The following is a 141,864-nucleotide window of genomic DNA, read 5'->3' as shown; positions in this document are numbered from 1 at the left end:
GTGGATCGCTGGAGGCACCTGGACTCCCTCTGCCCTGAAGTACACATACGACCATCTGATAGTTCCAGGTCGCAGGGGGAGGACCAAGGTGGTGGCCATAGTTATCACAGACGGTCGCTACGATCCTAAAGACCTGGATAATCTTGGAGCCCTGTGTAACGGAGTGGACGTGTATGCCATCGCCATCGGTGATATGTTTGACTCTGGGGCAGAGAGGCAGAATCTGGAGATGATTGCCTGTAATATGGGCGACCGGGTGAAGACCCTTAGTGTCTACGCTGATCTTACTGCTGAGGAATTCTTAGAGGAAATAGAACAAATCCTCTGCCCAGGCAAGTCTATGTCAGCATCCCAAATGGCACCCTATTCCCTATATAGTGCACTACTTTTGCCCAGAGCTCTATATAGGGAATAGGGTGCCATTGGGATGCACACTACATTTTATCAACAGTTCCAAGGATTTTATTTTGTGAAAATTACCAACCCTGACTAATGAACTACATTCACTTCTCTTCTTCTCTAGAACCAGAGATGATCTGTCCAGACCTGAAGTGTGCCTCGGGTGAAAAGACTATTTATTTTTTTATTGATGTTTTTACATCTAATAATGGGACTGAGTTTTTTGGTATTATTTTATACTGCACTAATGAAAATCACTGACCTTGATTATTTGTTCAGTTGGAAATGATATATTAATGTCTTTCCAATATATTCTGCATATGTAAATTACAGACAACTACAGATGTATTAAGAGTTTATGAATCAACAGTCTGTATAACATTGACTTTTCTATTATTGTCAAAGATTTGAGTTTGGCTCCACTGATCCAGCGCCCCGTAGACATCCTCTTCTTCATTGACGGTTCTGAGAGAACAGGGGGCAGAAACTTCATCAGCATCCTGCGCTTCATCGGGAGACTCTCCCAATCGATCCCTCTCTCCAAGGAGGTCTCTTTAGGAGCTCGCTTCGCCGTGCTGCAGTTTGGAGGGGAGCAGGACCCAGAGGTTCTTCTGGACTTCTCCAACAACCACAGAAAGATTAGCTCCCTGGTCTCTAATGCAGTCTACCGAGACTTATCCTCCACTCTGGGCAGCGCTATTCTCTACGCAACTGAGAACCTTGTCAGTAACCCTGGAGGTCGGTTCAGAGGGGTACGTCCAGACGCAGAGCTCACCTTTGTGTTCATTACAGACGGAGTGACCTCAGACAAGAACTTTGCTGAGGGTATTAGAGCCATGAGAAGGGCCAACGCAGTGGGTGTTGCTATCACAGTGGGATCAGATATTGACAGGGAGCGGTTGCTGCAACTCACTCTTAGGGACAAAGCTCTTATCTTTAACCTGATGAGTTTCAATGACTTGGCCCTCCCTGGGGTTGTTAAACACATGGCTCATTGCCTTGGTTAAACCAGGTTTGAAATATATTCAGGGCCCCATTTGATTTAACACGGGGAGTGTAGGCTAACTGAAAGACCTAGAACTGATTTCATATGTCCTTTTATGTATCTTTTCTATAATTAGTTTTTATTAGACTACATTTAAAAAAAAAAGATGTGTTACTAATCTAATTGATTTGTGACCCCAATAAAGCCTATTTTTTTTTCAAATAAAGATTTATTCTCATTAATAACAAAGGTATAGGATGTTTCTACCAAAATGTAGAGGATGTACAATATGTGACATTGTAGCCATGTTCCAATAACAAGACAAAGAAAATGAACCACATTTGAAGGTTCAACAACAAAAATGCTGCTGTTGATTTTTTTAAATCAATGCATTTACTTCAATACAGAAACTGGGATATTAGCAACCTAATTACTGGTGTGACTAAATGCTACCTCAATAGATACTGAACCAGGAGGGTCGTTTTCTGTTTCTCTCCACTATCCTCTTGTCTTTGTCGGACTCCCATGGACTCTCGCTGTCATACAGGACCAGGGTCTCCTGCGCTGGTGTGTTGAGAGGCCTGCCCTCCATGGCTTTAATCTGACCTCGGATCAGCGCTGTCTCCTTCCTGATCTTCTCATAACAGAACCCACACAGAATATGCTTCTGCTTCAGGTGGCCACACTCCACGCACGGCTCAATGTTGGTCTGACAAAGAGGGGGAGAGAGAGAAAGGGGGGATAGGGAGGGGGAGAACGAGAGAGATGAGGGGGAGAGAGAGAAAGGGGGGATAGGGAGGGGGAGAACAAGGGAAAGAGAGAGATGAGGAGGAGAGATTAAGAGAGATGAGGGGGAGAGAGAGAAAGGGGGGATAGGGAGGGGGAGAATGAGGGAGAGAGAGAGAAAGGGGGGATAGGGAGGAGGAGAACGAGGGAGAGAGAGAGCACAAAACAGAAAAATCTATTGCCTTTTCAATTGTGTTTATTGCAATATTTATTACATAGAATATGCTACATACAACTGGACATCAGAGGACAATAATTACAGGTGAAATGTTACTCAGTGAAATGATACAAGTAATCAAAGTTAATACCTTAACTTTGAGCATAAAGCTTGGGTCTCGTCTTCTGGTCCTGTTGATTTCTATTGTGCGTCTCTTTTTGGGTGCTGCCATCCAGAATACATTGTCCAGGAAGCTGGGCTCCGAGGTCACCTCTTGCTCATCGTGGGGATGTGGGAGGATGCTGGGCCCATGGACAGCTAGAGCTGGGGCTGATTAGAAACAAAACACACAGAGACACAATCACATATCAACAATCTATGCAATAGACAGAAACGATGTATGTATGTCACCACTCAGTATACATCTAGTTGTCTACTCATAGATTGAAGCACGTATAGAATCGTACATCATCATAGTTCTTACTGTCCAACACAAAGTCATAGATTATGCAGGGTAACATAGCTACCATGGAAGTTTTAAAGCTAGCTTACTAGTTAGTTCGAGTGTTAGCCAGCCAGCTAGCTACAAATAAACACAAGGCAGAATGTTGTGTAAAGCTCAAACTCACCAAACTGTCTGTCAAGTCCTGTAGCCTGTATAATTCTGCATTCCAGCTGTAACAACGAACGTCTCAAAAAACACACGAAACCAGACGAATTCATAATTTTAGAGGTTTGAGTAGTGCCTTTACACTCATGTCACACAGCTCACGGTCATTGAATCACATACGTCATTGAACTGCGACAACCGAAGAACCAATTGCATCTTGTCATATAACGCGTTATCACCAGTACTGAGCAAATATGGGAGAAAGGGGGTACAGTTTCTCACTCACCACATTCAGGTAACTTTTACAAATTACTGTAGTAGCAACAGTTTTGTTAGTTTGGTTATTGCAGGAAGACATTGAAAGGAAGAAGAATCGAGATCGAGCGAGTTGTTTAGAAACCAGACTGTTGCTTGGCGGTGGTTTAAAGCTTTGTCATTCTGTTACTCTGGCTAGCTAATGTTAGGCTAGTAGTAGGAAGTGTGATGTTTCTTTTTCAAGATCTTCAAACAGGCAATTTTGATTTCCAATACATTTAGTCTCTTCATACCATTTGCTCTCTTTCAGTAATTAAGTGGTTAGCTGAGTTGCGATCTTTTCAAAAAGGCATCTGGCTTTGCTGTTGCAAGTTTACATTCACTTTCAGTTTGTTGATTGCTGAGTGAGACTGAGTCACTAGCTAACGTTACACCAATAAATCTAAACTCTAAAAGCACTGATCAGACCAAGACTAAATTATTTGTCATGACGTCATTAATGAAAAGTTTAAACAATTTCCCTCCCACACAGCCCATCTGGTAAACTGGTCCAGATTGAGTATGCCCTGTCAGCAGTAGCAGCAGGAGCCCCCTCAGTGGGAATCAAAGGTAAAGAAGACTTAAAATGATCACCCAATATGACTGCGTTCACACAGGCAGACAAATTTTGATCATTTTTCACTTGAGCTAATCTGATGAGAGCGAAAAATCAGAAGTCGCTGCCTGTTTAAACGCAGCCCATGTATGTATACAGTGGAGCAACCACCAGGTAATGGCTTTTTGTATGCAGGCATCTTGTATATATGTGTCCATGGTACCAAACTCTTTTAAAGAGCAACTGCCCCTAAAAACCAACTTCTATTTTAGAAGACAGCCTATGTGCCATCGATATGAGTCAGTAACATTTATTCTAATGTCAAAATTGACTGCAAAGTGTAAATAGGATACTTTTGGTCATAAAGTCAGTTTTGTCCAAAACAGATTTTTCTACCGGAGTATGCCACAACGTAAATGAAGGTTGGGTTTATTTCAACCCGGTCCACAGCTGGCAGCAAACAAGTTCTCATCCATTTGGAGTGTAGCTGCATGCGACCCGATCGTAATGCCTGTGGTAAATGTGGTTTGACTTTGGATATCCCTAAATATTGAAAACATTGAATGAGAAATAAAAAGTGTGCAACGTGAAAATATTGCCTAATTTACATTGTTATTTATTGACGGTTCCATTCTAGGCCCAGAGATGGGCTATCCAAAGTCAAACCAATTTTGCCACGGAAGCACACCAGCTGGCTAAAGCAAATCGGCAATATAATTTGGCTAACTCTTCCCACCTGCGAACACACGAGACCCCCATATCAAACCACACCTGAAACCAACTCACATTTTAATTCAGTCATGGCTGCTGGGATTTTTAAGGCTACGTTTAGATTTTTTTTTTTTTTACTGATTGGTCTTTCGAACACTCAGATCAGCTCTGAAAAAGATCTGATGTGATTGGTCAAAAAAACAACTAGTGGAAAAAAAATATCAGTATTGAGCTACCTGTCGAAACAGCCTTAATGAACCAAATCTAAAACAAGGCCAAATCAAGAAGTTTAGCCGCATTACAGAAGACAGTCAAGATTTTGATGGTTTCTTTCTCCCCGTTTAAAGCCTCAAATGGAGTCGTTTTGGCAACCGAGAAGAAACAGAAGTCTATACTGTACGATGAGACGAGTGTTCACAAAGTCGAGATGATAACCAAACATATTGGCATGGTCTACAGTGGAATGGGTCCAGACTACAGGTACATCCTGGTGTGTGTGTGTGTGAGGGAGACTGCCTTTCCTTGAGTTTCTAAATCTTGGGTTTACAACAGGGACAAGAATATCTTAGAAATGTATATCTTTGTTACTCTGCAGGGTGCTGTTGAGGAGAGCGAGGAAACTGGCCCAGCAGTACTTCCTGGTCTACCAGGAGCCAATCCCCACAGCCCAGCTTGTCCAGCGGGTAGCCTCTGTCATGCAGGAGTACACACAGTCTGGGTCAGTTCTGTTCTGTTTTGTGGGTTTCCTCAAGTTTGATCAGGCTGGCCGACTGAGTGTGCAGGCTTTTGATCCAACCTTGCTGAAACACCACTGATTCAGCTTATCAAGGTCCTGCTGACCAGCTGATTGGTAAAACCAGGTGTGTTAGGATTTTCCTTCAGCCCTAAAGCCCTTACACCCAGTATAGAACCAGGTGTGTTAGGCTTTTCCTTCAGCCCTAAAGCCCTTACACCCAGTATAGAACCAGGTGTGTTAGGCTTTTCCTTCAGCCCTAAAGCCCGTACACCCAGTATAGAACCAGGTGTGTTAGAGCAGGGCTGGCTGAAGGAAAAGCCTAAAGCCCTTACACCTAGTATAGAACCAGGTGTGTTAGGCAGGGCTGAAGGAAAAGCCTAAAGCCCTTACACCCAGTATAGAACCAGGTGTGTTAGAGCAGGGCTGAAGGAAAAGCCTAAAGCTCTTACACCCAGTATAGAACCAGGTGTGTTAGAGCAGGGCTGAAGGAAAAGCCTAAAGCCCTTACACCCAGTATAGAACCAGGTGTGTTAGAGCAGGACTGAAGGAAAAGCCTAAAGCCCTTACACCCAGTATAGAACCAGGTGTGTTAGAGCAGGGCTGAAGGAAAAGCCTAAAGCCCTTACACCCAGTATAGAACCAGGTGTGTTAGGCTTTTCCTTCAGCCCTAAAGCCCTTACACCCAGTATAGAACCAGGTGTGTTAGAGCAGGACTGAAGGAAAGGCCTAAAGCCCGGACACCCAGTATAGAACCAGGTGTGTTAGAGCAGGGCTGAAGGAAAAGCCTAAAGCCCTTACACCCAGTATAGAACCAGGTGTGTTAGAGCAGGGCTGAAGGAAAATCCTAAAGCCCGGACACCCAGTATAGAACCAGGTGTGTTAGAGCAGGGCTGGCTGAAGGAAAAGCCTAAAGCCCGGACACCCAGTATAGAACCAGGTGTGTTAGAGCAGGGCTGGCTGAAGGAAAAGCCTAAATCCCTTACACCCAGTATAGAACCAGGTGTGTTAGAGCAGGGCTGGCTGAAGGAAAAGCCTAAAGCCCGTACACCCAGTATAGAACCAGGTGTGTTAGAGCAGGACTGAAGGAAAAGCCTAAAGCCCTTACACCCAGTATAGAACCAGGTGTGTTAGAGCAGGGCTGAAGGAAAAGCCTAAAGCCCTTACACCCAGTATAGAACCAGGTGTGTTAGAGCAGGGCTGGCTGGAGGAAAAGCCTAAAGCCCGGACACCCAGTATCTTTCCACGAGGGTTGGCCACTGTTGAATTACAATATCCATGTGTGTTGATAAAGTAGTTGTTTTCACCTGAATTTCTAGAGAGTAACATCCTGTGTTTTTTTCAGTGGAGTGCGACCCTTTGGTGTGTCACTGTTGATAGCTGGATGGGATGATGATCACCCTTACCTCTTCCAGTCAGATCCCTCTGTAAGTATCCATGGTAGTATAAACACACTATCGTTGAATTGCTTCACTCCTAGGCCGAGTCTAGACAGTTCATGGAGCTTTTGTGTTCTGATCATGGAGTTCTAATCATGGAACTCCGAACTCGTCATGCGTCTAAACCTACATTTTAAATGTGTCCTGATTCCCTTTTCCTGCGCTATATTAAAATGCCAGAATGCATAAGGCAAACGGTGGAACAGGCTACATCTGGTAACAACACAGCAAGTTGACGGCAGTAGCAAACTACTGTAGCTAACTAGCCAGCTAACCTCTGTAACTAGCCAGCAAGCTAGCTAGCAAAGCTAAATGGATTGCAAATAGGCATAACAAAAAATTGTTTTACCAATAAAAAAAAAATAAAAATCCACCTTTATTTAACCAGGTAGGCCAGTTGAGAACAAGTTCTCATTTACAACTGCGACCTGGCCAAGATAAAGCAAAGCAGAGCGACAAAAACAACAACACAGAGTTACACATAAACAAAACGTACAGTCAATAACACAGGCAGCCTGATTAAATAAGCTAGCAGGCTAGCATTTATGAAGCCAGCAAACACATTCCACACTAGGAACATATTTCCTTCAACTTTTTAATGAAAAAAGGCGCCTCTCGCTCCCAAAACACGTGCTGATGACAGTGGGCGACGGTAGCCTGATTGTGTCCAGACTGAGGAGAAATCCGTACAAAATGTGTCCCTGACCACCACCTGAAGTGGTCTGCCAGATCTGAACACAATCCGACCACAACCAGTCCTTTCAATGCAATCTTCGTATTCTGATGGCAGAAGTTGCATGTAAGTGTCAAGTGTATACGGCCCAAGTGTCTTCTCTACTGTTACATGTGCATATGTTACGGACGTTGCTTGCTTAGCGAGTACCCCCCCCCCCCCCCCCAAATTCGGCTCTTACCTGGCTCGAACACACGTGGCTGCCCTCCTTGACAACGTTTCAATGGTTTGAGCCACCCAAAAGTGTACTAATCGGATGGCTCCATCCGTGACATTTCAAGCTAGCTGTGGAGTGAGCTTACTTCTTAACTCTGTGTTGCCCAGCAACAGCCCCAAAACATCACTGCTCTAGAGGAGATCTGCATGGAGGAATGGGCCAAAATACCAGCAACAGTGTGTGAAAACCTTGTGAAGACTTACAGAAAACGTTTGACCTCTGTCATTGCCAACAAAGGGTATATAACAAAGTATTGAGATCAACTTTTGTTATTGACCAAATACTTATTTTCCACCATAATTTGCAAATAAATTCATAAAAAATCCTACAATGTGATTTTTCGGGATATTTTTTTCTCATTTTGTCTGTCATAGTTGAAGTGTACCTATGATGAAAATTACAGGCCTCTCATATTTTTAAGTGGGAGAACTTGCACAATTGGTGGCCGACTAAATACTTTTTTGCCCCCACTCTACATAGTTTTTTCCGGTACTAACTATATGATTATTTTGATGTACACAGGGTGCATACTTTGCATGGAAAGCCACAGCGATGGGAAAGAACTACGTCAATGGGAAAACATTCCTAGAAAAGAGATATAACGTGGATCTGGAGCTGGAAGACGCAATCCACACAGCAATCTTAACCTTGAAGGTAACTCCTCTCACCTGCAGCTTTAGTACTCTTCCCTCTCAGAAGTGTTTAAGAAACACAGTAGAGGCCTCCCGGGTGGCGCAGTGGTTAAGGGCGCTGTGCCAGCTATGCCATCAGAGACTCTGGGTTTGCGCCCAGGTTCTGGCCGCGACCGGGAGGTCCATGAGGCGACGCACAATTGGCCTAGCGTCGTCCGGGTTAGGGAGGGCTTGGTCGGTAGGGATGTCCTTGTCTCATCGCGCACCAGCGACTCCTGTGGCGGGCCGGGCGCAGTGCGTGCTAACCAAGGTTGCCAGGTGCACGGTGTTTCCTCCGACACATTGGTGTGGCTGGCTTCCGAGTTGGATGCGCGCTGTGTTAAGAAGCAGTGCGGCTAGGTTGGGTTGTGTATCGGAGGACGTGTGACTTTCAACCTTCGTCTCTCCCGAGCCCGTACGGGAATTGTAGCGATGAGACAAGACAGTAGCTACTACAACAATTGGACACCACGAAATTGGGGAGAAAAAGGGCAACAAAAAAAAAACACATATGTGATACTGTGTTTTAGGTTAAACCTGGAATAGTTTGAAAACTTTATGATTTAATTTATCATAGTGTTCTATTGAAATCCATGCATTTTACTGTTCTGTGTGTGTTTTTAAAGGAAAGTTTTGAGGGTCAGATGACAGAAGATAACATTGAGGTGGGAATCTGCAACGAGGCAGGTTTCAGAAGACTCACCACAGCAGAGGTCAAGGACTACCTGGCAGCCATTGCATAAAATGTCCCCTCCATGGGGGTCTGTTGGCATGGACTCATTCAGATCAGCTGTTTACTTTTTTACAAACCACATACCAATACAGTTTTTTTGCAGTTTAGCAGATTTCAACAATTTGTCTTTTTTTTTCTCCGGTTATACCTAGTCACATACTACTAATAAAATACGATTTATGTAATAATATTTTGGCCTTTGATCAATTTTTGTTTTCTACATATAATTTCCTGTTTGGTTTCAGTTTGCGATTTGATAATTAGTTGTTTAATTCTCAATTTCTCACTATATTGCGAAAGTGTAAATATACATTCTGCATGAAATTAGTCCCCCCCCCCCCCCCCCCCAAATACAGGCCTTCAGAAAGTATTCATACCACTTGACTTATTCCACATTTACAGCCTGATTTCAAAATGGATTAAAAAATAAATAAATCACCCATCTACACACAATACCAAATAATGAGTGTTTTTGTAAATGTTTCCCAATTAATAAAAATGATTTACAGAAATGTCTAACTGACATTAGTAGCCTTTTCACACCCATTTCCTATAACACTCCAAATTAAAGCTCAGGTGCATCCAATTTCCTATGATCTTCATTGACGTTACCACAACTTGATTGGAGTCCACCTGTGGCCAATTCAATCGTTTGGACATGATTTAGAAACACCTGTCTATTTAAGGTCCCACAGTTGACAGTGCATGTCAGAGGGACTGGGGTTTCCAGGAGGAGTAATGGCGACTGGTAACAGTTGACAGTGCATGTCAGAGGGACTGGGGTTTCCAGGAGGAGTAATGGCGACTGGTAACAGTTGACAGTGCATGTCAGAGGGACTGGAGTTTCCAGGAGGAGTAATGTGGACTGGTAACAGTTGACAGTGCATGTCAGAGGGACTGGAGTTTCCAGGAGGAGTAATGGCGACTGATAGAGCTTTTTGAGTCGACGCGAGAAATTCAAGAATTTAAAAAAACCCGTTTGCTACTACAGAAGGAGTGGAAAGAGCTTGGATATGTGGAAATGGACACCATGAAATGAGATGTGTAGAGGGAAGCGATGTGGTCGGGAAAATTATCGTTAAGTACAAAAAGGAAACGTACTCCTGTAGCTCAGAAATGTAACCTGGTGAGGATGAACTACCAGCGGCAGGTGCGGTGAAGGCCGTCAAGTACGTGCCTCGTCCAGATGATGACAAAAATGATGGCGGCTCAGTGGGTGGGAGATTTTTTTTTTTTTGAGAGAATGGATCCTTGCCTTCTGGCTGATCCATACGGGATGTCAGGTTGGTTGGGGACTGTTGAGTCGGTGAAAGTAACTCAAAGTGGACTCGCAATTCTTCAGTCCAGAGGGAGCGGGCGCTGCTCACCACACGCCAAGGGACAAGAACTTTGACTTGCTTTGCTCTCTGCAGCAGGGCGCCGTTGAAAGGAGGGATAACCAGTGCCGCGTATTCATGGACTCTAGCCCCGAATATTTATTTAAATGTTTTCATACTTTTCAGTCAATTCGCAAGTGGCTGAATATCATCTGCGTGAGGTAAACGGCGCCCCTCTGTCTCAGTATGTGTAGCCCAATATCTATGATGTCGACTTGTATGACACGTTGCCAGCTGTAGCATTTGGCCTCCCTTGATTAAATAAAATAATACAATTATAGAAAATAATTAGCCTATCAGTGTTCAACTGAGTCTACTGTGGGTTGTCTTGGTGCAGCAAAACGTACTCCAAGGGAGGCCAGTTTGGATGTGGCTTCCTAAAATAAATGTCCTCATTGTCTGAAAAAAACGTGTTTGTTTCTGGTTTACTTGTGTTGATTTCCCTTTCCTAATCCAGGGATGGGGATTTGGACTTATTCTCTGTACTGGCCAATGATAATGACGGTGATTCTGATCTAGCCCTAAATTCATATACTGTGGCTCTGGCTTGAGAAGGTAGAAGATCAATATGTAGGGTAGATGTAGGCTCACATTTAGCTAGCTAAATTAGCTGGTGCATTGTTGCCCATGTGAGGAAGTTAGGCTAACAAGCATTTTTAGCTAGGTTGCCTATGAAAACAAACACTAAAAGCGTACTGTATGATGAAGCCATTGACCATTTCGCCAACATGAGACAGGAGGAGCAATGGATCACGCCGGCACGCCAGCCACCTCAGAAAAGTCCCTGCCCCTCAATGAACACAAATGCCTACAAAACTGACTTACAACCCAGAAACGCCACCTGATGGACCTCCCCCACTACTACCACCTCCCCCCAGCCTCTGTGGGCTCCCCAAGGGCCAGAGCCACGGCGTCTGAAGAACGGCCTATGAGGGCACAAACTCGCCCAGCTCATCTGGGGGACTACTTAACCTCCTTTAATTCTTAGTCAACCTCTAGGTTAATGGACTGAACTGGCTAGTTTGGATTGTCGTTATTTACCTCTTCCGTTTAAGGGTTAGTGTTTCTTTCTTACAGCTATCACTCGAGGTTCTTGCCCTATGGGCATTGTTATGTATGGTACCAGTCCCTGGTTTTGGAAAGGTTGGGAATGTTATGTATGGTACGACATGCTGTTCGTGGTGCTGTACGTTATTATGGTTTACGACAGTGTGCTGCTTTACGGATGAATGGGTTGTCAGAATGTGTGGCACATGTCATTAAACGAGAGAGTGATGTGCAATGGGGGAGGGGGGGGGGGAAGAGAGAGGAGGATGGCATTAGCATTCATCTAGTCTACAAGGGTGTCAACCTATTATGTTTTATATTTTTACCTGTGCAAGAGCACACACACAGAAATCAGTACCATGGACAGCCACATGATATTTATCAACAATGATTGGACTAAATGTTTTTTGTCTTTTAAGTTTGTTTCACTGTATTAAACTAAGCATATGTAGCCTTTTTTTATTACCTTTATTTAACCAGGCAAGTCAGTTAAGAACAAATTCTTATTTACAATGACGGCCTAGGAACAGTGGGTTAACTGCCTGTTCAGGGGCAGAACCACAGATTTGTACCTTGTCAGCTCGGGGGTTTGAACTTGCAACCTTCCGGTTACTAGTCCAACGCTCTAACCACTAGGGTTTGATGATGTTTAGATCAGTAGTTTAGTAAACTGTCAAACATTAACTTGCTTGACCTTGCTTTAGGTCATATAACCGTTTATTACATGAAATGTTTGCTTTGTGGACTTCACCGGACAGAAGTTGCTCTCTGGTTTTGTGATGAAACAAACGTATATGTGTAGTTGAATTCATTCTGCCACTGTGTGACTGTTGTCACAGTCTTATTGTATATCATGGCGACGTATGAATGAATGGTTATAGAGCAAATATCACAACCGGTTGAAATATGTCTTTTTTTACTGGCTTGGCTTCCCCAGTGATTTTACCCACGCTTCACTACTGGGGTGGTGTTAAGTGTTGAGGATCAACTGAAATGGAAGATTCCTGGTGTCTGTGGTGTTCACCGGTTGGTACGAGAGCGTTGTGAAACAGAAGACACGGTCTGTCCTGATGAGTTTTGATGCAGAGTTTTTACCCGACAAAGTCAAGTTAGGATGTGTCAGTTATCCTGTGAGCTTTTGTCCCAAAACCATTACATTATTTTAGGTGCCAAGCTTACGGTCATGTTGCAGCAGTGTGTAGGAGCGAGATTCCTATATGTGAGAAGTGTGCAGGAAGACATAAAACAAAGGAATGTGTAGTATCAGTGGAAAAAGGTGTGTGTGTGTGTGGTGTGTGTGTGTGTGTGTGTGAATTGTAGGGGTACCCATGGTGCTGTAGATCAGAAGTGTCCAGGGAAAGGCAGGTTGAGGTTGCCGGGATCAGAGTAGTACTACCAGTGTCATGCTGAGGCTGTGAATAGAGTAGGAGGTGATGTGTACAGGTTGAGGGATCCTCCTGTGAGTAGGCCGAGGCCAATAAGAGTGATAAGAATAACGTGCCTCAGTAATGTTCGTCGCTTTGCGTTCATAGCCATCGTTATCAACTATACTGCAGAAAATCACATTTTAAATAGATGTTGTGGTGGCAGCTGCAGAGAAGTGCTTGGGTGTACGAGATTTTACTGCAGAAGAGTTACGAGGTGTGTTGAACGATAGTTTCCCATTCTCCCAGGCTGCCGGTCTGGTGTTGGATCAGATAGGGCCAAGTAGTGGAATATTGGTGTGGCTTTAATGGGAGTAGGGTTAGCTGGTATAGTGGTGAGGTTTTAATGGGTGCAGGGTTAGGTGGTATAGTGGTGAGGTTTTAATGGGTGTAGGGTTAGGTGGTATAGTGGTGAGGTTTTAATGGGTGTAGGGTTAGTTGGTAGTGGTGTGGTTTTAATGGATGTAGGGTTAGTTGGTAGTAGTGTGGTTTTAATGGGTGCAGGGTTAGTTGGTAGAGTGGTGTGGTTTTAATGGGTGCAGGGTTAGTTGGTAGAGTGGTGTGGTTTTAATGGGTGTAGGGTTAGTTGGTATAGTGGTGAGGTTTTAATGGGTGTAGGGTTAGTTGGTATAGTGGTGTGGTTTTAATGGGTGTAGGGTTAGTTGGTATAGTGGTGAGGTTTTAATGGGTGTAGGGTTAGTTGGTAGGGCACATTTTTCCCCCTTCCCTTTGTCACAAAGTGTAATGAATTAACGCTCAAGAACAGCAGGCTGACAGCCCAGACAGTAGGTGGCGGCATGCACCTCTAACGTATGTTTGCGGATCGACATAATACCATAAAATAAATGCATGTCAGAGCAGAAACTATACCATGAAGTTCATGGGACTGTCCATAGATCTGAGATAGAAATGTGACGAGGCATATTATCTGGGGAAGGGTATAAAACACTTTATAGAATGTTGAAAGTTTCCAAGAGCACAGTTGTCTCCATCATTTGAAAATTGAAAAAATATGGAACCACCTGGATGCTGGCCGTCTGACTAAACTGAGCAACCTAGCGAGAAGGTCATTGGCCAGAGAGGTGACCAAGAACCCAATGAACACAGTGACAGAACTCCAGAGTTCCCTGGCTGAGATGGGAGAACCTGTCTCTACAGCACTTCACCAATCTGGGCTTTATGTGAGAGTGGCCACATGACAGCACACCTGGAGTTTACAAAAAAAGCATGTGAAAGACACATGTAAAGCACTATGTCTGTACAAAACCAGGCACAGCTCATCACCCATCTAACACCATCCCTACCGTGAAGTGGTGGTGGCAGAATCATACAATGGGGAGGCTTTTCAGCGGCAGGGAAAAGGAGACTGGTAAGGATAGAGGGAACAATGAATTGGGCCAAATACAGGCAAATCCTTGAGAACCTGCTTCAGAATGCAGAATGTCCTGTTGGAAGATTTACGTTTCAACAGGACAATGACCCCAAGCATATAGCAAAAGCAACTCTGGAAATGCCTCAAAACAAGAATGTGAAAGTCGTTCAGTGGCCTAGACTTGAATCCCATTGAAAATCTGTGGAAAGACTTAAAGATTGCTGTTTGCTGCAGCTCCCCATCTAACTTAACAGAGCTCGAGGAAATATGCAAGGAAGATTGGAGACAACCCCCAAATCCAGATGTGCAAAGGTGATACAGACATTCCCATGACAACGCAAAGCTGTCATCACTGCCCAAGGTGCTTCTAGAAAATATTGACTCGGGTGTGAATACTTATGTAAATAGAGATTTTTGTTTTTCATTTTCAATAAATGTTATAACATTTCTAAAAACATGTTTTTACGTTGTCATAATGGGGTATTGTGTGTAGATGGGTAAGAAAAACAATTATATTTAAACATATTTCAATTCAGGGTGTATGTAACAACAAAATGTGGAATAAGTCAAGGGCTATAAATCCTTTCTGAAGGCACTGTATTACCCCCATCATTTTAGAATGAATGAAACAGAGCTCCTCTAGACATTTAGTATAGTTGATTTTAAAATGTAAGAAAACTCTCTCAAATATAATTGACATTTTATAGTAAACCAGTTATATTTTCATAACGGTAAAGAAAATGCTTTTATCATGAACCTGTAGCTAGGCTTTCCATAATGCGCAATTTACAGCGCGCCAAAAATAACCGGGACATCTTTCCCATAATATCCTTCCGCACAACTGAATGATATAAGAACATATCACTGTTGGCCCTGGGATAGATTTCTATAATTATAATATTTATAGCTATTCATGTGGTCATTGATATGAATACAGCATGACATAATTGGGGATTAGAAATGTATAATCACTACTTTTTATGATGAACTATGTTGTCTTGCGCCAGGATACTGCGTGCTGTCACTTGTCTTCCAGTGACGTTTGTGGCGCCAGAAATCAAGGGTTTTGGTTGGGGAGGGTTGTGTGTTAGTACGCGCCATATATTACCTAGGAATGTTATTAATTCGTTTCAGTTTTGATACAATTAAGTAGTCCCATATTTATGCTTTAGTATTTACAAAAATCGGTCTAAAGTTAGGATGGTGATGCTACGCAGCAGCGGCGTGGGCGCGGAACCAGCAACTCGGAAGAGGAACCGGGTTGACTTGGATACAAGCTCCGAGTTTCTATCGCTGGAGAGCGCATCGCAGACAAAGTCGAGTCGGCTGAAGAGGGGCCTGGATGACAGCTCCAGTAACACTGAAAACACGCGAAATGTGAGGCCCTTTTAGATAGTTGACATTATAAAATGTCACTGTAAACTCGGCTGTTGTTAGCTATATGACAGCTGTTAGCTAACCAGCTAACTAGCTAGCCCGACATTGATGTTGTTTATGTGCCTAGTTAACCGCATTCTATGCTAATGTTATAAATGAGTTGGCCTGTTAGCTCCTGTCTCTAGTTTACATACCCTATGGGGTATCGCCCATAGATGTATATATTGTGGAGTTGAGGTAACTCAGCTAGTTAGCTAGCCCCTTTTAGATGGCTAGTAAGTACCACTGACTAACAATAACTTTAATGATTCTTTCTGAATGTGGACAGCTATGTTGCCTGCTAGCTAACTTCTATAGCTAGCCAGCTGTAAGTTAGCTTACTACACTTAAAGTGACTGGATTCCTATGTGAATGCAGCTGATGTTTTAGTGTTTTCCTAACATAGGGCCACTCGATGGTGAAGGAGGAGGATAGCCCTCCGAAACGAGGATCCCTGAGGACCAGGGGACAGACCGTCAAACACGAGGTGTCCTTGGCTAAAATAAATGGCCAAACCAAGTCCCCTGAGAAAGAGGAGGAAACTGGCGAACACAGCACAAGGTAACTACTTATGTTTTATGCAGATAACTGGTATTCATTGTATGTAAAATCAGCTTCTACTCCTCTCAGTATAGTCGGTGAGATGCATGACCACAGAAACATGTTTACAAACCTAAGGTGTCATCACAACCCTCAATGTTTATGTTCTCATTTTGTTGATCTCTGCAGGAAATCCCCAAGACTGCAGGGCGATGGAAAAGTCTCCGCGTCATCCAGGGATAAGCAATCTGAAGCTGGTAACTAGATCATTTCTACATCACATTTTGAATGAATCAATGCCACCTCCAACAGTACAGCGAGAAGGAGACACCATTGGTGTCATTTATGTCAGCTACAATGTTTATCATCAAGTTAATGATAAATAAATAAATCTTCTTCCAGATGCTACTGATGAAGTTGAGGAAGAAGAGGCCTCTACTCTGAAGACCCAGTTTGTTCTGCGTCCCAGGGAGGAGGACAGCTCTGTGAGACGCAGCTCCAGGATCACCAGATACAAGCGCAACTCCAGGAACCAGTCTGTCCTCTATAACCGCCTCATCACCAAGTAAGAACATCTCCATCAGCAGGCATCGTACATCAGGGGTGGCCAACCCTCCTAGCTACCCATCTACCACAGGGGTTTTCCCTCCAGCCCTAATCTAGCACCGGGGCAGGAGGAATCATGCCCCAGTAACTCTCGTGGAGGAGGGTTGGGTCACCACTGTTGTACATGTTCTTGTCAGTCTGGTTTGCATGTTTATAACAGCGAAGTTGATAACAGCTAGCGGTAACGGTGAAATGAAACAGTCCCTGTTTTTGTTTTTTTCCCATTCTATTCGTAAAGCACAGCTGAGGCAGTGCTGCAGAAGATGGATGATATGCAGAAGATGCGTCGCCGGTTAAGAAGCAGGGATACTACAGAGGAGGTCAACATTATTCATGCTACAGGTTCACAGCTTTATAATAGATTTAGTTCAATATCACCATGATGTCCCCCCCAATAATGTTATTTTTCCCCCTTTTTTAACAATTTTTTAGGACCTTGTAATCTACGCTGGGGCCAAGAGGAAAAGGACCTCTGAAAGAACCGAGGAAGGAAGTGAAGACCCTCAAGAGAATAAAAATGGAGTGACCTCCAGTGAAGAGGAGAATGATGAGGAAGAGGGAGGCAAAAATAATCAGGCAGATGACGAAGATGACGACGACGACGATGACGACGACCGTAATGAAGATGATGATGAGGAGGAGGACGATGATGATGACCATGATGAAGATGACAACCAGAAACGTTATGACTTCAGGCAGAGGAAAGCTGCCGTTCGCTACCAGGCACCACGGGAGGGTTAGATATTTTCTGTTGAAACTATTTGCATCTTTTATTTCACTGAAGTCTGTATACTTCTAGCCATCAGCACCGGTGCATGGACTCTACATTTATTGTCACGCTTTAGTAGTAGTTGTTATTCCCATAACCTGTCCTTCTACTCGTTTCTCATGGTTGACCTTTTATTTCCCACAGAGCCCAAGACAAAGGCCATCTTCTTCAAGACTTCAAGACACTTGTCCCCATCCAGGCGGAGGTATAGGTTCAGCTCTACTGGTCCGAGAAGCCCTTACAACATAAGGAGAGGCAACAGGTCTGTAGACTAAAGAACCTAGTACCTACTACCTTCCATGTCTGACCTATCAAGTTTAGTTTAACATTCTTTCCTAACTATTACAACAAATCACAATTCATTCCTAAGTTCTACTTCCTTGTGCTTCTGATTTCTGGCATCCACAGGAGTGTGTCTGATAGGTAAGTCATTGTCAGTGTGTCAGATGTGTGGTGACATCAGGGTTTCCGTAATGGCTGGTTTCTTGGTCATTGATTTGTGTGCATTATGTTGTCTGTATTAGTCAGTGACGTTACTGACCTCTTAACCTCTGGCTCTGCCATACTCCTTTCTTTACTGTGTAGAAGAAGACATGCCATCCACAGTAGTGACTCAACCTCCTCGTCGTCCTCCTCTTCCTCCTCCTCCTCTGACGATGATAAGTTCCAGAGGAGGAGGAGGAAGAGCAGGAACAGATCGGTGAATAGATGTCTTCCCATGAATCTACTGAAGGAGGATGTCCTGGGAATCCACAAGGACAGGATGAAGATTGGAGCCAGTCTAGCTGACGTTGACCCCATGCAGATAGACCAGACAGTAAGTCTAGCTGACGTTGACCCCATGCAGATAGACCAGACAGTAAGTCTAGCTGACCTTGACCCCATGCAGATAGACCAGACGGTAAGTCTAGCTGACGTTGACCCCCATGCAGGTAGACCAGACGGTAAGTCTAGCTGACGTTGACCCCCATGCAGGTAGACCAGACGGTAAGTCTAGCTGACGTTGACCCCATGCAGGTAGACCAGACAGTAAGTCTAGCTGACGCACCAGTCATATGTTAAGTCCGTGAGGGGGAATGAAAGAGGGAAAGGATAGATAACTGGGACAGCCCCGGACAACCATTGTCCAACATTGAAATGGTGTAACGTTGTTTTCTAGGTGCGTTTTGACAGCATTGGGGGACTGACCAGACACATCTCTGCCCTGAAAGAGATGGTGGTCTTCCCTCTGCTTTACCCAGAGGTGTTTGAGAGGTTCAAGATCCAACCACCAAGGTAGCGAGAAATACATGTTTAGAAAGTCATCCATACTGTTACGGTGAAATGATCTAGGATCTGTTGTTGCTCTTGATGCTGTAGATTCTTACTGTGTGTGTGTGTAGGGGCTGTTTGTTCTACGGACCTCCTGGAACAGGGAAGACTCTAGTGGCCAGGGCGTTGGCTAACGAGTGCAGTCAGGGAGAGAGGAAGGTCTCTTTCTTCATGAGAAAGGGAGCAGACTGCCTCAGCAAGTGGGTGGGAGAGTCCGAACGGCAGCTACGTCTTCTCTTCGACCAGGTCATTACCGATCGTTATTCTCCATGGAAGTTGGCTTCTTGTTCTGAAATATATTGTGTTCCAGGATGTTGAAACCAAGATGAGTTGGGAGGAGGAAATACTAAAAAATATTTTTTATTTTATTTTTTACAAATCTTTTAGGCGTATCAGATGCGGCCATCGATTATATTCTTTGATGAGGTTGATGGGTTGGCTCCCGTCCGCTCAAGCAGACAGGACCAGATACACAGGTTAGACACTTGTGTTGATCACTGGAACAAATTGATTTGAATACAAACATTTATTGCTTCTCGTTTTTAGCTATTTGGTATCTTTTTGTTTAGTACGACTTGGTAAAGTGGGAATAATGTTCTGTATGTGTTTCCATCTTACAGTTCCATCGTGTCCACTCTCCTTGCCCTGATGGATGGGTTAGACAGCAGAGGAGAGGTCGTGGTGATCGGAGCGACTAACCGTCTGGATTCTATAGACCCAGCTCTCAGGCGACCTGGGCGCTTCGACCGAGAGTTCCTCTTTGGCCTGCCTGACAGAGAGGTGAGACGAGGGTCTTAGTGACCACGGCTGTAGTCATTAGTGCACGCTGTAGAAAACAGTTTTGCAACAAAAAAACAGATTTCTAGTAGACACATTCAGGTAGGTCCCTCTCTGTTTGGTTGAGTTTGCTTCCGTTTGGTTCCTAGTGAATAAACCACTGATGGAGGTCATGTTTGTTCAAATCATATTATGTGTGTGCACGCACATACACACACAGTACCTGTCAAAATAGTGGGCACCTACTCATTCAAGAGTTTTTCTTTATTTTTACTATTTTCTACTTTGTAGAATAATAGTGAAGTCATCAAACTATGAAATAACACATTGAATCATGTAGTAACCAAAAAAAGTGTTAAAACAAATCAGAATATATTTTATATTTGAGATTCTTCAAAGTAGCTACCCTTTGCCTTGATGACAGCTTTGCACACTCTTGGTATTCTCTCAACCAGCTTCATTAGGTAGTCACCTGGAACGCATTTCAATTAACAGATGTGCCTTGTTAACTTAATTTGTGGAACTTCTTTCCTTATTAATGCGTTTGAGCCAATCAGTTGTGACAAGAAAGGGGTGGTATACAGAAGACAGCCCTATTTGGTAAAAGAACAAGTCCATATTATGGCAAGAACAGCTCAAATTAGCAAAGAGAAGCGACAGTCCATCATTACTTTAAGACATGAAGGTCAATCAATCCGGATAATATCAAGAACTTTTAACATTTATTCAAATGCAGTCGCAAAAACCATCAAGTGCTATGATGAAACTGACTCTCACGAGGACCACCACAGGAATGGAAGACCCAGAGTTACCTCTGCTGCTGAGGATTATAAATTCATTAGAGTTACCAGCCTCAAAAATCAGCAATTAACTGCACCTCAAATTGCAGCCCAAATAAATGCTTCACAGAGTTCAAGTAACTGACACATCTCAACATCAACTGTTCAGAGGAGACTGTGTGAATCAGGCCTTCATGGTCGAATTGCTGCAAAGAAACCACTACTAAAGGACACCAACAATAAGAAGAGACTTGCTTAGGCAAAGAAACGCAAGCAATGGACATTAGACTGGTGGAAATCTGTCCTTTGGTCTGATGAGTCCAAATTTGTGAGACGCAGAGAAAGTGAGCGGATGATCTCCGCATGTTTGGTTCCCACCGTGAAGCATGGAGGAGGAGGTGTGGGGGTGCTTTGCTGGTGACACTGTCAGTGAATTATTTTGAATTAAAGGCACACTTAACCAGCATGTTTACCACAGCATTCTGCAGCGATTCGCCATCCCATCTGGTTTGGGCTTAGTGGGACTAACATTTGTTTTTCAACAGGACAATGACTATTTGACCAAGAAGGAGAGTGATGTAGTGTTGCATCAGATGACCTGGCCTCCACAATCCCCCGACCTCAACCCAATTGAGATGGTTTGGTATGAGTTGGACCACAGAGTGAAGGAAAAGCAACCAACAAGTGCTCAGTATGTGTGAGAATGACTTCAAGACTGTTGGAAAAGCATTCCAGGTGAAGCTGGTTGAGAGAATACCAAGCGTGTGCAAAAGCTGTCAAGGCAAAATGTGGCTACTTTGAAGAATCTCAAGTATAAAATGTTTTGATTTAATAAAAATAATAAAAAAATGTTGTTACTACATGATTCCATATGTGTTATTTCATAGTTTGGATGTCTTCACTATTATTTTACAATGTAGAAAAATAAAAGCCCTTGAATGAGTAGCTGTCCAAACTTTTGACTGGTCCTGTATGTATGATAAAAGATCACTTGTGTGAGACGTAAACCGGTAACATTGCTTTGTTCTACTAAGATTAGGGTATTTTGTTTTTGGAAACATTCATATTTGACATAAATGGTCATGTTTTTGTCCACTGCAGGCTCGGAAGGATATTCTGCAGATCCACACCAGACAGTGGACTCCCCAGCCATCAGCCTCGTTCCTGGAAGAACTGGCAGACAAGTGTGTTGGTATGTTTTCTTTTAATCCCTCCCAAACCAACCAATCGTTTTTAAAAGATGACCCATTCTTTCAAATGTCATTTTAAAATTCCAAGCTGTTAAATATTTCAATAGGCTCACTGAAAATGTTGTGTGTGGTGTGTGTGTGTGTGTATAATCAGAACATGTAGAGGATGCTCTCTTGCATTGTCAGACTGTTTCCCGACGTCCTCCTGCTCTGGTCTCCTAGGTTACTGCGGTGCTGACATGAAGGCGGTGTGTGCTGAGGCGGCTCTGTGTGCCCTGAGGAGACGCTACCCTCAGATCTACTCCTCGTCCCAGAAGCTGGTTTTAGATGTGGCATCTATCTCCATCGGCAGCAGGGACTTCCTGTCAGCCATGAGGAAGACGGTCCCAGCCTCCCAGAGAGCTGTGTCGTCCCCGGCCAAGGCTCTGACTCCTGTGGTCCAGCCACTGCTTGGTGCAGCCTTACAGACTGTACTGGGTGCAGTTAGCAGGCTGTTCCCACATGCAGAACAGGGGCTCAAGAGAGATAAGCGAGACAACGGTGAGTCAACTGGGACAAGATATTTTTTATTTTTTTGCCAAAGCTTTTGCTACAGTGTGCCCTAATAAACATGACCCAGGTTTGGTATGCCTGTTGTATAAGAATGGGTATGTTGTATTGTGTTCTTGAACGTCATACTTGGTTTATCGTGCTCTAAGATGTTTCGCCACTTGTCTTCAGGTGTCCTCCCAGCTGGTGTTTTAGATGCTGATCTCCTGCACAGTGAAGATGAGGACTCCTCTGTCTGCATCACCGGTCTCTCTCACAAGGCCAAGGCAGCTGGGGGCTTCCTGCATTTCAGCAGGCGAGTAACAGGTTGTCCAACGCACAGAAATACCTTATTCCAAATGTGTCTTTCTCCCACTCCTCCCTGAAGTGTGCACGGGACATCTTTTGAAATCTGTGTTGGGGACTGAAGTGTACACTTCATGAGAATGGGTACTGAGCTCCGGTCTTGTAAAGTATTTTATAGTCTTTTTCTCTCCCCTCTCCTCTGTTCTCCCAGGAGCGTGCTGAACCAGCCCACATCGTACCGTCCCAGGCTGCTGCTGGCAGGGCGTCCTGGGTCAGGTCAGAGCAGTCACCTGGCCCCTGCTGTGCTCCATGCCCTGGAGAAGTTCACAGTTTACACCCTGGACATGGCCGTGCTGTTCGGAGTCAGCACCACCTCTCCTGAGGAGGCCTGCGCTCAGGTACTGGATCACACCCTGTTTTCTGTATAGTGCACTATTGAGCCCTGTGCCATCGGCCATGACTGTCCATCTCTGGGTTCATCTTTAGTCTTTTCTTGAGTCCTTGATTCTTCACATATTTGGAGAAGGTCCTAGGAGAGAGGAGTCAAATAAAGACTTTTGAGATGAACCCAGAGATGGACAGTATTGATGAACCTAGAGATGGGCAGTATTGATGAACCTAGAGATGGACAGTATTGATGAACCTAGAGATGGACAGTATTGATGAACCTAGAGATGGACAGTATTGATGAACCTAGAGATGGGCAGTATGTGATGTCTTGTATGTTTGGACTCTTAGCTCTTCTGTGAGGAGGCATGCAGGTCCATATAAACACTGATCTGTAATGATGTGTTTCGTTGTGTTGTAGATGTTCTGTGAGGCCAAGAGGACGTCCCCCAGTATCCTTTATATCCCTCACATCCAGAGGTGGTGGGACACGGTGGGGTCTGCTCTCAGAGCTACCTTCCTCAGCTTGTTACAGGACATCCCCTCATTCTCACCCATCCTGCTGCTGGCCACCTGTAATGTCCCCCACAGCAGCCTCTTCCCTGAGGTAGGTACTGTAGACACACACCGCCCCACAGCAGTGTAACGGGATGTAGTGAACACACCGCCCCACAGCAGTCTAACAGGATGTAGTGAGCACACCGCCCCACAGCAGTCTAACAGGATGTAGTGAACACACCGCCCCACAGCAGTCTAACGGGATGTAGTGAACACACCGCCCCACAGCAGTCTAACAGGATGTAGTGAACACACCGCCCCACAGCAGTCTAACGGGATGTAGTGAACACACCGCCCCACAGCAGTCTAACAGGATGTAGTGAACACACCGCCCCACAGCAGTCTAACAGGATGTAGTGAACACACCGCCCCACAGCAGTCTAACAGGATGTAGTGAACACACTGCCCCACAGCAGTCTAACAGGATGTAGTGAATACACCGCCCCACAGCAGTCTAACAGGATGTAGTGAACACACCGCCCCACAGCAGTCTAACGGGATGTAGTGAACACACCGCCCCACAGCAGTCTAACAGGATGTAGTGAACACACCGCCCCACAGCAGTCTAACAGGATGTAGTGAACACACCGCCCCACAGCAGTTGGATGTAGTGAACACACCGCCCCACAGCAGTCTAACAGGATGTAGTGAACACACCGCCCCACAGCAGTCTAACAGGATGTAGTGAACACACCGCCCCACAGCAGTCTAACAGGATGTAGTGAACACACCGCCCCACAGCAGTCTAACGGGATGTAGTGAACACACCGCCCCACAGCAGTCTAACGGGATGTAGTGAACACACCGCCCCACAGCAGTCTAACGGGATGTAGTGAACACACCGCCCCACAGCAGTCTAACAGGATGTAGTGAACACACCGCCCCACAGCAGTCTAACAGGATGTAGTGAACACACCGCCCCACAGCAGTCTAACAGGATGTAGTGAACACACCGCCCCACAGCAGTCTAACAGGATGTAGTGAACACACCGCCCCACAGCAGTCTAACAGGATGTAGTGAACACACCGCCCCACAGCAGTCTAACAGGATGTAGTGAACACACTGCCCCACAGCAGTCTAACAGGATGTAGTGAACACACCGCCCCACAGCAGTCTAACAGGATGTAGTGAACACACCGCCCCTAACATCACCAACATGGCAGTGTATTTTGTCTGCTGTGTGTTATGTGAGTGTAGGATTTTGATGTTTTTTAAGGACTCTTTCTTGGAAGATTAGTCCAAACGAGGACTAAAAGAGATCCTAATAAAATCTAATCACCAAAGGGACACAAGCCCTAGAAAATGTGCACTCATTCCCTCCCCCTGTGGGAGAAGCTGGAGGGTTGGAATTTGGCTTCTGGGCAGGGGATCAGTCAGAATGATCTCGTTAATTCCCATTCAGCTGAATGTTATGTTCACTTGGTGAATCATCACCCCCCCATAGGTCCAGGACCTGTTCTGTGCTGAGTATGGAGAGGTGCTCCAGGTTCAGGTCCCAACCCCACAAGAGAGAAGGAACTTCTTTGACGATCTCATCGTAAACCAGGCTGCCAAAGCTCCTGCATCCCAGAAGAAAGCAGGTAAGACTGCATCATACTCTTGAGATATTCTAGTGGAATCCTGGATAATGGTCCAAAATGGTTAAACAAGCTCAACTTAAACTAGAACGTTCTCTGTACCAAAGCTGTCAGCACTCGCTCAGTCATGTGGTTGGTCACTAACCTTCCTGTTCTCCTCCCCAGTGCTTGCAGCCCTGGAGGTGCTTCCTGTTGCTCCCCCTCTTCCCCCAAGGATGCTGACAGAAAAGGAGCAGCAGCGATTGGAGGAGCAGGAGGAAGACACTCTCAGGGAGCTCCGCCTCTTCCTGCGTGATGTCACCAACCGCCTCTCTCAGGACAAACGCTTCAAGGCCTTTACCAAGCCTGTCGACCTGGAGGAGGTGAGACTGACCATCAATTGCTGTAGAAGTGTCTGCGTTCTAGAGGGGGGCGGGCTGCGTTCTAGAGGGGGGCGGGCTGCGTTCTAGAGGGGGGCGGGCTGCGTTCTAGAGGGGGGCGGGCTGCGTTCTGGGGGGGGGGGGGGGGGGGTCTGCATTCTAGAGGTGGGGGGGCCGCGCTCTGAGCCATGTATAAACATCAGATGAGGGTTAAATAAAGAGAAGAGGCCAGATGTTGTCTAAACATGGACATGGTAGAATCTCTATCACGTGGAGAATGGCTGACCTGTTGTTTTGATGGATCACGGTCTTGTCTAGGTACCTGACTATGCTACAGTTATAGAGCAGCCCATGGACCTGTCCACTGTCCTCTCTAACATCGACACTCACAAGTACGTGACTGTGAAGGAGTTTGTCCACGACGTGGATCTCATCTGGAAGAACTGTCTGGAATACAACCCTGACAAAGATCCTTCCGGTAGGAAATGGGCTATATCCAGAATGTTGTTGTATAACAGGATGTAGTGGGAGAATGTTTCCTTTATTTCATAAATTAATTTATTAATTCAACTAATCATTCATTACTTCATTCAGCCAACTATTAATTCATGAATCAATCCATTCATCATTTCATAATCATACTGATGACAAGTCTGTGTCCTGGATGTTTTCCAGATCGTCAGATCCGCCACAGAGCCTGTGCTCTGAAGGACACTGTTCAGGCCATCGTCAAAGACGAACTGGATGAAGACTTTGAGAAGATCTGCGAGGATATCAAGGAGTCCCGCAGCACAAGAGGTCAGGTGTTATTCTATTGGTGCAGAGTAGTTCCAGAAAGATGGTTCTAGAGTAGAAATGCATTTGATCTTTTAATTTGTTCAGGGACCAGTTGATCTGTTCTGCTGCTCTCCTGGATGGAGGAAAGAAGAGCGTTCCTGATAGATTTAAATATGAACTGCCTCTCTCTCTACTTCCAGGTTGCTCCACTTCAAGGTTCGCTCCATCCTACTATCACGTTCATCCCAAGACCAGAGCAGTGGATGCCAAGAGCACCGATGCAGCAGGCCCCTCTAAGGAGTCTACCGCTGCTGCTCCCTCAGCTGTGACCACGCCACGCCCTTCAGGTTAGCAAGCAACTCAACGTACAGACACACAATGCTACACAGGTTAGCATTTCACTACTCTGCAGACAGACTGTTGTTTCCACTAGCCCATAGAGAATGAGCTGCGGAGAGCTTTACAGATCTATCCTCTACAGATCTATCCTCTACTAACTGCTGGTAATGAGAGACGGGATGATAACACCGTGTCAGTTTCTCTCACCATGTTTACACTCATCATTCAGTCATTCATAAAGGTGGTTTTTGAATTGGCTTTGATTATCTGGTCATCTGCTTCTCAGCAGCTCAGAAGAAGAAGCGCAGGAAGAGCCGCTGGTGCAACGGCATCATCAGGAAAAGGTCCTCTCCTCACACTTCTAAAGACCACTCTGCTGTGGTGGAGTCTGGAGAGGAAGAGGAGGAGAGGAGAGGGGCAGAGAGTGAGGAGGAGGAGGGGGGTGATGCTGCAGCAGAGTCAGGCCTGGAGGAGCTGGAGATCACTGGGGCTGAGGAGACCCCCATGGAGCATGAGGAACCAGTCCAACAGGAGAACCAGGACAGACAGCCCATGGAGAAAGACACTAAGGACAGCCGGACCACGGAGGAGGCTAGCCAGGCTACAACGGAGGCTACCCAGCCCAGGGTGGAGGTAGCTGTGGAGGCTAGGGCTGGAGACCAGAGCAGTGAGGGCACCCAGGACCCTGTAGTGGTGGTTGGAGCCCAGAAAAACCACTTCTTACCAGAAGGGGGAGACAATGTATGTTATTTTGTTGTAAAATGGATGTTGCTTTTTGTATGGATGATTCTCCTGCTGAATTGATCTTATTTTTCTGTTTCAACTGTTTCCTCATTCACCCAGGGGCAGGCGTCCTCTACAGACAAAACTGAGCCTCCGAGAGTGGAAGTGGACGAAGAGAATACCACAGGTGTGCAGCCTCCCATCCCACAATGAACACCGACACCCACACACACACACACACACTCTGTTGTTTTTAAGTTAACTTTGTTGAATTGTACACTCACTCCTCCCCTCTGTCCTCTTGTCAGAAGTAGGAGTGAGGCGTGTGACGCGGGGCTTGAAGTACCAGGGGATGCAGCAGGTGATGGATGTTGACCAGGAGATACTGGACCAGAAGACACAGCCCCCTGTGGTTGATCACAACAAACTAAAGGTAACAGATTATCACTGCAGCTGGTCCAGGGTCAGGTCGTCGCCCGAGCCTCCTAATGGAGGTTGTTAAATGATTTGTAGTTAAGGCAACTAGCTAGTGGCAGTCTATTGGAATTGTCATGACAATGACAGCAATAGAGTTGGCAAGAGCACAAATGGATCTGGAATCGGACAGAGGCACCTTCTTCCTTTAGACCAAGATGAAGGATATAAGACCTCTGTGCTGAGCTGGTTTTCTGGTCCTTCATTTCAGGAGCTGCTTCAGAGAGCGGTGTCTAAGACTGAGGGATATGAGGTCTATCAACTGGAGAAGCTATACGCCTTGTTATGTCAGAGTATCTACAGACATCGCAAAGACTACGACAAGACTGCCCTGCTGAAGGTTTGTCATTCTAGACATTTCAGTTTGTATGAACTTGTGAAACATCTCATTGGGCAATTTTTGAGTTTCTCTATGTTTTCTAATGTTTTCTTATTCTCTTTCCAGGAAATGGAATATGAAATTGAAGATTTTTCATAATGAGTTTTATACAATAAAGATGTAGCTAGTCATGAATTGCACGTATTTCCCCGTTGTCTAAATGTATAAAGAACAAGTCTAGAACTATATTTTGATAGAAATATACAGATGTGTATTTCCTAACAACTTGTATACTGGTGCTTTTATTTAATTAAAGTGTTTTTTTTTTACAAGTATTTGTTCCTGTGTCTTGTTATACCATAAAGGCATGACGACATTGATGTGTTAATTGGTTGAAAAATATCTATTACCAGTTAAAGCGGAATACAAACTGAGCATGGTGCAGCCTCAGGTGATGTTTTTTTGGGCGTCAGACGGTAACGATAAATACTGTATGCATACAAACGTCAGGACCGTCACTTTTTAAATGCTTGTATTCGTTGATAGACATTTTATTTGAAGCAACATTTCTCTATGCATGCGTGACAGATGTCGCCTATGAATGACGTCAAGACGTACCGCATTAACGTGATGACGCCGCTTAATCATTAAACTGCCATAAAAAAAAAAAACACTGATATAATTTGATGGACAAATGGCTTACTTGAAGTGACTAATGTCGTGGCTTCCTGCCTTTTTTAAAATACGTCTGTAAAGGGATATCAGTCGGGAAAAGAACTGTTGCAGCGAAAATGTTCCATGTTTTCATCTGCAGACAGCGGTGAACTGGACTCGCCTGCCTCCGAGCAAAACTACTGCAGTCCGGCAGAGAGCTCTGGCTGAACTGTACAAGAGGTAGGCTAGCTAACATTAGACGAGAACCTAAGACAAATTGCGGGGGGCAGGAGAGCCTGCGCAGAAGCTACCTCTTGTCCTGGTAAGTACACGCAAACTCAGCTGCTGTTCTGTGGTGGCTAGCTACAGTATTTGGCTTCCAGCGCAATGTCTATCCCAGGTGTAAACTGGCTGGCTAGATGCAGAAATGGAAGCTAGGTTAGTTAGCTAGATCTGGATAGCTAGCAATCTAATAAGATAAATCAATTTGCTATAGTCACACTGCATATAATTTTTTTTTCTGCATAAACAAATGGCATTAAGAGCAATTGGGTCCAAACGTATTGTAAATGACCAGCTACTACAAACTAGACAGTTGCTACAAACAAGTTGCACTAGTGTGCAGAAATAATCATTGTAATAGGTTTCACATGCAAAAGGTGGTATAGCTAGGACACATTTCAACTTCACTGTAATTACTGTACAATGAACGTACTATTACCGTTATACAGTAATCCATACATATTGTAGCTGTTCAAGTGACGCTATATTGGATGGAACCTGTCAAATACATATTTTTTTTATTTCAGTCCACAGATGAAAATATTGGAAGTTTTAGAATGTGAATCAAACCATCACTAGCGGAAGGTCAAATCCATTCCAGACACATCTCTTTACACAAAGTTATCTTGGAGGATAGCCTACCTACAAAATGGCAAGCAGGAGGAAGTCAACAACACCTTGCATGGTCCTGCCTTCTTCTAACGTGATGGAGGAGCAGGATGCAGACATGCAGGTGGGGGAGGGAAAGGATGGAGCTGAGAGCGCTGCAGAGGGACTTACAGACACCGCTGTGGTCTCCACTGACCCAGAGACAGGTGGGGAAGGGTTTTATTCATCTTCAACATGTTGCTCACACCTGTTTTCTTGAAATGTTAATCACCTGGCTCGATCTTGACTGGCTGCATCACTGCTTGGTATGGCAAATGCTTGGCATCCAATCGCAAGGCGCTACAGAGGGTAGTGCGTACGTTCCGGTACATCACTGGGGCCGAGCTCCCTGCCATCCAGGACCTTTATACCAGGCGGTGTCAGAGGAAAGCCCTAACAATTGTCAGACTCCAGCCACCCAAGTCATAGACTGTTCTTTCTGCAAGTTTGGAACCAACAGAACCCCCCCCCCCCCCCCCCCCCCCAGCCATAAAACTGTTAACCAATAACTACCCGGACTAACTATCTGCATGGACCCTTTTTGCACTCTTGACCTCTTGACCTTACACTGCTGCTACTGTTTATTATCTATCTTGTTGACCAGTCACTTTGTCCCTACTTATATGTACATATCTGCATCAATTACATCGTACCCCTGCACATTGACTCGGTGCTGGTACCCCTTGTATATAGCCTAGTTATCTTTACTCTGGATATAATCAAATTTATTTATAAAGCCCTTCTTACATCAGCTGATATCTCAAAGTGCTGTACAGAAACCCAGCCTAAAACCCCAAACAGCAAGCAATGCAGGTGTAGAAGCACAGTGGCTAGGAAAACCTCCCTAGAAAGGCCTAAACCTAGGAAGAAACCTAGAGAGGAACCAGGCTATGAGGGGTGGCCAGTCCTCTTCTGGCTGTGCCGGGTGGATATTATAACAGAACATGGCCAAGATGTTAAAATGTTCATAAATGACCCGCATGGTGAAATAATAATCACAGTGGTTGTCGAGGGTGCAACAAGTCAGCACCTCAGGAGTAAATGTCAGTTGACTTTTCATAGCCGATCATTAAGAGTATCTCTACCGCTCCTGCTGTCTCTAGAGAGTTGAAAACAGCAGGTCTGGGACAAGGTAGCACGTCCGGTGAACAGGTCAGGGTTCCATAGCCGCAGGCAGAACAGTTGAAACTGGAGCAGCAGCACGGCCAGGTGCTATTCCTTGTGTTATTATTTTTCCCTTTTCTCTTCTCTTTCTCTCTGCGTTGTTGGGAACGACCCGTAAGTAAGCAGTCTACACCTGTTGTTTACCAAGCATGTGACAAATAAAATGTGATTTGATTTGGTTCTGTAGGCACTAAACAGGAGAAAAGCTTTTGAAACCTATATGAAATGCCCATATTGACCTACTGTTTCAACACCGATCTGCTATGGTGTGCTCTACTCCTGAAAATGACCCTCGTTCTCTGATGTAGTTAAACTAACATAGCTGAGCAATTTACTTTTCAGAGCACGACATCAGTCATTCCAGCGGAGAGGACGGTGTCACCTGCACAGGAGTGAAACGCAGCAACCAACCAACCCTGGAGCAGACGCTCAGTGACCTTCTCTCGGATGGGGGATACACACAGCATGAGACGGAAGAGAGCGATGACCCCGCATCAGCTGGCATCTCACTCAGCAAAACCCCCATCATGAAGATGAGGGGTAAATCGGAACCGAAGAGGATCGCCGTGTCTCTGAAAGCAGCCGAGGAGAGTGACGGGATGGGAGAGAGTGAAGGGGAGCAGGAGCCTATCGAAGCACCTCTGGGGCTGGGTTCCCTCACTCCTGTAGAGAATATGAGCCCACATTACACCGAGTCCATGAAACACAGTGTTCTCCTAAACATTCCCAATATGATGTCTGCAGAGCACAAGAAATCCTCTGTCCTCAGCTCCAATATGTCTGGACTCCAGCTCCCCCCTGGTCTGGCCCAGGTCCTCTCAGCTCTGCAGGCCCAGCAGGTGATCATATTTTCAAATTCTTTGAAATTGTAAATTGTATAAAACAAATCACCTTTCACTGCTGTTGATACTATTGTAATGTTACTGATAAATAAGTGACTAAAACCTCTCTCTCTCTCTTGCATTCTCCTTCTCCCTCCCTCCCCGCAGAGCGCCCAAGCCCAGCTCCTCATCCCCGTCAGCAGTATCCCCTCATACAACCAATCCATGGATACCAACACAGTCCTGGTCAACACCTACAAGAAGTTCCCGTACCCTTCGGTGTCAGAGATCATGGGTCTGTCGGCTCAGACCAAATTCAGTGAGGAACAGATAAAGATCTGGTTCTCTGCCCAGCGTCTGAAGCACGGGGTCAGCTGGACACCCGAGGAGGTGCTTTTTCTGTTAGATTCATGTTTGTCTTATACCAGAGTTACATTTTTTGGGGCGGAAATAGTGTTTTTATTGTGATTAAAAAAAAAACATATTTTCACTCATTTGAATATATATGTTTTAATTGTTGTCGCCTCTGTTGAAGGGGGCGCTTGCAAGTACGCATTTCGTTGTACCATTTACACTACGTCTATCCTGTGCATATGACAAATAAACTTTTTGATTTGAGGTGGAGGAGGCTAGGAGAAAGCAGTTCAACGGGACTGTGCACACGGTGCCTCAGACCATCACTGTTATCCCGGCCCACCAGCTCTCTGCTGCGGCCAACGGCCTGCAGTCTATCCTCCAGACCTGTCAGATAGTAGGGCAGCCAGGCCTGGTTTTTACACAGGTTGGTACTTATTGATGACATTGTGGATGATATAATGTAATATTTTCTGTTTATAGTTTCTCAACTCAATATGTCTTGTCAGTTGTTGTAATATTGTTGAGTGAGTGAAACTTTTCTAAACTCTGAACAGGTTGGCACGCCTGTGACCACACCCATCACCTTGACAGTAGCAGGGATGCCAAGCCACAGCCTGGTCCCCAAGATGTCCTCCCACCAGACCAGCCCAGCGGTCAGTGAGATGAAGAGAGCCACCACTGTCCAGCCTCCCTCCCTGACTCCACAGGAGAACTCGGCCCTCAGCGCCGACCACTTCGGAATGCGGCCTAAGAAGTCCAAGGAGCAGCTGGCGGAGCTGAAAGCCAGCTACCTGAAGAACCACTTCGCCAGCGACGCGGAGATCGCCAGGCTCATGACGCTGACCTGCCTCACAAAAGGCGAGATCAAGAAGTGGTTCAGCGACACGCGCTACAACCAGCGCAACTCCAAGAACAGCAACGTCATCGTGTTCCATGACAGCCAGAGTCCCCGGGGTCACGGCAGCGGCACCACCATCGTCATTGACTCCAGCGACGAGACCCCTCAGTCTCCACCGCCCACACCCACACCATCCATCAAAGAGAAAGAGCCACGCCCCAAGACCTGGAACTCCTTCCCAGACTTCACATTGCAGAAGTTCAAGGAGAAGACAGCAGAGCAGCTGGTGGTTCTTGAGGAGAGTTACCAGAAGGGAAGCACTCCGTCTGATGACGAGCTGACCCGGCTGAGGACGGAGACCAAGCTGACCCGGAGAGAGATCGACGCCTGGTTCACAGAGAAGAGGAAGGTAGTGGAGGCAGAGTCACCTGAGCTGAAAGCAGAGCGGATGGAGAGCGAGGCCACCTCGTCTAGAAAAAGATCCCAGACCCCTCCGGGTGGCCGGCGGCCAAACAGGGGGGACAAGAACATCAGAAAGAAAACCCCAGAGCAGCTCCACGTTCTGAAGAGTGCCTTTGTCCGTACCCAATGGCCCTCCACAGAGGAATATGACAAGCTGTCAGAGGAGAGCGGGCTGCCCAGGGTCTACGTAGTCAACTGGTTCGGAGATACCCGGTACTCCTTCAAGAACGGCAACCTCAAGTGGTTCTTCCACTACCAGAGCGGCAACGTGGAGGGACTGAACGGCAACAAAAACAGAAAGAGGAGGATACGTAACCGAGGCTGGGGGAGGTCTCGGAGCAGGAAGGCTAAGAGGTCAACCAGCACGGAGAAGTCACCACCACTGCCCATCATCAAGTTGAAGTCTGGGAAAGACATTCTGAAGGAGTATTACCTGAAGCACAAGTTGTTGAATGAGCAGGACCTGGATGAGCTTGTGACCAAGTCTAGTATGGGATACGAGCAGGTGAGAGAGTGGTTCGCTGAGATACACAAGAGGGAAAATATGGGTGCTGATCCGTTTGGGGATGCTGAGGTAAACGAGGACCAGCAGGAAGAGGAAGCGTTGCTGGGTGAGAATGAGATGGCACCTGACGAGCAGGATGACACTGTGGTGGGTGAGGAAGATGAGGAGGAGGATGACGACACTGATGAAAGTGATTCTTGGGAGCCCTCTCAGGGTGCCAGAAAAACACAGTCAGAGTAATGAAGGACAGCTGGGCTGTGTTCATTAGGCACCAAATGGACTGAAACAGGGAGGGACTACATGGAATTGTCCAATTTAGAAATGCCCAGTTTCACTTTCTGTTGCAAAACATTTTGCCATGGTGTGCCCAAATGAACACAACATTGGATTTAGTCAAACAGCACAAACACATTTCGCTTTCTCTTACGTATTTTAAAAGGTACTGTCTGAATGCAAGACTGAACGATAATATCCCACCAATACAAACAATATGTGCACCTTTTTACAGCGCTAGAGTAGCGCCATTAGTCAATCTAGTCAAGAATTACAACCAGTACTTTAAATACCTAATTTTACATGAATTGGTCAGACATTAAAATGCTGAAATTCAATTGATAATACAATATTTGATATGATGATAATGAATGGAAAATTAACATTTGTTGATCTACAGTATTCGGCACAGTTATTTATGTGCAATTAAGAGGTCCTTTTTTTAATGGCTAATGTCTCTCGTATATATCCCTATTATTATAGAGATTACAAGGTACTGTAAGTACATTCATGGAATGAATGCAATGAATCATGTGAAATCAGATGATATTATGGGTTCCCATTGAAATTGATTGGAGGAACCGCGGTGCCAAAGTTAACTATTGAATGTGGACTCCTGTGCTAGGAAAGACTTAGAAACCAAGGGACTCGAGAGTAGGAGTGCTGATCTAGGATCAGTTTAGCCTTTTAGATTCCAATGAGTCCATAGACTGACCCATGAGCTCGTGTGAATCCTTAAAGAGATGGTTGGGGCTAAGGCTTAAGAGGGTGTGAACAAATTCCAGCTCTGGCAAGTGTGGAAAAAAACCCTTAAAGCTTTTTTTGCAAAACTGGTTATACAAGAATAGCAATTTTTAAAGCTACGTAGCTTTCTCCAACTGTAGTGTATAATATACCATTACGAAGCTCTGAGTCTGTACTTTTGTACAATGTAAAAGATGACATACATACTCTAAGACTCTTTATGAATACGGGCCTGGAGGCCCAGTATGTACAGTACCAGTCAAAAGTTTGGACACACCTACTCATTCCAGGGTTTTTCTTTATTTGTACTATTTTCTACATTGTAGAATAGTAGTGAAGACATCACAACTATGAAATAACACATCACAATCATGTCGTCTCCAAAAAAAGTGTTATATATTTTTTTATTTTAGATTCTTCAAAGTAGCCACCCATTGCCTTGACAGCTTTGCACACTCTTGGCATTCTCTCAACCAGGTTCATGAGGTTGTCACCTGGAATGCATTTCAATTAACAGGTGTGCCTTGTTAAAGTAATTTGTGGAATTTCTTTCCTTAATGCGTTTGAGCCAATCAGTTGTGTTGTGACAAGGTAGTGAGGGTATACAGAAGAAAATACCAAGTCCATATTATGTCAAGAACAGCTCAAATAAGCAAACAGTCCATAAGTGACAGTCCATCATTACTTTAAGACATGAAGGTCAGTAAATCTGGAAAATTTTAAGAAGTTTTCATGTTTCTTCAAGTGCAGTCGCAAAACCCATCAAGTGCTATGATGAAAGGATTGCCACAGGAAAGGAAGACCCAGCGTTACCTCTGCTGCAGAGGATAAGTTCATTTGAGTTAACTGCACCTCAGATTGCAGTCCAAATAAATGCTTCACCGAGTTCAAGTAACAGACGCATCTCAACATCAACTGTTCAGAGGGGACTGCGTGAATCAGGCCTTCATGGTCAAATTGCTGCGAAGAAACCACTACTAGAGGACACCAATAAGAAGAAGAGACTTGCTCGTGTTTCCTGACCCAAGCAATGGACATTAATTAGACCGGTGGAAATCTGTCCTTTGGTCTGTAGGCCAAATTTTAGATTTTTGGTTCCAACCGCCGTGTCTTTGTGAGACGCAGAGTAGGTGAATGGATGATCTCTGCATTGTGTAGTTCCCACCGTGAAGCATGGAGGAGGAGGAGGTGTGGGGGTGCTTAGCTGGTGACACTCTGATTTATTTAGAATTCAAGGCACACTTAACTAGCATGGCTACCACAGCATTCTGCAGCGATACGCCATCCCATCTGGTTTGGGCTTAGTGGGACTATCATTTGTTTTTCAACAGGACAATGACCCAACACACCTCCAGGCTGTGTAAGGGCTATTTGACCGAGAAGGAGAGTGATGGAGTGCTGCATCAGATGACCTGGCCTCTACAATCACCCGACCTCAACCCAATTGAGATGGTTTGGAATGATTTGGACTGCAGAGTGAAGGAAAAGCAGCCAACTAGTGCTCAGCACATGTGGGAACTCTTTCAAGACTGTTGGAAAAGCATTCCTCATGAAGCTGGTTGAGAGAATACCAAGGGAGTGCAAAGCTGTCAAGGCAAAATGTGGCTACTTTGAAGAATCTCAAATATAACATATATTTTCATTTGTTTAACACTTCTTTTTTAGTTGGTTACTACATGATTCCATATGTGTTATTTCATCATTTTGATGTCTTCCCTATTATTCTACAATGTAGAAAATAGTAAAAAATAAAGAAAAACCCTTGAATGAGTGGGTGTGGCCAAACTTTTGACTGGCACTGTATACTGTGGTGTCTCTGAAGGAAACTGACAGTGTAGCACTTATTATTGTGCACTTTGCCCACTACTGAATTAAAGACATGCTCCGGAACTTTTGCGACTACCAAGTGTTTTTTTAAACCTCCTGCTTTGGACTGGACGTGTCAGTGTTCAGAGCCCCCCTCGCAAGGTCTCTGTGTTCTATGCCAGTGATGTGAGGTAGTTCACAATTTAGCTGAACTCTACTTTCAGAACTACTGGCTAAAATGTATACAAAAAGTTCCGGAGAATCTCTTTAACATGTTCTTGTGGGGGGGAAACAACTTTGATTAGGCACCTTTATATTCCTTTTACCTTTTAATGGCTTTAGGAGACCAAGTCTCTTTTCAATATGAGCTCTTTTTGAACGCTGTAAAACTAAGTATTCTGCCTTGTATTGTCCTCCTCTGAAATGATTCTATTTTCAAGAGGATGCACCTTATTGACTTTACCCCTCTCCTTGTGGATCAATTCTAAAGTTGGGTGTTGATATGACACAAATGAAAATCAATGGTCTGTATGTGGCCTACTGCTTCCTGCACCAACCAACTGGCACAATGCGGGTCCCTACTTCAATCATGTGAAACTCTGCTGACTTGGAAACGTGTAACGTGAGTTTGAATTACGTAGAACTTTTATTGTTTTTCAGACTGCAGTACTTGTATGTATGAAGACTAGTGTCGGAGGACTTGATACAGGGCTGTTTTCAAACAAGTGTTTTTCTAATGTATGTTCAGATGCACGTTTGTTTTGCTTTTCTTTTTACAACGTTTGCAGACTATGCTCTCCCCAACTGTCATTTTAAATGACGAGTTTTGACATGTGCACATTAGTAGTACCAAAACATTGTTGCTAACCTGTAAGCCATGTCCTATATGCTCTGGTCACTGGGTTACAGCCTGGCCCGGACCTGATGAGTTACCAACGGTCTCTGAAACTATTCTAAACATGCTTTACCAAGTTCTAGTCACTTTGGTTCTAGAATCTCAATCTAGAATCTAGTTGAAACATCACAACATTTTACAGAAAAACGGATGGAACCTTCGGAACCTTTTTGAGGAGACAAAACCTATGTGCCTGCATGGCTCATTCTTTCTGAGCAGGGTTTCATCAAGACTTGACAACAGAAGAGGTGGAGGAGGAGAAGATCATGGATACCTCATGCTCATCATAAACATTTCAAATTGGGCAGCATGTTATGCTGTGAAATCGTTAACGTTTTCATGCAGGAACAGTTATTTGTACCATAGTTAAGGTAAAAGATTTGAATTTTGAGCTCCATATAGTGCATGAAATAATCACCTGACTGCAGATGAAACAGCATTATGTGCTTGTCTTAGAAAAGTTGTTTTTAATGGTTTTATAATCTTTATTTATGATTAATCCTGTCTCTCAACTTCAACTAATAGCTTGTATGGCGTTTTACTGTTAATGTGTAAAAATATATTTTTTGAAGGCTCTTTGCCTTCTTCAGTTGGCAACTCAATGTATCCGCACTGCTCTTTTTTTTGTACAGTAGACGTGACATTGTGACCATAGTACATGACTGTTTTTATCCTAGTACAATAATTCTTACCTGTCTGTCCTCTTTGCTATTTCTCAATATTTAGAAAGGTGCTTGTTTAGTACTAATAGCCAACAGTTGAATACATCACTTTAATACATGCTTTAACAGTTTTCCTATTAGATTGTGCGCACACAATATTTGAACCTGTCTTTTAACATACTATTCTGCTAGCTACAGCTATAATGGATCATGTCAGCCAGTCTCCTTTCTCCTACTGTATTTATTAAGTGAGTTATTATCTATGAGAAGAATGTTTGGCTCAATGTTTGGTTTCTGGATATGTTGAGGTGCTTTGGGAAAAGTGAGAGAGTTTATTTGCAAACGTTATGGTAAACCAAGAAATTTTTCATGTTGAGACAGAGTAGCCTTTGAGCTGAAAACTCAGTGGAAAAAGCTTTAGTCCCCTGAGCCATAGATTTTTGCAATGCTTTTTAATTGAAATCAAACTGTTTTTTTTTTAGGCTGTGGCTTGATTTAGACAAATATATATTTTATTACTTGTTTTGTGGACAAAATACAATACATTTGGACGAAAAGGCGTGTATTTTGGTGTCTTATAAAATATTTAACTTCAAAATATGACTGGAGTTTCTCTTATAGAAAATATTACAGCATTTCATTGAAGAAAGTAAAGCGTCTGTCATTGGAACATATCGTCCGGAACACATTCTATATTTTTCTGTTTCCCAACGGTCATATTAGCTTGTAACACTGCACACGTTGACGTTTGTTTTGTTTTTTAGTGTTGGTAAAATCTGAATTCGCTGTCATTCATCGTTTGAAATGGAGATTTTCGGTAGCACCTTTGACGATTCGGTGTTCGAGGAATCAAGAGCGAAGCCGACTGTTGTTGCACTGTCGACTTACAATGCAAAGTTCTGTGAAGCAGAGGTGAGTGTTAACCAGCTACCTAACGTTAAGTAGCATCAGTTTTTTTTTGCTAGCATTGCATTGTGTGGATATTTTTAACTACGAGTTATCTATTTCAACAGTGGTTTTGGGAGAGCATCGACACAGAGGACATTTTGGAGGTGCAAAAGATCTTCAAATTTCGAGCTGATATGGCGTACAGGCGAAAAAACTTCCAGGTATTGACCCCTCTTCCCTTGAGTCATTTAGTTACACACTGTCTTATCATATCCATCTAGTATCCAAATGCTTTTCTCATCCGTTAACTATATCCATTTCCCCAGGAAGCTTTAAACGCCTACACTACCTGCCTCTCCTATATCCCTGACGGCAACCTGGCCATTCGACGGGACATAATGGAGGGAATGGCAAGGTGCTGTTGTCACCTGGGGAAGAGAGTGGAGGCCCTGGAGATCACAGAAACACTTGTAAGAACCGTTGCTGTTGAGTGAGTCTTATCTTTATACATTATTGTAACATAATATGTTTTTTTATTATACATTAATAATACAAAATATCTAGTCTCGTCATCCAGCCAGCCCGCTCTTGTCTGTGGACAAGGTTACAGTATACCAGGTAGTAAAATGGTTGTTTTGAAAATTCATTCCATGGACAGAAAAATGAAGCCTCCAACACCTGTCACCTTACCGGTCTACTTCACCTGACTGCGAACGTCCACGAGCGCTTCGGAGACCTCAGGAGCCAGGTCACGTGTCTGCAGCAGCTGTGTTCTCTCCACCCCTACCACCAGTGGCACTGGATGAAGCTGGCAGAAAGCTACCTTCATCTTCTTCAGTCTCTGTCAACACCCTCAGGCTCCAGTCCTCTTCAACAGGGAGATGGTGTAGAGCCAAAGCCTGACTCTCAGACTGAGGAGCAACTGAAGGAAGAGCGTGACGGCGTTTGGCTCAAGGCCTGCATGTGTTTTGTCCGGGCCAGGTAAATAAATCAGTGAGAGACAAGCAGACATCCTATTGGCCTATTCTATATGGAATTCCATGGATACAAGTTTGTTGGGCAGTCTTTAGGACTGGTTTCCCGAACACAGATTGAGATTCTCCATTGAAAATGCTTCTTAGTCCAGGAAAAGTCTTACTTTACCTCTGGGGAAATTAGCCTTTGGATTAAAGCAGAGAGCATATTTACACATTCATCCTAAATGTCACTGTTTAGCACAGTCTTTGTCTTGTGAAGATGGTTGTTTGACTGTACTATGTTGCCTTGCCAGACTCCTCCTCAGGGCATTAAAGGGCCAACAGTCATCCTTTGTTCTCCAGAACAGTGAGAGAGCCCTACAGAAGGCTGATGAGGCTCTACGTTGGCTGGAACTGAAAGACACCACACTACAACTAGTCTCTGAGGTGAAACCGGTTAGAGACACAGTACATAGACTACTGTTCTCACATGGTGTCTATTCATCAAATAATGTCCTGTATTTTGTCTTCTGGTATGTTTAAATTAAAGGAAATGTGTGGCTTGCTGGCACCAAGATGTCATGGTTATGCTTTTAGATGTATTACAATTGTAATGTTTTGAAAAGATAAGAGGTACACTTCCGACCAGATTGATCATGCATCGTTATTGGTGATCTGCCCTTCAGGTGATGTCAGAAGATCTAGTTCCAGAGAGAATGAGAGAGGACAACCAGGATGGAGAGAGCTTGGCAGGTCTCTCTCTGAAGGACTTTGAAGACAGGTGGTGGAACAGACTGGTACAGACAGGAGTACTGAAGGAGGATGGACCTAAAATACCCTCTGTAAAGACCAACTAGGCTACACATTTTGATGAATGTATTTATTTGTTAATATTGCGTGTAACAATGTGCTGACCGCCATATGAAATTAAATATTGTCACAATCTACAGTCCAGTTTAATTAGATCATTGTTGTATTGCATTTCAAAGTAGAACCATTTGGAAAAAGTGTGACAAACTTTTGATTTGTCATTCTGCATTACCTCGGGCTTGACAGTGTATGGATCAGAAGATTTGTCAGAAGGTATGTTTGTTAAGAGGCCCGGCCCTTGGCTAAGCGTAGCACACATCACTAGGCTGTCACTCAGTGTGGTTCTATCAGGGTTGATGGGTGGAAGAGGAATTCATGTCTGTGACATGTTGTTTTTACTCCATTGAATTAACATGTACTGGAACACAAAGCTCTCAGCCTGAAGGCAGACAATGATCATCCTTATGAGATAATGATGTGATTGAAGTACTACTCCTGTACTCCAGGCATCAAGCAAAGCAAAACAGGCACATTTACTCTATGAAGGTTACTTGCCCATTTTCAGTTGTGAGAACATAATTTACCTCAAACAGGGTGTACTGTCACATTTCAGTATGATGCCATTTCAGTTACTTAGGAACAGTAAACCACTGGCCAGTCTTGAGAAGTGGGTGTCTGTCCAACAAGCCGGTTGTCCCTCCATAAAGAAGGTAATTGCTGTTAAAGGGTCGCCAGGTCAGGTTGTCTCCAGTACTATAATCACTGGAGAAGGTTCTCTGGAACAGGACAGGCCTGGTTGCAGTGCGTCTCTGTGTGATCCAGTCAAACCTGTGGCTCCGGGGACCTGTGTAGTAAGACTGATTAACCAAGCACTGGGAGGTTGGTGGTGCTGTTGGCTGAGTGTTGTGGTGTCTCTGCTGGGAGGTTGGTGGTGCTGTTGGCTGAGTGTTGGGGTGTCTCTGCTGGGAGGTTGTTGGTGCTGTTAGCTGAGTGTTGGGGTGTCTCTGCTGGGAGGTTGTTGGCTGAGTGTTGGGGTGTCTCTGCCGGGAGGTTGTTGGTGCTGATGGCTGAGTGTTGGGGTGTCTCTGCTGGGAGGTTGGTGGTGCTATTGGTTGAGTGTTGGGGTGTCTCTGCTGGGAGGTTGGTGGTGCTGTTGGCTGAGTGTTGGGGTGTCTCTGCTGGGAGGCTGGTGGTGCTGTTGGCTGAGTGTTGGGGTGTCTTTGCTGGGTGGTTGTAGTTAGCTGAACCGTTGGGTTTTGGCTAGAGTATCTGAGCTGGGCTGTGGTAGTTGGTTGAACAGTAGATTGAGTGTTGAATCTGGGCACAACTGTGGTGGTTGGTTGATCCATAGCCTGGTTGTTGAAGTATCTGTTCTGGGTCGTGGTACCAGCACTGGGGCAAGGAAGGTTTGTCAGTGGGGTTGAGGTGGCTGCTGCTTGATGGGTGATAAGCGGCCTGGTAAGGTTGAGCTCCGTTGCCACGGTGAGGAAGGCTGGCACAGGCTTGGAGCTGGCGTAGAGCTTCCTGAACTCCAGGTCGAATGGCTTGACCGCGCTGCCCTTGAAGAGCACAGCCAGGCTTCTGTGGACCTGCCAGGACAGCCAGGTGAAACTGAGGAACAGAGCACAGTGAACAGATATTATTACTACTACAAACATTTCTGAAAATTCAAACAACCATCATAACGTTGATCTACCTATTCAGAATGACGTCAACCACTGTGATTGTGACATTGATGTGACTATTAGCTAATTCTACAACAGAAATGTACCTGTATGATCCAGCCAGCACTAAAGTGCAATCAATGATCATGAACTTCTCTTTGATCTGTCCGGTGAGTTTCCTTCCAGACTTTGCACAATACGTCTCTCCTTGTATACTACGGACCGACATGTTCTGCAGACAGAATACGGCGGCATTTCATGTAGCAGTGAGTGAATGACAAACACAAAAAGCTATCACCAAATTGCTAGTTTACAGTACAGTTAAAAAGATGAAGAAATGTCTGAAAGGTGTACCTTTAAAAAATATATATATATTTAACTAGGCAAGTCAGTTAAGAACAAATTCTTATTTACAATGATGGCCTAGGAACAGTGGGTTAACTGCCTTGTTCAGGGGCAGAACGACAGATTTTTACCTTGTCAGCTCGGGAATTCTATCTAGCAACTTTTCGGTTTCTGGCCCAAAGCTCTAACCACTAGGCTACCTGCCGCTCTAACCACTAGGCTACCTGCCTCCTCTAACCACTAGGTTACCTGCCTCCTCTAACCACTAGGTTACCTGCCTCCTCTAACCACTAGGCTACCTGCCACTCTAACCACTAGGCTACCTGCCTCCTCTAACCACTAGGTTACCTGCCTCCTCTAACCACTAGGTTACCTGCCTCCTCTAACCACTAGGCTACCTGCCTCCTCTAACCACTAGGTTACCTGCCTCCTCTAACCACTAGGTTACCTGCCTCCTCTAACCACTAGGTTACCTGCCTCCTCTAACCACTAGGTTACCTGCCTCCTCTAACCACTAGGTTACCTGCCTCTCTAACCACTAGGCTACCTGCCTCCTCTAACCACTAGGTTACCTGCCTCCTCTAACCACTAGGTTACCTGCCACTCTAACCACTAGGCTACCTGCCTCTCTAACCACTAGGCTACCTGCCTCCTCTAACCACTAGGTTACCTGCCTCCTCTAACCACTAGGCTACCTGCCACTCTAACCACTAGGTTACCTGCCACCCCACCTTTTGCAATCATTAGTGTCATCTAAATATCATGATGAGACTCACAGTGAGGTGATTACTGTTGATCTGTAGCGTCTCACACATCTTGACAAAGACCTGCAGGTTGATATGGTCCAGGAGCAGGTAGACAGACACATTCCTCTTCCTGGTTGCCTCCAGGATGTCACAGAACATCTCCACATCACTGAATGTGTCCATTACAATGGCCAGAACCTGCAGACATATCACATGTTTGCTGTGATTCGTATCTTCCACATTATTAGTTGTCATTATAAACTGGGTGGTTTGAGCCCTTGAATGCTGATTGGCTGACAGCCGTGGTATATCAGACCGTATACCACGGGTATGACAAGATTTATTTTTACTGCTCTAAATACGTTGGTAACGAGTTCATAATAGCAATAAAGCACCTCGGGGTTTGATATATGGCCAATATACCACAGCTACGGGCTGTATCCAGGCACTCCGCGTTGCGTCGTGCATAAGAACAGCCTTTAGCTGTGGTATAGTGGCTATGTACCACACCTCCTTGGGCCTTATTGCTTAATTATAGACAATACTGAATCTGCTTGATCAAACTCTCAAAACATCATTATCCAACTTTCAGGGCATTCAGACATCAGCAGCTTTCTAAAAGTCTGCAAAAATATAATGCAGGTATAATCATGAGAGTAGATTGACATCTCCAAATCGTTACCAGTGAAAGTTGTATCGCGTACCATTGTGGCCTTGCTGATGAACTCCCTGAGCAGGTCTTTCATGCTGGCTGCTCTATCAGACTGGAAGTAGACCTCTACACTGGGTTCACCCTGCAGGCGGTAGCTCCAGTCCTCTGCCGGCCAGCCATGGTCCAAGCCAGGGGGCTCGCTCTCCAACACAGATGGACAATAGGTGTTTGTCTGGGAAGAGGTGGTGGAGCCCTCTGCCTGGTCGTCGTTCTCCGTCCCACACAGACTGCTGGTGCTCAGGTCTGTAGTGTTCTCCAGGATATAACCTTTACAGAAACATAAGTGATAATACATTGGCTTTATATCTAGTGCTTTTTACACAATGCTTTTCAGGGAGGAAGCCCTTTACAGTTGTGCAAGAAATACAGTACTAGAACAGACAGATGGGTTTAAGGTAGATAAGAGGAGGCAGGAACAGACTGATGGTTTAAGGTAGATAAGAGGAGTCAGGGACAGACTGATGGGTTTAAGGTAGATAAGAGGAGTAAGGGACAGACTGGTGGTTTAAGGTAGATAAGAAGAGGCAGGGACAGACTGATGGGTTTAAAGTAGATAAGAGGAGTCAGGGACAGACTGAGGGTTTAAGGTAGATAAGAAGAGGCAGGGACAGACTGATGGGTTTAAAGTAGATAAGAGGAGTCAGGGACAGACTGAGGGTTTAAGGTAGATAAGAAGAGTCAGGGACAGACTGAGGGTTTAAGGCAGATAAGAAGAGGCAGGGACAGACTGATGGGTTTAAAGTAGATAAGAGGAGTCAGGGACAGACTGAGGGTTTAAGGTAGATAAGAAGAGGCAGGAACAGACTGAGGGTTTAAGGTAGATAAGAGGAACAGAGTAGAAAAAAAGACCAACCTTTCTCCTCCTTGGACAGGAAGTCCACCTCGCCCTCTCCGGCCAGTACTTCCTGGTACATGTCCAATCCCTGGTTCAGCAAGGCGTCCATGGCCAATCTGGTGCTCTCATTGTGGCTGAGGTCAACGTCGCCCGACACCAGGGACACAGATGGGTTTTTCATCTCCTGTACACGCCGCCTCACCTTCCCCACCGGCTTGGACTTCAGGTACCACTGAACAGACAGGCCGTTGCTCTGCAGGTTCATAGTGAAGCTGTACAAGGCTCTCTGATCAACACGTATTACCTGTCGTTACCTACTGCTGCTACTGAGTGAAAAACCCTCGCGGAGACACAGACAGGGATGGAGTAGCAGCCGTGAGGTTTCTGAGCCCTGCCCCCCTCAATCAATTGTACAGTTGGCTACACCCATAGAAGTAGAATTACATTGACTTGAATGGGGATGCCCGGTCTAGTATTGTTATTTCTATGAGGACATTCCACCTGTGGGTTGCAGTGTGCTGGGGGGGGACAGGTGAGCTGTTGTGGGAGTGAGAGCGTGACAGAGACCTGCTGTTTAAAGCACTCCCTCCCTTAGTGGGGGAGAGAAGTCTAGTTGAGTGACAGAGGTGAACATGACTGTCTGATCAGCTCAGTGGAGGCTGATAACACCTGACTGCATTCTTCACAGACTTGTCCCTGCAATGTGAGTCTATCACTCTTTCTCTCACTGTGTCGAAAGCGTTCCACAGGGATGCTGGCCCATGTTGACTCCAATATGCTTCCCACAGTTGTGTCAAGTTGGCTGGGTGTTGAAACCGTTGAGCGTGAAAAAACCCAGCAGCGTTGCAGTTCTTGACATACTCAAACTGGAGGCGCTTGACACCTACTGCCGTACCCCGTTCAAAGGCACCTCAATCTTTTGTCTTGACCCTTCACCCTCTGAATGTTACACAATCCATGTCTCAATTGTCTCAAGGCTTAAAAATCCTTCTTTAACTTATCTCCTCCCCTTCACCTACACTGATTGAAGCCGAGTGATCGTTACTCGCCCTGTGTGTGTATCCTAGTGATCGTTACTCGCCCTGTGTGTGTATCCTAGTGATCGTTACTCGCCCTGTGTGTGTATCCAAGTGATCGTTACTCGCCCTGTGTGTGTATCCTAGTGATCGTTACTCGCCCTGTGTGTGTATCCTAGTGATCGTTACTCGCCCTGTGTGTGTATCCAAGTGATCGTTACTCGCCCTGTGTGTGTATCCAAGTGATCGTTACTCTCCCTGTGTGTGTATCCAAGTGATTGTTACTCGCCCTGTGTGTGTATCCTAGTGATCGTTACTCTCCCTGTGTGTGTATCCTAGTGATCGTTACTCGCCCTGTGTGTGTATCCTAGTGATCGTTACTCGCCCTGTGTGTGTATCCTAGTGATCGTTACTCTCCCTGTGTGTGTATCCAAGTGATCGTTACTCGCCCTGTGTGTGTATCCTAGTGATCGTTACTCGCCCTGTGTGTGTATCCTAGTGATCGTTACTCGCCCTGTGTGTGTATCCAAGTGATCGTTACTCGCCCTGTGTGTGTATATGTTTTCTTTCTCTCTACATTGTTGTGAAGGACCCATCAGTCAGCATTTCACTGTTAGTCTACACCTGTTGTTTCTCTCTACATTGTTGTGAAGGACCCATCAGTCAGCATTTCACTGTTAGTCTACACCTGTTGTTCACAAAGCATTTCACTGTTAGTCTACACCTGTTGTTTACCAAGAATCTGACAAATACAACTTGATTTGCTAAGGCTTTATTAAAAGGTGAATTACCTGGATACCTATGCTGAGGTTAGCAAGTCATAAGTCACCATCAGACCAGAGCACGACTGGTGAGTATAGTCTGTCAAAGACTGAAACTAGTCAACAAGGCAGAGATAAAATGACTCAGAGTTGATACAACAATACTTAAAAACAACTTAAATAACTAAATATTCACAGGAGAGGGTTGTGCTACAAATCTCATTAAGACCACGGAATGCTTTCATTTAATCCCTCTTTAACTAGTCAACACCAGGGTTGTGGTTAGAGGACAGCTGTTTGTTAAGGCAAATAATATCAGCATCTTCTTTCAAACGGACAGAAAACCACAAACCATTTCAGTTTCAAGTCTAGATATGCAAAACAAAAAGGCACAGCAGGTGTGTTTGTGTGTCGTCGTGGTTACTGGGAGACGGTAGAGTTGGAGTTTTTGGCGCGGGCCGCCAGTTTCTGCCGCAGCTCTCTGATGTTCTGCATCAACTCCCTCTCTCTGCAGTCCAGCTCCCCTCGACCCCGGTCCAGAGAGACTGAGAAAACAAGACACCACAGGACTCACTGTATGGATGTACACTCAGCAATATTAGTGGGAACACTGAATAATGTCTTGGTAGATGAGAATTCTGTTGATATTTTCTTCTGGAGTACAGACCTGTAGAAACAGTGAATGTAGATTTGTTTCTATTGGTATTGACTGTACATGTGTTTATTCCAGGTGTAACTCTGTTTCTATTGGTATTGACTGTACATGTGTTTAGTCCAGGTGTAACTCTGTTTCTATTGGTATTGACTGTACATGTGTTTATTCCAGGTGTAACTCTGTTTCTATTGGTATTGACTGTACATGTGTTTATTCCAGGTGTAACTCTGTTTCTATTGGTATTGACTGTACATGTGTTTATTCCAGGTGTAACTCTGTTTCTATTGGTATTGACTGTACATGTGTTTATTCCAGGTGTAACTCTGTTTCTATTGGTATTGACTGTACATGTGTTTATTCCAGGTGTAACTCTGTGTTTCTATTGGTATTGACTGTACATGTGTTTATTCCAGGTGTAACTCTGTTTCTATTGGTATTGACTGTACATGTGTTTATTCCAGGTGTAACTCTGTTTCTATTGGTATTGACTGTACATGTGTTTATTCCAGGTGTAACTCTGTTTCTATTGGTATTGACTGTACATGTGTTTATTCCAGGTGTAACTCTGTTTCTATTGGTATTGACTGTACATGTGTTTATTCCAGGTGTAACTCTGTTTCTATTGGTATTGACTGTACATGTGTTTATTCCAGGTGTAACTCTGTTTCTATTGGTATTGACTGTCCATGTGTTTATTCCAGGTGTAACTCTGTTTCTATTGGTATTGACTGTACATGTGTTTATTCCAGGTGTAACTGTGTTTCTATTGGTATTGACTGTACATGTGTTTATTCCAGGTGTAACTGTGTTTCTATTGGTATTGACTGTACATGTGTTTAGTCCAGGTGTAACTGTTTCTATTGGTATTGACTGTACATGTGTTTAGTCCAGGTGTAACTCTGTTTCTATTGGTATTGACTGTACATGTGTTTATTCCAGGTGTAACTGTGTTTCTATTGGTATTGACTGTACATGTGTTTATTCCAGGTGTAACTGTGTTTCTATTGGTATTGACTGTACATGTGTTTAGTCCAGGTGTAACTGTTTCTATTGGTATTGACTGTACATGTGTTTATTCCAGGTGTAACTCTGTTTCTATTGGTATTGACTGTACATGTGTTTAGTCCAGGTGTAACTGTTTCTATTGGTATTGACTGTACATGTGTTTATTCCAGGTGTAACTGTGTTTCTATTGGTATTGACTGTACATGTGTTTATTCCAGGTGTAACTCTGTTTCTATTGGTATTGACTGTACATGTGTTTAGTCCAGGTGTAACTCTGTTTCTATTGGTATTGACTGTACATGTGTTTATTCCAGGTGTAACTGTGTTTCTATTGGTATTGACTGTACATGTGTTTATTCCAGGTGTAACTGTGTTTCTATTGGTATTGACTGTACATGTGTTTATTCCAGGTGTAACTCTGTTTCTATTGGTATTGACTGTACATGTGTTTAGTCCAGGTGTAACTCTGTTTCTATTGGTATTGACTGTACATGTGTTTATTCCAGGTGTAACTCTGTTTCTATTGGTATTGACTGTACATGTGTTTATTCCAGGTGTAACTGTGTTTCTATTGGTATTGACTGTACATGTGTTTATTCCAGGTGTAACTCTGTGTTTCTATTGGTATTGACTGTACATGTGTTTATTCCAGGTGTAACTCTGTTTTGTGTCACACTGCTTTGCTTCATCTTGTCCAGGTCGCAGTTGTAAATAAGAACCTGTTCTCAACTGGTCTACCTGGTTAAATAAAGGTGACATAAAGAGTGGTACAGACAGTCAGAAACACTCACAGCAAGTGGAGGAGTCTGAGGTGGACTGGTTGTTTAGACAGATGTTGTTGGGACTGTGACGTTGTTGAGACTGATGAGGACCAGGAGAAGCAACAGGATTGGGAAGCAGGCCACTAGTGGAGCACGGAGACCTGGCTCTCATCTCCCACTGTTGACCTGCCAAAACATACTGTATTAGTCACCAACACCCCACACACTGCCTGCCTTAGAGGAACACTGTAACCTTCAACATCAACTATTAGCTTAGAGGAACACTGAAACCTTCAACATCAACTATTAGCTTAGAGGAACACTGTAACCTTCAACATCAACTATTAGCTTAGAGGAGCACTGAAACCTTCAACATCAACTATTAGCTTAGAGGAGCACTGAAACCTTCAACATCAACTATTAGCTTAGAGGAACACTGAAACCTTCAACATCAACTATTAGCTTAGAGAAACACTGTAACCTTCAACATCAACTATTAGCTTAGAGGAACACTGTAACCTTCAACATCAACTATTAGCTTAGAGGAACACTGTAACCTTCAACATCAACTATTAGCTTAGAGGAACACTGTAACCTTCAACATCAACTATTAGCTTAGAGGAGCACTGAAACCTTCAACATCAACTATTAGCTTAGAGGAACACCGAAACCTTCAACTATTAGCTTATAGGAACACTGAAACCTTCAACATCAACTATTGGCTTAGAGGAACACTGTAACGTTCAACATCAACTATTAGCTTAGAGGAGCACTGAAACCTTCAACATCAACTATTAGCTTAGAGGAACACTGTAACCTTCAACTATTAGCTTAGAGGAACACTGTAACGTTCAACATCAACTATTAGCTTAGAGGAGCACTGAAACCTTCAACATCAACTATTAGCTTAGAGGAACACTGTAACCTTCAACATCAACTATTAGCTTAGAGGAACACTGTAATCTTCAACTATTAGCTAAGAGGAACACTGAAACCTTCAACATAAACTATTAGCTTAGAGGAACACTGTAACCTTCAACTATTAGCTTATAGGAACACTGTAACGTTCAACATCAACTATTAGCTTATAGGAACACTGAAACCTTCAACATCAACTATTAGCTTATAGGAACACTGAAACCTTCAACATCAACTATTAGCTTAGAGAAACACTGAAACCTTCAACATCAACTATTAGCTTAGAGGAACACTGTAACCTTCAACTATTAGCTTATAGGATCACTGTAACGTTCAACATCAACTATTAGCTTATAAGAACACTAACGTTCAACATCAACTATTAGCTTAGAGGAACACTGAAACCTTCAACATCAACTATTAGCTTATAGGAACACTGAAACCTTCAACATCAACTATTAGCTTAGAGAAACACTGAAACCTTCAACATCAACTATTAGCTTAGAGGAACACTGTAACATTCAACATCAACTATTAGCTTAGAGGAGCACTGAAACCTTCAACATCAACTATTAGCTTAGAGGAGCACTGAAACCTTCAACATCAACTATTAGCTTAGAGGAACACTGAAACCTTCAACATCAACTATTAGCTTAGAGAAACACTGTAACCTTCAACATCAACTATTAGCTTAGAGGAACACTGTAACCTTCAACATCAACTATTAGCTTAGAGGAACACTGTAACCTTCAACATCAACTATTAGCTTAGAGGAACACTGTAACCTTCAACATCAACTATTAGCTTAGAGGAGCACTGAAACCTTCAACATCAACTATTAGCTTAGAGGAACACCGAAACCTTCAACTATTAGCTTATAGGAACACTGAAACATTCAACATCAACTATTGGCTTAGAGGAACACTGTAACGTTCAACATCAACTATTAGCTTAGAGGAGCACTGAAACCTTCAACATCAACTATTAGCTTAGAGGAACACTGTAACCTTCAACTATTAGCTTAGAGGAACACTGTAACGTTCAACATCAACTATTAGCTTAGAGGAGCACTGAAACCTTCAACATCAACTATTAGCTTAGAGGAACACTGTAACCTTCAACATCAACTATTAGCTTAGAGGAACACTGTAATCTTCAACTATTAGCTAAGAGGAACACTGAAACCTTCAACATCAACTATTAGCTTAGAGGAACACTGTAACCTTCAACTATTAGCTTATAGGAACACTGTAACGTTCAACATCAACTATTAGCTTATAGGAACACTGAAACCTTCAACATCAACTATTAGCTTATAGGAACACTGAAACCTTCAACATCAACTATTAGCTTAGAGAAACACTGAAACCTTCAACATCAACTATTAGCTTAGAGGAACACTGTAACCTTCAACTATTAGCTTATAGGATCACTGTAACGTTCAACATCAACTATTAGCTTATAAGAACACTAACGTTCAACATCAACTATTAGCTTAGAGGAACACTGAAACCTTCAACATCAACTATTAGCTTATAGGAACACTGAAACCTTCAACATCAACTATTAGCTTAGAGAAACACTGAAACCTTCAACATCAACTATTAGCTTATAAGAACACTAACGTTCAACATCAACTATTAGCTTAGAGGAACACTGAAACCTTCAACATCAACTATTAGCTTATAGGAACACTGAAACCTTCAACATCAACTATTAGCTTATAGGAACACTGAAACCTTCAACATCAACTATTAGCTTAGAGAAACACTGAAACCTTCAACATCAACTATTAGCTTAGAGAAACACTGTAATCTTCAACATCAACTATTAGCTTATAGGAACACTGAAACCTTCAACTATTAGCTTAGAGGAACACTGAAACCTTCAACATCAACTATTAGCTTATAGGAACACTGAAACCTTAGGTGACAGGACTGTAGTGTGGGTGGTGGGGTAGAATACTCAGCATACTGCAGATAGGTCCTCTATACATTCTATATCTGACTGCCTATTCTCTCCACAACATATATTTATATGGGGCTGGGCTCACTGAGTGAGTGGTCCTGGCTCCTGCGGAGGTTGTCTCTGTGCTGCTCGTTCTCCTCTTCCTCCTGGCTGAGGAAGACTCTCCTGTTGGCCTCGGCTATGGCTGCAGCCTGCCTCTGCTCCTCTAGCTGGGCCTTCTGAGACACCACCTCCTCCCACTGAAACGCAGAATGAACACACTGCACACCTGCTGAACACACTGCACACCCCCTCCTCCCGCTGAACACACTGCACACCTCCTGCTGAACACACTGCACACCCCCTCCTCCCGCTGAACACACTGCACACCTCCTGCTGAACACACTGCACACCACCTCCTCCCACTGAACACCACCCCCTCCTCCCGCTGAACACCAGCCCCTCCTCCGCTGAACACCAGCCCCTCCTCCCGCTGAACACCAACCCCTCCTCCCGCTGAACACCACCCCCTCCTCCCGCTGAACACCACCCCCTCCTCCCGCTGAACACCACCCCCTCCTCCGCTGAACACCACCCCCTCCTCCGCTGAACACACTGCACACCTCCTGCTGAACACACCCCCTCCTCCGCTGAACACCTCCACGTCCTCATGACCTACTGTATATACCCTCCTCTACATCATCATCTCTCCTCCTACCCTCTGTCCCTCTACGTCCTCATGACCTACTGTATATACCCTCTACATCATCATCATCTCTCCTCCTACCCTCTGTCCCTCCACGTCCTCATGACCTACTGTATATACCCTCTACATCATCATCATCTCTCCTCCTACCCTCCACATCCTCATGACCTACTGTATATACCCTCTACATCATCATCATCTCTCCTCCTACCCTCTGTCCCTCCACGTCCTCATGACCTACTGTATATACCCTCTACATCATCATCTCTCCTCCTACCCTCTACGTCCTCATGACCTACTGTATATACCCTCCTCTATATCGTCATCATCTCTCCACGTCCTCATGACCTACTGTATATATCCTCTACATCATCATCTCTCCTCCTACCCTCTGTCCCTCATGACCTACTGTATATACCCTCTACATCATCATCTCTCCTCCTACCCTCTGTCCCTCTATGTCCTCATGACCTACTGTATATACTCTATACATCATCATCATCTCTCCTCCTACCCTCTGTCCCTCTACGTCCTCATGACCTACTGTATATACCCTCCTCTACATCATCATCATCTCTTCTCCTACCCTCTGTCCCTCCACGTCCTCATGACCTACTGTATATACCCTCTACAACATCATCTCTCCTCCTACCCTCTGTCCCTCCACGTCCTCATGACCTACTGTATATATCCTCTACAACATCATCTCTCCTCCTACCCTCTGTCCCTCCACATCCTCATGACCTACTGTATATACCCTCTACATCATCATCTCTCCACGTCCTCATGACCTACTGTATATATCCTCTACATCATCATCTCTCCTCCTACCCTCTGTCCCTCAGTACCTACTGTATATACCCTCTACATCATCATCATCATCTCTCCTCCTACCCTCTGTCCCTCATGACCTACTGTATATACTCTACATCATCTCCCCTCCTACCCTCTGTCCCTCTATGTCCTCATGACCTACTGTATATACCCTCTACATCATCATCTCTCCTCCTACCCTCTGTCCCTCTACGTCCTCATAACTTACGGTATACACCCTAGAAACATCATCTCTCCTCCTACCCTCTGTCCCTCTATGTCCTCATGACCTACTGTATATACCCTCCACATCATCATCTCTCCTCTTACCCTCTGTCCCTCAAGACCTACTGTATATACCCTCCACATCATCTCTCCTCCTACCCTCTACGTCCTCATGACCTACTGTATATACCCTCCTCTATATCGTCATTATCTCTCCACGTCCTCATGACCTACTGTATATATCCTCTACATCATCATCTCTCCTCCTACCCTCTGTCCCTCTACATCCTCATGACCTACTGTATATACCCTCTACATCATCATCTCTCCTCCTACCCTCTGTCCCTCATGACCTACTGTATATACCCTCCTCTATATCGTCATCATCTCTCCACGTCCTCATGACCTACTGTATATATCCTCTACATCATCATCTCTCCTCCTACCCTCTGTCCCTCTACATCCTCATGACCTACTGTATATACCCTCTACATCATCATCTCTCCTCCTACCCTGTCCCTCTACGTCCTCATGACCTACTGTATATATCCTCCTCTATATCGTCATCATATCTCCACGTCCTCATGACCTACTGTATATACCCTCTACATCATCATCTCTCCTCCTACCCTCTGTCCTTCTACGTCCTCATGACCTACTGTATATACCCTCTACATCATCATCTCTCCTCCTACCCTCTGTCCCTCATGACCTACTGTATATACCCTCTACATCATCTCTCCTCCTACCCTCTGTCCCTCTAAGTCCTTATGACCTACTAAATATACCCTCCTCGACATCATCTCTCCTCCTACCCTCTGTCCCTCTACGTCCTCATGACCTACTGTATATACCCTCTACATCATCTCTCCTCCTACCCTCTGTCCCTCTACGTCCTCATGACCTACTGTATATATCCTCTACATCATCATCTCTCCTCCTACCCTCTGTCCCTCCACGTCCTCATGACCTACTGTATATACCCTCTACATCATCATCTCTCCTCCTACCCTCCTACCCTCTACGTCCTCATGACCTACTGTATATACCCTCCTCTATATCGTCATCATCTCTCTACGTCCTCATGACTTGCTGTATATACCCTCTACATCATCATCTCTCCTCCTACCCTCTGTCCCTCTATGTCCTCATGACCTACTGTTTATACCCTCTACATCATCATCTCTCCTCCTACCCTCTGTCCCTCTACGTCCTCATGACCTACTGTATATATCCTCTACATCATCATCTCTCCTCCTACCCTCTGTCCCTCCACGTCCTCATGACCTACCGTATATACCCTCTACATCATCTCTCCTACCCTCTGTCCCTCTACGTCCTCCATGATGTTAACTAGCTGCTGCTCCTTGGTGAGGGTCTCTCTGTGTAGTCCAGCCAGATGGTGGTAGTGTCTGTCCCGGGCTGCATCCTCCTGGTCTAGACGCCTCATCACCTCAGCCTGCCACTCGGTGTCCACTCCCAGCTGGCCTGCTTCAGCTAAACACTCCTCTAGAACCTGAGATGGGGAGGAGGTCAGTCTCTCTCTCTCTCCAGTCATTGTTCAATAACCCCCTATATTTCAGTCTAGAACCTGAGATGGGGAGGAGGTCAGTCTCTCTCTCTCTCCAGTCATTGTTTAATAACCCCCTATATTTCAGTCTAGAACCTGAGATGGGGTGGAGGTCAGTCTCTCTCTCTCCAGTCATTGTTTAATAACCCCCTATATTTCAGTCTAGAACCTGAGATGGGGAGGAGGTCAGTCTCTCTCTCTCTCCAGTCATTGTTTAATAACCCCCTATATTTCAGTCTAGAACCTGAGATGGGGAGGAGGTCAGTCTCTCTCTCTCTCCAGTCATTGTTTAATAACCCCCTATATTTCAGTGTAGAACCTGAGATGGGGAGGAGGTCAGTCTCTCTCTCTCTCCAGTCATTGTTTAATAACCCCCTATATTTCAGTCTAGAACCTGAGATGGGGAGGAGGTCAGTCTCTCTCTCTCTCCAGTCATTGTTCAATAACCCCCTATATTTCAGTCTAGAACCTGAGATGGGGAGGAGGTCAGTCTCTCTCTCTCTCCAGTCATTGTTTAATAACCCCCTATATTTCAGTCTAGAACCTGAGATGGGGAGGAGGTCAGTCTCTCTCTCTCCAGTCATTGTTTAATAACCCCCTATATTTCAGTGTAGAACCTGAGATGGGGAGGTCAGTCTCTCTCTCTCTCCAGTCATTGTTTAATAACCCCCTATATTTCAGTCTAGAACCTGAGATGGGGAGGAGGTCAGTCTCTCTCTCTCTCCAGTCATTGTTTAATAACCCCCTATATTTCAGTCTAGAACCTGAGATGGGGAGGTCAGTCTCTCTCTCTCTCCAGTCATTGTTTAATAACCCCCTATATTTCAGTGTAGAACCTGAGATGGGGAGGAGGTCAGTCTCTCTCTCTCTCCAGTCATTGTTTAATAACCCCCTATATTTCAGTCTAGAACCTGAGATGGGGAGGTCAGTCTCTCTCTCTCTCCAGTCATTGTTTAATAATCCCCTATATTTCAGTCTAGAACCTGAGATGGGGAGGAGGTCAGTCTCTCTCTCTCTCCAGTCATTGTTTAATAACCCCCTATATTTCAGTCTAGAACCTGAGATGGGGAGGAGGTCAGTCTCTCTCTCTCCAGTCATTGTTTAATAACCCCCTATATTTCAGTCTAGAACCTGAGATGGGGTGGTCAGTCTCTCTCTCTCTCCAGTCATTGTTCAATAACCCCCTATATTTCAGTCTAGAACCTGAGATGGGGAGGAGGTCAGTCTCTCTCTCCAGTCATTGTTTAATAACCCCCTATATTTCAGTCTAGAACCTGAGATGGGGAGGAGGTCAGTCTCTCTCTCTCTCCAGTCATTGTTTAATAACCCCCTATATTTCAGTGTAGAACCTGAGATGGGGAGGAGGTCAGTCTCTCTCTCTCTCCAGTCATTGTTTAATAACCCCCTATATTTCAGTGTAGAACCTGAGATGGGGAGGAGGTCAGTCTCTCTCTCTCTCCAGTCATTGTTCAATAACCCCCTATATTTCAGTCTAGAACCTGAGATGGGGAGGAGGTCAGTCTCTCTCTCTCCAGTCATTGTTTAATAACCCCCTATATTTCAGTCTAGAACCTGAGATGGGGAGGAGGTCAGTCTCTCTCTCTCTCCAGTCATTGTTTAATAACCCCCTATATTTCAGTCTAGAACCTGAGACGATGAGGTCAGTCTCTCTCTCTCTCCAGTCATTGTTCAATAACCCCCTATATTTCAGTCTAGAACCTGAGATGGGGAGGAGGTCAGTCTCTCTCTCTCTCCAGTCATTGTTTAATAACCCCCTATATTTCAGTCTAGAACCTGAGATGGGGAGGAGGTCAGTCTCTCTCTCCAGTCATTGTTCAATAACCCCCTATATTTCAGTCTAGAACCTGAGATGGGGAGGAGGTCAGTCTCTCTCTCTCCAGTCATTGTTCAATAACCCCCTATATTTCAGTCTAGAACCTGAGATGGGGAGGAGGTCAGTCTCTCTCTCTCCAGTCATTGTTTAATAATCCCCTATATTTCAGTCTAGAACCTGAGATGGGGAGGAGGTCAGTCTCTCTCTCTCTCCAGTCATTGTTTAATAACCCCCTATATTTCAGTCTAGAACCTGAGATGGGGAGGAGGTCAGTCTCTCTCTCTCTCCAGTCATTGTTTAATAACCCCCTATATTTCAGTCTAGAACCTGAGATGGGGAGGTCAGTCTCTCTCTCTCCAGTCATTGTTCAATAACCCCCTATATTTCAGTCTAGAACCTGAGATGGGGAGGAGGTCAGTCTCTCTCTCTCCAGTCATTGTTTAATAACCCCCTATATTTCAGTCTAGAACCTGAGATGGGGAGGAGGTCAGTCTCTCTCTCTCCAGTCATTGTTTAATAACCCCCTATATTTCAGTCTAGAACCTGAGATGGGGAGGAGGTCAGTCTCTCTCTCTCCAGTCATTGTTTAATAACCCCCTATATTTCAGTCTAGAACCTGAGATGGGGAGGAAGTCAGTCTCTCTCTCTCCAGTCATTGTTCAATAACCCCCTATATTTCAGTGTAGAACCTGAGATGGGGAGGAGGTCAGTCTCTCTCTCTCTCCAGTCATTGTTTAATAACCCACTATATTTCAGTCTAGAACCTGAGATGGGGAGGTCAGTCTCTCTCTCTCCAGTCATTGTTTAATAACCCCCTATATTTCAGTCTAGAACCTGAGATGGGGTGGTCAGTCTCTCTCTCTCTCCAGTCATTGTTCAATAACCCCCTATATTTCAGTCTAGAACCTGAGATGGGGAGGAGGTCAGTCTCTCTCTCCAGTCATTGTTTAATAACCCCCTATATTTCAGTCTAGAACCTGAGATGGGGAGGAGGTCAGTCTCTCTCTCTCCAGTCATTGTTTAATAACCCCCTATATTTCAGTCTAGAACCTGAGACGATGAGGTCAGTCTCTCTCTCTCTCTCCAGTCATTGTTTAATAACCCCCTATATTTCAGTCTAGAACCTGAGATGGGGAGGAGGTCAGTCTCTCTCTCTCTCCAGTCATTGTTTAATAACCCCCTATATTTCAGTCTAGAACCTGAGATGGGGAGGAGGTCAGTCTCTCTCTCTCTCCAGTCATTGTTTAATAACCCCCTATATTTCAGTCTAGAACCTGAGACGATGAGGTCAGTCTCTCTCTCTCTCCAGTCATTGTTTAATAACCCCCTATATTTCAGTCTAGAACCTGAGATGGGGTGGAGGTCAGTCTCTCTCTCTCCAGTCATTGTTTAATAACCCCCTATATTTCAGTGTAGAACCTGAGATGGGGAGGAGGTCAGTCTCTCTCTCTCCAGTCATTGTTTAATAACCCCCTATATTTCAGTCTAGAACCTGAGATGGGGAGGAGGTCAGTCTCTCTCTCTCTCCAGTCATTGTTTAATAACCCCCTATATTTCAGTCTAGAACCTGAGATGGGGAGGAGGTCAGTCTCTCTCTCTCTCCAGTCATTGTTTAATAACCCCCTATATTTCAGTCTAGAACCTGAGATGGGGAGGAGGTCAGTCTCTCTCTCTCTCCAGTCATTGTTTAATAACCCCCTATATTTCAGTCTAGAACCTGAGATGGGGAGGAGGTCAGTCTCTCTCTCTCCAGTCATTGTTTAATAACCCCCTATATTTCAGTGTAGAACCTGAGATGGGGAGGAGGTCAGTCTCTCTCTCTCCAGTCATTGTTTAATAACCCCCTATATTTCAGTGTAGAACCTGAGATGGGGAGGAGGTCAGTCTCTCTCTCTCCAGTCATTGTTTAATAACCCCCTATATTTCAGTGTAGAACCTGAGATGGGGAGGAGGTCAGTCTCTCTCTCTCCAGTCATTGTTTAATAACCCCCTATATTTCAGTGTAGAACCTGAGATGGGGAGGAGGTCAGTCTCTCTCTCTCCAGTCATTGTTTAATAACCCCCTATATTTCAGTGTAGAACCTGAGATGGGGAGGAGGTCAGTCTCTCTCTCTCTCCAGTCATTGTTTAATAACCCCCTATATTTCAGTCTAGAACCTGAGATGGGGAGGAGGTCAGTCTCTCTCTCTCTCCAGTCATTGTTTAATAACCCCCTATATTTCAGTCTAGAACCTGAGACGGGGAGGTCAGTCTCTCTCTCTCCAGTCATTGTTTAATAACCCCCTATATTTCAGTCTCTCTCTCTCTCCAGTCATTGTTTAATAACCCCCTATATTTCAGTCTCTGGAAGTATACAGTAGATGAATGCTCACCTTCTTGGTTCCCAGGCTGACGTCAGTGTCGTTGTTAAGGAGGTGTTGGAAGGTGGTCTCCTCGACCTCTGACCTGTGTCTCCTGGTATCCACCTCTGCTCTGACCTCCTGAGTCACACGCACCTGCTCCTTGGCCAGTCGCTACATCACAAGGATTACACGGTGACATCACGGTCTGGTGAATGAAGACCAAGCCATATTGTAGCTGGACAGCGTTAAAATGGCCAATGACGTGTGGCGTCTTAACTTCATGCTGCACGGAATATAATGTGAATGACGAGATGGTGTTTGTCTCAGGGGCGGGTCTCTGCACATTGTTGTTGTGATGAGGACAGTCACTGACCTGTTCAAACAGGCGTCTCTGTGCTTCCAGCTCCATCTGTCTGACTTGTATATCCTGTACTGCTGCTGCCGTCTCCTGGTCTCTGGTGTTCATCTGAGCCCAACAAACACACCATACAGTAGAGGACATATAGACACCCCATTATATACAGTATAGTACATATAGACACCCCATTATATACAGTAGAGTACATATAGACACCCCATTATATACAGTAGAGTACATATAGACACCCCATTATATACAGTAGAGTACATATAGACACCCCATTATATACAGTAGAGGACATATAGACACCCCATTATATACAGTAGAGGACATATAGACACCCCATTATATACAGTAGAGGACATATAGACACCCCATTATATACAGTAGAGGACATATAGACACCCCATTATATACAGTAGAGGACATATAGACACCCCATTATATACAGTAGAGGACATATAGACACCCCATTGTATACAGTAGAGTACATATAGACACCCCATTGTATACAGTAGAGTACATATAGACACCCCATTGTATACAGTAGAGTACATATAGACACCCCATTATATACAGTAGAGTACATATAGACACCCCATTATATACAGTAGAGTACATATAGACACCCCATTATATACAGTAGAGGACATATAGACACCCCATTATATACAGTAGAGGACATATAGACACCCCATTATATACAGTAGAGTACATATAGACACCCCATTATATACAGTAGAGTACATATAGACACCCCATTATATACAGTAGAGTACATATAGACACCCCATTATATACAGTAGAGTACATATAGACACCCCATTATATACAGTAGAGTACATATAGACACCCCATTATATACAGTAGAGTACATATAGACACCCCATTATATACAGTAGAGTACATATAGACACCCCATTATATACAGTAGAGTACATATAGACACCCCATTATATACAGTAGAGTACATATAGACACCCCATTATATACAGTAGAGTACATATAGACACCCCATTATATACAGTAGAGTACATATAGACACCCCATTATATACAGTAGAGTACATATAGACACCCCATTATATACAGTAGAGTACATATAGACACCCCTTTATATACAGTAGAGTACATATAGACACCCCATTATATACAGTAGAGGACATATAGACACCCCATTATATACAGTAGAGGACATATAGACACCCCATTATATACAGTAGAGGACATATAGACACCCCATTATATACAGTAGAGGACATATAGACACCCCATTATATATAGTAGAGGACATATAGACACCCCATTATATACAGTAGAGTACATATAGACACCCCATTATATACAGTAGAGGACATATAGACACCCCATCACATTACATACAAAATAAAAGGATGGTTGAAAGAATGAATCTCTTCTTTCAATATTAAATACAGGGAGGTGACGTGAAAACAGACCTTCCTCTGTATCTGCTCGTCCAGTCTGTGTAGTTCAGTCAGTCTCTGGTCCTGCTGCTGTTTCAGGAAGCGTCTCCTGGCAGCATCCATCAGCTGGAGCTCCTTCACCTTTAACTCACGCTTCATGGCTGTTAACCTGGAGACGCATTACAGACTGTCAGAGAGACTAACCTGGGGACACATTACAGACAGTCAGAGAGACTAACCTGGGGACACATTACAGACTGTCAGAGAGACTAACCTGGAGACACAGACTGTCAGAGAGACTAACCTGGAGACGCATTACAGACTGTCAGAGAGACTAACCTGGAGACACATTACAGACTGTCAGAGAGACTAACCTGGAGACACAGGCTGTCAGAGAGACTAACCTGGGGACACATTATAGACTGTCAGAGAGACTAACCAGGGGACACATTGCAGACTGTCAGAGGGACTAACCTGGGGACGCATTACAGACTGTCAGAGAGACTAACCTGGGGACGCATTACAGACCGTCAGAGAGACTAACCTGGGGACGCATTACAGACTGTCAGACTAACCTGGAGATACATTACAGACTGTCAGACTAACCTGGGGACACATTACAGACTGTCAGACTAACCTGGGGACACATTACAGACTGTCAGACTAACCTGGGGATATATTACAAACTGTCAGACTAACTTGGAGACACATTACAGACTGTCAGAAAGACTAACCTGGGACACATTACAGACTGTCAGAAAGACTAACCTGGGGATGCATTACAGACTGTCAGACTAACCTGGGGACACATTACAGACTGTCAAGGAGACTAACCTGGGGATACATTACAGACTGTCAGAGAGACTAACCTGGGGACACATTACAGACTGTCAGAGGCTAACCTGGAGACACATTACAGACTGTCAGAGAGACTAACCTGGAGACACATTACAGACTGTCAGAGAGACTAACCTGGAGACACATTACAGACTGTCAGAGAGACTAACCTGGAGACACATTACAGACTGTCAGAAAGACTAACCTGGGGACACATTACAGACTGTCAGACTAACCTGGGGACACATTACAGACTGTCAGACTAACCTGGGGACACATTACAGACTGTCAAGGAGACTAACCTGGGGATACATTACAGACTGTCAGAGAGACTAACCTGGGGACACATTACAGACTGTCAGAGGCTAACCTGGAGACACATTACAGACTGTCAGAGAGACTAACCTGGAGACACATTACAGACTGTCAGAGAGACTAACCTGGAGACACATTACAGACTGTCAGAGAGACTAACATGGAGACACATTACAGACTGTCAGAGAGACTAACATGGAGACACATTACAGACTGTTGGAGAGACTAACCTGGGGACACATCACAGACTGTCAGACTAACCTGGAGACACATTACAGACTGTCAGAAAGACTAACCTGGGGACACATTACAGACTGTCAGACTAACCTGGGGACACATTACAGACGGTCAGACTAACCTGGGGACACATTACAGACTGTCAGAGAGACTAACCTGGGGACACATTACAGACTGTCAGAGAGACTAACCTGGAGACACATTACAGACTGTCAGAAAGACTAACCTGGGGACACATTACAGACTGTCAGACTAACCTGGGGACACATTACAGACGGTCAGACTAACCTGGGGACACATTACAGACTGTCAGAGAGACTAACCTGGGGACACATTACAGACTGTCAGAGAGACTAACCTGGGGACACATTACAGACTGTCAGAGAGACTAACCTGGGGACACATTACAGACTGTCAGAGAGACTAACCTGGGGACACATTACAGACTGTCAGAGAGACTAACCTGGGGACACATTACAGACTGTCAGAGAGACTAACCTGGGGATACATTACAGACTGTCAGAGAGACTAACCTGGAGACACATTACAGACTGTCAGAGAGACTAACCTGGAGACACATTACAGACTGTCAGAGAGACTAACCTGGGACACATTACAGACTGTCAGACTAACCTGGGGACACATTACAGACTGTCAGACTAACCTGAGGACGCATTACAGACTGTCAGACTAACCTGGGGATACATTACAGACTGTCAGACTAACCTGGGGATACATTACAGACTGTCAGACTAACCTGGGGACACATTACAGACTGTCAGACTAACCTGGGGATGCATTACAGACTGTCAGACTAACCTGGGGATACATTACAGACTGTCAGACTAACCTGGGGACACACATTACAGACTGTCAGAGAGACTAACCTGGGGACACACATTACAGACTGTCAGACTAACCTGGGGACACATTACAGACTGTCAGACTAACCTGGGGACACATTACAGACTGTTAGAGAGACTAACCTGGGGACATATTACAGACTGTCAGACTAACCTTGGGACACATTACAGACTGTTAGATAAATAAACCTTGGAACACATTACAGACTGTCAGACTAACCTTGGAACACATTACAGACTGTCAGACTAACCTGGGGATACATTACAGATTGTTAGAGAGACTAACCTGGGGACATATTACAGACTGTCAGACTAACCTGGGGATACATTACAGACTGTCAGAGAGACTAACCTGGGGATGCATTACAGACTGTCAGAGAGACTAACCTGGGAACACATTACAGACGGTCAGACTAACCTGGGGACACATTACAGACTGTCAGACTAACCTGGGGATACATTACAGACTGTCAGACTAACCTGGGGATACATTACAGACTGTCAGAGAGACTAACCTGGGGATGCATTACAGACTGTCAGAGAGACTAACCTGGGAACACATTACAGACTGTCAGAGAGACTAACCTGGGAACACATTACAGACTGTCAGACTAACCTGGGGACACATTACAGACTGTCAGACTAACCTGGGGATACATTACAGACTGTCAGACTAACCTGGGGATGCATTACAGACTGTCAGATAAATAAACCTTGGAACACATTACAGACTGTCAGATAAATAAACCTTGGAACACATTACAGACTGTCAGAGAGACTAACCTGGGGATGCATTACAGACTGTCAGAGAGACTAACCTGGGGATGCATTACAGACTGTCAGAGAGACTAACCTGGGAACACATTACAGACTGTCAGACTAACCTGGGGACACATTACAGACTGTCAGATAAATAAACCTTGGAACAAGGAACTCAAGTCTATTTCATCTTAATTAGTGACATCACATTTGATGGGCCTGTACCAAGTCATTTATGAGGATCAATAACTATGACATGGGAGTGTCACATTACCTCAGAATGTTCTTCCTTCTGAGGATCCTGACTGAATACTCCTCCTACATGATGCAAACACAGTTCTGGCTTGGAAAGGGGGGGGGGGGGGCTAGTCAAATTGTACAACTGAATGTTTTCAACTGAAATGTGTCTTCCTCTCTGAATCAGAGAGGTGTGGGCGGCTGCCTTAATCGACATCCACGTCTTCGGCGCCCGGGGAACAGTGGGTTAACTGCCTTGCTCAAGGGATTCGGTCTAGCAACCTTTCGGTTACTGGCCCAATGCTCTAACCACTAGTCTACCTGCCTGCCCCTACACTCTAACCACTAGGCTACCTGCCTGCCTCTACACTCTAACCACTAGGCTACCTGCCGTCCCTACATTCTAACCACTAGGCTACCTGCCGTCCCTACACTCTATCCACTAGGCTACCTGCCGCCCCTACACTCTATCCACTAGGCTACCTGCCGCCCCTACACTCTAACCACTAGGCTACCTGCCGCCCCTACACTCTAACCACTAGGCTACCTGCCATCCCAACACTCTAACCACTAGGCTACCTGCCGCCCCTACACTCTAACCACTAGGCTACCTGCCTGCCCCTACACTCTAACCACTAGGCTACCTGCCGTCCCTACACTCTAACCACTAGGCTACCTGCCTGCCCCTACACTCTAACCACTAGGCTACCTGCCGCCCCTACACTCTAACCACTAGGCTACCTGCCGCCCCTCCACTCTAACCACTAGGCTACCTGCCTGCCCTACATTCTAACCACTAGGCTACCTGCCTGCCCCTCTACTCTAACCACTAGGCTACCTGCCTGCCCCTACACTCTAACCACTAGGCTACCTGCCTGCCCCTCCACTCTAACCACTAGGCTACCTGCCTGCCCCTCCACTCTAACCACTAGGCTACCTGCCTGCCCCTCCACTCTAACCACTAGGCTACCTGCCTGCCCCTACACTCTAACCACTAGGCTACCTGCCTGCCCCGACACTCTAACCACTAGGCTACCTGCCGCCCCTCCACTCTAACCACTAGGCTACCTGCCTGCCCCTACACTCTAACCACTAGGCTACCTGCCTGCCCCTACACTCTAACCACTAGGCTACCTGCCGTCCCTACACTCTAACCACTAGGCTACCTGCCGTCCCTACACTCTAACCACTAGGCTACCTGCCTGCCCCTACACTCTAACCACTAGGCTACCTGCCGTCCCTGCACTCTAACCACTAGGCTACCTGCCGCCCCTCCACTCTAACCACTAGGCTACCTGCCGTCCCTACACTCTAACCACTAGGCTACCTGCCGTCCCTACACTCTAACCACTAGGCTACCTGCCTGCCCCTCCACTCTAACCACTAGGCTACCTGCCGTCCCTACACTCTAACCACCTAGGCTACCTGCCGTCCCTACACTCTAACCACTAGGCTACCTGCCTGCCCCTACACTCTAACCACTAGGCTACCTGCCGTCCCTACCCTCTAACCACTAGGCTACCTGCCGGCCCTACACTCTAACCACTAGGCTACCTGCCGTCCCTACACTCTAACCACTAGGCTACCTGAATGATTGATGTAGTAATAAATTGGCAGAGATAGATGACTGTCTGTCTGTTCTCTGACCTGGTTCTCTGTTCAGCCAGCTTGCTCTCCTCTTGCTGTAGGATGTCCCTGCGTTTCTCCTCAGCCTGCTGCAGTATCTCCTGCTGGGTGTACCATGCCTCGTCCTCAGCCTGCCTCTGAACCGCCTTCGCACGCAGCTCCTGCACCGCCTGCCTGGAGAGACACGCACACATATCTGACACTGTTCTTTGACACAAATACTGAAGAAGGCTTTGACCGAAACGTCCGTGTCAAGCTTTTCCCCCTTGCTACTGCAAGAAAAACAGAGATAAGATATTAAAGAGTTTGAGTTTGACTTTGTGTGAACCTTATCGTCTTTGCCAGTGTTCTAGAATGCCACAGAAAGGATAAGATGCCAATGATATAATCTGACCTCTCTCTGAGGTAGTCCACTTCCTGTTGGCGTATCCTCTCTCTCTCCTGAGACTGGTACTCCACTATGTAGGTGGGGTACTTGTTGAAGACAGGGTACTGTCCCCTGGTCAGAGGCTGAAAGTCATCCAGCATGTTCCTGGGGTGGATGTCTGCTGGGGTGCTCTCCATCAGCCTGTATGTCTCATTTATCACAGAGCTGATGTCCAGGTTGTTACGGTGGTGGAAGAAATACTGGCAGGGAGAGAAAGAGGGAGGCAGGGAGAGAAAGAGGGAGGCAGGGAGAGAAAGAGGGAGGCAGGGAGAGAAAGAGGGAGGCAGGGAGAGAAAGAGGGAGGCAGGGAGAGAATCAAGGGTGCATTTTCCCTTCATGAAGAAGAAGGTACATATACTGTAGCTGCAAGCAGCAATGAGCAGGGTTCATAGGATGGCAGAAAGGACACCTGGGTAATAGTTAAGATATCAACACCAAACGGAATAGGGTTCATCATGGTAATGTCTCTGATGACCCTAGAAAGTTCCACGTTGACAGGCCATTGTGGAGTGGATTTACAAAGGATTTAAAATGGACTCTTAAATGTTGATTTCCTGATTTATCAATAACTCAACCATCTCGTTAATTAAGCAAAAACATTTTAAAAATGTTTAATACAAAATAAAGAAGGTTTAAAAGTCCCTGACTGACCTTATGGCAGAATCACATTAGTGGAAACCAAGACTGTTCTCAGGGCAAGCTTAGTTGTAGCTAAATATGTTAAGTTTCTTATCGGGGAAAATGTATAGTGTTTTAGCTAACCCTTAACCAGATGTTCCTAACCTACCATGTTAATTCTCTTAACCTGCTACGAAAAGTCACTTCTTCTAGTCAAACCCGGCAGACCTGCCCTGAGAACAGTGTGAATATCCACTCAGTGTGACCGTGCTTTGATGGGTCCTTGAGGCAAATTTGTTCAGCATGAGAAAAGTCACCTACATACAAAGTTCCAAGCCTCTAGGTCAAGGGGTATTCAACTGGGGGTGAACCCATTGTGGATGACCTACCTACAGTAGAAAGGAGGAGAATATCTTTATTCTAATGATGTCAACTTTATTTCTCAACTCCTTATAATGAGCCAATCACACTCATTGGAGCAGCTGACAAAAGGCTTTGAAAAGGCCCTTGCTAATAGACTACCAGTACGATAAGTACCGATGGCTGCTGGTAGGATTTCTGGACTAACCTTTGTTTAACCAGCTAAACAGCTGCTCTTAGGAAAAAGGACACTTCCTCATCCAATTACAAAACGTGTTGAGGTCAAAATAATGAAACACTATTTACCTAATCTATTCATTTAAAAAAAAAAAAAAGATTACTTCTCCTTGACATTATCATTGACCTGATGATAAGACATGTGCATTTAATTATTATTATTTTTGCTAATTTATGATGGGGGGTCCCTGGGAGGGGTTCTGGGAATGGGTCCCTGGGAGGGGGTTCTGGGAATGGGTCCCTGGGGAAGGGGTCCCTGGAGGGGGTCCCTGGCCAAGAAAAGGTTGAAGACCCCTGCTGTAGGTCAACATATATAGTGGCATATAGTCATAACAGGAAGTCATATAAAGGGCCTAACCAATGAAAGTGTCCCTTCCCATGGTTTATATAAAACATCTTACCGTAAACCTTCCCATGGTTTATATAAAACCTCTTACCGTAAACCTTCCCATGGTTTATATAAAACATCTTACCGTAAACCTTCCCATGGTTTATATAAAACCTCTTACCGTAAACCTTCCCATGGTTTATATAAAACCTCTTACCGTAAACCTTCCCATGGTTTACATAAAACCTCTTACCGTAAACCTTCCCATGGTTTATATAAAACATCTTACCGTAAACCTTCCCATGGTTTATATAAAACATCTTACCTCAAACCTTCCCATGGTTTATATAAAACCTCTTACCTCAAAGTCCTCTTTGTGGCTGCAGAGCAGTAGTGGGGCACGGCAGCAGGTGACATATGAGACCACAGATACCAATAAGAAGGCAGGATGGTTAGAGAAGACGTTGTCAAACAGTTTGAGCCACTCATCTCTGGTCAGCACCTCAGAGAACAGAGTCTCTAACAGGGGCCACACATACAGCTGGAGGAGAGAGAGGAGCGAGAGGAGAGAGAGGAGAGAGAGGGGAGAGAGGAGAGAGAGGAGAGAGAGGGAGAGAAGAGAGGAGAGAGAGGAGAGAGAGAGAGAGAGAGAGAGAGAGAGAGAGAGAGAGAGAGAGGAGATAGGAGAGAGAGAGAGGAGAGAGAGGGGAGATAGAGGTTATTCAAGAGTTTGAGCCACTCATCTCTGGTCAGCACCTCAGAGAACAGAGTCTCTAACAGGGGCCACACATACAGCTGGAGGAGAGAGAGGGGAGAGAGGAGAGAGAGGAGAGAGAGGAGAGAGAAGAGAGAGAGGAGAGATAGAGAGAGAGAGAGAGACAGACAGAGAGAGAGGAGCGAGAGGAGATAGAGGTTATTAAAGAGTTTCAGACACTTTTCTCTGGTCAACATCTCGGAGAACAGAGTCTCTAACAGCGAGTGGAAATGTATCACTGAACGCTTGTTTGTGGGAGCAGATAAAATAACAACCGTACAATACTAGTGTCATTATAATACAGTTGTAACGGGAGTTTAAAAAGAGATATCCTGGTCGTCTCACCTGAGAGGTGACTCCACAGTCGATGAGGTGCTGCAGCAGTTCCTTGTCATGGTGAGCCAGAACATTCTCTGCCATGCTCAGTACGTTGAGAGGAGGGTTGGGGAAGTATTCAAACCAGTGCTGGCACCAGTTCACTGCAAAGGACAAACAAAACTGTCAATACCCTATTTTACAACCAAAGTTACATAAACAAGGTACACTAAAAAACAAACTGAAAAAGTGACAAATATTCAGCAACTCTAAGTTAGCAAACAGGGCCGACATGAAAGGACAAGTGAAACATGATTCAGTTTCTAGTAGTGTGTGTACTGTGTGTACTATGTATACTGTGTGTGCTTTGTGTATTGTGTATACTGTTTGTACTGTGTGTACAGTGTGTATTGTGTATACTGTGTGTATTATGTATACTGTGTGTACAGTGTATACTGTGTGTACTGTGTATACTGTGTGTACAGTGTATACTGTGTGTATTGTGTATACTGTGTGTACAGTGTATACTGTGTGTATTGTGTATACTGTGTGTACAGTGTGTATTGTGTATACTGTGTATACTGTGTATACTGTGTGTACAGTGTGTATTGTGTGTACAGTGTGTATTGTGTATACTGTGTATACTGTGTGTACAGTGTGTATTGTGTGTACAGTGTGTATTGTGTATACTGTGTGTATTGTGTATACAGTGTGTATTGTGTGTACAGTGTGTATTGTGTATACTGTGTGTATTGTGTATACTGTGTGTACAGTGTATACTGTGTGTACAGTGTGTATTGTGTGTACAGTGTGTACTGTGTGTACAGTGTGTACAGTGTGTACTGTGTGTACAGTGTGTACTGTGTGTACAGTGTGTACAGTGTGTATTGTGTGTACAGTGTGTACTGTGTATACTGTGTGTACTGTGTGTACAGTGTGTACTGTGTATACTGTGTGTACTGTGTGTACTGTGTGTACTGTGTGTATTGTGTATACTGTGTATACTGTGTGTACTGTGTGTACTGTGTGTATTGTGTATACTGTGTATACTGTGTATACTGTGTGTACTGTGTATACTGTGTGTATTGTGTATACTGTGTGTACAGTGTGTATTGTGTATACTGTGTATACTGTGTGTACTGTGTATACTGTGTATACTGTGTATACTGTGTGTACAGTACCTATAGTGGTGGCGACCACTTCAAAACAGAGCAGAGGGTTATTCTGGAAGAGCTTGACGAAGGGAAACGCCATCAGAGGGAGGTAGTCTGTCTCTCCAAAGATGGCCGCCCAGTGGGCTAGTGCAGACAACACTCTGTAGGCAGACAAGAGACGGAAATGACAGCACTGTCAGATACACCCATCATGATTCAGGGAAATGACAGCACTGTCAGATATACCCATCATGATTCATGGAAATGACAGCACTGTCAGATACACCCATCATGATTCAGGGAAATGACAGCACTGTCAGATATACCCATCATGATTCAGGGAAATGACAGCACTGTCAGATATACCCATCATGATTCATGGAAATGACAGCACTGTCAGATATACCCATCATGATTCAGGGAAATGACAGCACTGTCAGATATACCCATCATGATTCAGGGAAATGACAGCACTGTCAGATATACCCATCATGATTCAGGGAAATGACAGCACTGTCAGATATACCTATCATGATTCAGGGAAATGACAGCACTGCCAGATACACCCATCATGATTCAGGGAAATGACAGCACTGTCAGATACACCCATCATGATTCAGGGAAATGACAGCACTGTCAGATATACCCATCGTGATTCAGGTAAATGACAGCACTGTCAGATATACCCATCATGATTCAGGGAAATGACAGCACTGTCAGATACACCCATCATGATTCAGGGAAATGACAGCACTGTCAGATATACCCATCATGATTCATGGAAATGACAGCACTGTCAGATATACCCATCATGATTCAGGGAAATGACAGCACTGTCAGATACACCCATCATGATTCAGGGAAATGACAGCACTGTCAGATACACCCATCATGATTCAGGGAAATGACAGCACTGTCAGATATACCCATCATGATTCAGGGAAATGACAGCACTGTCAGATATACCCATCATGATTCAGGGAAATGACAGCACTGTCAGATATACCCATCATAATTCAGGGAAATGACAGCACTGTCAGATACACCCATCATGATTCAGGGAAATGACAGCACTGTCAGATATACCCATCACGATTCATGGAAATGACAGCACTGTCAGATATACCCATCACAAGAATTAATCATCAAGGACGTTTTGATAAAAATTGAAGAACCATTAGCTCCTACTATGAATAATTCCATATGATCTGAACGTGCCCAGGCCAACATGACAGCAGGCCCATAGTGCCAGCCAGGTAAGTGGTAAGTATACCGTTGAAGTCCCCGCTGCAGTTTGTGGCTCTTGATGGGGTATCGCTCCTGGATGCTGAGGTAGGCAGAGTGCAGGCCTTTATCGGTCAGACTGCTGAAAGCTGCGTGGTTCTCTGGCAGACGCAGGAGGGACCTCCACACAAACATCCTGACAAATAAAACGCATGATCATCATAATGGAACCCGTTTACTGTAGTGTCTAACGGAGCACCGTTTACTGTAGTGTCTAAAGGAGCACCGTTTACTGTAGTGTCGACAGGAGCACCGTTTACTGTAGTGTCGACAGGAGCACCGTTTACTGTCGTGTCTAAAGGAGCACCGTTTACTGTCGTGTCTAGAGGAGCACCGTTTACTGTGGTGTCTAAAGGAGCACCGTTTACTGTAGTGTCTAAGGGAGCACCGTTTACTGTAGTGTCGACAGGAGCACTGTTTACTGTAGTGTCTAACGGAGCACCGTTTACTGTAGTGTTGACAGGAGCACCGTTTACTGTAGTGTCGACAGGAGCACCGTTTACTGTAGTGTCTAAAGGAGCACCGTTTACTGTAGTGTCTAAGGGAGCACCGTTTACTGTAGTGTTGACAGGAGCACCGTTTACTGTGGTGTCTAAAGGAGCACCGTTTACTGTAGTGTCGATAGGAGCACTGTTTACTGTAGTGTCTAAAGGAGCACCGTTTACTGTAGTGTCGACAGGAGCACCGTTTACTGTGGTGTCTAAAGGAGCACCGTTTACTGTGGTGTCTAAAGAAGCACCGTTTACTGTAGTGTCTTGGGGAGCACCGTTTACTGTAGTGTCTAAAGGAGCACCGTTTACTGTGGTGTCTAAAGGAGCACCGTTTACTGTAGTGTTTAAAGGAGCACCGTTTACTGTAGTGTCTAAAGGAGCACCGTTTACTGTGGTGTCTTAAGGAGCACTGTTTACTGTAGTGTCTAAAGGAGCACCGTTTACTGTCGTGTCGAAAGGAGCACCGTTTACTGTCGTGTCGAAAGGAGCACAGTTTACTGTAGTGTCTAAAGGAGCACCGTTTACTGTCGTGTCTAAAGGAGCACCGTTTACTGTAGTGTCTAAAGGAGCACCGTTTACTGTAGTGTCTAAAGGAGCACTGTTTACTGTAGTGTCTAAAGGAGCACCGTTTACTGTAGTGTTTAAAGGAGCACCGTTTACTGTGGTGTCTAAAGGAGCACCGTTTACTGTAGTGTCTAAAGGAGCACCGTTTACTGTAGTGTCTAAAGGAGCACCGTTTACTGTAGTGTTTAAAGGAGCACAGTTTACTGTAGTGTCTAAAGGAGCACTGTTTACTGTGGTGTCTAAAGGAGCACCGTTTACTGTCGTGTCGAAAGGAGCACTGTTTACTGTAGTGTCTAAAGGAGCACCGTTTACTGTAGTGTTTAAAGGAGCACCGTTTACTGTAGTGTCTAACGGAGCACCGTTTACTGTAGTGTCTAAAGGAGCACCGTTTACTGTAGTGTCTAAAGGAGCACCGTTTACTGTCGTGTCGAAAGAAGCACCGTTTACTGTAGTGTCTAAAGGAGCACCGTTTACTGTAGTGTCTAAAGGAGCACAGTTTACTGTCTAAAGGAGCACCGTTTACTGTAGTGTCTAAAGGAGCACCGTTTACTGTGGTGTCGAAATGAGCACCGTTTACTGTAGTGTTTAAAGGAGCACCGTTTAATGTAGTGTCTAAAGGAGCACCGTTTACTGTAGTGTCTAAAGGAGCACCGTTTACTGTGGTGTCGAAATGAGCACCGTTTACTGTAGTGTCTAAAGGAGCACCGTTTACTGTAGTGTGTAAAGGAACACCGTTTACTGTAGTGTCTAAGGAGCACCGTTTACTGTCTAAAGGAGCACCGTTTACTGTCTAAAGGAGCACCGTTTACTGTAGTGTCTAAAGGAGCACCGCTTACTGTAGTGTCTAAAGGAGCACCGTTTACTGTGGTGTCTAAAGGAGCACCGTTTACTGTAGTGTCTAAAGGAGCACCGTTTACTGTCGTGTCTAAAGGAGCATCGTTTACTGTCGTGTCTAAAGGAGCACCGTTTACTGTCGTGTCTAAAGGAGCACCATTTACTGTAGTGTCTAAAGGAGCACCGTTTACTGTAGTGTCTAAAGGAGCACCGTTTACTGTAGTGTCTAAAGGAGCACTGTTTACTGTAGTGTCTAAAGGAGCACCGTTTACTGTAGTGTCTAAAGGAGCACCGTTTACTGTAGTGTCTAAAGGAGCACCGTTTACTGTAGTGTCTAAAGGAGCACCGTTTACTGTAGTGTCTAAAGGAGCACCGTTTACTGTAGTGTTTAAAGGAGCACCGTTTACTGTGGTGTCTAAAGGAGCACCGTTTACTGTAGTGTCTAAAGGAGCACCGTTTACTGTAGTGTCTAAAGGAGCACCGTTTACTGTAGTGTTTAAAGGAGCACAGTTTACTGTAGTGTCTAAAGGAGCACCGTTTACTGTGGTGTCTAAAGGAGCACCGTTTACTGTCGTGTCGAAAGGAGCACCGTTTACTGTAGTGTCTAAAGGAGCACCGTTTACTGTAGTGTTTAAAGGAGCACCGTTTACTGTAGTGTCTAACGGAGCACCGTTTACTGTAGTGTCGAAAGGAGCACCGTTTACTGTAGTGTCTAAAGGAGCACCGTTTACTGTCGTGTCGAAAGAAGCACCGTTTACTGTAGTGTCTAAAGGAGCACCGTTTACTGTAGTGTCTAAAGGAGCACAGTTTACTGTCTAAAGGAGCACCGTTTACTGTAGTGTCTAAAGGAGCACCGTTTACTGTGGTGTCGAAATGAGCACCGTTTACTGTAGTGTTTAAAGGAGCACCGTTTAATGTAGTGTCTAAAGGAGCACCGTTTACTGTAGTGTCTAAAGGAGCACCATTTACTGTGGTGTCGAAATGAGCACCGTTTACTGTAGTGTCTAAAGGAGCACCGTTTACTGTAGTGTGTAAAGGAACACCGTTTACTGTAGTGTCTAAGGAGCACCGTTTACTGTCTAAAGGAGCACCGTTTACTGTCTAAAGGAGCACCGTTTACTGTAGTGTCTAAAGGAGCACCGTTTACTGTAGTGTCTAAAGGAGCACCGTTTACTGTGGTGTCTAAAGGAGCACCGTTTACTGTAGTGTCTAAAGGAGCACCGTTTACTGTCGTGTCTAAAGGAGCATCGTTTACTGTCGTGTCTAAAGGAGCACCGTTTACTGTCGTGTCTAAAGGAGCACCGTTTACTGTAGTGTCTAAAGGAGCACCGTTTACTGTAGTGTCTAAAGGAGCACCGTTTACTGTAGTGTCTAAAGGAGCACCGTTTACTGTAGTGTCTAAAGGAGCACCGTTTACTGTAGTGTCTAAAGGAGCACCGTTTACTGTAGTGTCTAAAGGAGCACCGTTTACTGTAGTGTCTAAAGGAGCACCGTTTACTGTAGTGTCTAAAGGAGCACCGTTTACTGTAGTGTCTAAAGGAGCACTGTTTACTGTAGTGTCTAAAGGAGCACTGTTTACTGTAGTGTCTAAAGGAGCACCGTTTACTGTAGTGTGTAAAGGAACACCGTTTACTGTAGTGTCTAAGGAGCACCGTTTACTGTCTAAAGGAGCACCGTTTACTGTCTAAAGGAGCACCGTTTACTGTCGTGTCTAAAGGAGCACCGTTTGCTGTCGTGTCTAAAGGAGCACCGTTTACTGTAGTGTCTAAAGGAGCACCGTTTACTGTAGTGTCTAAAGGAGCACCGTTTACTGTAGTGTCTAAAGGAGCACCGTTTACTGTAGTGTCTAAAGGAGCACCGTTTACTGTAGTGTCTAAAGGAGCACCGTTTACTGTAGTGTCTAAAGGAGCACCGTTTACTGTAGTGTCTAAAGGAGCACTGTTTACTGTAGTGTCTAAAGGAGCACTGTTTACTGTAGTGTCTAAAGGAGCACCGTTTACTGTAGTGTGTAAAGGAACACCGTTTACTGTAGTGTCTAAGGAGCACCGTTTACTGTCTAAAGGAGCACCGTTTACTGTCTAAAGGAGCACCGTTTACTGTCGTGTCTAAAGGAGCACCGTTTGCTGTCGTGTCTAAAGGAGCACCGTTTACTGTAGTGTCTAAAGGAGCACCGTTTACTGTAGTGTCTAAAGGAGCACCGTTTACTGTAGTGTCTAAAGGAGCACCGTTTACTGTAGTGTCTAAAGGAGCACTGTTTACTGTAGTGTCTAAAGGAGCACATTTGTATGTTGCTGCCCCTCGTTAAAACTGTGACACCTTGGCACCTGATTCCTGATTTGTAGTTAGTTACCTGTATTTAGCTGGATATTCTCCAAATGCCTTCAGTAACGTCACAAGTCTCTTCTTGTTTAGACCGTCAGGCAGTTCATTCTGAAAAAGAAAAGCCACAAATCAGAATGCCTCACTTGATTCAAAAGAACATCATTCAAAATGTGGGATGAGGAAAACCAATGGTAAAATCATCAGACAGCTTGGCTCCAGACCAGAGAAGTAAATAAGGTCATGCTATTATACGGTCACTATGAGATTATACCACAAGTATCTATGCTTCTGTCTGCCATGTGTTTCTGCATGCTCTACAGGTGTAGGCTCTTAATTTGAGGTAGTTTGCTACAGAGGGAAAATAATCCTGGAGCAACAGGAAATGTGAATTATAATATTGATTATAATTAATGGACATTTTTTTGTAGGGGTCAAAATCAGAAATTTTCAAGGGGAAATTACAAACTTCAGAAGCCTTTTAAAACCTTGAATACAAGTTTTCATTTCCTGTTGTGCAACAAAAGAGTGATCCAATGAATATCCTACATCTGTACCTCTTTATCGTCTGTCATGGGGACAGCTGGAGGCCTCAGGACTTTGGTCTTGACCCGTCGACCAGAGTTTTTGGCCGGCCGCTGGACCCCTTCTGACTTCACCTTCATTGTCAGAGCGGAACACTCTCCACCAGACACCACTTTGACCAGGGACGGAGGAGGCTAGGAGAGGATGACGAGTGGCTCAGGGGAAGGCAGAAACATGACTGATGTGTGCTAATGTAAAAACTACACAGATGAAACGAAGCTGCCTGGGTCATTTAGTCAAATTCAAGGACACGTGTCAGATGAACGGCCTTTCTAATCACTCTGATGATTGCTACCTTGTTGTAGTCCTGGGTCAGACACTGAACACTGTAGATGTTTAGGCTGCCGTTGTCCATTATCGTGACAATATGGCGTCCGTTGGGACTGACGGTGGCTGAGGTGATGGCGTCATCATGGGATCCGATGTTGAAGAGCAGCTTGCAGGTCTGGATGTTGATGAAACGCATCACACCATCCTGACTCAGCACCCCAAGAGTCTGAAGAACAAAAACTAACTGTTTTCTCATTTTCCAACCATCGAGACAAATAAAACATGTTCTCCAAAATACCTCAGTATCAGATAGCATTGGCTGTACATTGGCTGTACATTGGCTGTGCATTGGCTGTGCATTGGCTGTGCATTGGCTGTGCATTGGCTGTGCATTGGCTGTTTTTCACTTGAAAAAGAGATGTAAAACTCAACGTGACTTCCTTGGTTAAAGGATGAATGAATAGAATGAATGAATACATACCTGGCTGGCCCCACCATCGAAGCTGTCTGGTAGGAACTCCAGCTGTCTGACAGAGCGGACCTCGGGAGGCATCTGGACCACTCTAAGCAGCTGCCTGGTGTCCAGACACCACAGATGGAGAAGGTTGGATCTGCCCCCTGCAGCCAGAATCTTCCCATCACTGTCAAGAGAACACAGATGGTTTTAGGAGGACATCACTGGTACTGAACATCTGCTTTGTTGTTCAGGGCTTATCTGTAATAGTCATAGACACACTTTTGTATATTAGACTTCCACTTCCACTCAACCATTCAAACACACACACACACACACACACCGTGTGACAGCAAATGCCTTGTAGTGTATCCTGGGTCCCTCATCAGGAACAGGCAGCTGGTATTTGCAGAACAACGTGTCACTCTCCCAGGCAAAGATGGAGTCATCGTTGAAACAGCTGAGGATGGTGTTCCCCAGAGGAAGAAAGAACACCTAGAAAAAAATAACACACACAGTTCAAATGAATTGTCACAAATTCAGATAAATTGTTTAGAGTTCTACAAAATGTAAAATATAAAAAGGCACTGTGTGAATTTTGCCATTATGTATTCATTGTACTGTCAAATCTGAAATTAAATGATTCAGTTCTGTAAATGTGAATGATCTAACCCTCTGTATGCCGACAGATTGGCGGACATTGAGTTTCCTCTTCCTCTGGAAGGTGTCCAGGTCCCAGAGCTGAGCCGTGTCAGCTGATGTACTGATGGCGTAGCGGCCAGAGCCATGGACCGACACGGAGGATACCGCCCCCTCGTGACCCCGCATCCAGCTCACCAGCTGCTTCGTATCTGACGGAATCAAACAATCAATCAGATTTTGGTTCCAATTGGCAAACACACAGCAAAAACTCCATTATCTGATGGAATCATTGGTCTTTCAACATACTGGAAGTTTGGGTATACAGGCCAATACACCACAGAAGATGACTTTACCCTCCTCAATCAGCTAATCAGTTCCTAACCTTTTGGGAAACAATTAAGCAGCAATGTAAGGAGTCATACCTTTGTCAAAGCACTTGATGGAGTAGTCTGCAAGAGCAACCAAGAATTCCGTTGTTCTGCGCAAGTTGAAGGCCAAGGCAGTGCATGCTTGACCGGTTTTCTGAACAAGTCTAAACCTGGAGAGAGACAGAACAGTTATGAGCACGGCCTGCACCAGTAAGAGTATTGCAATGCCATATTGTGGTGTTGACAGTGTGACATACTGCACCTGTTTCTGGTGATGTCTAAGACATAAATATTCCCATGGTGATCTCCAGCCAGGAAAGAGTCCCCTGTAGTGTCGAAGGTGACATGAAGGAAGCGGACTGTTTTGGACTGGTAGGCAGCTGCACTGCGAATCACTGTGACCATGACACTGTTAAAGCAAAAACTGTTATTATGGTCTACATACAAGATGCACGTCTAGCTGTCAGACAAGAATGCAAAGCACAGCTTCTATTCAAGATATGCAGAAACAGACAATAACGTTCCCCTCTCGTTTACGATCAACAACACTCAACAGCCAGGCTTCACTAATCACAAGGTGATGGAGACTCAACAAGTGAGTTATGAGCTAACGTTATCCTTTGAAACGACCTACCCAGTATTACTTGGTGTTGGTTTTCGATGCCATACTTTTCCCTCCTCCTTGTTTCCAATGTCGGTCGTTTGCATTTTTTTTTCATGAGCAGAATTGGGGATATGATACGTTTGGATCTAGCTAGCTAGCGAGTTAGCAGTGGTAACTAATTCACTGTTGATTAGCTAGCCTGAATACCAGCCTATCCTCTGGCGGTCTGTACAGCGCGAAATTTGAAATAACACGTTATTGCTGGTCTCCAATCGCAAGAAGAGCATTCACACGCATATTATCGAGCAATCAATATCGCGCAAAATGATTTATTGAGAACAAAACTCAAATGAAAGCCATAATTATAAATCTGTCTTCAGTTAGAAAGTTGTCAGCGGTTATCTTGTCGCTTCTTGAATGACGTCCCGAATGGGATGTAAACAGGAGCAGGAATTGTGGTTACTGGAGTTCTCTATGATCAAATAGGTTAAATTGGAGGATTGGAGGTTTGAAACCCTCTGTGTAGATGTACCACAGTTACAAACGAATACATGTGATTGTTCTATAGTCATTACTGCTAATTATATAAGGGGGTGCATAACATAGCCATAGACCATGGAGGTGGACAAGGACCAATGCCGTGCCAAGTTTTGGTTTAGAAAAAAAGTATGATAGGTGGACACTTTCTCAAGGTGATCACAATACAATACAATATCAAATGTATCTAGCTAGCTACAGTATTTGACACCTGTCTTATTTTCCTGCACTCTTAGCAACGCGGTTCTAATTATATACACTAGCGTTGTTTTCAATTGTATTTGGACAAAATATCTTAAAGGATCATATTATTAAACAGACTTTCCAAACGTGGGTCTGTTGTAGACCCACTTCCTCTCTGCTGACCTCGTGTCAAAATAAAGGTCCTGCACTTGCACCATATGTGGAGAAAAAAATGAATAACTTGTGGGGGACTTTTATTTTGACATTAAGTAAGCAGAGAGGAAGTGGGTCTACAACATACCCACGTTTGGTAAGTGTGTTTAATAATAGGATCCTTTAGATATTTTGTCTCAAATTCCCCAGCCATAATGACCAACCGTCCTGCCCAACGCACAGTAGGTTCAAATGCAATTGTATTTAACTTCTGGCTCACCAACGGAAAGTTTTTGTGCAACCCATTACAATTGAAAGCAATGCTACTGTATGTAAATACTACACCCGTGTTGATAAAAGCACCTACCTTAACCCCTACTTTAACTACACAAACAAAAATATAAATGCAACATGTAAAATGTTGGGCCCAAGTTTCACGAGCTGAAATAAATGATCCACAAAATGTTCCATATGCACAAAAAGCTTATTTCTCTCAAATGTTGTGCATAAATTATTTTACATCCCTGTTAGTGAGCATTTATTCTTTGCCAATGTAATCCATCCACTTAACAGCTGTGGTGGAGACAATAAAAGGCCACTCTAAAATGTGCAGTTTTGCCCCACAATTGGCATGCTGACTGCAGGAATGTCCATCAGAGCTGTTGCCCGAGAATTTAATGTTCATTTCTCTACAATAAGCCGCCGCCAACGTTTTAGAGAATTTGGCAGTACGTCCAACCGGCCACACAACCGCAGACCACGTGTAAACACGCCAGCCCAAGACCTCTATATTCGTCTTCTTCACCTACGGGATCGTCTGAGACCAGCCACTCGGACAGCTGATGAAACTGTGGGTTTGCACAACCAAAGAATTTCTGCATAAACTGTCAGAAATCGTCTCAGGGAAGCTCATCTGTGTGATCATCGTCCTCACCAGGGTCTTGTCCAGTGGAGGCTGCTGAGGGGAGAATGGCTCATAATAATGGCTGGAACGGAGCAAATAGAATGGGAACCATGTGTTTGATGTATTTGATACCATTCCACCTATTCCGCTCCAGCCATTACCACGAGCCCGTTCACCACAATTAAGGTGCCACCAACTTCCTGTGGTCTTGACCTGACTGCAGTCAGTGGGCAAATGCTTATCTTCGATGGATGAATCCCGGTTTCAACTGTACTGGGCAGATGGCAGAGAGCGTGTATGACGTCATGTGGGCAAGCAGTTTGCCGATGTCAACGTTGTGAACAGACTGCCCCATGGTGGGGTTATGGTATGGTCAGGCATAAGCTACGGACAACAAACACAATTGCATTTTATCAATGGCAATTTGAATGAACAGAGATGCCATAACGAGATCCTGAGGCCCATTATCGTGCCCTTCATCCGCCGCCATCACCTCATGTTTTAGCATGATAATGCATGGCCCCATGTCACAAGGATCTGTACACCATTCCTGGAAGATGAAAATGTCCCAGGTTTTCCATGGCCTGCATACTCACCAGACATGTCAACCATTGAGCATGTGTGGGATGCGCTGGATCGACGTGTACAACAGTGTGTTCCAGTTCACGCCAATATCCAGCAATTTCGCACAGCCATTGAAGAGGAGTGGGAAAACATTCCACAGGCCACAAGCAACAGCCTTGCCAACTATGCAAAGGGAATGTGTCACGCTGCATGAGGCAAATGGTGGTGTCATCAGATACTGATCGGTTTTCTGATCCACGCCCCTACCTTTTTTTTAAAGGTATCTTTAACCAACAGATGCATATCTGTATTTCCAGTCATGTGAAATCCATAGATTAGGGCCTAATGAATGTATTTAAATTGACTGATTTCCGTATATGAACTGTAACTCAGTGCAATCTTAGAAATTGTTGCATGTTGTGTTTATATTTCTTCAATGGGGTAACATCAGAGTTGTGACGTCCCACGGATCCCGGATAGCAAGGACTGCTGTGCAAATTTGACAGGAAGTGAGCAGTTCAAGAGCTAGTCGCGAGAAGATTGAGGTATAATAAGAAGCCACGTCATGAAAACTTGACTGAGGAACCAAACCTTCGTGAATAATTGTTGTCATCGAAAGGGAATTATAACACAAGGGGTATCGTCAGTCGCCACAGGACTTTGGGACTGTTCGTTTGCCTTTAGGCAATTCGTTGACTGTGTTCGTTTTGGCAAGATCGTATGGAAAGATGTCAGATATCGGGGACTGGTTCAAAACAATCCCGTTCATCACCCGGTACTGGTTTGCTGGGTCGATTGCGGTTCCCTTGATAGGTAAACTGGGACTAATCAGTCCCATGTACCTCGTCTTATGGCCAGAGAACTTCTTTCACAAATTTCAGGTAAGTTATGGGCAGTGGGGTTGTTTTTGTGTGCTACAATTTGCTGTGTTGCTATGATAGCCTAGCATCAAGGCTAGCAGGCCTTGGATTGTACGAGGGGTGTGAATTCAGTCCAATCACAAAACGAACAGGTTGGACTTCCGGGATGCATGAAGACGCTAGTTCAGTGATAGGATAGCAGCATTTTCAATAGAAATGAACTACATGATTATTTAGAAAGGTTTGGTGAATATCTCACATGTATTTGATATTCCTGGATTTGTTATAGGTTTGGTTGAGTGAGGTTTGACCAAAAATAATGTCAATGCAATTCCAACAGGTGGTGCTATCACATCCACCTTTGGACATCCTCATCATAACTGGCACCTCCCACATTACGTACAGTAGTCGTCATGACTCTCAAGCAAGGGTTTCATCATAGTCTTCTGACCGGTGGCGTCACAACGTGACACTCGACCCTTCTTTTGTTACTGGACCCCCACCTCTATGAAGTGGGTTCACACACACACACACACAGTGGTGTAAAGTTTTCAAGTAAAAATACTTGAAAGTACCATAATTATTACATTTTTTAGGTATCTGAACTTTACTTCACTATTTATATTTTTTACAACTTTTAATTTTACTTCACTACATTCCTAAAGAAAATAATGTACTTTTTACTCCATACATTTTCCCTGACACCCAAAAGTACTTGTTATATTTTCAAATGCTTAGCAGGACAGGAAAGTGGGCCAATTCACTCACTTATCAAGAGATCATCCCTACTGCCTCTGATCTGGCGGACTCACTAAACACACATGCTTAGTTTGTAAGCGATGTCTGCGTGTTGTAGTGTGCCTTGGGCTATCCTTAAAAACATATAAAAAAAATTATTCAAAACATCTTGTTTTCTTTAATATAAGATCTTTTAATTTATTAATACTTTTACTTTTGAAACTTAATTATATTTAAAACCAAATACTTTTACTCAAGTAGTATTTTTTTGGGGTGACTCTTACTTGAGTCATTTTCTATTAAGGTATCTTTTTTATTTTTACTCAAGTATGATAATTGGGTTATTTCCCACCACGAACACATACAGGGTGGACAGTATCGGTTCTCAGGCCTGACAGCTCAGCTGACTACTGGTTGTTATCTTGTGAAGGCAGAGTAGGTTTCCATTGTCGAGGCCACAGCTGGCACACCTGTGCTGGGCAGTCTGGGCTGTTGTTCCATTGGGGTTTTTGTGTAAACCATTGCAGTGCCCCAACCCGGTCAGATGCCCCAGGGTGTATGTTTTAGGGTTCTCACGATACCAGTATTGCAATACTTGGAAGTATCGTGGCCACAAAACATGAAGCAGACTTAATTTGTTGAGAAAAAAAACATTCTAAAGTTGTAAACACACAGCCTTCTGTTGTCAACAGTCACATTAGTCTTTTTCTCCCAACTAGGCTTATATCATAGACCATTACATACAGGCAGGCTTTAAAGAACCATAGAGTTTAGTCTGCTTTGGGTTTTCCTGGTATCACAATATGTGTATGGTATCCTGAATACCCTCGTGTGTTTACATCAACCAGTGAATGTGACAGTTGAGTTCACATTTTGTGCCCCATTACATCACATGAGAAAAAAGTGTTTAGCTGTGGTGGGCCTGCCAAGCTCCAGCTCCCCCCCACACACACACACCAGTTACTGCCATGGCACCCCCCCTACCCCCACACCAGCTAACAGACTCTATGATATCTATCTTTCTCTCTCTCTCTCTCTCTACAGGTATGGAGACCAATCACCTCCACCCTATACTTCCCTGTGGGCCCTGGAACAGGCTTCCTCTACCTAGTCAATCTTTATTTCCTCTACCAGTACTCTACCAGGCTGGAGACAGGTGGGTTCACATAGTACTCTACCAGGCTGGAGACAGGTGGGTTCACATAGTACTCTACCAGGCTGGAGACAGGTGGGTTCACACAGTACTCTACCAGGCTGGAGACAGGTGGGTTCACATAGTACTCTACCAGGCTGGAGACAGGTGGGTTCACACAGTACTCTACCAGGCTGGAGACAGGTGGGTTCACACAGTACTCTACCAGGCTGGAGACAGGTGGGTTCACACAGTAATCTACCAGGCTGGAGACAGGTGGGTTCACATAGTACTCTACCAGGCTGGAGACAGGTGGGTTCACACAGTACTCTACCAGGCTGGAGACAGGTGGGTTCACACAGTACTCTACCAGGCTGGAGACAGGTGGGTTCACACAGTAATCTACCTGGCTGGAGACAGGTGGGTTCACACAGTACTCTACCGCGCTGGAGACAGGTGGGTTCACACCAGGTCACAGAGGCTGGAGAAAGGTGGGTTCATGCCAGGTCACAGAAGGTGGGGTCACAACAGGTCACAGGCTAGCTAGGCTGACAGTCTGTCAGCTCTCATTTGCAGTTATGTCTGAGGGTAAATAATACACGTTGAGCCTGTCCTGTGGAAGAGGCCCTGCCATCAGGCACCATAATACACGTTGAGCCTGTCCTGTGGAAGAGGCCCTGCCATCAGGCACCATAATACACATTGAGCCTGTCCTGTGGAAGAGGCCCTGCCATCAGGCACCATAATACACGTTGAGCCTGTCCTGTGGAAGAGGCCTGTCCTGTGGAAGAGGCCTGTCCTGTGGAAGAGGCCTGTCCTGTGGAAGAGGCCTGTCCTGTGGAAGAGGCCTTGTCATCAGGCACCATAATACATGTTGAGCCTGTCCTGTGGAAGAGGCCCCTCCATCAGGCACCATAATACATGTTGAGCCTGTCCTGTGGAAGAGGCCCGTCCATCATGCACCAAACTATGAGCAGCCCAATAGGCATCACTTGTTTTTATATAGACAAGCATGTTGTTTATGGGCTAGATGGAGGTGAAAGGTAGGAGAGAGCAGGCTTAAAGAGCACTGGGCTGGATTGGAACCCATGCTGACAGTGGTACATGGTAGATGAGCTCCAGAGGAAGCAGTGGGCTGGACTGGAACCCATGCTGACAGTGGTACATGGTAGATGAGCTCCAGAGGAAGCAGTGGGCTGGACTGGAACCCATGCTGACAGTGGTACATGGTAGATGAGCTCCAGAGGAAGCAGTGGGCTGGACTGGAACCCATGCTGACAGCGGTACATGGTAGATGTGCTCCAGAGGAAGCAGTGGGTTGGACTGGAACCCATGCTGACAGCGGTACATGGTAGATGTGCTCCAGAGGAAGCAGTGGGCTGGACTGGAACCCATGCTGACAGCAGTACATGGTAGATGTGCTCCAGAGGAAGCAGTGGGCTGGACTGGAACCCATGCTGACAGCGGTACATGGCAGATGCGCTCCAGAGGAAGCAGTGGGCTGGACTGGAACCCATGCTGACAGCGGTACATGGTAGATGTGCTCCAGAGGAAGCAGTGGGCTGGACTGGAACCCATGCTGACAGCAGTACATGGTAGATGTGCTCCAGAGGAAGCAGTGGGCTGGACTGGAACCCATGCTGACAGCAGTACATGGTAGATGTGCTTCAGAGGAAGCAGTGGGCTGGACTGGAACCCATGCTGACAGCAGTACATGGTAGATGTGCTCCAGAGGAAGCAGTGGGCTGGACTGGAACCCATGCTGACAGCGGTACATGGTAGATGTGCTCCAGAGGAAGCAGTGGGCTGGACTGGAACCCATGCTGACAGCGGTACATGGTAGATGCGCTCCAGAGGAAGCGGGTTAGACAGCTAGACCATCCCAGGCCTCACCTATCACTTCTTATCGTTAGTCAGGCTCCATTATACATCTGATCTGTTACACAACACTACGACGGTAGGAGGTAGCAGACCATGTCGTTCACTACTCACAGAGATTTTTTTTTTTTTTTAAATCTTGTGATCATGGTGGGGTTAGGCAATTAGAATATTATTAAAGAATTGTGGTGTAAGGTCTGTATGTACAGTATTTAAATAAAAATGTGATGACACCTATTGCCTGCCGCTCAAATAAATCTCTCTCAATTTCATTTCAAAGGGGATTTATTGGCATGGGAAACATGTTTACGTTGCCACAGCACGTGAAATAAACAAACAAGTGTTTCTCTCATATCTCCTCTCTATCCTCTCTCCCCCCCTGTCCTCTCCCTCTCATATCTCCTCTCTCTCCCTCTCTCATATCCTCTCTCTCCCTCTCTCATATCTCCTCTCTCCCCCTCTGTCCTCTCCCTCTCATATCTCCTCTCTCTCCCTCTCATATCTCCTCTCTCTCCCTCTCTATCCTCTCTCCCTCTCATATCTCCTCTCTCTCCCCCTCTATCCTCTCCCTCTCATATCTCCTCTCACTCCCCCTCTATCCTCTCCCTCTATCTCCTCTCACTCCCCCTCTATCCTCTCTCCCTCTCATATCTCCTCTCTCTCCCTCTCATATCTCCTCTCTCTCCCTCTCATATCCCTCTCTGTCCTCTCTCCCTCTCATATCTCCTCTCTCTCCCTCTCATATCTCCTCTCTCTCCCTCTCATATCTCCTCTCACTCCCCCTCTGTCCTCTCTCCCTCTCATATCTCCTCTCTCTCCCTCTCATATCTCCTCTCTCTCCCTCTCATATCTCCTCTCTCTCCCTCTCCCTCTTATATCTCCTCTCTCTATCTCTTCTCTCTTATACATCTCTTCCAGGGGCGTTTGATGGGCGTCCGGCTGACTTTGTGTTCATGCTGCTCTTCAACTGGCTCTGCATCGTTGTATCCTTTACCTGCTTATCAATATGATGCCTTCATCTGTTATGCAGCTGACAACATTATCAGTCCTAGTAAATCAATTAGCCATTTACCTTATCTCTGTCTGAAAACCTCTTCATACATTTAACTCATCGTCTCTGTCCTAAAACCTCTTCATACATTTAACTTATCGTCTCTGTCCTAAAACCTCTTCATACATTACCTTATCGTCTCTGTCCTAAAACCTCTTCATACATTTAACTCATCGTCTCTGTCTGAAAACCTCTTCATACATTTAACTCATCGTCTCTGTCTGAACCTCTTCATACATTTAACTCATCGTCTCTGTCTGAAAACCTCTTCATACATGTAACTTATCGTCTCTGTCCTAAAACCTCTTCATACATTTAACTCATCGTCTCTGTCTGAAAACCTCTTCATACATTTAACTCATCGTCTCTGTCCTAAAACCTCTTCATACATTTAACTCATCGTCTCTGTCTGAAAACCTCTTCATACATTTAACTCATCGTCTCTGTCTGAAAACCTCTTCATACATGTAACTTATCGTCTCTGTCCTAAAACCTCTTCATACATTTAACTCATCGTCTCTGTCCTAAAACCTCTTCATACATGTAACTCATCGTCTCTGTCTGAAAACCTTCAAAACAGAAACTTTTCAGGAATTGGAACATACCATTTATTTTGAATAAATGTTTTGTGTCCTTGAGTCATGAAATGTTCAGAGAACATTGAGGGGAGTTCATTTAAAGCGGTAATATAAAAAAAATTGCACAATTGGAGTTACAAGGTTTTCATCAGACAGCGACGTTATGCTGTTTTGTCCATTGTTAAAGGTAGGCTAATAGTTTTTCATGTTTTTTGCCATGATTTCCCATTGTTTTTGCCTCTCCTGAGTCCAGGCCTTGTTATAGTATGTATTATTAGAGCCGTCCCCTGCCTGTTAAGCTGCCAAGCAACAGTTCAGCCCCTTTCCAGTGGCCTAGCTATAATCTGTTTCTCTGGACAGCCAAACCAGTCTCTGTTTCTCTGGACAGCCAAACCTCCTGCCTGCTAGTGGCCTAGCTACAGTCTGTACAGCCATGTGGTTAAAGCAGGTCATATGGATGGACAACACTACTCACGTGAAAGATCTGGTTGAAATACAGCCTCTGTCTTTCTGCCCATGCTGCCTCAGTTACTGTGTTGTGGTTCCAGAACCTCAGTACAGCTGGAATGGATCATTAAGCTCCTCTATGCTCCATGACAGAACAGACACAATAGTTCTGTTGTCAAGTCATCTGTTCCACTGCTTTTCCTTTTGGGTAACTAGAAGGGAAATGAAGGCCGGGGTAACTAGAAGGGAAATGAAATTCAGGGGAAATGAAGGTCAGGGTATGTGGCCTGTTTATATACAACTAGACGAAGGGAGTTTGATTCAACATGTGAATGCAGGTTTCCTTGACATTGCTTGTGTAGATAACCGGCTTAATGATGGACATGCAGGTAAGGTTCCTTTATATTCTCTCTCTGTCCTTTAGAAGAATTAAGACCTGTTGCCTTTTTCATTTACCAAGACACATAGTCAAACCCTGCATTAATTAAAGGCTGTCAGCCCATCCCTACTGCACCTGTCAAGGATAGGCAAGGTTTTATTAGCTATATATATATATATATATATATATATATATATATATATATGTGTGTGTATGGAAAATCCACTCAAACTATCTTTTGGTATTATTTTCCATTAGTCCATTGATACAGTCCCAATATGTTTTGCATGTCAGCAATCACATGTTCAAGATAATGGACTTTCTAGAAGCAAAGTGTCACTGGCCACAGCATCATGTCAAGATAATGGACTTTCTAGAAGCAAAGTGTCACTGGCCACAGCATCATGTCAAGATAATGGACTTTCTAGAAGCAAAGTGTCACTGGCCACAGCATCATGTCAAGATAATGGACTTTCTAGAAGCAAAGTGTCACTGGCCACAGCATCATGTCAAGATAATGGACTTTCTAGAAGCAAAGTGTCACTGGCCACAGCATCATGATGATGCAAAACAACTTGACTGCTGACACGCAAAACACATTGGGACTGAATCAACAGAGGACTATTGGACCAATACCAACACATACTGTAGTTTGAGTGGTTTGTCCCTTTAATCTGTAGAACATCATGTAAACTAGGTTCATTAAGAAGGTCAGATGATCAGACTGGTCCAGTTTATCACGATGGGGAGTTACGGTCGGATGATCAGACTGGTCCAGTTTATCACGATGGGGAGTTACGGTCGGATGATCAGACTGGTCCAGTTTATCACGATGGGGAGTTACGGTCGGATGATCAGACTGGTCCAGTTTATCACGATGGGGAGTTACGGTCGGATGATCAGACTGGTCCAGTTTATCACGATGGGGAGTTACGGTTGGATGATCAGACTGGTCCAGTTTATCACGATGGGGAGTTACGGTTGGATGATCAGACTGGTCCAGTTTATTACGATGGGGAGTTACGGTCGGATGATCAGACTGGTCCAGTTTATGACGATGGGGAGTTACGGTTGGATGATCAGACTGGTTCAGTTTATTACGATGGGGAGTTACTGTAGGATGATCAGACTGGTCTAGTTTATCACAATGGGGAGTTACGGTTGGATGATCAGACTGGTCCAGTTTATTACGATGGGGAGTTACTGTAGGATGATCAGACTGGTCTAGTCTGCTGTATCTTGTTTCACAGAGCCAATCGGGCTGTGTCACCCGATTCCCTTTATTGTGCAGTCTGGTCAAAAGTAGTGCACTAAATAGGGAATAGGGTGCCATTTGGGACACTACCTCAGACAGCTCTAAGTCATCAGTCTCTGACAGCTAAGAGGCTAGTCGTCCCGCCTCAGTGCTACTGACCATAAATCTACCAGAGGTCATCACAACCACTGTCATCTAGTGTAAACAAACTGGACACTTCCGTGGTCACCATGACAATAAAAACTATGACATCTACAGCTTCAGTGCTGCTGTGTCGCTGCAGCCTCTTGACCAGTTGGTTTGTAAAAGAGGATGTATCTATAACCTACATTATTAGATAAAGCTAATCGAATGACGTTTTGGTCCCCTCTTCTTATGAAATGACTGATTTGAGAACTACTATTACCTCTACCTACATATACATATTACCTCGACTAACCAGTGCCCCCGCACATTGACTCTGTACCGGTACCCCCTGTATATAGCCTCCACATTGATTCTGTACCGGTACCCCCTGTATATAGCCTCCACATTGACTCTGTACCGGTACCCCCTGTATATAGCCTCCACATTGACTCTGTACCGGTACCCCCTGTATATAGCCTCCACATCGACTCTGTACCGGTACCCCCTGTATATAGCCTCCACATCGACTCTGTACCGGTACCCCCTGTATATAGCCCCCACACATCGACTCTGTACCGGTACCCCCTGTATATAGCCCCCACACATCGACTCTGTACCGGTACCCCCTGTATATAGTCTCCACATTGACTCTGTACCGGTACCCCCTGTATATAGCCTCCACATTGACTCTGTACTGGTACCCCCTGTATATAGCCTCCACATTGACTCTGTACCGGTACCCCTGTATATATTCTCCACATTGACTCTGTACTGGTACCCCCTGTATATAGCCTCCACATTGACTCTGTACTGGTACCCCCTGTATATAGCCTCCACATTGACTCTGTACTGGTACCCCCTGTATATAGCCTCCACATTGACTCTGTACCGGTACCCCTGTATATAGCCTCCACATTGACTCTGTACCGGTACCCCCTGTATATAGCCTCCACATTGACTCTGTACCGGTACCCCCTGTATATAGCCTCCACACATCGACTCTGTACCGGTACCCCCTGTATATAGCCTCCACATTGACTCTGTACCGGTACCCCCTGTATATAGCCTCCACATCGACTCTGTACCGGTACCCCCTGTATATAGCCCCCACACATCGACTCTGTACCGGTACCCCCTGTATATCGCCTCCACATCGACTCTGTACCGGTACCCCCTGTATATAGCCTCCACATTGACTCTGTACCGTAACACACTGTATATAGCCTCCACATTGCCTCTGTACCGTAACACACTGTATATAGCCTCCACTTTGACTCTGTACCGGTACCCCCTGTATATAGCCTCCACATTGACTCTGTACCGGTACCCCCTGTATATAGCCTCCACATTGACTCTGTACCGGTACCCCCTGTATATAGCCTCCACCTTGACTCTGTACCGTAACACCCTGTATATAGCCTCCACATTGACTCTGTACCGGTACCCCCTGTATATAGCCTCCACATTGACTCTGTACCGTAACACCATGTATATAGCCTCCACCTTGACTCTGTACCGTAATACCCTGTATATAGCCTCCACATTGACTCTGTACCGGTACCCCTGTATATAGCCTCCACATTGACTCTGTACCGGTACCCCCTGTATATAGCCTCCACATTGACTCCGTACCGGTATCCCCTGTATATAGCCTCCACATTGACTCTGTACCGTAACACCATGTATATAGCCTCCACATTGACTCTGTACCGGTACCCCTGTATATAGCCTCCACATTGACTCTGTACCGGTACCCCTGTATATAGCCTCCACATTGACTCTGTACCGGTACCCCTGTATATAGCCTCCACATCGACTCTGTACCGGTACCCCTGTATATAGCCTCCACATTGACTCTGTACCGGTACCCCTGTATATAGCCTCCACATTGACTCTGTACCGGTACCCCTGTATATAGCCTCCACATTGACTCTGTACCGGTACCCCCTGTATATAGCCTCCACATTGACTCTGTACCAGTACCCCCTGTATATAGCCTCCACATTGACTCTGTACCGTAACACCATGTATATAGCCTCCACATTGACTCTGTACTGGTACCCCCTGTATATAGCCTCCACATTGACTCTGTACCGGTACCCCCTGTATATAGTCTCCACATTGACTCTGTACCGGTACCCCCTGTATATAGTCTCCACATTGACTCTGTACCGGTACCCCCTGTATATAGCCTCCACATTGACTCTGTACTGGTACCCCCTGTATATAGCCTCCACATTGACTCTGTACCGTAATACCCTGTATATAGCCTCCACATTGACTCTGTACCGTAACACCCTGTATATAGCCTCCACATTGACTCTGTACCGGTACCCCTGTATATAGCCTCCACATTGACTCTGTACCAGTACCCCCTGTATATAGCCTCCACATTGACTCTGTACCAGTACCCCCTGTATATAGCCTCCACGTTGACTCTGTACCGTAACACCATGTATATAGCCCCCACACATAGACTCTGTACCGGTACCCCCTGTATATAGCCTCCACATTGACTCTGTACCGGTACCCCCTGTATATAGCCTCCACATTGACTCTGTACCGTAACACCATGTATATAGCCTCCACATTGACTCTGTACTGGTACCCCCTGTATATAGCCTCCACATTGACTCTGTACCGGTACCCCCTGTATATAGTCTCCACATTGACTCTGTACCGGTACCCCCTGTATATAGTCTCCACATTGACTCTGTACCGGTACCCCCTGTATATAGCCTCCACATTGACTCTGTACTGGTACCCCCTGTATATAGCCTCCACATTGACTCTGTACCGTAATACCCTGTATATAGCCTCCACATTGACTCTGTACCGTAACACCCTGTATATAGCCTCCACATTGACTCTGTACCGTAACACCCTGTATATAGCCTCCACATCGACTCTGTACCGGTACCCCCTGTATATAGCCTCCACATTGACTCTGTACCGTAACACCATGTATATAGCCTCCACCTTGACTCTGTACCGTAATACCCTGTATATAGCCTCCACATTGACTCTGTACCGGTACCCCTGTATATAGCCTCCACATTGACTCTGTACCGGTACCCCCTGTATATAGCCTCCACATTGACTCCGTACCGGTATCCCCTGTATATAGCCTCCACATTGACTCTGTACCGGTACCCCCTGTATATAGCCTCCACATTGACTCTGTACCGTAACACCATGTATATAGCCTCCACATTGACTCTGTACCGGTACCCCTGTATATAGCCTCCACATTGACTCTGTACCGGTACCCCTGTATATAGCCTCCACATTGACTCTGTACCGGTACCCCTGTATATAGCCTCCACATTGACTCTGTACCGGTACCCCCTGTATATAGCCTCCACATTGACTCCGTACCGGTATCCCCTGTATATAGCCTCCACATTGACTCTGTACCGGTATCCCCTGTATATAGCCTCCACATTGACTCTGTACCGGTACCCCTGTATATAGCCTCCACATTGACTCTGTACCAGTACCCCCTGTATATAGCCTCCACATTGACTCTGTACCAGTACCCCCTGTATATAGCCTCCACGTTGACTCTGTACCGTAACACCATGTATATAGCCCCCACACATAGACTCTGTACCGGTACCCCCTGTATATAGCCTCCACATTGACTCTGTACCGGTACCCCCTGTATATAGCCTCCACATTGACTCTGTACCGTAACACCATGTATATAGCCTCCACATTGACTCTGTACTGGTACCCCCTGTATATAGCCTCCACATTGACTCTGTACCGGTACCCCCTGTATATAGTCTCCACATTGACTCTGTACCGGTACCCCCTGTATATAGTCTCCACATTGACTCTGTACCGGTACCCCCTGTATATAGCCTCCACATTGACTCTGTACTGGTACCCCCTGTATATAGCCTCCACATTGACTCTGTACCGTAATACCCTGTATATAGCCTCCACATTGACTCTGTACCGTAACACCCTGTATATAGCCTCCACATTGACTCTGTACCGGTACCCCTGTATATAGCCTCCACATTGACTCTGTACCAGTACCCCCTGTATATAGCCTCCACATTGACTCTGTACCAGTACCCCCTGTATATAGCCTCCACATTGACTCTGTACCGTAACACCATGTATATAGCCCCCACACATAGACTCTGTACCGGTACCCCCTGTATATAGCCTCCACATTGACTCTGTACCGGTACCCCCTGTATATAGCCTCCACATTGACTCTGTACCGTAACACCATGTATATAGCCTCCACATTGACTCTGTACTGGTACCCCCTGTATATAGCCTCCACATTGACTCTGTACCGGTACCCCCTGTATATAGTCTCCACATTGACTCTGTACCGGTACCCCCTGTATATAGTCTCCACATTGACTCTGTACCGGTACCCCCTGTATATAGCCTCCACATTGACTCTGTACTGGTACCCCCTGTATATAGCCTCCACATTGACTCTGTACCGTAATACCCTGTATATAGCCTCCACATTGACTCTGTACCGTAACACCCTGTATATAGCCTCCACATTGACTCTGTACCGTAACACCCTGTATATAGCCTCCACATCGACTCTGTACCGGTACCCCCTGTATATAGCCTCCACATTGACTCTGTACCGTAACACCCTGTATATAGCCTCCACATTGTTATTTTACTGCTGCTCTTTAATTATGTTACTTTTATCTATTTTTTTTAACTGCATTGTTGGTTAAGGGCTTGTAAGTCAGCATTTCACTGTAAGGTTGTTGTATTCAGCATTTCACTGTAAGGTTGTTGTATTCAGCATTTCACTGTAAGGTCTACTACACCTGTTGTATTCAGCATTTCACTGTAAGGTTGTTGTATTCAGCATTTCACTGTAAGGTCTACTACACCTGTTGTATTCAGCATTTCACTGTAAGTTCTACTACACCTGTTGTATTCAGCATTTCACTGTAAGGTCTACTACACCTGTTGTATTCAGCATTTCACTATAAGGTCTACTACACCTGTTGTATTCAGCATTTCACTATAAGGTCTACTACACCTGTTGTAGTCAGCATTTCACTATAAGGTCTACTACACCTGTTGTATTCAGCATTTCACTGTAAGGTCTACTACACCTGTTGTATTCAGTGCATGTGACAAATACATTTAGACTTTTAAAATATGCAAATGATGTGTTTTCCAGCTCCTGATGATCCCGTTGATAATGTCCGTCCTGTACGTGTGGGCTCAGCTGAACAGAGAAACCATAGTCTCCTTCTGGTTTGGGACACGCTTCAAAGCATGTTATCTACCCTGGGTCATCCTTGGATTCAACTACATTATTGGGGGCTCGTAAGTAGTTCCATTATTTAATCAACATGTTATAACTACAATTTACATATAACAGAAATGTCTAAGCCATTAGTAAAATCCTAAATGTCTTGGTTGTTCTCATCTCCAGTGTTGTCAATGAACTGATTGGGAACCTGGTGGGCCATCTCTACTTCTTCCTGATGTTTAAATACCCCATGGACCTGGGAGGCAGGTCCTTCCTGTCAACACCTGACTTCCTGTGAGTTCCTCTGCTTCTCTGCCTGTCTAGTGTCCCAGTCATGTTGCTTTAATCCTGAAGCAACATGACAGGTAGAAACGTCATTAATAGAGGTGACACGATTCCTTATACTACATGTCAGAGATGTGTAATGCGTGTCTGTTCTACACAAATATATTTCTACGTGAACATTCCTGCTGAACACAGCCCTGCTGAACACAGCCCTGTTGTCCTCATTCTACAGTTCAGTGATGCATGTCTGTTTTAATACAGTGTGCTTTCTTCGGTCTCTACAGGTACCGCTTCCTGCCCAACAGACGAGGGGGCGTGTCTGGGTTTGGAGCGCCACCCAGCAGGAGACCTGCAGCTCCTGAGGCCGGTGGTGGTGGTGGTGGAGGAGGTATGGGAGGACGTCATGCCTGGGGAGCCGGCTTCCGTCTAGGGGACGACTGAGGAGATTGTCCTACCGTGTAGCAGGACAAAGACTCTTGTCTCCACTCCTCAAGACTACCGCCGATGCCCAAATTATACAGAAGAAAGCAGATTGTTTTTGTATCCAACTCCCCTTCCTTTGAACTGTTCAGAAAATAGATGTCTCAGCTGTGGATATGATCAGCATGTTATTCTTTCAGTGCTCTCTTTTACACAAGATGCCATATCTGATTACACTGTAATTACAGGACTCCTCCTAACCAGTGTGTTGCCGCAGCCAGCCTTTTTAGAGCGTGGGTTTGGCCATTTAGAAAAGCATTGTTCTGGGAGAGAACAGCCGAAGCACTAAGGACTGAATTCTCTTTGCTCCTTAAATAGAACACGGGGCAACAGCAACACTCACGCTGGCTGTGTAGATAGAGGCTCATATATAATAACGCAAAACAATATTTCTTGTTCACCCCCCCCCGGGTCTACGCGGTTGTATGATCACACCTCCACACTGAATGTTTGTCTGTTTTGAATGGGAGAGTAGGGTCGAAGTTGTGGGGGATTGAAAAATGTAATCTTCAACATAGTATAATGATACAACAATGCAGTTTGTATTTTGAGATGAAAGCCTACAGTTCGTGCTCCGACTGTCCCAGTAGATGCTTTGGATCCATATCAAACTGCAGTGTCATGGTTCTGTTTCTTCTCCTTTGATTTAGCTCTGCAACATGGCAATTAAATGAAACCGCAAGATTTGATGAATACCCCCAGTTGGTGTGAAATGGGTATCAACTGTTTTCACACTGAGTGATTTGCTTGTTGCCAACTTGATTTTCATTCAGAAGATGAACCAGGCTAAATAGCAGCACTCTTGTCTTGAGGATGAATATTTAGTTATTCAACAAGTTAACTGAAATTACAATGTGTTTTTACAATGGAATTGACCCCGACACACATGTACAGTGACCCCATGACCTTATACCAGAGGATGTCTTTCAGTTGAGTATCTTATTGTTTTTTTTTCTGTCTGGGTCTGCTTCTCTAACTTTTGTACAATGCCATTTTGTACTTGAGTAAACAGAACGTAACAACTGCAGTTTTTGTTGCATAAAAAAAAACTTTGAACATTGTTCTGAAGTAAATCAAATCCTGTGCATGTCTCTGGACCGAAACATTGTTAAAGGACACAGAGGAAGGGGGGAAATGCAGAATAAGGCAGTCCATATACACTGAGAACACAACACCGTGACAGACTGACCAGGTGAAAGCTATGATCCTTTGTTATTCACTTGAATCAGTGTAGATAAAGGGGAGACCGGCTGGAGGAGGATTGTGGGTGAATGGGCAAGGCCCCAAATGTAAGCGCCTTTGAACGGGGTACTCTCTGGTTTGTGACAAGAATTGCAAACGCTGCTGGGTTTTCCACACACAAGTTTCCCGTGTGTATGAAGAATGATCCAGCCAACTTGACTGTGGGAAGCTTTGGAGTCAACGTGGATCAGCATCCCTGTGAAACTCTCAACACCTTGTAGTCCATGCTCTGAAGAGTTGAGGCTGTTCTGAGGGCAAAAGGGGATGCAACTCAATATTTGGTCTACCCAGTGTGCATTTCCCCTAGAGTTGATTGACACGCCCGCTTAATCTAATCAGCATAACACAAATCAGTCTGTTTGTTGTTGCATGGGCCAGTCCTCAATCCAGCACATCTACTGTGGAAGGTGGCAGAGCTGCAGCTGTGTTTGTCAGACCAGGAGACATCCTAAAAATCGTTTCTCACAGATATCTTTAGTGTCCAAAAGGTTTGGGCTACAAACTAATACGACCAGTCTATGGAAAGATGACTCACAAATACAATGGTGTTCTCCATTTTGCTCTACGACCACAAGTGTCACGGTACCAGGCTGGAAAGGTTCCACAGTCAAATTCAACCTTTTCCCCCCCGAGCTTACTTACATCTCCCAGAAATAGACCAGACACTTTAAAACATACTTCCTTTTGATGAGTATTTTATAAGACATACAGGGGTCCCCAAATAACTAAATGATCCTCAGCATGACCATCTAAAAAACTATTACATATGTTAGCTTAGTAGAAACCCAGCTCTGGGCCCTTAGGGTTGAGTATCTCTGAGTAGTGACCCTGGGCCCTTAGGGTTGAGTATATCTCTGAGGAGTGACCCTGGGCCCTTAGGGTTGAGTATCTCTCTGAGTAGTGACCCTGGGCCCTTAGGGTTGAGTATCTCTGAGTAGTGACACGGGGCCCTTAGTGTTGAGTATCTCTCTGAGTAGTGACCCAGCCCTGGGCCCTTAGGGTTGAGCATCTCTCTGAGTAGTGACCCTGGGCCCTTAGGGTTGAGCATCTCTCTGAGTAGTGACCCTGGGCCCTTAGGGTTGAGTATCTCTCTGAGTAGTGACCCTGGGCCCTTAGGGTTGAGTATCTCTCTGAGTAGTGACCCTGGGCCCTTAGGGTTGAACATCTCTCTGAGTAGTGACCCTGGGCCCTTAGGGTTGAGCATCTCTCGGAGTAGTGACCCTGGGCCCTTAGGGTTGAGTATCTCTCTGAGTAGTGACCCTGGGCCCTTAGGGTTGAGTATCTCTGAGTAGTGACCCTGGGCCCTTAGGGTTGAGTATCTCTCTGAGTAGTGACCCAGCCCTGGGCCCTTAGGGTTGAGTATCTCTGAGTAGTGACCCTGGGCCCTTAGGGTTGAGTATCTCTGAATAGTGACCACTGCACAACGGACCAAGAGACATCCTTCAGTTGGTTGTGTTTTATTGAGTTACAGCAGACGGATAAATAAAAAACAAACCAGGAAGTAAAGAGATTCTTGGTAGCAGTACAGTATTCCAGATACACGTGTGAACATGATTCACTAATAGAAGCAGCATGAAACTGAAGGAGCGAGCCATTGAAAAAATGGAGCCTAACTACACCTAGGATATCTATGGATATCTAGAAAGCCAACACGAGAAAAGACCAGTCACTGATGCAACGGACGCTGCAATTCAAAAATGAGACGGAACTACAAAAAACATGTACAGTGTATTTTCTTGTCTTTTAAAAATGTATTCATGTCCATTCTGTGGCTGACTGTCGTCTCAGGCAGCAGGAGCATTCAGCATGAGAGAGAGGGGGGAGAACTGTTATTGTAATGTAAGTATGTGATTCTTAGCCTGGGTAGCAGACCTGTTTTGTGCCATCATTCCACTCCTGGAACCCAGGCTAGGTGATTCTATGGTCTGGTAGAGAACCACCTAGTCCCTTTAGTCCAAATGGATGAACACACTGGTTATCAGATCAGAAGTGTTACTAGTCTATCCACTTGAAATAAGTGCCATCTATGACCAGCTGTCGGTCACTAAATGTTTTGTTAAAAATAAAAGAATTACCAACTGATGAATTGGTTTACAAGTTCCATCATAGTCATAAAAACCAAAACATTCCTCTTTTAGGGGTTATTGACTCCTGTTAGAAATGTAAAAACCAGCAACCCCCAAAATGTTTACAAAGCTTTTCAATACAGAAAAATATTTACAAGGGCCCTTTTTTTATTTATTAAGTGTAATGATAATAATAATAATAATAATAATGCATCAAGTCCAGCTTTGGCACTCAATGGTCTTTGCCAGTCAGTGTTTGGCGTGGACTCTACTGTCCACTGTGCTGATGTCACAGGCCAGGTAGGAAATCATTGGTTCCAGAATTCAACAATCTTGAGAATCTTCTGCCTGAGAAACTCAGTATCCTCTGAAACAAAGGAAAATGTCAAAACACAAGACTTGTTATACAGATGGCTGACCACACCCTTCGTTGTTAACCTATCATTCTGCAGTTAACATACCCATACAGCAGGCTATCAGAGGTGCTTTTCTGTTCACCAGGGGGGGAAATCCCCAGTGATAACCACATGTGTATAATCTCAATAGCCTCTTCCTGCCAAGATGTTTTTCTGAAGGCTAAATTACAGGCATCCCGCGTGGTTCAAAGCCACAGCTGCTAGATTGTTGCTAGCCATCGCTCTGTTAAATTAAAGGGAAAACCATCACTACTACATAACCAGGGTAGCCTAGTGGTTAGAGCGTTGGACTAGTAACCGGAAGGTTGCGAGTTCAAACCCCCGAGCTGACAAGGTACAAATCTGTCGTTCTGCCCCTGAACAGGCAGTTAACCCACTGTTCCCAGGCCGTCATTGAAAATAAGAATTTGTTCTTAACTGACTTGCCTGGTTAAATAAAGGTAAAATAAAAAAAATAAAAAATCTGGGACATATTTTTTGACTGAGTTACTTACAGGCATCAAGACGAGATAATTATGCATTTCAGTGTTAATGATCAAAGGAATTGTAAACTTGCAGGACAGTAGCTTATCATAGACTACTCACCATGCTCTTCTCATCCAGTCACCCGACCAGGTTGGTCTCCCATCAGCACCTCTGCTTCCGAGCCGATCTTCTGGTTCTCCAAAGCACCTTTAGTCTCGTCCCCTACAGCCATGGTCACCTTCACCCATCTGCTTCTGTCCACGTTGGCCTGTCCATGTTGGTCCCTGCCCCTGCTGATGTCTGTCATACTCTGGCCCAGCTTACTGGTAAACCACTGGACTATGTCCTGGTTGATGAGTTTCGACTGCAAAGGAAGCTTCTCTGCGTCCTCTGCTGAAAGCAGCGTGGTCTTGGCTTCTGTGAAGTGCTGCTGGAGAATGCTGCTTGGGGGTCGTTCGGTGATGCCTGACGAGCTCTGACCGTTCTGTCCTGCTTTGCCGTTGACTTTCTGGAACGGTTCCATCCAGTCCAAGGTTCCGTTCTTCAGGGCGGATCGGTTTTCCTTGAACCAGCGGACAATCTCTGTGCGAGACAAACCTGTCTGTCCCTCCAGCTGGCTGTACTCCTCTGGCGACGGCCATTGGGTCTGGGTGAACACCTCTTTGAGAAGCCCTAGGGATTTCCTGTCGATGGGCTCAGGACTGGTGGAAGTGGTGACGATGGGAAGAGGTGAGCACCGGACTTTGCTGTCCTGTTCGTAAACACTATTCAGTATCCCTCGTTGCTCCTCGAGGCTCTTCGGACACATGGAGTTTGCCAGGGCTTGCTCCAAGTTGTCCCGCAGTGCTCTGCGCTCCGAGAACCAGCAGTCAATCTCAGTCTTGGAGAGCCTTGTGTCCACAACAAGGTTGTCAACGTCAATTTCAGTGGGGGAGCTGGTCCTCTGAAAACTCTCCTCTAGCATCTTGAGCTGCTCAGAGGATTTGCCTTTGAGCCTCTCAAGGAGAGGAAACTGGGTGGGGACAGCCTTTTTGGGCTGACTGTCTTTCAATGCCTGGGGCTCAATCTTGATCACCTGTGGCGCCACCTTGTGATTGAGGAGTCGTTGCTCACTGAACCACTTCTTGATTTCTCCTCTAGAGAGGCCGGTGGACTCAATGAGGCGGTACACTTCCTCTTCTTCAGGGAACTGGCACTGGGTGTAACTCGCTTTCAGTACAGCAATCTGGTCTGGGGTTTTATTGGCGTCTGAAGTGAAGCTGGGTTTAGGCGAAGCCACCAGTCTAGGTGCCTGAATGGTCTGGATTATGGAGGGACGTTTGATCTCTGAAGCGGCCACTACTGGAGCTACCAAGGGTCGCTTGACTGACTGCACGACCTGGTTTGCCATGGTTAGTGTGATGGGAGAACAACTGACAGCTGAGCCGTTCGCAACCGGCGTCAACACATAACTGGTCTGTCCCAGGAGGTTGAAGGGGACGGATTGAACTAGGGACTGTTGTCCTTTGGTGGACTGAGCCATCTGGGCGCCGCTCAGCACGGTGAAGGTGGTCTGTGGGACCGACTGGATGGTGCCGTTGAACATCTTCTTCCGAGCTTCTTCCACCTCTTCAGGGGACCAGCTGATGCCTTGCTTCAGTCTCTGGAGGGTGAACCACACCTTGATCTGTTCCTCGGGGTGCTTGGAGGCAACGGTAAGCCAGGACAGCTCCGCCTGGGTCGGGTACGGGAACTTGGTGAAGGATGTGATGAGTGTCAGGTTACTGTCCAGTGAAGGGTTGTACTTGGAGGTGTTCAAAGGGACAGCGATTTTTGGTACTAAGTTGTAGTTAGGCGGACGCTGAAGAGAAGGCATGATATGAGAGACGCCATCTTTTAGGGTCGCTTCTGGGATGATCACGGTCCCGGTCACGTTCACGGCGGCGATCTGCTTTCTGGGGAGCTCGTGGTCGAGTCTGTCCGGTTGACTTTCTGTGAATAACCGTTTGTTGTCTGTTTTTGGCTTACTAATCTTCACCGTGGTGGATTTGCTCAGGGGGAAAGTGGCAAAGTCTTCTCCCGTCTGAATGCCGTTGGTTGAATCACAGACCACAGCGTTGCTCGCTCCTTCTATCGACTGCTCTAGGATGGTCTGATTGTTCAGCTTGATTCTCTTGAACTTGAAGTTGCTCTCCCCTGGATGACACCTCTCGTTGTGCTCCGTCAAGGTGTCAAACTTCTTTGTGTTGAAGTTGCACACAGCACACAGGTAGAGCGGGTTGAGAATGACATTGGGGTGATTGGAGTCCACGTGTTCCTTGAACTCATTCAGGTTCTGCGTAGAGAACGGACAGTACTTGCATTCATAGCCTCCCTGCTGCTTCCTCTGAGGCCTTGAATCCACCGCATTAGGTTTCTCAGGGGCCGGCGACTCCTGACGTGAACCACTAGGCTCTGTCCCGGAGCTCCAGTCCTCTCCAGGAAGCATCTCTGTGGATCCATTCACCACTGTGCTTTTGTCCTTCGCCGATACCTCCACCTCCATCTCCATCTCACCTGGATCCTCTTGCCCCATCATGTCATCACCTCGAAAAACAGCATCAGCTCTACAAGGGGTCGTGGTCTTCCTCCGGCTGGCCATGGCGTGCGTACGTCCCCTGGGACTGTTAGACAGACGCTGTAGAGGGGAAACGAGGGGATGTTTCTGTCTTGTGAAGAATATGCACTTGTTCCTGCTGACTGTTAATGTCAGCTCCAATGAGGGAATTCATGAGACTTCATCCCAGATCACCCAATCTGAGGGAGAGAGAGAGAGAGGAGAAATTAAAAGAAACAAGGACAATCCTGCAATAACCTTAAAACAGACCATATTAAAATCCCATACCGCTGGTTCAATAGTCAGCATCACTTTTCTTCCTGTTCTCTACTTAACATAACTGGCCATGGTAATAAGTAAAATAAATAAATATGACATATGTAACTGTCTCCCTAGTAGCGGATTACATATGTAACAGTCTCCCTAGTAGCAGATTACATATGTAACAGTCTCCCTAGTAGCAGATGACATATGTAACAGTCTCCCTAGTAGCAGATGACATATGTAACAGTCTCCCTAGTAGCAGATGACATATGTAACTGTCTCCCTAGTAGCAGATGACATATGTAACAGTCTCCCTAGTAGCAGATTACACATGTCATCTCTCTGTTAGATGCAATATGTAACAGTCTCCCTAGTAGCAGATTACACATGTCATCTCTCTGTTAGATGCAATATGTAACAGTCTCCCTAGTAGTAGATTACACATGTCATCTCTCTGTTAGATGCAATATGTAACAGTCTCCCTAGTAGTAGATTACACATGTCATCTCTCTGTTAGATGCAATATGTAACAGTCTCCCTAGTAGTAGATTACACATGTCATCTCTCTGTTAGATGCAATATGTAACAGTCTCCCTAGTAGTAGATTACACATGTCATCTCTCTGTTAGATGCAATATGTAACAGTCTCCCTAGTAGTAGATTACACATGTCATCTCTCTGTTAGATGCAATATGTAACAGTCTCCCTAGTAGTAGATTACACATGTCATCTCTCTGTTAGATGCAATATGTAACAGTCTCCCTAGTAGTAGATTACACATGTCATCTCTCTGTTAGATGCAATATGTAACAGTCTCCCTAGTAGTAGATTACATCTGTAACAGAGAGATGACATATGTAATGTCACTTTTATGGGCAACCCAACCAAATCAACACAGAAATGTGTGTTATAGATCTGTCACTCATTGAAAGCAAGTCTAAAGAAGCTGTAGATCTGTTCTGTGTGCACTGGTTTTTTTAGCATCTTTTACAGTTTTGTACACTAGTATCCAAGAGCTGAAAATACTATCTTTTTAGTTCTGGAAAAATATATATTCACAGCCGTTTACATATTATAATGATTCTCTACACCAGGGGTGTCAAAGTCAAATGGACGGAGGGCCAAATAAAAAAATCAGCTACAAGACGAGGGCCGGACTGTTCGAATGTTCATTGAAAAATTTTTAAATGACGCATATAGTCTAGTGAACCTAATTGAACCTACTGAAAACCTAACAAATATATTACAATATGATCAGATAAATAAAGCAATATTTTCTTATGGCTCTGTCAGTAATCTTTAATTTTCAACAGACACAAAAGACAAATTTCCTTTATATAAATATCCCCATAACATGAACATTAAATGAAAGAAACCGGTATTCAAGGCACCATCAGTAGACTATATTTTCTATTTTAGCAAAAGTGGGCTAAATTTACTTCAAAGAAAAAACAATAATAGCAATTTTCTATCATCCACTCAACTGAAATATTTTTAAAATATAATTGGATTGAAATACAAAAAAATAAAGTGCAAAAATCTATTAATCAAAAACAACACTTTGTTTAAGGAGAAGTAACATGCAGTGAAAACAAATATTACATTTTAACTTTTAAACTTGAACTGAGTAAAAACTCTAAATATGTGATTGCACAGTAATGTTCACTTGTTTGAGGTTGAGGGTGATACTTGGTGGTGTCCCATCTTTTCCACAAGTTCATCAATGTTCGGGGTAAGGCTCTGAGCTGAAGAAATCCTCAGAATTGAGTGGAGGTGTTCAGCAGTAAGTCGACTTCTGTGTGATGTTTTGTTCAGGTTCATCAAAGAAAACAGTTGTTCACACAGGTATGTGCTGCCAAACATAGACAACGTTTGAGCAGCCTGGATGCGCAGCTGGGGCATTGTGCCGGGGAGGAAACGGGCGAACTCCGCAGCACCCACTGCCGCATATTTTGCCCTCAGTGCATCATTGCATTGGAGGTCAATCAACTCCATTTGGAGGTTTGGTGGTGAGCTTTCCACGTCAACAGCAAATGGGTTACCGAGCAGTTCCAACCTGCTTTTTTGTGCTTCAAAGTCAGCAAATCGGCGTCGAAAGTCAGCGGCAAGCATACCTATTTTATCAGCCAACTGTGTGCTCGGGAACGCACTGGTAGAGAGCTTCTCTTTCATGGTCTGGCAGCTGGGAAAGTGGCTCAAATTTTCTTTCCGCATCTGCGTCTCCCACAGAGTCAGTTTGGTTTTAAATGCCTTCACTGTACTGTACATATCAGAGATGACACGATCCCGACCCTGCAGCTGCAAGTTTATTGCATTCAGATGACTCGTAATGTCACACAGAAAAGCCATTTCACACAGAAACATTTCGTCTCGGAGTTGTGTTGTGTCTTTCCCTTTGCTGTCCAAGAACAGACAAATCTCCTCACGAAGCTCGAAACATCTTTGAAGCACCTTTCCCTGGCTTAGCCATCGCACCTCTGTGTGATAAGGCAAATCACCATGCTCCGTTTCTAACTCCGTCAGAAATGCCTTGAACTGGCGGTGATTCAAACCTTTGGCTCTGATAAAGTTAACTGTGCGCGTGATGATGCTCATTACATGCTCCATTTTCAAGGCTTTACCGCACAACGCTTCCTGGTGTATGATACAATGATAAGCTGTCAGCTCACCTGTCGCGTTTTCCTCTTGCATCTTTTCCCGTATCTTCGCCACCAGTCCGCTCCTGTGTCCACACATCGCAGGTGCTCCGTCGGTTGTCAAACCCACGAGTTTTTCCCAAGGCAGCTCCATCTCATTTACACATCTTGACACCTCTTCATACAAATCATGCCCCGTAGTTGTGCCATGCATAGGACGTAAAGCCAAAAACTCCTCTGTCACGCTTAGGTTGGAGTCCACTCCGCGGATGAAAATTGACAACTGGGCAATGTCAGAAATGTCGGTGCTCTCATCCACAGCCAAGGAATATGCAATAAAATCTTTTCCCTTTTTCACAAGCTGCTCTTTTAGATTGATGGACAACTGGTCTACTCTCTCGGCAATGGTGTTTCTGCTCAGACTCACATTTAAAAAGAGTTGCCTTTTTTCTGGGCAAACTTCGTCACAAACTTTAATCATGCAGTTTTTGATGAAATCCCCCTCCGTAAATGGCCGGGCTGATTTAGCGATCTCTTCTGCCAAAATAAAACTGGCCTTGACAGCAGCCTGGCCTTGTGATTTGGCTTTTTTGAACAGAGCCTGTCGAGATTTGAGGCCTCGTTTTAATTCCTCTGCCTTTTGTAGCCTTTGTTCCATGTCCATATTCTTGTTTTTGTCCGCGTGTTTCGTTTCATAATGTCGTCTCAGATTATACTCTTTCAGTACCGCCACACTTTCTCCACACAGAAGACACACAGGTTTTCCAGCTACCTTCGTGAACATATACTCCGACTCCCACCTTGTTTGAAACCCCCGGTTCTCAGTATCCACCTTCCGTTTTGCCATTTTTGATGGGTATCTGAAAGTTAATTTTACTGTGATGCTGACGACTGCTGTGCCAATAAATATTGAAATGAAGCAGCCTACTGCTCGGTGCGTCACCTTTGCATTGTGGGAAATGTAGTATTGGTGCGTGTAAAAGATCTGCGGGCTGCCGGCTTGCTGCGGGCCGGTTCTAATAATAAATCAAGATCATCCCAGGGGCCGTAAAAAACCTTCTTGCGGGCCGGATGTGGCCCGCGGGCCTTGACTCTGACATATGTGCTCTACACTATACTTGCTTGTTTTGTCACAAACTGAAATTAAGCGAACAACCAGGAAATAGTGATTTTTCCACAAAGAGCATCTTTAGCTTTACTTTCCTGACATTACTGTCCCCATGGGGAAACTGTGTTGCAGTGTCATGTACACATTTAAAGTGGCGTTTAACTACAAAAGAAAATTGACAATACAACTTTCATAACAGTTACATACCAATAAAGAAATAAAACATTTTTTTTAAAAGACTAGCCTGCTGGCCTTACGGAGTCGATAGGAACATTAGCCCGAGCTATTTAGGAGGGATATCACGTCTGGCACAAATTATTGTCTAGTTGTGTTTTTCCTGCTGAGGGGTGCCCTATATCTGCACCCAGAGGGGAGTAGTTCAAAGTCCAGGTACAGGGGGTGGCTTGGGTCTAAAATGATTTTGTGAGCCTTGCGGAGGGCCCTGACCTTAAAGAGCTCATCCAGGCCTGTCTGTTTGACTCCTAGTACCTTACAGAGGGCCCTGACCGTAAAGATCTCACCCAGGTCTGTCTGTTTGACTCCTAGTACCTTACAGAGGGTCCTGACCGTAAAGATCTCATCCAGGCCTGTCTGTTTGACTCCTAGTACCATACAGAGGGCCCTGACCGTAAAGATCTCATCCAGGCCTGTCTGTTTGACTCCTAGTACCTTACAGAGGGCCCTGACCTTAAAGATCTCATCCAGGCCTGTCTGTTTGACTCCTAGTACCTTACAGAGGGCCCTGACCTTAAAGATCTCATCCAGGCCTGTCTGTTTGACTCCTAGTACCTTACAGAGGGACCTGACCGTAAAGATCTCATCCAGGCCTGTCTGTTTGACTCCTAGTACCTTGGGGAGGGCCCTGACTGTAAAGATCTCATCCAGGCCTGTCTGTTTGACACCAAGTACCTTACAGAGGACCCTGACCTTAAAGACCTCATCCAGGCCTGTCTGTTTGACTCCAAGTACCTTGGGGAGGGCCCTGACCGTAAAGATCTCATCCAGGCCTGTCTGTTTGACTCCTAGTACCTTACAGAGGGCCCTGACCTTAAAGATCTCATCCAGGCCTGTCTGTTTGACTCCTAGTACCTTACAGAGGGCCCTGACCTTAAAGATCTCATCCAGGCCTGTCTGTTTGACTCCTAGTACCTTACAGAGGGCCCTGACCTTAAAGATCTCATCCAGGCCTGTCTGTTTGACTCCGAGTACCTTGCTTGCTGTGGTGATAATCCTTCTCAACATATTTCTCTGGCTGACAGTGGCATTGCCAAACCAACAAACAATACAAAAAGTTAAAAATACTCTCAAAAGATTTGTAAAACAGAGTCAATATAGTACAGTCTACATTGAAGGCCTAAAGCCAGTAGTACATACACCCAAAGCCAAGACAGCTCCATGTTGGTGCAACACATACTGTAGCTGAATCTGACAACGCACCAAAACAGAATCGGCTCCAAGGTAACAGATGTGAAAACTTCAGAGAAGCCTTAAGGATGCAGTATAATACAATACATGGATTTAATTTCCCTGAGCATTTCTTTTTTTAATGAAGCGATAGAGGAGCTAATTCAAGAGAGCGTGAAAGAAGTCATTGATATTCTAGTTGCCTCATGCATTACCAAATCACATTTCCATGCAACAAAAACTACTGGAAGGGAGAACGTGTTTTTATATAACAAACATCGTAGACTTTTGGTTCTGCAATAGAACACTTTTATAAGGGAATGTGTTCCGACATTCAGCAGTGACTGAGCTGATAGAATCTGATTGGACAGGACAGCAGGTAAGTGATGGTAGGAGGACTTTAATAGAAGAGTAGGCTTTGTGTGATGAATGGTGGATAACGTAGCGTTTGGCTCCAAAATGAAGATACAAATCTGTTTTCACAGTGGACTGCCTGACCTCGGATCAGTTATCACTTCTCTAAATCAGGAGAAAACTATCAAATATCACATTTCAGTAACTGCCGCTCTTCAAACTCTTAAAAGATTGCTTTGCTGTGGAAAACCCATTTTTATTCACAACGGTGACTAAGACCCAGTGGTGCTCGGGATGAGAACCAACATGTTTCATTTCAGGAACAACTGTTACAGCCTCCTGTTTAGAACCCAGAACATCATGTTCCATGCTGGTGGTCTGGTGGTCAGGGCTCTGGTAAGAGATGGTCTAATTAGAACATCCATGTTCCATGCTGTTGGTCAGAGCTCTGGTAAGAGATGGTCTAAGTGGAACATCATGTTCCATGCTGTTGGTCTGGTGGTCAGGGCTCTGGTAAGAGATGGTCTAAGTGGAACATCATGTTCCATGCTGTTGGCCTGGTGGTCAGGGCTCTGGTAAGAGATGGTCTAAGTAGAACATCATGTTCCATGCTGTTGGCCTGGTGGTCAGGGCTCTGGTAAGAGATGGTCTAAGTAGAACATGTTCCATGCTGTTGGTCTGGTGGTCAGGGCTCTGGTAAGAGATGGTCTAAGTAGAACATCATGTTCCATGCTGTTGGCCTGGTGGTCAGGGCTCTGGTAAGAGATGGTCTAAGTAGAACATCATGTTCCATGCTGTTGGCCTGGTGGTCAGGGCTCTGGTAAGAGATGGTCTAAGTAGAACATGTTCCATGCTGTTGGTCTGGTGGTCAGGGCTCTGGTAAGAGATGGTCTAAGTAGAACATCATGTTCCATGCTGTTGGCCTGGTGGTCAGGGCTCTGGTAAGAGATGGTCTAAGTAGAACATGTTCCATGCTGTTGGTCTGGTGGTCAGGGCTCTGGTAAGAGATGGTCTAAGTAGAACATGTTCCATGCTGTTGGCCTGGTGGTCAGGGCTCTGGTAAGAGATGGTCTAAGTAGAACATCATGTTCCATGCTGTTGGCCTGGTGGTCAGGGCTCTGGTAAGAGATGGTCTAAGTAGAACATGTTCCATGCTGTTGGTCTGGTGGTCAGGGCTCTGGTAAGAGATGGTCTAAGTAGAACATGTTCCATGCTGTTGGCCTGGTGGTCAGGGCTCTGGTAAGAGATGGTCTAAGTAGAACATGTTCCATGCTGTTGGTCTGGTGGTCAGGGCTCTGGTAAGAGATGGTCTAAGTGGAACTAGACACATCAGCACTGGGAAATGTCAAGTACAAATGACTGCCGTCAAACTCAGTCACTCATTGGATCGTCACTTGGGGTATTCCCATAACCAGCAGAAGAGGTGCATTGTTAAAATTCAGGCCAGCCTCATTTCCATAAGGTAGTTATGACAACCACTGTCCGGAAATGGACTTGTCCTCGATGCATTGCTGTTGATGCTACTGCTGCAGTGTATAAAAAAACACACCTCGCAGGTATTCATTCATCTGGGAGGAGACATGGAGCCAGGAAGTCAGGCAGACTCAGTGCCGTTGCTAAGAGCCGATCCGTCTGTCGACCAGACCTGGGTTGTGTTCAGTAGGCTCCAAAATGGAAGAAAAAGGACTGAAACCTCGACTTGTCCATTGAGAAACACCAATGGTCGGTTTCAAAATGTAGCAGACTGACGCTCTCCTCTCCATTCAGGACTGTGCTGCTGTGGCGTGTCTGGCTGGGTGTCTTATCCCTGTGCTGCTGTGGCGTGTCAGGCTGGGTGTCTTATCCCTGTGCTGCTGTGGCGTGTCAGGCTGGGCGTCTTATCCCTGTGCTGCTGTGGCGTGTCTGGCTGGGTGTCTTATCCCTGTGCTGCTGTGGCGTGTCAGGCTGGGCGTCTTATCCCTGTGCTGCTGTGGCGTGTCAGGCTGGGCGTCTTATCCCTGTGCTGCTGTGGCGTGTCAGGCGTCTTATCCCTGTGCTGCTGTGGCGTGTCTGGCTGGGCGTCTTATCCCTGTGCTGCTGTGGCGTGTCTGGCTGGGCGTCTTATCCCTGTGCTGCTGTGGCGTGTCTGGCTGGGCGTCTTATCCCTGTGCTGCTGTGGCGTGTCTGGCTGGGCGTCTTATCCCTGTGCTGCTGTGGCGTGTCTGGCTGGGTGTCTTATCCCTGTGCTGCTGTGGCGTGTCTGGCTGGGTGTCTTATCCCTGTGCTGCTGTGGCGTGTCTGGCTGGGCGTCTTATCCCTGTGCTGCTGTGGCGTGTCTGGCTGGGCGTCTTATCCCTGTGCTGCTGTGGCGTGTCTGGCTGGGCGTCTTATCCTTGTGCTGCTGTGGCGTGTCTGGCTGGGCGTCTTATCCCTGTGCTGCTGTGGCGTGTCTGGCTGGGTGGAGAGGAGCCCAGCCATACTGGAGCCAAATTAAACTTGTATGAGGTCCCAGCCGACGCTTTGTCTCTCATATCATGTCCTCAGCTCACCGTCTCTGCTCTGGAGAGACCTACTCTGTCCACTCATATGCTCCCAGCCCGACTAACCCAGGCCAGCAGATACCAACGTAACTCCCCCAATGGACACTGCTGTGGTGACTCGCTGCTGTATTCATGGGCTTTCATTATTTGCTTCCAACAGGAGAACGAACGTACATCATTAATCATTCCTGACGATTTAGCTTGCCACAGATGTCAACATCAGTTACAGAACATGAAACATCCGTAGGACGATGGATGACTCCCTCTCACCAGATCACTAACGTCATTCCATCTGACACAATAACAACCAAAGCTCAAGAGATAATGACTTCACTCTGCTGTGTATCAACCTACTGTGTGTCCAGGAATAGCAGCAGGACAATGAATCCCTACAAGTGTGAAGCTGCTGAGTCGCAGACTGTGTGTCAAAGGACCTTTCTATCCGGCCAATCAGAGACAACACTATGACTCATGAGCCCATCACACCATCGCTACAGCCCTTCCACCGCACCGTCACTACAGCCCTTCCATCACACCGTCACTACAGCCCTTCCATCACACCGTCGCTACAGCCCTTCCATCACACCGTCGCTACAGCCCTTCCATCGCACCGTCGCTACAGCCCTTCCATCGCACCGTCACTACAGCCCTTCCATCGCACCGTCACTACAGCCCTTCCATCGCACCGTCACTACAGCCCTTCCACCGCACCGTCACTACAGCCCTTCCATCACTACAGCCCTTCCATCACACCGTCACTACAGCCCTTCCATCACACCGCCACTACAGCCCTTCCATCACACCGTCACTACAGCCCTTCCACCACACCGTCACTACAGCCCTTCCATCACACCGTCACTACAGCCCTTCCATCACACCGTCACTACAGCCCTTCCATCACACCGTCACTACAGCCCTTCCGTCACTACAGCCCTTCCGTCACTACAGCCCTTCCGTCACTACAGCCCTTCCGTCACTACAGCCCTTCCGTCACTACAGCCCTTCCGTCACTACAGCCCTTCCGTCACTACAGCCCTTCCGTCACTACAGCCCTTCCGTCACTACAGCCCTTCCGTCACTACAGCCCTTCCGTCACTACAGCCCTTCCGTCACTACAGCCCTTCCACCACTACAGCCCTTCCACCACTACAGCCCTTCCATCACTACAGCCCTTCCATCACACCGTCACTACAGCCCTTCCATCACTACAACCCTTCCATATCTACCATGACAACAAGACAGTTGGTAAATTCTAACAGACTGAAGAGCAGAATGGATCCACCTGCTGAGTGCCGAGACACTTCCAGAGCAGCCTTCATCTGACGTGACAGAAACACATGTCATGGTGGGTGTGGGGAGGGGGACAAGGCACAGACCACTGTTGCTAGGATAACAGAGTGGACAGGAAGATGGTAGGCATTCCATCCAGACTGGCTCATTGTTCCATAAGATCTGCTGTATTCAGTGAGGTGAAGCGTTCAGAACTTTGACAGCGACAGAAACGCAACAAAATAGAGGTGACCTAATTCCCTATTCTACCAGACAGAGAACTGTGTCTGATCTAGACAATGCATTTCTATCCGAACTTTGTGTAACGTTGTGAAACATTGCGGCGTTCTGAACAGACCCACAGCTGCAGTGTTCTAGAGGAGGGTGATAGTAGATGATGATAGTAGAGAGCGAGAAGAGAGAAGCTGTGTGGGAGGAGACAGTGCTCTGCTAATACTGCATCCCCCAGTAGGGGGGCTGAATTTGGGAACGTCACAGAATGAATTTAAATCTCATCAAATGGGCCCTGAAAAAACACACTGTAGCTCTGCATTGAAACCGGCAATCTCTCTATCCCTGCTTACTTAACATTCTATTTAGGGTATGAACACAGAATATTAATAAGTGAATTGGTTCAAGGAATGTTGAGTGGTGCACTGCAAGCTTGGTGCAGATTCTCTGTATTAGAAGTGTACAAATAACAGTGTTTAAAGCCCAGTGTTAAAGCCTACCAGGCTACTACTGGACTGGAGCAAGTCTATCCTCTCCGGGGTGAGTCCAGTCAATACACCATCACATTGATTCTGATTTGGACAATTAAATAGTCCACAAAGTTACTGGTTAGGGTCCCATCGTGTCTCTAAATATAACAGTCAAAGTCTGGATGGAGTCTGAACTGGTCTAGCAGCCAGGTTACCATGGAAACAGGCTAACAGCAGGGGGTGGGGGGGGGGTTTATTCTCTCCACTTCACCAGAGACCAGAATGTTCCGCCTCAAAGTTGGTCGGGCCAAAAGTAGTAAGACACCACCCCTTTTGATGATACTGTAGACACATCAAGATGGACGGGGTCCACAAGACATATTCTTCTATTCAACTGGTGGGATCCGGGTAGGGGTCATGTGGGATCCAGGTAGGGGTCAATTGAATCGATACTTTGCCCAAGCGGAGCATTGAGTAGACTGCATTGTATAGTACTTTCCCACTGGTAAAGACCTAGTACCTCGACAACACAGAGCCTGGTATTCACAGTGAATACAGACAGCATGAGGAGTACTTTCCCACTGGTAAAGACCTAGTACCTCTACAACACCGAGCCTGGTATTCACAGTGAACACAGACAGCATGAGGAGTTAAGTATTTGGTTTAGAAAAGGAATCCTGATATTAATACCAAGCTGAGGGAAACATGAAGACTTCCAGTCAAGAAATACTTTGACAGTTATCAAACCATGTCCCTGCATTCACAATGCAGTCTAACCCTGAGAATGACCATGCAGTCTAACCCTGAGAATGACCATGCAGTCTAACCCTGAGAATGACCATGCAGTCTAACCCTGAGAATGACCATGCAGTCTAACCCTGAGAATGACCATGCAGTCTAACCCTGAGAATGACCATGCAGTCTAACCCTGAGAATGACCATGCAGTCTAACCCTGAGAATGACCATGCAGTCTAACCCTGAGAATGACCATGCAGTCTAACCCTGAGAATGACCATGCTGTCGAACCCTGAGAATGACCATGCTGTCTAACCCTGAGAATGACCATGCAGTCTAACCCTGAGAATGACCATGCAGTCTAACCCTGAGAATGACCATGCAGTCTAACCCTGAGAATGACCATGCAGTCTAACCCTGAGAATGACCATGCAGTCTAACCCTGAGAATGACCATGCAGTCTAACCCTGAGAATGACCATGCAGTCTAACCCTGAGAATGACCATGCAGTCTAACCCTGAGAATGACCATGCAGTCTAACCCTGAGAATGACCATGCAGTCTAACCCTGAGAATGACCATGCAGTCTAACCCTGAGAATGACCATGCAGTCTAACCCTGAGAATGACCATGCAGTCTAACCCTGAGAATGACCATGCAGTCTAACCCTGAGAATGACCATGCAGTCTAACCCTGAGAATGACCATGCAGTCTAACCCTGAGAATGACCATGCAGTCTAACCCTGAGAATGACCATGCAGTCTAACCCTGAGAATGACCATGCAGTCTAACCCTGAGAATGACCATGCAGTCTAACCCTGAGAATGACCATGCAGTCTAACCCTGAGAATGACCATGCAGTCTAACCCTGAGAATGACCATGCAGTCTAACCCTGAGAATGACCATGCAGTCTAACCCTGAGAATGACCATGCAGTCTAACCCTGAGAATGACCATGCAGTCTAACCCTGAGAATGACCATGCAGTCTAACCCTGAGAATGACCATGCAGTCTAACCCTGAGAATGACCATGCAGTCTAACCCTGAGAATGACCATGCAGTCTAACCCTGAGAATGACCATGCAGTCTAACCCTGAGAATGACCATGCAGTCTAACCCTGAGAATGACCATGCTGTCGAACCCTGAGAATGGCCATGCAGTCTAACCCTGAGAATGACCATGCAGTCTAACCCTGAGAATGACCATGCAGTCTAACCCTGAGAATGACCATGCAGTCTAACCCTGAGAATGACCATGCAGTCTAACCCTGAGAATGACCATGCAGTCTAACCCTGAGAATGACCATGCAGTCTAACCCTGAGAATGACCATGCAGTCTAACCCTGAGAATGACCATGCAGTCTAACCCTGAGAATGACCATGCAGTCTAACCCTGAGAATGACCATGCAGTCTAACCCTGAGAATGACCATGCAGTCTAACCCTGAGAATGGCCATGCAGTCTAACCCTGAGAATGGCCATGCTGTCGAACCCTGAGAATGGCCATGCTGTCGAACCCTGAGAATGACCATGCTGTCGAACCCTGAGAATGGCCATGCTGTCGAACCCTGAGAATGGCCATGCAGTCTAACCCTGAGAATGACCATGCAGTCTAACCCTGAGAATGACCATGCAGTCTAACCCTGAGAATGACCATGCAGTCTAACCCTGAGAATGACCATGCAGTCTAACCCTGAGAATGACCATGCAGTCTAACCCTGAGAATGACCATGCAGTCTAACCCTGAGAATGACCATGCAGTCTAACCTTGAGAATGACCATGCAGTCTAACCCTGAGAATGACCATGCAGTCTAACCCTGAGAATGGCCATGCAGTCTAACCCTGAGAATGACCATGCAGTCTAACCCTGAGAATGACCATGCAGTCTAACCCTGAGAATGACCATGCAGTCTAACCCTGAGAATGACCATGCAGTCTAACCCTGAGAATGACCATGCAGTCTAACCCTGAGAATGACCATGCAGTCTAACCCTGAGAATGACCATGCAGTCTAACCCTGAGAATGACCATGCAGTCTAACCCTGAGAATGACCATGCAGTCTAACCCTGAGAATGACCATGCAGTCTAACCCTGAGAATGACCATGCAGTCTAACCCTGAGAATGACCATGCAGTCTAACCCTGAGAATGACCATGCAGTCTAACCCTGAGAATGACCATGCAGTCTAACCCTGAGAATGACCATGCAGTCTAACCCTGAGAATGACCATGCAGTCTAACCCTGAGAATGACCATGCAGTCTAACCCTGAGAATGACCATGCAGTCTAACCCTGAGAATGACCATGCAGTCTAACCCTGAGAATGACCATGCAGTCTAACCCTGAGAATGACCATGCAGTCTAACCCTGAGAATGACCATGCAGTCTAACCCTGAGAATGACCATGCAGTCTAACCCTGAGAATGACCATGCAGTCTAACCCTGAGAATGACCATGCAGTCTAACCCTGAGAATGACCATGCAGTCTAACCCTGAGAATGACCATGCAGTCTAACCCTGAGAATGACCATGCAGTCTAACCCTGAGAATGACCATGCAGTCTAACCCTGAGAATGACCATGCAGTCTAACCCTGAGAATGACCATGCAGTCTAACCCTGAGAATGACCATGCAGTCTAACCCTGAGAATGACCATGCAGTCTAACCCTGAGAATGACCATGCAGTCTAACCCTGAGAATGACCATGCAGTCTAACCCTGAGAATGACCATGCAGTCTAACCTTGAGAATGACCATGCAGTCTAACCCTGAGAATGACCATGCAGTCTAACCCTGAGAATGACCATGCAGTCCAACCCTGAGAATGACCATGCAGTCTAACCCTGAGAATGACCATGCAGTCTAACCCTGAGAATGACCATGCAGTCTAACCCTGAGAATGACCATGCAGTCTAACCCTGAGAATGACCATGCAGTCTAACCCTGAGAATGACCATGCAGTCCAACCCTGAGAATGACCATGCAGTCTAACCCTGAGAATGACCATGCAGTCTAACCCTGAGAATGACCATGCAGTCTAACCCTGAGAATGACCATGCAGTCTAACCCTGAGAATGACCATGCAGTCTAACCCTGAGAATGACCATGCAGTCTAACCCTGAGAATGACCATGCAGTCTAACCCTGAGAATGACCATGCAGTCTAACCCTGAGAATGACCATGCAGTCTAACCCTGAGAATGACCATGCAGTCTAACCCTGAGAATGACCATGCAGTCTAACCCTGAGAATGACCATGCAGTCTAACCCTGAGAATGACCATGCAGTCTAACCCTGAGAATGACCATGCAGTCTAACCCTGAGAATGACCATGCAGTCTAACCCTGAGAATGACCATGCAGTCTAACCCTGAGAATGACCATGCAGTCTAACCCTGAGAATGGCCATGCAGTCTAACCCTGAGAATGACCATGCAGTCTAACCCTGAGAATGACCATTCTTTCTTCAACTCTGTCCTCAACATATTTATGAACTGAACAAAAATATAAAGAAAGGTAACATGCAACAATTTCAAAGATTTTACTGAGTTACAGTTCATAAGGAAATCAGTCCATTTAAATAAAACATCTGTTGGTCAAAGATACCTTTAAAAAAAAGGTAGGGGCGTGGATCAGAAAACCGATCAGTATCTGATGACACCACCATTTGCTTCATGAAGCACGACATCTCCTTCGCATAGATCTTCGCATAGATGTCGTGCTGCATGTCTTAAAGTAACGGACTGTCGTTTCTCTTTGCTTATTTGAGCTGTTCTTGCCATATTATGGACTTGGTCTTTTACCAAATAGGGCTCTCTTCTGTATACCACCTTATACCTTGTCACAACACAACTGATTGGCTCGAACGCATTAAGGAAAGAAATTCCACAAATTAACTTTTAACAAGGCACACCTGTTAATTCCAGGTGACTACCTCATGAAGCTGGTTGAGAGAATGTCAAGAGTGTGTAAAGCTGTCATCATGAAAAAGGGTGGCTACTTTGAATAATGTCAAATATATTTTGATTAACACTTGTCTGGTTACTACATGATTCCATGTGTGTTATTTCGTAGTTTTGATGTCTTCACTACTATTCTACAATGTAGAAAATAGTAGACAGGTGTCTTTTATACTGATAACAAGTTCAAACAGGTGCCATTAATACAGGTAACGAGTGGAGGACAGAGAAACCAGAGGAACCTCTTAGCAGTCAGTCCTGGCAGGGTGGTGTCTGGTAAAACCATCTGTAGCAGTCAGTCCTGGCAGGGTGGTGTCTGGTAAAACCATCTGTAGCAGTGAGACCTGGCAGGGTGGTGTCTGGTAAAACCATCTGTAGCAGTCAGTCCTGGCAGGGCGGTGTCTGGTAAAACCATCTGTAGCAGTGAGACCTGGCAGGGTGGTGTCTGGTAAAACCATCTGTAGCAGTCAGTCCTGGCAGGGTGGTGTCTGGTAAAACCATCTGTAGCAGTCAGTCCTGGCAGGGTGGTGTCTGGTAAAACCATCTGTAGCAGTCAGTCCTGGCAGGGTGGTGTCTGGTAAAACCATCTGTAGCAGTCAGTCCTGGCAGGGCGGTGTCTGGTAAAACCATCTGTAGCAGTCAGTCCTGGCAGGGCGGTGTCTGGTAAAACCATCTGTAGCAGTCAGTAAGTTCCCTCATAACCCTGGGCTACATATGGCGTTTCCAACTGAAACCAAAACCAGCCAGGCAGAGACAGATCTCCTCTTCCATGGCTGCCAGACCCCGGTTCAAATTTTATTTTAAATCAAATACTCCATCTGGGCTTGATTTAGCTTGCCTGGCACAATGGAAGTAGAGTAGTTGTGAAAGTGAAAAACCCATCTGGCACGCCAGGCAGGCTCGAGCAAACGCTCAACATATTTGAAAGATTTAAAATAGTATTTGAACCCCAGATCCTGATGGCTGCCGTCCCAGGCAGTTATGAAATACTGACGGAATGGGTTAGACCGCATGGCATATTTGTGCCAGGGTCGTCTTTAAAAAGCAGCTTCTCCACTACGGAGATCAAATACAGTCAGAGAACTCTACGTTTTGGAACATTACTTCTTATGCAATTGTATTTCACATGTTGGGATAAAGAAGGTCGGGATAGAATAAATAGGGAATTTCTGTTGTGGCATTCAACACAAGGTTACCTAGTAGTGTTTCTCTAACGAACCATCTGTACATCCAGAGTACCTCCTCTAGCCTATATCAGCGACAGACAGTTGTCCGACCTACTGTAGAGTCAACAAAGCTTGACTGGCGTTACTGGGTGTCCACATATCAGACAGCCTCTGCTACAGCAGGGGTGACCTGCTGGTCAGGCTGGAGACACGTGACTGGGTCAGAGCTGTGGGTTTCTGCAGTCAGAGAGAAGAGCCCCAGCTGAGCTCTTTCTTCTGTCCTCTCCCTTCCTCCAGCATTTCGCTGCACCTGCGACATCTGCAAATCTGTGTATGCAATCAATAAACTTTGATTCTGATTTGTCCTCTCCTCTTATGCTCTCTCCTTGCCTTCACATACTCATCTCTTTTCCTTCTCTCGTCTTCTCTCAACCTGTCCTCTGTTTCTCTGCTTCCTTTCCCTCTCCTCCCTTTCCTTGTCTCTCTCTCCTCCTCCTCCTCCTCCTCCTCCCCTTTTCTCCTCCCCCCCTCGTCTCCTCCTCCCTAGGCAGGATGGATATGGGTCTATAACGGTTTGGGTCTAGAGTGTCTTCCCTTTTGAAGAGGGGGATGACCGTGGCAGCTTTCCAATCTTTAGGAATCTCAGACGATACGAAAGAGGTTGAACAGACTAGTAATAGGGGTTGGAACAATTTTGGCGGTTAATTTTTTAGAAAGAAAGGGTCCAGATTGTCCAGCCCAGCTGATTTGTAGGGATCCAGATTTTGCAGCTCTTCCAGAACATCAGCTGTCTGGATTTGGGTGAAGGAGAAGCAGAGGGGGCTTGGGCAATTTTCTGCGGGGAGGGGGGGGGGTTGCAGAGCTGGGTAGGGGTAGCCAGGTGGAAAGCATAGCCAGCCGTAGAAAAATGCTTATTGAAATCACCGATAAATATAGGATAATCGATAGTGACAGTGTTTCCTAGCATAGTGCATTGGGCAGCTGGGAGGAGGTGCTCTTATTCTTCATGGACTTTAGTGTCCCAAAACTTTTTGCAATTAGTGCTTTTTCTGTTTGAAAAAGCTAGCCTTAGCTTTCCTAACTGACTGTGTATATTGGTTCCTGAAGTCCCTGAAAAGTTGCATATCGCGGGGTCTATTCGATGCGAATGCAGTACGCCACAGAATGTTTTTGTGCTGGTCAAGGGCAGTCAAGTCTGGGGTGAACCAAGGGCTATATACGTTCTTAATTCTACATTTTTTGAACGGGGCATGCTTATTTAAGATGGTGAGGAAAGCACTTTTAAAGAGCAACCAAGAGTTTAAGGGAGCGTTTGACAGTGTTGAGGGATGGTCGTTTGACCGCGGACCCATTACGGACGCAGGCAATGAGGCAGTGATCGCTGAGATCCTGGTTGAAGACAGTAGAGGTGTATTTAGAGGGCAAGTTGGTCAGGATGATATCTATGAGGGTGCCCATGGTTACGGATTTAGGGTTGTACCTGGTAGGTTCCTAGATAATTTGTGTGAGATTGAGGGCATCTAGCTTAGATTGTAGGACAGCCGGTGTTAAGCATATCCCAGTTTAGGTCACCTAACAGTACGAACTCCCTCTCCTATCATCTCTCTTTCTCTCCCTCTCCTATCATCTCTCTTTCTCTCCCATCATCTCTTTCTCTCCCTCTCCTATCATCTCTTTCTCTCCCTCTCCTATCATCTCTTTCCTCTCTTTCTCTCCTATCATATCCCTCTCTCCTTCCTCTCCTATCATATCCCTCTCTCCCTCCTATCATCATCATCATCATCATCTTTCTCTCCTTCCTTTCCCTGTACTCTTCTAACATGAAAGCCTGCCCATTACACACATGAATACATCAATTTACTGTTGTGGAGTAGAAAACAGATGGGAGACGTTACCTAGGAAACCCATGCGGTCTGTGTGAGAGTTGTGTGGCTCCAGGACGCTATTTACAGTCACTGCTTCTCCCCTGTGAAGCTCTTTCTTTCCAAGAGATTGGCTTCTTTTAGTTCCAGATAAAACAATCCCTATGTAACTCAAAACACTGGCACTTGTCTGTTCCTACTAGCACTGACTTGGCTGATAAACACTGAGGACAAACGTACTATGGACTGATACGTGCTCGTCTCACCTATGGACTCACTATGGACTGAAACGTGCTCGTCTCACCTATGGACTGAAACGTGCTCGTCTCACCTATGGACTCACTATGGACTGATACGTGCTCGTCTCACCTATGGACTCACTATGGACTGATACGTGCTCGTCTCACCTATGGACTCACTATGGACTGATACGTGCTCGTCTCACCTATGGACTCACTATGGACTGATACGTGCTCGTCTCACCTATGGACTCACTATGGACTGATACGTGCTCGTCTCACCTATGGACTCACTATGGACTGATACGTGCTCGTCTCACCTATGGACTCACTATGGACTGATACGTGCTCGTCTCACCTATGGACTCACTATGGACTGATACGTGCTCGTCTCACCTATGGACTCACTATGGACTGATACGTGCTCGTCTCACCTATGGACTCACTATGGACTGATACGTGCTCGTCTCACCTATGGACTCACTATGGACTGATACGTGCTCGTCTCACCTATGGACTCACTATGGACTGAAACGTGCTCGTCTCACCTATGGACTGAAACGTGCTCGTCTCACCTATGGACTCACTATGGACTGATACGTGCTCGTCTCACCTATGGACTCACTATGGACTGAAACGTGCTCGTCTCACCTATGGACTCACTATGGACTGATACGTGCTCGTCTCACCTATGGACTCACTATGGACTGATACGTGCTCGTCTCACCTATGGACTCACTATGGACTGAGACGTGCTCGTCTCACCTAGCTGTCTAGCCGAAGCTGAACTGACTTGACTAGTTAAATAAAGATTCAATAACAACAACAATAACAATGATAATAATAATAATAATAATAACAACAACAGACACACTGGTTAATCGTTTGCCTGCCGACAGTACTTAGCACCTCTGAACGGTGTCGGCACTCATTATTTTTGTGTCCACACAGCAAAAACCTTTAAGTCGTCAGCTACTCTGCCTTGTTAAAATACTCCAAACCAGAAGGTGGCAGTAGTGTTTGTATGTCCACGTAATCTCTGCTGAATGTGTTGCACTTTCTCCCGTTGTGCCATTTACAAACAAACACGTGACTGTCTCAAATGTTCTGGGGAACTACGGTGAGCTTCATAATGTGACTGTCTCAACTGTTCTGGGGAACTACGGTGAGCTCCATAATGTGACTGTCTCAACTGTTCTGGGGAACTACGGTAAGCTTCATAATGTGACTGTCTCAACGGTTCTGGGGAACTACGGTGAGCTTCATAATGTGACTGTCTCAACTGTTCTGGGGAACTACGGTGAGCTTCATAATGTGACTGTCTCAACTGTTCTGGGGAACTACGGTGAGCTTCATAATGTGACTGTCTCAACTGTTCTGGGGAACTACGGTGAGCTTCATAATGTGACTGTCTCAACTGTTCTGGGGAACTACGGTGAGCTTCATAATGTGACTGTCTCAACTGTTCTGGGGAACTACGGTAAGCTTCATAATGTGACAGGCTCAACTGTTCTGGGGAACTACGGTGAGCTTCACAATGTGACTGTCTCAACTGTTCTGGGGAACTACGGACGGCTTCATAATGTGACTGTCTCAACTGTTCTGGGGAACTACGGTGAGCTTCATAATGTGACTGTCTCAACTGTTCTGGGGAACTACGGTGAGCTTCATAATGTGACTGTCTCAACTGTTCTGGGGAACTACGGTGAGCTTCATAATGTGACTGTCTCAACTGTTCTGGGGAACTACGGTAAGCTTCATAATGTGACAGGCTCAACTGTTCTGGGGAACTACGGTGAGCTTCACAATGTGACTGTCTCAACTGTTCTGGGGAACTACGGAGAGCTTCATAATGTGACTGGCTCAACTGTTCTGGGGAACTACGGTGAGCTTCATAATGTGACTGTCTCAACTGTTCTGGGGAACTACGGTGAGCTTCATAATGTGACAGGTGAAATGATCAACGCGATCAGCTTCCTCTCTTAATGTATTGTTGTATTGCACACGCCACTGTTGTCCGGTCAGAACATGATGTTGAGGCCCATACTAAACACTTAGAAACCATCACACGCCACTGTTGTCCGGTCAGAACATGATGTTGAGGCCCATACTAAACACTTGGAAACCATCACACGCCACTGTTGTCCGGTCAGAACATGATGTTGAGGCCCATACTAAACACTTAGAAACCATCACACGCCACTGTTGTCCGGTCAGAACATGATGTTGAGGCCCATACTAAACACTTGGAAACCATCACACGCCACTGTTGTCCGGTCAGAACATGATGTTGAGGCCCATACTAAACACACCATCACACGGTACTGTTGTCCGGTCAGAACATGATGTTGAGGCCCATACTAAACACTTGGAAACCATCACATGGCACTGTTGTCCGGTCAGAACATGATGTTGAGGCCCATACTAAACACTTAGAAACCATCACACGCCACTGTTGTCCGGTCAGAACATGATGTTGAGGCCCATACTAAACACTTAGAAACCATCACACGCCACTGTTGTCCGGTCAGAACATGATGTTGAGGCCCATACTAAACACTTAGAAACCATCACACGCCACTGTTGTCCGGTCAGAACATGATGTTGAGGCCCATACTAAACACTTGGAAACCATCACACGCCACTGTTGTCCGGTCAGAACATGATGTTGAGGCCCATACTAAACACACCATCACACGGTACTGTTGTCCGGTCAGAACATGATGTTGAGGCCCATACTAAACACTTGGAAACCATCACATGGCACTGTTGTCCGGTCAGAACATGATGTTGAGGCCCATACTAAACACACCATCACACGGTACTGTTGTCCGGTCAGAACATGATGTTGAGGCCCATACTAAACACACCATCACACGGTACTGTTGTCCGGTCAGAACATGATGTTGAGGCCCATACTAAACACTTAGAAACCATCACACGGCACACAGACGATTCTGTTCAACTTGTTGAAGGGAAGGGTGATTGACAGGGCTGCAGGCCAATCAGGTTGAAAGGGCTAGCCTTTTTTTTTAAATTTTACACAAAGACATAAAAATAGGGTAATCATATGGTGATTATCATATGATTCATGATGAGCACATGCACTGCATTAGTCTGGACTCTTCCTCAACCTGCTCACTGAGGAGATTAAACTACATTTTGGGGGCCTGACTGCCTAATAAATATATTTGAGTCATTTAGCGGATGCTATTATCCAGAGCGACAGTAGAGAGTGAGTACATTTTCAAACACGAGTAGCTCCTCAACCCTGTCACTGAGAAGATGAACTCCATTTTTTGGGGCCCGACTGCCTAATAAATAAGTGCAAGGCTAACGAGGCTGTCTCTATGCTGTCATGAAGTCATCATGACTACGGCCGCTCCACACAGACTACAGGGATTTTACAGGAAGACGTGCCCACAGCAGGTATGACATCACCAGGGCCATCTTAGTCCCCTAGCTAACGACACAACATCTCGAAGCAGAGGAGGCAGGAACAACATCTCCCCGAGTCTGACAGAGGATACTGCTGAGGTGAGCACCACATGAGTCACAAAGAACAGGCGGCCATCTTTAAACAAGCCATTCGCTGCCTGGACCATGAAAAAAAAAATCAAGGACACTGAATGGGGAGGGAGACCAAATGGATGTAGGCCTACATTTTTCTTCAGCAACCTAAGCCCAAGTAATAGAAGTGTGATCTACACCTGCTGTATGACAACAGCAGCAGTCAGTGTGCACACATGACTTGAGAATGACTGCCATGCCTTGATCTGAATGAATACATCCCACCAGTCAGTGTGCACATATGACTTGAGAATGACTGCCATGCCTTGATCTGAATGAATACATCCCACCAGTCAGAAATTAACGGAGGTTGTCACCCTAGAGACGCTGCACAACTGTGACATGACTGGATTAGTCAGGTCACTAATGTTGACAATACCCCCCCCCCCACCGACCAATGTTGGTGATCCCCCCCCCCGACTAATGTTGGTGATCCCCCCCCACCGACCAATGTTGGTGATCCCCCCCCGACTAATGTTGGTGATCCCCCCCGACTAATGTTGGTGATCCCCCCGACTAATGTTGGTGATCCCCCCGACTAATGTTGGTGATCCCCCCCCCACTAATGTTGGTGATCCCTCCCCCCCCGACTAATGTTGGTGATCCCCCCCCGACTAATGTTGGTGATCCCCCCCCGACTAATGTTGGTGATCCCCTCCCCGACTAATGTTGGTGATCCCCCCCCCGACTAATGTTGGTGATCCCCCCCCCCGACTAATGTTGGTGATCCCCCCCCGACTAATGTTGGTGATCCCCCCCGACTAATGTTGGTGACCACCCCCCCAACTAATGTTGGTGACCACCCCCCCGACTAATGTTGGTGATCCCCCCCCCCGACTAATGTTGGTGATCCCCCCCGACTAATGTTGGTGACCACCCCCCCCGACTAATGTTGGTGACCACCCCCCCCGACTAATGTTGGTGACCACCCCCCCCGACTAATGTTGGTGACCACCCCCCCCCGACTAATGTTGGTGACCACCCCCCCCGACTAATGTTGGTGATCCCCCCCCCCCCGACTAATGTTGGTGATCCCCCCCGACTAATGTTGGGGATCCCCCCCCGACTAATGTTGGTGATCCCCCCCCCCCCCCCCCGACTAATGTTGGTGATATCTCCCCCCCCGACTAATGTGATGAATGCACAAGCCCTGCGTAGTAATATGCCTAGTAACCAGTGGAGGCTGCTGAGGGGAGAACGGCTCATCATTTTCCAGAACCATGTGTTTGATACCATTCCACTTATTCTGCTCCAGTCATTACCACGAGCCCCGTCCTCCCCAATTAATGTGCCACCAACCTCCTGTGTTAGTAACCTAGTTGATGAGGTCTACAGTTGCTGGTGTGTCCTGTGTGAATCCTGTGTGAACATAAAAACATGCGCTGTACCTTTAACAGTGGTGTAAGTGGACACATGCAGTGGGCTAAAAGTCAAATCAGGTCATCCTGTTGAGAGCTGCATCTTTTCAGGCTTTTGGACACCATAATCATACTGTAACCCCCACCCACCACTAAATACCACAATAAAATAACTCCCATTCAGACGTTTCTTGACTTGGCTACATGAGCATGTGGTGTAGCATGAGGAAATAACATGAAGATAACATGAGGCATGTCATTGGGCAACAGTACTGTAGTTTGTAAAGATACTGCCTATTGTGTCAGGCTCATTTCATAGGGATAGATCTTCATCAAGAAACAAACTTGATACTGAGAACCAAGTCCATCTTAAACCACCAATATGTGCAATATATTCTACTTCTGCCAGCAGCCTGGCTGTACTGCAACGAGGCGTTTTATTCCACTGTGACTGTTGCCACAGTGCAGTAGGGACGTGCAAGAAGGCGTCACCGCTGCCTGCAGCCTGCCTACATCATACGACGGACGGCATTGGTACCCGACATCGAAGTAGGTTGCTGGTTAAACTCCAGAACTAGAAAACAATTTATAACCTTCTGGTCTTAGGAGTCCAATCTCCATTCCATAGCATACAACAGAAATAGGCAAGATAAAAACATTTTTTTTTAAAGCTCCCCAAATGTCCCCTTCCCTCGCCAACGACGTAACGCCATGTCGGCGTGGAGGCCATATTTTGCTGGTTATGTCGACATAGGGGAAAAAAGTACAAGTCCTCTCCCACAAAATCTCGGCTAACATTACCGCAGCATTGTAGCAAACAAAACTTCCTAAAGCGAGGGGACTGTAGGCACATCGTTTCATTGCTTGAAACTGGACACATTGTTACTACTCGCAGGTCGTCAATCAGGTGTAGCCAGCCACACCGGGACAATCAAAGTTTACTGGCTAACCAAGTTAAAATGTGTAGTGGCGTCTGCGTACAGAAACAGTGGTGGTGGGAGGCTAGCTAGCTACATAGCTAGGCTACAGGTTTAACTTTGGGACTTGTTTTCGCCGATATGCAAAACTGATAAATATTCTATTTGGCAGATTCTTACCTGTCCACCGCGTATGATGCGCTGTAATGCCGAGCACCGTTAAACGGGGTCCAAAACGGGTCTTACAACACGATAACAACCGAATACGACGATTTATTCTACAGATTCGACCGAATCCGCCAGACAACAGCCGGAAAAAATCCGCGTTCGCAGGGGGATCTACGCCAAAAACCACGTGATCAACTACGTCAGCGTACGTATTTGCATACGATACCAGGGCCACTTCCATCCTGGAGTTGTTCTAATCGCTCCTAAAAGTTAGGACGGCGGTCAGTGTCAAGCCTCGGATAGTGTCCAGGAAATGACAGCCCTTCGGTGGTTGCTGGAACCTTGCTTTCGACTTTTGAAAAGGAATAAGCTGTTGTTGACGTCCTGTGCTCTGCGCCAGCTCATCGTTGTGTAGGTCATTGAATAGTAAGCAGTAAACTGAGAGGACTGGGCGTGTCAAAGCCTGTCTAGGGAGGGACACTACTTTACTGCTAGTCTTGCTGCAGTACTGACATCTGCGTCTCAGGTCAATGGTGTCTAGAAGTGCTACTGACTGTGATTTTAAATTTCTCTCTGTCTCTGTTTGGCGTCTCACCTAGTTTGACATTCTTCACTGAATACTTTCCATCTGAGTAGCTAATGAGACATCGTGAAAGGCAGCAGTGATTTATTGCCCTCACTCCTCTCTCTCAATTTCAATTCCATTGAAGGGCTTTATTGGCATGGGAAACATATGTTGACATTGCCAAAGCAAGGGAAGTAGATAATAAACAATAAAAATGAACAGTAAACATTACACTCACAGAAGTTCCAAAATAATAAAGACATTTCAATTGTCATATTATGTACAAATAGTTAAAGTACAAAAGGGAAAATAAATACACATAAATATGGGTTGAATTTACAATGGTGTTTGTTCTTCTACACCTGTTGTATTCGGAGCATGTGACTAATACAATTTGATTTCATTCACTGGTTGCCCTTTTCTTGTGGCATGAGGTCACAAATCTTGCTGCTGTGATGGCATACTGTGGTATTTCACCCAGTAGATATGGGAGTTTATCAGTATTGTTTTATTTTTAGTAATCTGTTTTGTTTTCTGAATTCTGTGTGATCTGAGGGAAATATGTGTCTAATATGGTCATACATTTGGCAAGAGGTTAGGAAGTGCAGCTCAGTTTCCACCTCATTTTGTGGGCAGTGTGCACATAGCCTGTCTTCTCTTGAGAGCCAGGTCTGCCTACGACGGCCTGTTTCAATAGCAATGCTATGCTCACTGAGTCTGTACATAGTCATAGCTTTCCTTAAATCTGGGTCAGTCACAGTAGTCAGGTATTCTGCCACTGTGTTCTCTCTGTTTAGGGACAAATAGCATTCTAGTTTGCTTTGTTTTTTTGTTAATTCTTTCCAATGTATCAAGTAATTATCTTTTTGTTTTCTCAGGATTTGGTTGGGTCTAATTGTGCTGCTGTCCTGGGGCTCTGTAGGGTCTCTTTGTGAACCAGGACCAGCTTGCTCAGGTTAATCTCTCTGTAGATTACGGCTTTGTTATGGAAGGTTTGGGAATCGTTTCCTTTTAGGTGGTTGTAGAATTTAACAGCTCTTTTCCGGATTTTGATAATTAGCGGGTATCGGCCTAATTCTGCTCTGCTTGCATTATTTGGTGTTTTACATTGAACACAGAGGATATTTTTGCAGAATTCACTCTCTCTCCCCCCTCTCTCTCATATGTCGTTTGAATAGTTTGTAATCGTGTTTGTGAATAGAGATATGTATACTAATAAGTGCACCACGAATATTAGGTCAGATTCTACAGCTCGTCTCTCATTAATTAAGTGCTAATAGTGAACAGTTCATAGATATATAAATAAAAGACTCAAACAATCTGTAGACAACAGTGACACCATCTGTTTTTTGTTGTAATAGAATAGCTCATTCTGGCTTTGGTTTTTCCAAATACAGTAGCTGAACCATATTCTTATTATAAAAAACCTTGGTATTCTGAGATGACCCATTGAATTCCCATGGGACGCATCAATGAAATCAATCAATTGAAATCAATCAATTTGTACCTAAACTGTTTTGCCTAAATTAAGTTAAACCCCAGTAAGGAAAACAAAACAGCACATTGTCTAAATTTTGGGGGGGGGGGGGGTGAGGCATTTCCAAAACATGATGCAGTTCTCTGCTGCAGTGAGAAGCTTGGTGGAGGCTCAGGTTACAGTCCAAATTACACACTAGCCCCTATATAGTTGTGCACTACCTTATGGACCCTGGTCAAAAGTAGTGCACTTTAAAAGGGAATAGGGTGCCATTTGGGACGTGTCGCGGGCTCAGCTCATGCATTATTCATTAAGCAGAGTGGAGTTGGGTTGCTATGGTTTGTGGACACATTTACATACAAATTTGTTTTCTAATGCAATATTAATAATTACTTTACTGCTGTCTTTGTTTCCGTGTCGTCATTGAACAGGCTTAGTTAACATCGACAATACAGAACATGCATAAACTGCCACCTACCTACCTCCAAACAAAATTGAGGGAATTAAAAGTGACAGGTGGCTGTCCAAAGCCATAAAAACAGTGTAATATGTGTCATGTATGTTTTGTTAAATAAACAACAGTACTATGCATGAAGCTGGAACTAAAAGGTTCTGGATATTCATTATTTCATTACTTGTGTGAAGTAGCCTAATGTAGCCAGTAGATGGAGCCAAAGGACATCTTACCTCAACGTACATCATGCTAAATTGACCTCAGTGGACAGACAGTTCTGAATACTTAACAAAGAGGATGTGTATATTTACGGATAGACCGGTTATGGACAGGCACTATGCAGAACAAATTCCGATATAAATACCACAATGTGTTGTGAATATTTTGACCAGTAAATATAGATAAAGACATGCCTGAATATGACATGAGTCTTGAGAGAGAGAGAGCAGAGCGTGGAGGAAGCATCACACAATGGTCTTATTGAGTGGAAATGTCAGCTTGGACAGCTTGGTAAGAAGTGATCTGCATTATTGGCATGGACCCACTGGCCAGGTCACAGGGAAACCTCCATCCATGATGATCACGGTGTAGGACGGCAGAGGAAGCTGAGAACGCACACGCAGACACACGCGCTGAAGACGAGATGAGCGTCTCCCTTTTCCATCATGTTTCCCCTATTTCAACTGGCACTCCTCCCCTTCTGGAGCAGGAGGACGGCTGGTTGGACAGCAGGGGTTATTGTTTCATGACTTATCTGCTTGAGGAGTATTTTAAGTGGGTTTGGAGTTCTGTGGTTTAGGAGAATAGTCCATCAACGTCCCACTAAACATATACGGAACACGGTTGCCATGTTCTCCGAAGATATGATATTAATGTTCTAGACACGTTAAATGAGAACATTGCAAGAACCTTCATGCTTCCGGGTTCTCTGTGCAAAAGGAGCATATTCTGTCAACATTTCACCAAACATACACAGAACATGGTTGTCATGTTATCAGAACATTAGATATTAATGTTCTAGACACGTTTCATGGGAACGTTGCAAAAACATTCACGTGTCCAAGGAAACATTAATTACACATCCCATCTTGTTACTGTTTCCGAGCCAATGAAGTCCCTGATTGGTGAACTCCTTGATCCATTCGTAGCTCTTTGTCTGTTGACGAGGTTAGAGATACTCACTCACACAGTGCTTTTAACATACACTGTTTTCAACTGACATAAATAATGACATTGTGCATGTTTATTTATAGAGTAATTATTATTGAACATGTCCTCACCTGGGATGTGAACTCACATCCTCTTGGTTCACTGTACTCCCATCTTCCTGCTGCTCCACCATGTCTGTGTCAGCTATCAGTTAATCTGACTATTCTCATCATTTTAATGACTTATTTCAGCAATTGAAGGGCCTACTGTATAGTTGTCTAATGTCGGTGAGGCTGTAACGCTGGTCGTTGGAATGAGGTGAGGACCAAAGCGCAGCGTGGTAAGTGTTCATCATTATATTCTTAAACAGAGAACACTAAACAAAACAACAAAGGAGAACGAAACAAAACAGTTCTGAAAGGTGACAGACACATAACAGAAAACAATCACCCACACAGGTGGGAAAAGGCTACCTAAGTATGATTCTCAATCATAGACAACGAACGACACTTGCCTCTGATTGAGAACCACACCAGGCTAAACACAAAACCACAACATAGAAAAAAGAACATAGACTACCCACCCCAACTCACGCCCTGACCATACTAAAACAAAGACATAACAAAAAAACTAAGGTCAGAACGTGACAGAGGCATATTAACCTCTTTTTAATGATACTCCTGAATCACTAGGATTGTACTTTTTTTAACAGAGATTGAGATTGACTTCAAAAGTGCATTCTTCCTGTTACTTCCACCTATCAGGTTGGTACAGATCTACCTAAGTGTCTAAGGAGGAGTGGTTAGGGTTTCTTCTATATGAGATCCCTTATTGGGACTGTGGTTAGGGTGTTCGTCATTGGTGCTGCTGGCCTAGGGTTTGAGTCCCCGGTATGGGGAGTCACCCCTACTCTCATATTCTTAGCAATATACACTGAGTGTACAAAACATGAGGAACGCCCTTCCTAATATTGAGTTGCCCCCCCCTTTTGCCCTCAGAACAGCCTAAATGCGTTGGGGGCATGGACTCTACAAGGTGTCGATAGTTAGGCCCCTGTCTGGGATCTGATTGACAGGAAGTTGATTCAGAGGATGTAAAGGGATTCACTAGAAACTGATTCACCTGGAGCTAAAACACAGGGATCTGATTCAGTAGGACTGAGATTAACAAGGAACTGAATCACCTGGAGCTAAAACACAGGGATCTGATTCAATAGGACTGAGATTAACAAGGAACTGAATTACCTGGAGCTAAAACACAGGGATCTGATTCAGTAGGACTGAGATTAACAAGGAACAGAATCACCTGGAGCTAAAACACAGAGATCTGATTCAGTAGGAATGAGATTAACAAGGAACTGAATCACCTGGAGCTAAAACACAGAGATCTGATTCAGTAGGAATGAGGTTAACAAGGAACTGAATCACCTGGAGCTAAAACACAGGGATCTGATTCAGTAGGAATGAGGTTAACAAGGAACAGAATCACCTGGAGCTAAAACACAGAGATCTGATTCAGTAGGAATGAGATTAACAAGGAACTGAATCACCTGGAGCTAAAACACAGGGATCTGATTCAGTAGGACTGAGATTAACAAGGAACTGAATCACCTGGAGCTAAAACACAGAGATCTGATTCAGTAGGAATGAGGTTAACAAGGAACTGAATCACCTGGAGCTAAAACACAGGGATCTGATTCAGTAGGAATGAGGTTAACAAGGAACAGAATCACCTGGAGCTAAAACACAGAGATCTGATTCAGTAGGAATGAGATTAACAAGGAACTGAATCACCTGGAGCTAAAACACAGGGATCTGATTCAGTAGGACTGAGATTAACAAGGAACTGAATCACCTGGAGCTAAAACCCAGGGATCTGATTCAGTAGGAATGAGATTAACAAGGAACTGAATCACCTGGAGCTAAAACACAGGGATCTGATTCAGTAGTGAATGAGATTAACAAGGAACTGAATCACCTGGAGCTAAAACACAGGGATCTGATTCAGTAGGAATGAGATTAACAAGGAACTGATTCACCTGGAGCTAAAACACAGGGATCTGATTCAGTAGGACTGAGATTAACAAGGAACTGAATCACCTGGAGCTAAAACACAGGGATCTGATTCAGTAGGAATGAGATTAACAAGGAACTGAATCAGTGATTCTCTTGAGATGAACTGCAATGGACTTTATCAGACGAAGTGAAAGTTTGATTTGACCCCTGGAGAAGACTATGTAATTACATGGAAAGCACATCAGTAGTGATGGTGAATATGAAGCTTCCTAACATGTCCTAATTGACCTCTGAGAAGGACTGTTATCCCCCCACTGCCCACTAGAGAGGGAGGTAACACAGCACACAGCTTGCTCCCTCTGTCACATCAGTTGTTCATTTTGGCATCAGACCAACAACGTCCATGGCCGTGATGGATCGTGGGTAAATTGTGACTGACTGATCGACAACTAATAATTAGTATTTATCTATGATGCAAGGTGATTTGTAGATCGGTCAGTTGGCAGTCGCCTGCACTGTCAGCTGCAATGTGGAACAAGCCCAATGGGCGCTTTCGAGCAGATCACTTTTGTCAAGTTTGTAAATCGTTCGTCACCGCCTTTCAAAGTGTGTTGCATTATGGTTATAAAAATTGTCCAACTTAAAGACTACGATGCCGACTGCATAAACTTGCAGTGTTTGATGAAGTCGCCATGAAGTGTCATCACCTGCAATGTAACCGATCATTAGGGTGTTTTAGTTTGACTCAGGCGCGTAGTCAAAGATGGGACTGAAACAGGAACCAACTTTGCTGTGATTCTAAAGCTACAGGGGATACAAACGAAAGTGATATTTGAGATGTCTCTTTAAACAATTCATTGTACACATGTTATGTCACACTCACAAACGGTTTATTTAGACATTTATTGCAGAAAAACGTTTATAAACAATAGCAGCTATGCTGAAACACTGCCATGTTCATCTGAGCCTTGCTGTTGTAAAAACCCACTGCAGTGTCCCGGCTTTCGACTGTCACAGATGCAAGACCCCCTGACTTCACACTCCAACTTTCGTCTACAGTCGGCTCTGTGAGGCTTACTGCTCAAACACCCCCCCGAATGTCGCTGGCAAGCAGCACAGGCACTACAGACGCCAGCCTAGTGGACGTAATTCAAAACGACATTTGGAAAGGAAGGATTGAAGGATTTCTCAAGAGGCCTGTAAAGCATGTCAACAGAGCAGACCCAACACTTTATTTCCCACAGTTCGGGTTAGTGTTAGCCAATGGAGAGCTTGTTTGTCTAAATAGATGACTATGGGATATAGACATGGCACAGGACTAAAGGCTTTCACATCTTAGTTAGTTTAATACCTGTAATCAACTTAGATTGTAACTTTCAACTGGCGACTGTGCTTTGTGGCAGTGCTGCGTGTATCCTGCATTCATACACGAAGATGAGAAATGGGTTTCTAAATCTGAGTGACAAATCTGTATGATGTATTAGCCGAGTTCTTAGTAAGTTTGTGTTCCATATTTGATACTGTATGTACGTGTGGTTTGGTCCTCGTGCAATTATCAAAGGAGGCAGTTAAAAGAGCAATGCGTCTGGTTGAGACACTAAACATGATCCACATTTTCCACGTTGACAGTGACACAAAGCAGACCTGTTTCTGTAATGGAGGAATTAAGAGGACGTTTTGACCTCTATAACGTGACCCCATGTTACCTAGGAGACGTGGAAGCCGACAGTGTTGGGGAGCAGTTCCATTACATGTTATTTTAATGGTCATTTAACTACATTTTGGAAGGTTAAATAAATTAATATCTTCGTAGTGTTTTCAGTAGTTAATAAAAATAAATGACAAAAATTCACAAATGACCCCCTATTTTTTTTCCATGCACTCATTGAAAAAGTACTACTGAATTACTACACAAAATCTATTTGTGCAGTAGTGAATATGTAGAGACGTGTAGGGGTTCTGTAGTTAATGTGTAGTTAATGCACTACTCAAGATACACAAATAGAGTTTTATAGTGTTCAGTAGGAAAACAGTAGTTTCCAGTAATCAGGTAGAGATTTTATAGTGTTCAGTAGGAAAACAGTAGTTTCCGGTAATCAGGTAGAGATTTATAGTGTTCAGTAGGAAAACAGTAGTTTCCAGTAATCAGGTAGAGATTTCATAGTGTTCAGTAGGAAAACAGTAGTTTCAAGTAGTAATCAGGTAGAGATTTTACTACTTGTGTTGGTAGTAAATAAGTAGCCACAACACTACAGCCAGACTACACCGGCTTTTCACAACCGCAGAAGACAAAACAGGAAGTAGTTGGTTGTTGTTGCCTAGCTATTGTTTTTGAACAACCCCTGAATTGAATGATCTTCCATCCTTTGTCATCATGTCTTTCACAGCCCTTATGATCTGGCATCTGGCAGTTTAACTTTTCTTTGTGTTTTATAAATGCCTTCATGTCGTTGTTTAGCCGCGTATATAACTTCCTACCAGATCAAAACGATTGCTAGCCAAAACAGACTTTTGTTTACCCTATCTGTTTGCTAGCCCCATTGAAATGTACTTACCCATTCTACTTAGCTCTTTTGACCTATGGCCAAGGAGGCCCTCGACATTGGAAGACTGGAGGCCATCGTTGGTAAGATTAACATTGTTTATCTGTGTTGTCGTATGTGACCTCTGTTAGCAGAGGTTGTCTCTTCGGTTGTCTCTTGTGCGTGTCTTTATTTTCTAAAACGTTACTGTGGTGAAGAAATGTGGCTGCAACAAAAAGAGGATGTGAAGATAGATAAGTCAAAGTTGAAGATTCTGAAGATAGGTAAATCAAAGTTGAAGATTCTGAAGATAGATAAGTCAAAGTTGAAGGATTTGAAGATAGGTAAATCAAAGTTGAAGATTCTGAAGATAAATAAGTCAAAGTTGAAGGATTTGAAGATAGATAAGTCAAAGTTGAAGGATCTGAAGATAGTTAAGTCAAAGTTGAAGGATCTGAAGATAGATAAGTCAAAGTTGAAGGATTTGAAGATAGATAAGTCAAAGTTGAAGGATCTGAAGACAGATAAGTCAAAGTTGAAGGACCTGAAGACAGATAAGTCAAAGTTGAAGGACCTGAAGACAGATAAGTCAAAGTTGAAGGATCTGAAGATAGATAAGTCAAAGTTGAAGGATCTGAAGATAGGTGTGATAATGTTGCGTTTAGAAGGTAGGTGAAGGAGTCAGGTGCAGGAGAGCAGGGATGTCTGAGACTTTAATTGGCAAGTCCACCAACACAGATATGGCACAATCAAACAAGTACAACACCCTCGACAACAGAGAACCCGTACAAACGCACGGAGGAACAAACAAAGTTCAGACAATAACACTCTTGTGAATCCATGAAAACAAAGAATGGCATAACCTCACCGAGCCAATCACAATGAAAGAATAATCCCGCACAAACCTAGGCAGGAAACAGGGTAAATATATACACACAGAAATTAAAGCAACTGAAACCAGGTGTGAAAAAGAACCAAAGACAAAACCAACAGAAAGGGAAAAAGAGATCGGTGATGGCTAGTAGACCGGCGACGCCGAGCGGCCGAGCGCCGCTCGAACAGCGAGAACAGCTAGTAGACCGGCGACGCCGAGCGGCCGAGCGCAGCCCGAACAGCGAGAACAGCTAGTAGACCGGCGACGCCGAGCGGCCGAGCGCCGCCCGAACAGCGAGAACAGCTAGTAGACCGGCGACGCCGAGCGGCCGAGCGCAGCCCGAACAGCGAGAACAGCTAGTAGACCGGCGACGCCGAGCGGCCGAGCGCAGCCCGAACAGCGAGAACAGCTAGTAGACCGGCGACGCCGAGCGGCCGAGCGCAGCCCGAACAGCGAGAACAGCTAGTAGACCGGCGACGCCGAGCGGCCGAGCGCAGCCCGAACAGCGAGAACAGCTAGTAGACCGGCGACGCCGAGCGGCCGAGCGCAGCCCGAACAGCGAGAACAGCTAGTAGACCGGCGACGCCGAGCGGCCGAGCGCAGCCCGAACAGCGAGAACAGCTAGTAGACCGGCGACGCCGAGCGGCCGAGCGCAGCTCGAACAGCGAGAACAGCTAGTAGACCGGCGACACCGAGCGGCCGAGCGCAGCCCGAACAGCGAGAGGAACTACCTTCGGTAGAAGTCGTGACAATAGGTAAGTCCAAGCTGAATGAAGACAAGGCCTCAAAAGGGATTAACACATATGTAAATATGTAATCGAATGTGTAATATAATACACTTAATTACGTTTGAAGAAGCTGATCATTTCTTGTTTTATGATATAACTACAGTTAGAAACTTGAGGAAATAACACAGTGCACCAGTATAGTAGTAACACACTATTGAGACAGGGATTTTGAATGGGCAAACAGTAGTACATTGGTCAGTTGTCAATATTAACTCAAAAGGGTTTATGTAGGAAATTAAAAAAAGATCAAGAGCAATTCAGTAATGATACACACATGGTAGCAGTAATGTGTAGGCATTACATAGTAATTCAACAGGGAATGATTAGGCATTACATAGTAATTCAACAGGGAATGATTAGGCATTACATAGTAATTCAAAGGGATTGATTAGGCATTACATAGTAATTCAAAGGGATTGATTAGGCATTACATAGTAATTCAAAGGGATTGATTAGTCATGTAGCAGTAATGTGTAGGCATTACATAGTAATTCAAAGGGATTGATTAGTCATGTAGCAGTAATGTGTAGGCATTACATAGTAATTCAAAGGGATTGATTAGTCATGTAGCAGTAATGTGTAGGCATTACATAGTAATTCAATAGGGATTGATTAGGCATGTAGCAGTAATGTATAGGCATTACATAGTAATTCAACAGGGATTGATTAGGCATTACATAGTAATTCAAAGGGATTGATTAGTCATGTAGCAGTAATGTGTAGGCATTACATAGTAATTCAAAGGGATTGATTAGGCATGTAGCAGTAATGTGTAGACATTACATAGTAATTCAAAGGGATTGATTAGTCATGTAGCAGTAATGTGTAGACATTACATAGTAATTCAAAGGGATTGATTAGTCATGTAGCAGTAATGTGTAGGCATTACATAGTAATTCAATAGGGATTGATTAGGCATGTAGCAGTAATGTGTAGGCATTACATAGTAATTCAACAGGGATTGATTAGGCATTACATAGTAATTCAAAGGGATTGATTAGGCATGTAGCAGTAATGTGTAGGCATTACATAGTAATTCAAAGGGATTGATTAGGCATGTAGCAGGACTCTACAAGGTGCCAAAGCGTTCCACAGGGATGCTGGCCCATGTTGACTCCAATGCTTCCCACAATTGTGTTAATTTGCATACCAGCAGCATACCACCCTGCACCCCACTGCTGGCTTGCCTCTGAAGCTAAGTAAGGTTGGTCCTGGTCAGTCTCTGGATGGGAGACCAGATGTTGCTGGAAGTGGTGTTGGAGGGCCAATAGCAGGCCCTCTTTCCTTTGGTCTAAAATAAATAAATATCCCAATGCCCCAAGGCAGTAATTGGGCACCTTCTTCCGGATGGGACGTTAAACGGGTGTCCTGACTCTCTGTGATCACTAAAGATCCCATGGCACTTATTGTAAGAGTAGGGGTGTTAACCCCGGTGTAGTGGCCCTCATACCATCATGGCCACCAAATCATCCCCAGTTTCCAATTGGCTCATTCCTTTTCCCTGTAACTATGCCCCAGGTTGTTGCTGTAAATGAGAATGTGTCAACTTACCTGCTAATTTAAGGGTTCAATAAAAAGTTGTCATTTAAGGTGGTGGACCACTCTTGATACACACAGGTGGCTGTTGAGCTTGAAAAACCCAGCAGGGTTGCAGATCTTGACACACTCAAACCTTGTGCCTGGCACCTGCTACCATACCCTGTTCAAAGGCACCTACTACCATACCCGGTTCAAAGGCACCTACTACCATACCCAGTTCAAAGGCACCTACTACCATACCCGGTTCAAAGGCACCTACTACCATACCCTGTTCAAAGGCACCTACTACCATACCCGGTTCAAAGGCACCTACTACCATACCCGGTTCAAAGGAACCTACTACCATACCCGGTTCAAAGGCACCTACTACCATACCCGGTTCAAAGGCACCTACTACCATACCCGGTTCAAAGGCACCTACTACCATACCCTGTTCAAGGGCACCTACTACCATACCCTGTTCAAAGGCACCTACTACCATACCCGGTTCAAAGGCACCTACTACCATACCCGGTTCAAAGGCACCTACTACCATACCCTGTTCAAAGGCACCTACTACCATATCCTGTTCAAAGGCACCTACTACCATACCCTGTTCAAAGGCACCTACTACTATACCCTGTTCAAAGGCCCCTACTACCATACCCTGTTCAAAGGCACCTACTACTATACCCTGTTCAAAGGCACCTACTACCATACCCTGTTCAAAGGCACCTACTACCATACCCTGTTCAAAGGCACCTACTACCATACCCGGTTCAAAGGCACCTACTACCATACCCTGTTCAAAGGCACCTACTACCATACCCGGTTCAAAGGCACCTACTACCATACCCTGTTCAAGGGCACCTACTACCATACCCTGTTCAAAGGCACCTGCTACCATACCCTGTTCAAAGGCACCTACTACCATACCCGGTTCAAAGGCACCTACTACCATACCCGGTTCAAAGGCACCTACTACCATACCCTGTTCAAAGGCACCTACTACCATACCCTGTTCAAAGGCACCTACTACCATACCCTGTTCAAAGGCACCTACTACTATACCCTGTTCAAAGGCCCCTACTACCATACCCTGTTCAAAGGCACCTACTACCATACCCGGTTCAAAGGCACCTACTACCATACCCTGTTCAAGGGCACCTACTACCATACCCTGTTCAAAGGCACCTGCTACCATACCCTGTTCAAAGGCACCTACTACCATACCCGGTTCAAAGGCACCTACTACCATTCCCGGTTCAAAGGCACCTACTACCATTCCCGGTTCAAAGGCACCTACTACCATACCCGGTTCAAAGGCACCTTCTACCATACCCTGGTATAAAGGCACCTACTACCATACCCGGTTCAAAGGCACCTACCACCATACCCGGTTCAAAGGCACTTTCTACCATACCCTGGTTCAAAGGCACCTACTACCATACCCGGTTCAAAGGCACCTACCACCATACCCTGTTCAAAGGCACCTTCTACCATACCCTGGTTCAAAGGCACCTACTACCATACCCTGTTCAAAGGCACCTACTACCATACCTGTTTCAAAGGCACTTAAATATTTTGTCTTGCCCCATTCACTCTATGAATGGCACACATACACAATCCATGTGTCAATTGTCTCAAGGCTTATAAATCCTCCTCTTTGTCTACACTGATTGAAATGATTGAAATCATATCTTTCACCTGGATTCACCTGGTCAGTCTACATCATGGAAAGAGCAGGTGTTCTTAATGTTTTGTCCAGTCAGGGTATGTATTCAGAGCAGCTTCCCCGACATTGGAGGCCAGACAGTGTATATATTCAGCTTCCCCGACATTGGAGGCCAGACAGTGTATATATTCAGCTTCCCCGACATTGGAGGCCAGACAGTGTATATATTCAGCTTCCCCGACATTGGAGGCCAGACAGTGTATATATTCAGCTTCCCCGACGTTGGAGGCCAGACAGTGTATATATTCAGCTTCCCCGACGTTGGAGGCCAGACAGTGTATATATTCAGCTTCCCCGACGTTGGAGGCCAGACAGTGTATATATTCAGAGCAGCTTCCCCGACGTTGGAGGCCAGACAGTGTATGATGCACTCCTAGTTAGAGCTATGGGGAGAGATGCTGTGGGTGCTTGTGTAATGGAGGGGGTCAGTGAACCATGCTCACGGGATGAGTAACCTTGACTGAAGCCTGGAGACTTGTGTTAGCTCCCGAATGAATGCCTCAGCTGAGATGAGCAATTTGTCCAGCAGGAAATGCATTGGAATAGCTCAGTACGTGAAGAGATACAGTGAACATCTCAAAGGGTCTAATACTTCCAAGTCTTGCGTTACCATACTTCCAAGTCTTGCTTTTACCCATGAGGAAGCCTGGATATCAAGGTTTGCGTACTACAGAAGATTTTGCTAATCTCAGCTGAGTTTGTCCAGCAGGAATCCATCGGGATAGCCCAGCAGGTCAACTGATACTGACACAGTGACCATCTCAAAGACTACAGATTCACCCCAGGTCTCAGTGACCATCCCAAAGACTACAGCTTCACCCCAGGTTTCAGTGACCATCTCAAAGACTACAGCTTCAATCCAGGTCTCAGTGATCATCTCAAAGACTAAAGCTTCAATCCAGGTCTCAGTGACCATCTCAAAGACTACAGCTTCAATCCAGGTCTCAGTGACCATCTCAAAGACTACAGCTTCACCCCAGGTCTCAGTGACCGTCTCAAAGACTACAGCTTCAATCCAGGTCTCAGTGACCATCTCAAAGACTACAGCTTCACCCCAGGTCTCAGTGACCATCTCAAAGACTACAGCTTCAATCCAGGTCTCAGTGACCATCTCAAAGACTACAGCTTCACCCCATGTCTCAGTGACCATCCTATAGACTACAGCTTCACCCCAGGTCTCAGTGACCATCTCAAAGACTACAGCTTCACCCCAGGTCTCAGTGACCATCTCAAAGACTACAGCTTCACCCCAGGTCTCAGTGACCGTCTCAAAGACTACAGCTTCAATCCAGGTCTCAGTGACCATCTCGAAGACTACAGCTTCACCCCAGGTCTCAGTGACCATCTCAAACACTACAGCGACACCCCAGGTCTCAGTGACCATCTCAAACACTACAGCGACACCCCAGGTCTCAGTGACCATCTCAAACACTACAGCTTCACCCCAGGTCTCAGTGACCATCTCAAACACTACAGCGACACCCCAGGTCTCAGTGACCATCTCAAAGACTACAGCGACACCCCAGGTCTTAGTGACTATCTCAAAGACTACAGCTTCACCCCAGGTCTCAGTGACCATCTCAAAGACTACAGCTTCACCCCAGGTCTCAGTGTCCATCTCAAAGACTACAGCTTCACCCCAGGTATCAGTGTCCATCTCAAAGACTACAGCTTCACCACCAGACCTCAGTGTCCATCTCAAAGACTACAGCTTCACCACCAGGTCTCAGTGACCATCTCAAACACTACAGCGACACCCCAGGTCTCAGTGACCATCTCAAAGACTACAGCTTCACCCCAGGTCTCAGTGACCATCTCAAAGACTACAGCTTCACCACCAGGTCTCAGTGACCATCTCAAAGACTACAGCTTCACCACCAGGTCTCAGTGACCATCTCAAAGACTACAGCTTCACCACCAGGTCTCAGTGACCATCTCAAAGACTACAGCTTCACCCCAGGTCTCAGTGACCATCTCAAAGACTACAGCTTCACCCCAGGTCTCAGTGACCATCTCAAAGAATACAGCTTCACCACCAGGTCTCAGTGACCATCTCAAAGACTACAGCAACACCCCAGGTCTCAGTGACCATCTCAAAGACTAC

At 45.2% G+C, this 141,864-nt stretch overlaps 9 protein-coding genes and 1 pseudogene across 15 annotated transcripts; 6 read left to right on the top strand and 4 right to left on the bottom strand.

Annotated features, from left to right (window-relative positions):
• LOC139394362 (collagen alpha-2(VI) chain-like) overlaps window positions 1-1,451 on the top strand; it is a 15,843-nt pseudogene extending 14,392 nt beyond the window's left edge.
• A 142-nt stretch (window positions 1,452-1,593) lies between these two features.
• Window positions 1,594-3,120, bottom strand: LOC139394364 (large ribosomal subunit protein bL32m-like). Its single transcript, XM_071142410.1, has 3 exons — window positions 2,957-3,120; window positions 2,479-2,657; window positions 1,594-2,093 (listed from the first exon to the last, which is right to left on the bottom strand). Exons 1-3 carry the CDS (start codon window positions 3,048-3,050, stop codon window positions 1,839-1,841), a joined length of 528 nt encoding a protein of 175 aa, XP_070998511.1. The 5' UTR covers window positions 3,051-3,120; the 3' UTR covers window positions 1,594-1,838.
• Window positions 3,121-3,143: 23 nt separating this feature from the next.
• Window positions 3,144-9,543, top strand: LOC139394363 (proteasome subunit alpha type-2-like). The gene is made up of 7 exons (XM_071142409.1): window positions 3,144-3,232; window positions 3,725-3,801; window positions 4,846-4,978; window positions 5,094-5,216; window positions 6,577-6,658; window positions 8,143-8,274; window positions 8,918-9,543. The coding sequence occupies exons 1-7, from the start codon at window positions 3,192-3,194 to the stop codon at window positions 9,032-9,034; spliced, it is 705 nt and encodes a 234-aa protein (XP_070998510.1). The 5' UTR covers window positions 3,144-3,191; the 3' UTR covers window positions 9,035-9,543.
• Window positions 9,544-15,264: 5,721 nt separating this feature from the next.
• Window positions 15,265-28,314, top strand: LOC139394366 (ATPase family AAA domain-containing protein 2-like). 4 transcript variants are annotated; one of them, XM_071142415.1, is made up of 28 exons: window positions 15,281-15,620; window positions 16,066-16,220; window positions 16,389-16,456; window positions 16,602-16,764; window positions 17,044-17,125; window positions 17,238-17,541; window positions 17,719-17,836; window positions 17,983-17,997; window positions 18,160-18,391; window positions 18,734-18,849; window positions 18,957-19,131; window positions 19,273-19,361; window positions 19,506-19,665; window positions 21,543-21,633; window positions 21,854-22,171; window positions 22,352-22,475; window positions 22,677-22,863; window positions 23,274-23,459; window positions 24,856-24,991; window positions 25,154-25,350; window positions 25,666-25,825; window positions 26,023-26,145; window positions 26,325-26,471; window positions 26,750-27,204; window positions 27,307-27,373; window positions 27,495-27,619; window positions 27,872-28,000; window positions 28,106-28,311. In XM_071142415.1, the coding sequence occupies exons 1-28, from the start codon at window positions 15,444-15,446 to the stop codon at window positions 28,136-28,138; spliced, it is 4,332 nt and encodes a 1,443-aa protein (XP_070998516.1). In that variant the 5' UTR covers window positions 15,281-15,443; the 3' UTR covers window positions 28,139-28,311. The 4 variants fall into 4 exon arrangements, with proteins under 4 accessions (XP_070998518.1, XP_070998517.1, XP_070998516.1 ...); XM_071142417.1 differs by lacking the exon at window positions 17,983-17,997 and having other exon boundaries at window positions 15,265-15,620; window positions 26,753-27,204; XM_071142416.1 differs by lacking the exon at window positions 17,983-17,997 and having other exon boundaries at window positions 15,271-15,620; window positions 28,106-28,314.
• A 307-nt stretch (window positions 28,315-28,621) lies between these two features.
• Window positions 28,622-34,181, top strand: LOC139394367 (zinc fingers and homeoboxes protein 1-like). The gene is made up of 6 exons (XM_071142419.1): window positions 28,622-28,955; window positions 29,443-29,730; window positions 31,070-31,566; window positions 31,717-31,938; window positions 32,168-32,329; window positions 32,460-34,181. Exons 2-6 carry the CDS (start codon window positions 29,565-29,567, stop codon window positions 33,948-33,950), a joined length of 2,538 nt encoding a protein of 845 aa, XP_070998520.1. The 5' UTR covers window positions 28,622-28,955; window positions 29,443-29,564; the 3' UTR covers window positions 33,951-34,181.
• Window positions 34,182-38,803: 4,622 nt separating this feature from the next.
• On the top strand, window positions 38,804-42,570 carry LOC139394369 (uncharacterized protein C8orf76-like). Its single transcript, XM_071142421.1, has 6 exons — window positions 38,804-39,002; window positions 39,104-39,199; window positions 39,305-39,448; window positions 39,637-39,959; window positions 40,249-40,381; window positions 40,621-42,570. The coding sequence occupies exons 1-6, from the start codon at window positions 38,895-38,897 to the stop codon at window positions 40,789-40,791; spliced, it is 975 nt and encodes a 324-aa protein (XP_070998522.1). The 5' UTR covers window positions 38,804-38,894; the 3' UTR covers window positions 40,792-42,570.
• LOC139394368 (protein FAM83A-like) lies at window positions 41,606-45,524 on the bottom strand. Its single transcript, XM_071142420.1, has 6 exons — window positions 45,065-45,524; window positions 44,204-44,478; window positions 43,530-43,697; window positions 42,516-42,640; window positions 42,132-42,355; window positions 41,606-41,985 (listed from the first exon to the last, which is right to left on the bottom strand). The coding sequence occupies exons 1-6, from the start codon at window positions 45,309-45,311 to the stop codon at window positions 41,606-41,608; spliced, it is 1,419 nt and encodes a 472-aa protein (XP_070998521.1). The 5' UTR covers window positions 45,312-45,524.
• A 1,294-nt stretch (window positions 45,525-46,818) lies between these two features.
• LOC139394365 (TBC1 domain family, member 31) lies at window positions 46,819-79,773 on the bottom strand. 2 transcript variants are annotated; one of them, XM_071142414.1, is made up of 22 exons: window positions 78,896-79,773; window positions 78,524-78,670; window positions 78,316-78,431; window positions 77,924-78,102; window positions 77,595-77,746; window positions 77,279-77,438; window positions 76,823-77,023; window positions 76,500-76,661; window positions 75,974-76,053; window positions 71,724-71,870; window positions 70,478-70,611; window positions 69,327-69,460; window positions 68,589-68,768; window positions 66,652-66,884; window positions 66,279-66,431; window positions 61,417-61,552; window positions 59,973-60,065; window positions 59,630-59,770; window positions 55,175-55,369; window positions 52,216-52,369; window positions 49,275-49,430; window positions 46,819-47,368 (listed from the first exon to the last, which is right to left on the bottom strand). In XM_071142414.1, exons 1-22 carry the CDS (start codon window positions 78,967-78,969, stop codon window positions 47,244-47,246), a joined length of 3,252 nt encoding a protein of 1,083 aa, XP_070998515.1. In that variant the 5' UTR covers window positions 78,970-79,773; the 3' UTR covers window positions 46,819-47,243. The 2 variants fall into 2 exon arrangements, with proteins under 2 accessions (XP_070998515.1, XP_070998514.1); XM_071142413.1 differs by having other exon boundaries at window positions 46,819-47,490; window positions 78,896-79,284.
• Window positions 79,774-81,681: 1,908 nt separating this feature from the next.
• On the top strand, window positions 81,682-98,996 carry LOC139394372 (derlin-1-like). 2 transcript variants are annotated; one of them, XM_071142424.1, is made up of 7 exons: window positions 81,682-82,087; window positions 83,849-83,960; window positions 86,733-86,797; window positions 88,253-88,279; window positions 94,833-94,981; window positions 95,091-95,201; window positions 95,477-98,996. In XM_071142424.1, exons 1-7 carry the CDS (start codon window positions 81,935-81,937, stop codon window positions 95,631-95,633), a joined length of 774 nt encoding a protein of 257 aa, XP_070998525.1. In that variant the 5' UTR covers window positions 81,682-81,934; the 3' UTR covers window positions 95,634-98,996. The 2 variants fall into 2 exon arrangements, with proteins under 2 accessions (XP_070998525.1, XP_070998527.1); XM_071142426.1 differs by lacking the exons at window positions 81,682-82,087; window positions 83,849-83,960 and adding an exon at window positions 84,302-84,320 and having other exon boundaries at window positions 95,477-96,759.
• LOC139394371 (zinc fingers and homeoboxes protein 2-like) lies at window positions 98,356-126,880 on the bottom strand. 2 transcript variants are annotated; one of them, XM_071142422.1, is made up of 3 exons: window positions 126,676-126,880; window positions 99,982-102,636; window positions 98,356-99,347 (listed from the first exon to the last, which is right to left on the bottom strand). In XM_071142422.1, exon 2 carries the CDS (start codon window positions 102,479-102,481, stop codon window positions 99,992-99,994), a length of 2,490 nt encoding a protein of 829 aa, XP_070998523.1. In that variant the 5' UTR covers window positions 102,482-102,636; window positions 126,676-126,880; the 3' UTR covers window positions 98,356-99,347; window positions 99,982-99,991. The 2 variants fall into 2 exon arrangements, with proteins under 2 accessions (XP_070998523.1, XP_070998524.1); XM_071142423.1 differs by lacking the exon at window positions 98,356-99,347 and adding an exon at window positions 99,442-99,619.
• Between the last annotated feature and the right edge of the window lie 14,984 nt (window positions 126,881-141,864).

This window comes from Oncorhynchus clarkii, unplaced genomic scaffold, assembly GCF_045791955.1.
Source record: "Oncorhynchus clarkii lewisi isolate Uvic-CL-2024 unplaced genomic scaffold, UVic_Ocla_1.0 unplaced_contig_8566_pilon_pilon, whole genome shotgun sequence".
Lineage (NCBI taxonomy): Eukaryota > Metazoa > Chordata > Actinopteri > Salmoniformes > Salmonidae > Oncorhynchus > Oncorhynchus clarkii.
Note: the sequence above shows the minus strand (reverse complement) of the source record. Positions and strands in the feature narration are given on the sequence as shown.

Excerpts from the sequence above, each read along its gene's own strand:
- LOC139394364 (XM_071142410.1), bottom strand. The coding sequence starts at position 3,050 with ATGAATTCGTCTGGTTTCGTGTGTTTTTTGAGACGTTCGTTGTTACAG. Across the intron at positions 2,658-2,956 it reads AGGACTTGACAGACAGTTTG|CCCCAGCTCTAGCTGTCCAT; the intron begins GTGAGTTTGAGC and ends GTTTCTAATCAG. Across the intron at positions 2,094-2,478 it reads GCTTTATGCTCAAAGTTAAG|ACCAACATTGAGCCGTGCGT; the intron begins GTATTAACTTTG and ends CCTCTTTGTCAG.
- LOC139394363 (XM_071142409.1), top strand. The coding sequence starts at position 3,192 with ATGGGAGAAAGGGGGTACAGTTTCTCACTCACCACATTCAG. Across the intron at positions 3,233-3,724 it reads TTCTCACTCACCACATTCAG|CCCATCTGGTAAACTGGTCC; the intron begins GTAACTTTTACA and ends CCTCCCACACAG. Across the intron at positions 5,217-6,576 it reads CAGGAGTACACACAGTCTGG|TGGAGTGCGACCCTTTGGTG; the intron begins GTCAGTTCTGTT and ends TGTTTTTTTCAG.
- LOC139394366 (XM_071142415.1), top strand. The coding sequence starts at position 15,444 with ATGGTGATGCTACGCAGCAGCGGCGTGGGCGCGGAACCAGCAACTCGG. Across the intron at positions 17,126-17,237 it reads GCAGGGATACTACAGAGGAG|GACCTTGTAATCTACGCTGG; the intron begins GTCAACATTATT and ends ACAATTTTTTAG. Across the intron at positions 19,362-19,505 it reads AGACAGGACCAGATACACAG|TTCCATCGTGTCCACTCTCC; the intron begins GTTAGACACTTG and ends TCCATCTTACAG.
- LOC139394367 (XM_071142419.1), top strand. The coding sequence starts at position 29,565 with ATGGCAAGCAGGAGGAAGTCAACAACACCTTGCATGGTCCTGCCTTCT. Across the intron at positions 31,567-31,716 it reads CAGCTCTGCAGGCCCAGCAG|AGCGCCCAAGCCCAGCTCCT; the intron begins GTGATCATATTT and ends CCCTCCCCGCAG. Across the intron at positions 31,939-32,167 it reads TCAGCTGGACACCCGAGGAG|GTGGAGGAGGCTAGGAGAAA; the intron begins GTGCTTTTTCTG and ends TTTTGATTTGAG.
- LOC139394369 (XM_071142421.1), top strand. The coding sequence starts at position 38,895 with ATGGAGATTTTCGGTAGCACCTTTGACGATTCGGTGTTCGAGGAATCA. Across the intron at positions 39,003-39,103 it reads CAAAGTTCTGTGAAGCAGAG|TGGTTTTGGGAGAGCATCGA; the intron begins GTGAGTGTTAAC and ends CTATTTCAACAG. Across the intron at positions 40,382-40,620 it reads CACTACAACTAGTCTCTGAG|GTGATGTCAGAAGATCTAGT; the intron begins GTGAAACCGGTT and ends TCTGCCCTTCAG.
- LOC139394368 (XM_071142420.1), bottom strand. The coding sequence starts at position 45,311 with ATGAACCTGCAGAGCAACGGCCTGTCTGTTCAGTGGTACCTGAAGTCC. Across the intron at positions 43,698-44,203 it reads TCATCAGCAAGGCCACAATG|GTTCTGGCCATTGTAATGGA; the intron begins GTACGCGATACA and ends ATATGTCTGCAG. Across the intron at positions 42,641-43,529 it reads TCAACAGTAATCACCTCACT|AACATGTCGGTCCGTAGTAT; the intron begins GTGAGTCTCATC and ends TTCTGTCTGCAG.
- LOC139394365 (XM_071142413.1), bottom strand. The coding sequence starts at position 78,969 with ATGCAAACGACCGACATTGGAAACAAGGAGGAGGGAAAAGTATGGCAT. Across the intron at positions 78,432-78,523 it reads TTAGACATCACCAGAAACAG|GTTTAGACTTGTTCAGAAAA; the intron begins GTGCAGTATGTC and ends GTCTCTCTCCAG. Across the intron at positions 77,439-77,594 it reads AAGGCATTTGCTGTCACACG|TGATGGGAAGATTCTGGCTG; the intron begins GTGTGTGTGTGT and ends TTCTCTTGACAG.
- LOC139394372 (XM_071142424.1), top strand. The coding sequence starts at position 81,935 with ATGTCAGATATCGGGGACTGGTTCAAAACAATCCCGTTCATCACCCGG. Across the intron at positions 82,088-83,848 it reads ACTTCTTTCACAAATTTCAG|GTATGGAGACCAATCACCTC; the intron begins GTAAGTTATGGG and ends CTCTCTCTACAG. Across the intron at positions 88,280-94,832 it reads GCTTAATGATGGACATGCAG|CTCCTGATGATCCCGTTGAT; the intron begins GTAAGGTTCCTT and ends TGTGTTTTCCAG.
- LOC139394371 (XM_071142422.1), bottom strand. The coding sequence starts at position 102,481 with ATGGCCAGCCGGAGGAAGACCACGACCCCTTGTAGAGCTGATGCTGTT.